Below are 121,896 nucleotides of genomic sequence, written 5' to 3'. Positions count from 1 at the left end.
GGCCAGGGGCGGCCGCGTTCCCCGCAGAGACCAGAGCTCCGACCCAGACTGGACCCAACGGTGGTCGTCGGGCCGGCAGCCCTCACGGCGCCGACCGCCAGGCACGCTCCCGGCCGCGGCCAGGGCCCCGGGCCTGTGCAGCCCCGCGGAGGCCGGGCCTGCGGGCGGGCTGGTCACGTGCGGCCGGGAGGGGCGCTGGAGGCCGGGAGTCTGCAGGAATGTAGTAACTTGCAGGGGAAAGTTTCCCTCGGCGGCCGGCCGCGGATCCGGTGCGGGCGGGCGCGCAGAGGAAGGAAGAGCCGAGAGGAGGCGGAGCCGCGAGCCGCTCGGGCGGGCGCTTCTCTCAACTTTAGTTTTGGCGTCTGAGGCGAGTTTCTGTCTCAGTCGGGCGCAGCCGCCGCCGGGGAAAAGAAAGGGAGGAAGGAAGGAACAAGAAAAGGAAATAAGAGAGAAAGGGGGAGGGGAGAGGCAACTAGCTGCCCGGCATCCGTCAAGGGGGTGAAGGAAAAAAGTTCTCGGGCGCCGCAGGTCCGGGTCTCTCGCAGCCCCTCCCGAGGCGCAGCCGCCCGACCAGTGGAGCCGGGGCGCAGGGCGGGGGCGGAGGCGCCGGGGCGGGGGATGCGGGGCCGCGGCGCAGCCCCCCGGCCCTGAGAGCGAGGCGAACGCCGCTCCCGCCGCGCAGCGCCGCCGGCCCGCCGCCCTCGCCGCTTCTCCCGTCTCGGCCCGTCGAGCCGGGGCGCCCGGGCGGAGCCCTCGCCCGCCTGGTCGGGGTGCGCGTCGGGGGAGGCAGAAACCATGGATCCCGGGCAGCAGCCGCCGCCTCAGCCGGCCCCCCAGGGCCAAGGGCAGGCGCCCGCGCAGCCCCCTCAGGGGCAGGGCCCGCCGTCCGGGCCCGGGCAGCCGGCCGCCCCAGGGTCCCAGGCGGCGCCGCAGGCCCCCCCCGCCGGGCACCAGATCGTGCACGTCCGGGGGGACTCGGAGACCGACCTGGAGGCGCTTTTCAACGCCGTCATGAACCCCAAGACGGCCAACGTGCCCCAGACCGTGCCCATGAGGCTCCGGAAGCTGCCCGACTCCTTCTTCAAGCCGCCGGAGCCCAAATCCCACTCCCGACAGGTAACCTCGCCGCCCCTCTCCCCGCTTCCCCGTCGGGCGGGCCCCAGGCCCGGGGGCGCTCGGGAGCGGCGGCCGCCAGCCCTGGCCGGCGGAGGAGGGCTCCCGGATCTCTGGCGGGGTGGGGATGGGGGCCCGCGGGGAGGTGGAGGGACTGGAGGCGCCCGCCCGGCCGCGGGTACCGGCTCCCGACTCCTCCCGGAGTCCGGGGCCGAGATTTGTTTTTCCCCCTCGGAGTTTCTCGCTGCGCTTGCAGCCCCGGGGGGCGTGCTTTTCCCTTTCCTTTCTTTCTTTCTCCCTGGGGTTCCCGGGAGGTTGGCGGGAGTGGCGGGGGAGGTGGGGAGGAAGGAAGGGGGTGGGGAGAGCCGGGCCCGGGCCGCGGTGGGCTTGCACAATGCGCGCGCCTCCGCGCGCTCCGCACCTTCGCTCCCGCCGCCGCCGCCGCCGCCCGGCCGCGAGGGGGAGGGGGGCCTCTGGCATTTGTGTGTGGGTGAGCTGCCAGCGGCGGCCGAGTTTGTGAAGTGGAGCCCCGGGCCCCCTTGCCTTCGGGGCCTCTCGCTCCACTTCAGTCTCCTGGGGAGTCAAATAATTGTTCTCTTGTTTTCCAGTGTTGATTAGGGGTGGGGGTTGGACCAGTCCATTTAGTTTCTCGCTCTTTCTCCCCCGGCCCCCTCCCGAAAGCATTTATTTTCCTCGCGGCCCCGGCGCTTTCTGAATACAGGATCCAGACTTTCCTGGAAGTTGTTTATGGAGTTAGTGCTTTCACCCCTGCCCTTCCCTTGCGCCGTGGAACTCGGGCGGGCTCACTCTCTGCAAACTTAGTAGGTTCATGTGTTGGCTGCTCAATTGTAGACTATTATTTACAGTCTGCTGAAATGCTTTTAAATTAGCCACATCTGCAAGTTGCGCAGGACCTCCTGCGCCTTGCGGTGCCTTGGTCTTAACACAAGCCTTTGATAATGCTCTGCAGGTTGACTCATAGGCCGAGTCCTGCCTAGTTCAACTGTGATTAAAAGTTAATGTTTGGGAAGCGATGACTAATTCGAGGCTCGCCATTGCTTTTTAATTCTTATTGAGGATATGAACATGGCTGTTCCACATACACAGCATTCGATTATTTTGTCAACTTGATCCAACACTGAAGTGAAACTATTATGGAAGTGCTAACATTCCGACAGGCCCCCGAAGATTTGTTTGGTGTAGGTTTTTCTTTCTTTCCTTCCGTTTTTAAAAAAGAACTTGCTTCAGGCTAAACTTCAGCATAGGAACTTTGCCCAAAAGTTAATTGGTTTTCCAAATACTGAGATGTGGTTAGTCCACTCGTCTGTAATTTGAGTGGGAAGAACAGTTATCGCCCCCCACTCCCATCGTCCCCCCCCCACTCCCCCCCCCCGTTTGCAGGCCTGTTGTATGGTCTCCTGCTCCCAGACCAAGGGGTTTTGGAACTCGGAAAAACTCACTTAACCTGCTGACAAAAACCTAGGTTAAGGAGGAGGAAGGAAAAACAATTTAGCTGCTTGCCCTAAACGCTTCGGTTTGTAAGAAGTAGTAGACTTAGGTATGCTTTTTTCTCTTACCCCTGGAAGTGGGTGTCTGGACTCATGATGGGTAAAAACGTGTGTTGGCATTGCAACCCCCAGACTACACTGCTATGCTGCTAGTTACTTAATATGTTTTGAAAGCATACTACACATAGGAGATTGAATTCCCCATCTTGTGGCATCTATAAGCCAAACAGAATTGCGACTGAAAAGTGTACTTATTTCCCATTTATTCTAGTAAATAACTGCACAGGAATTTATATCAGCAGTGAATGGATTCATACTATCCATAATCTGCTATAGTTTTGTTTGTTTTAATAAGGTTTTAATCAAGTGTTGTGCATCTGTAAGTTTGACTTTTATTTCTGCTACTGATTCCTGATTCAGATTTATCCTGACTGGAAGCTCAGAAATGTACATGATTTAATTAGAAGGGATAAATGCCTCTGGTGATTGTTTCCAGTCTCCCCTTCCTTGCCTTTATGAATCTAGGAAATTGTAACTTTTTGATAATCAAACCCTAACTCTAATCAGGGAATTTAAATAACTATACTAGATTATGAATAGTATGAATGTGGGTTGTAAATGCTATTGTCCACAAATTCTTGGGTATAAATTCACATATATTCTCATTTTTTCCATCATGAGATAAGCTGTATTACAAATGAGAAAACTTGAGGCTCACAGAGATGAAGATACTGTTCAGTGTCACCCTAGCCAGCCTGGACTGAAACCCAGATCTTTGGGGTCTGAGGGCAGCACTTTTTCTGCTATTACACAGTTGTAAATATTTAAGTATGTAAATTCTTAAGTTATATTATAATTGAATTGTTGCCTTCTTTATCATCTAGATATAAATGTGTGCTTGGGTTTCCATTTCATTTTAGGTGGCTTTTACGAGCATTTGAATGGTTCTGGATCTTTTGTATTCATTAAAAGTGGTATAAATCGTGGTGTTGCTTTATCGATGACGTTTGTCCATAGTGAGGAAAAAATGACAATTGTCATTTGTTTAGGGCTTGATGTAGGAAAAAAATTAACTACTTAAAACCTAGTTTTTAGAAAAAGAAAGCAGAGTTATTATATTCCTTGGGTTTTGTCTGTATCTAGAACATTTTAGAACTTGGAAAAGCACTCCATTCTGCCTTGGCCTTTACACATTTAAAATTATCCATCTGCAAACCTATATTCCTCTGTGTCAAATATTAAATGCTACAATTTGCCTCTGGTACTGAGAATTTCATTGCAATCAAATATCTACCTAAGAAATTAAAAGGACTGTCTTTAAAAACAATTCTTAAGAAATTTTCATTTGAATTTTCCTAACAGGCCAGCACCGATGCAGGCACCGCAGGAGCCCTGACTCCACAGCATGTCCGAGCTCATTCCTCTCCAGCCTCCCTGCAGCTGGGAGCCGTGTCTCCTGGGACGCTGACCCCCACTGGAGTGGTCTCTGGGCCAGCAGCTGCGCCCACTGCTCAACACCTTCGACAGTCTTCTTTTGAGATACCTGATGACGTGCCTCTGCCAGCCGGCTGGGAGATGGCAAAGACGTCTTCTGGCCAGAGATACTTCTTAAAGTAAGTGAAAATAAGCGGTGCGAGAGAGTTTAGTTTTCTGAGAAAACTGTATTTTGGGAAACAGTAAGGCGATGCCAAGATATAAATTGTCATTTATTTTTATATTATACTTAATATTTCTATCAAGCCCAGTTATATCTTTTGTAATTTTTTTTTTCTTTCTAGTTTGCTTTGACCTAAGTAACTTATTTGGGTAGTATTTGAAAGCTTCCTATTCATTGTTTTTTACTAAACTTTTCTTTAATGGCAACTTGGATATTGTCATTTTAAGTTAGTGCGAAACCTATTCATTAGCCTAGCTCAAAACTGAAAGAATACCATGAACAATTTCAAATTTTGATAATTATGGGGCTGACATAGTTTTATGAAATATGTATGACACTACTTATATCTTCTCTAAATAAACATTTTACTGGTAGAAAAGAACTATAAAATAAGTAGAATTTCTCTATGAGTCTAATTTTACAGTATTTTAGATTGTGAAATGACAAACCCATTAGCTACAGTTTGAGGTGATTTATCAGTTTGTTTCCCCCCCCCCCCAAATGTAAAGCGAAATGTGGATTTTCAGGCTTGATCACAATCGCTCAGTGGCCAACTTCTTTCAAGCTGTCTATCAGGTCTTCAAAACCGAATCCCTTTCCTCTGGGAAATTGAAAACAAGGCTACTGGGTTATTTGTTTTTATCAGCCTAATTTTTTGTGTGTGTGTTTAACAAAATGGCAAAATTTCACTGAAGCTGAAAAGGTCAAAATAGAATTTTGTCTATCCTTTTGAAATTATAGATGACTTTAATATTTTTATCTGGCTTGCTTGTTTTAAGAATATACAAAACGTTTTCTGAAAATAATTACTATGGACTGAAATTGATGTTTTCAAAAAGTTGCTTACTTCATACTGTTTAATCAGGTTGAGATAATGAAGTGAAAAACAATCCAAGTTTTGATTGAGATCTGTCTTGTCAGTCTACTCCTAAGGCACATGTAATAGATCAAATAATACAATTAATGATACTGTTTTGTTGTATGAGTCTTAGTACTTTATATTGATTGTCTTTCAGGGCACATTGTTGCTTTGCAATGTAAGATACAGTTGTGTGACAAGCTTATTTAGGAGAAGAGCAGAGGAAAAAGTTTGAGCTGGAAAAGTTTCTGCAGTTTTTTGCCCCCTCTTCCTGTAACTTTTTTCTTCTTTTTTAAAATTTCATCTTCTGGTGTCCTGGTATCCATTTCAAAGGGTCAGGTTTCAACCAGAACAATAAAGGGCCTGAGACTGGAAAGTACACACGAGTCTGGCAAACTCATCTGCATGAGCAAGATCATTTGTTCTCAAGCAGACACCCAGAGTAAATGATTGAAAGAGCTGCTAGCTGTGAGGGATGTGTCTTGAAGGGAAAGGGAGTGGAAACAAACCAGGTTGTTAGGAAAAAGAAAGGCTGTACTTTTTTGAACCTCTCCCTGCTGGGTCACATGCTGACCTGGGGAGATTTTTAAACAGCTTAATAGCTAGCTTGCCTCTTTTCTTTGGTTGATGTTACAGCTACAAGTATATGGTTAAAGAGCAACATTTATGCTACCCTCTTAGTCTTTCGTATCTTGTAATAATTGCTTCTAGGTGACATCTGCCTATATTTTCATCATTTTGAATAATCTTTTTGTTTTGAGTGGAAACATTCTGTAATTTATTTTTTTCTCTTTTTTTGGGGGGTGAGGGGGCAATTAGGTTTATTTATTTGTTTGTTTATTTTTGATGGAGATACTGGGGGTTGAACCCAGGACCCTCGTGTATGCTAAGCATGCACTCTACCACTTGAGCTATACCTTCCCCCTTATAATTTTTAAAATTTCCCAATGATTCTCCCTTTGAGAAGTGTTTCTCCTGAAGATGGATTAATGAAGTGTGCACCCACACATACCACCCCACCCCAAGCACCCAGCTCAAGTGGGCCTGTAGGGAAGGTAAACCAGGCTAAAATGAAAATTATGCCGTGTGAGTGATGGTTACAGGAGTGGAGAGAAGCTTACTTGGAAAAGAAAAAACTGAGAAGAAGAGAGATAAACATGATCTTCAAGATTTCTGAGGGAGTCTAACGTGGAAGTAAAATTAATTTTATTATATGATAAGAAAGATGAAATTTTTTGACTCCATGCAATAATTTACTCACATCAAACTTTGAGAAATAGAGGGGTTTTCCATGATAGATGGATCTCAATCATTAAAAGTAGGCAGAATCATGAATTAGTTGGTACCTGGCAGGATTTGTAGAGAGGGCTCCTAAGCATTGGACCTGGAAGTTGGGGGTACTGTGGGGTTGTAAGATTTCATATTCTTCTGAAGGATCTGCTTTATGGAAAATATGCAATTTGGAGAAAAGTTATAAAAACTTGAGTTCACATCTAGTTGCCACCTATTTCCATGATGTTGTAGGATGTGTGAGTTGTAAACAACTTGTTTTTGTGTACTACACAGGTAAAGGAGATTAGTATCTGTCTTGACTGTGAGTCAGAGATGAGAAATGAAGCTTTTGGAACCAAGTTGTTATTGTCAAAGTTCATTTTTATTCTGGTTTTGATGTTTTAAAGTCAGGCTCTCTTTGCAGTCAGCACTTACGTGTTTTCCTCTTGTGTCTAAAGAAGATTCTTATTGCCAGCTAGATGTAGGGTGAAGACTTAAACTAGTTGGAGACTACACTCATTTCAACAGTGAAAACTATATACATTTTTTAAAGGTAATTGTTGGAGCTAATTTTTAAGTTACAAAGTAAACAATGTAGTGAGATTTACACTTGGCACGAAGAAATCTGACCGTAAGTGGTCCAGACAAGCAAGGTGATATAATTTGATTGAAAACTGAGAAATGTTGACTTTGGAGGCAGCTTGCTGTCTTGTGATCATAGATGAATGACTCCGAAGTCAGTTGGCCCATCCTGTAGTTTCAAGGAAGCGTAATTCCTGAAGGATTATAGGCAGGCGATAATTGGTATTTTCAAAGCCTGCCCTAGGTCAGTGAGATCTTCTGGAGAAGACTTGTACCTTAGCTTGGCAGGTGACGAGGTGGAAGTATGGCGCCAGCGACATTTATGAAGGACACATATGCAAGCTTTGGTATGATTGTGAAGTATTTTAAAAAGCTTAAGTCTGTATATTAGGTATAATATTCTACTGAATTTACTGTTTAAAAATGATTTCTTCAAGATTGTATACTGAGCTTTTATTTTAAAAGAGTTCTTTTGTTACTCTGAGAATTACTGCCTTCTTCATCTGTCTTACAGTTTTCCTACAGGAAATAGTTCTTCATGTAGTTGGTCAACAACTTCCTATTTCTTTATAAGCTGCTGAATAACTTCCTGAATTAGTGTTTTATAATATCTCTGGTTACATGGAGTGGTCTTACTTCTCAGATTTATTTTACTGACTCTGATGCCTTGTAACTATTACCATGTACAGAGAACTTCTTGTGTAAAATGTACCATAAAAGGACCTTATAATTTGATTTAAGAAATCTCACCCAATGATTTTAAAAGTGTATAGATTTGCATAGTTTTACTAATCTTCTCATTTTAAAAAGGTAGTTTGTTTCATTTCTGTTATTTATCATCTCTGAATAACTGGTCACAGTGTTTTTCAGTCCTTAAAGATTCAAGGTTTCTTGTAGCTGTGATTTTAGTGAAAGTTATATTGAGTATCATGATCCACAGTTTAAAAGGTATTTTTTCAGAGATTTTCAACATTCCACAGCATGTGACTTAGCCAGTGTTCCAACATTAATTGAACTTGCCTTGCAGATGTTATTAATTGCTATAAGTGGTTTGATTCTTTTTTTATCACGTGTCTTGTTTCAGAAATGAATGCTCCTGATTAAAGCTACTTCAGAAATGTATCAATTAAAGGAGATGAGTTAAACTGTTTCTTGTTATAATAATTTGATCCTGCCTCTTCTCCCAAACACTTGCCTAGTAGAAGACTATGAGTATATACACTGTACATTGTTACCATAATAAAGATTAGATGTTTTTAAAAAGATCAGTTTCATAAAGAATAAGGCTATTCTGCTTTTTGGTTTCTTGCTATATCAAGTGTAACCCAAATGATTTCCCTTTAAAAATGGAAAGTTTGTAATATTGCCCTTTAACGTTGACGAACCTGCAAAAAACTCGCACAACTCCCACCACCCCCTACAAGAAAAGCACGAAAAACCCCGTAAGCAGTTGGAATTGTGATCACAAAGTATTTCTCTAATATAATGTTATGTCAGTTATACTTCGGTTCAAAAAAATCCAAAAACAAAGTATGTCCCTGTCTGAGGGAAGGGTCACCCCTGCCTGTTTGGCTAGCTGATAGAGGCTGAGTGGAGAGAGGAGATGAAGTATGCCCTCAGATCTCCAAAAAAAAAGCTTCCTGCCGCTCAGAGGGTGGGCGCCCTGGGGAAGAAGGATGGCCCTCCGTGCCGCGGTGATTTGGGCAGAAAAACTCTGGGGGATCCATTGAATATGGTGGCAGACGAAAAGCAGTTGGAGATAGAAGATGTGACAGAGTAAATAGAACACAGAGGTCAGTCTATGTCCTGGGGAAAATAATGAGTACTTTTAATTAGAACTAAGAAAGATACCTAGTTACAGAACTGTATGTTTAACTGCAGCAAACTCAGTTAGCTGCAAGATGGTAGGCAAATTTTCTTAAAAACACCTAAAAAAATTTCTCCCTGAAAGTGTCATGTTGACTATTAAAAAGCCAAGGGTAGTATTTGAATAGTTGAAACTTAAAAAAAAAAGTTTTTGAAACCCTGAGCTCAGTCTTCATTGGTAAAGTAGACAAATAGTTTTACTTTATGGTTGGAAAAATAATGTAAATTAGCATCGTGAAATAGTAACGCTAGCAGGACTCTGAACTGCCTTTTTTTTACCTTAAGGCTCTGGGGGAGATGTAAACTCTAAACCTAACCTTTTAGTTGTCAAAATATGTAGTGAAGTTTAGGCTTAGAGCAAATCAAAGTGAAGTCATTTTAAAAATCAGCTGTTAAGATTTAAGATTATTCAAACTTAATTTGCTATGTTCAGTAATAGCATAATTTAGCCATTAATTATGGCTTGAAAGTTTAATAATAGTTGAGTAGCATTGTATAAAGGGAGGTTTTAACGAGCTGCGTGGTTCTATAACTGTGGTTACTAAGTGATGCAGTTTTTACAAAAAGGGCTCCTGATTCCAGGATTAATCGGAACTTCAAGCCATGAAAGGGGCGTTGCTGTTTTTATGGAGAAGAATTGCTCTATGGTTGTGGTTGCTCAGTACTGCAGCACCAGGTTTCCTGGGAACAAGTACTGCCACCGTGGAAGCACTTCTCTGTGAGCAGGGCTTGACCCCCTTCTAAAAGCAAACAAAAGAAGTTTGATATAAATCACAATGGTCCTTTTTCCCCCTTCCCTTTAATATTTTAGACAAGAAAAAGTAGTGTGGTTTATTCCTCAGTTGGCTCTTAACATAAGAATCATAATCTCTAACACATCAAACAATACAATGTTGTTTCTCTGAATAATGTTGCAGATTAACAAAACGCAGATAGGAGTAGCTATTAAAATATTCCTACTTTCTTCCACCAGGTGTTTTCAATGCTTTATTTGTGGTGAGAGCTATTGCTTGACCTGTTTTTACTTTAGCATGCTTCTCTTCCTCTTCACGGAGACAGTGTTAGTCACTAACATCAGATTTTTCTAATGAGTCTTGATTTGGGGGTAGTGAGGGTACATTTTGTTAAAAGCTCCTTCCTTCCTCTTGCAATTGCTTACTTAACCTAAAGTAAGGAGATTTTTTTGTTTGTTTTTTAGTATTTAGTATTTTGTTTATTTTAAAGTAAGGTTTTTATTTGATCAATATATTTAGAGAATGTCTTTTGATACATGTATAAAAACTTACTGTAGACTGATCTGGGGTAAAGATGACTTTGTTCAGAGTGCTACTTTGTGCTTTCACAAAATTGAATGTGGATTTAGGAAGTTGTTTGAAATTTAACTTCTCACACATCCTGAAGCAACTGTAAATATGAAGCAGGGTTTTGGGAAGGAACTAAACTCTATCATCCAGGAGGTGGGGGTAGGGTATGGATTTTTTTTTTCTGTACAAGTATGAATGTGGAGTTCTTTCATTTTATGTTTATAAAACTGTCCTCCTTCCTTTGCTTCAGATTCCAAAAATCTGATCTCGTGGATTTTTAATAAGGTGTATGGTTTTTATTATAAAGGTAATACTTGTGCATTAGAATTGGAAAATTCAGGAAAGGAGAAAGTACGGGAGGAAGAAGCTGGATTCTGCCAGGAGAGAGGTTGGAAAGATACTTGTTTTTATAGCTTCATATTTAAACATATATTTTTAAAATTTAATTTTTAGGGGAGTAACATATACATAGATTTAGAAAATCCCTTAGTGCTCTAAGATTTCATAAAGAGTATTTCTGACTCACTTCTCTTTATCTCAGGCTTGCATTACCCAGAGGAAAACACTCCCAACTCCTTTGCAATCCCCCCAGCCCTGTTCTTTTAAAAATTCCATATTTATAAACTGTGCTGCACTACCATTCTGCACCTCCTAAAATCCTGTCCTTAATCTTCCCAGTGTAATTACTGTAACTTTTTGTTAAGTATTCTTAACGTTGTTAATGACCCTTTAGACTTTGCCTGCAGCTGGGCTGTATAATGTGGTATGATTTTCTGAACAACTTTGATAGTTTCTTGGGATTGTTAATTGCCTTCTTTTTTCATTTGTATCTCCGTTCCCTTTTTGGCCCCTTAGAGACATCCCTGAGTCTTCTGTCTTCTGCTCTGGGCTAGACTGGTTGCTCTCAGCTTGGCTTCAGAGTTGCGCTGGGGCTTCCCTTCACTCTCATCCTGGCAAGGTTCCTGCGTCGCTGTTCTTGGTTGGATACCCTGTCTACTAGTTTTCTCTTTCTTGATTTGCTCGCTCTTAGAGTTGGCTCATCCTTCAGCAATTTGCTGAGAAAAAGGGTGCATGGTAGATAACTGTGTTGAGATCTTTTATGTCTAAAAATATCTTTATCTGTTGGCATTTGATGGCAGTTTGGTTGCAGAATTCAAGGTTATTTTCCTTTGGAGTTTTGAAGGCAATGCTTTATTTTATTCTAAGTTCTTATTAAGCAATTAAACCCAGTTTGCTTCCTTTGGGAATTTTAGTGTTTTGTTTTTATTTGTCTTTTCGAGGGGTCTTAAATTTCATGATATGCCTTGGTTTGTACCTTTATTTAATTCATTACGGAGGTCTCATTGTTTGGAAACTTGGTCCTCAATGTGAGTGGTGCCTCTTAAAAGTTTTGCAGTGTGGTTGCCCTAACTGTCCTTCCATCCTGGGAAAGATTTCTTTGATTAGTTCCTGGATAATTTCTTCCAGTCTTTTATATGTGTTCTTTTTTTTCTGGAATTCCTGCTAGTCAGACTAACTCTTGAATTTTCTTATCTTTCTCTCCTAAATTCCTTCACTTAGCCTTTTGTTATACTTTCTGGGAGATTCCTTCAACTTTAGCTTTTAATTTTTCAGTTGATTTTTTTTTCCAAAAAGCTATTTATCATTCTTAATTTCTAGGGACTCTTTTCTGAGCTCATTGTTACTTTGTTATTTTTAATAACATGCTGTTCTTATTTCATGGATGTAGTAATATAATATCACTCTAAGGATATTGTAGTGGGTGTTTCTTTTTAAACTTCCTTCTGCTTTCAGTGTCTTAAGTGGGCCTCACTGGAGAGTGATTTAGTGGGCACTAACCAGGCCCTGAAGCTTTAGGGGGCCCTAAATGTCAGTATCTCAGCTAGGTTCTCTCATAGTGGCCAGTTTCTCCAGATAAAAATCTGCCAGTCCTTTCTCTAGAGAGCTTTGATGGTAATGGGTGTTAAGACTGACAGCCAATGTTTTAGGGCTGAAAGTATGAGGCTTCATCCCTGCTCTTGGCTCTGCCAGGTGTCTGAATCCAGATCCTTTGAGTCTACTACTCCTCTGGAACATTAATTTCCCGTTTTGTGCTTGGGCCAGGGAGAGGGGATATGCAGTAGGTTTTTTAAAAGTTGTATGTTGAATGAAATTTTGTGAATCCAATCTGTAATTATTAGGTTGACTATAGGCGTTACCAGTTTTCTAAGCCCCAAACAGGAACTATTGACAATTTCATATGATTTAAACTGGAATGTTATAGGATCACTTTTTAATCAATACTTAAGTAATTGCCTTTACCAGGCAAATGATTAATTCAGTGACGTCCATCTCCCTCAGATCAGTTTTGCTACTTTACATCGTCATGTTAGAATCTCTTAAAGAAGGAACTGTTTACTTTGACACCAGGTGATTGGCATTAGGTGGTGTATGAGTTCTGTTCAGAGGGTTTGGATTCTGAAACAGTGTGAAGGGGCAGAGAGACTGGAGCCTTAGTTATTGTTCATATATGTAATAATGGAGCTGATCCTGTCTGTTTTTATGTTACTGTCAAGTTTTTTGTCTAATACAGCTTTCAAAAGTACAGCTTTAAAGTAAAAGAGCCTTATGAAATCAGCACATCTGTCTTCTTTCATGCCTGCCTTCTATCTGGTTTACGTCAGTATGGATGGTGGTAGGATAAAGGAGACATACATGCGAATTTAAATTCATTAAGTAGTTACTGGTATACGGATGTGGGTTAGACCCCAGAGGTATATAACTTGGGTTTAGTTTAGTTTATGTTGTTGCTCTTCCTGGCAACTACTCTTTTGACAGCTCAGAAAAGTAGCGTGCTCTGTCTTCTGTAGGCCACTGTAGATGTCACAGAGCAATATTAATAGAGTATTTTTTGTCTATAAACTAACCATGGAGATGTAATTAGCTAGAATTTTACGAAAACTAGGTTTAGGTGAAAATGGATTCACCGTAGGTAGTAACTAAGATGTGTTAGACCTTTGGTGTTTGTTGATCTCCAGTTGAATTTCTTCAGATCCACTTTTAAAGCAATTTCTGCCTTGATTAGTTAAAAAGCAGTTGCGTATGGAAAGTTTTTAGGGAAAAAGAAGAATCAAACCTTTAAAAAGTTGCATGAAATCTTAACTGACAGATGCAAAACCAGAGCAGAACACTTATTAGCATTAGAGAAGAGTGTTAAATGATACTGAGAAGGTGGATACTTTTGGGTTGTAAAGGTATTAAAATGCTGAATGGGGTGAAGGAATGGAACAGACTCAGTGTACCTTAAGTATGTAGAGTAAGGAAGTGTGTTACAATAGCAAGTGCTAAGGTTAGCAATGAGATTTCTGAGACCCTGCCTGGAACTAATCCTTACCAGTGATAGGGTCGTTAAAATTTACCAAGCTCTCATGAATAACTTTTTTTTTTAAGATGGAAAAAAGAATTCCGGGGAAGAGTTGGCCAGAACACAGATGTTTCTGTTTTTCCTACACATGTTGAGACTGATACAGGTTATGTTTCCGAAATCGTGTAGTTTGGATGGGCTCCAGGTGATGTAATAGGATCACTTTTAACCCCTCCCAGCTGGAGGGTGTGCAGACTTTCCTGTTAGGACTGGTACAGATCTCTTCTTTTGGTTGACACAATAATCACTGTTTCTAGACAATGATACATAAAATTAATATCATTGTCCTTTGTGTTTGAAGACAAAGCATGCCCTTTGTGTACCTGTCTGTCCTTCAGTTTACAGTTAGTGCCCATCAGATAACGATTTGCACAGCTCTCTCTACTTCCTCAAACACAGGGTGATTTTTCTCCAGAAAGATGCGCTTGGTTCTGGATGGTGTATGTTGGGTGACTTACACTGATATGGCTATAGTTTCTTTCTCCCTGCTATTTTTAGTTATTTTCTTTGAATTCACCATATGTGCTTAGTGGTCTCTTCCTTTCATAAACACCTACCTTTATGTGGCTTTGTGTAGTAGGCATTGTTCTGAGGGTTCACTGGGTCCCACGCTCAAGTTAGAACAGAGTAACATGTCAGTCTTGATAGACCGGATAGGTCTCAAGACACCATTCGTTGCAAATCATCTTGTTTGCCTTTTTGTTGCTAACTGTCTCTCACTGGAGAAGCTGTGGCAGATAACTCTTAAGCTCAATAAAGACAGATCTTTGTACAGTGTTACGTACGCAGCTCCTGATGGGTGACGTCCCTTAGGCTGCTCATTTATCTCAGAGTCTGTTGCTTGATGGCCACCCTGATTAAATGCCTGTAGTCTCTGCTTGTTATCGCTGTGCAACTCCATGCTAACAAGATGCTAGACTATTTACTTGTGTATTCTAAAGTAAATTTTGTAAGTTTGAGATTATTCTTAAAGGACTAGAACTATTAGAAAAAGATAACTGCTTATTTTCATGGTATACATGAATGATAGTTCTACTTTAGGGTATTAACAAGTTTGTTCCATGGGCAGGGAACATCTAACTGCTTTAGAATTAAATGGATAAGAAATAAGATTGTGTTGTGAAAGTGAGTAGACTTCTATGGGAGTTCAGGGGAGAAATAAGGAGATGGTGGCGGTGGGACCTTGAAGAGACAGTGCTCAAGTTATGCTTATGGATTTAGCATTTCTGACTCAGTGACTGCAGGGGCATAGGAAGTGAGGAGACAAAGACAGCTGCAAAAAGGTTTTCTTAGTTAACAGCCAAGAACTTGCCTTCCTACCTTGAAAGACGTTTGCATCTTAACAGACTCTTCCCTTCATCAAAATGAAGCTGTTAATAGTGGTTAAAGCTGTACTCTGACCTTGGGCATTAAAAAAAAAAGTAGTTCTAATATCAAAACACTTGAAAAACCACTAAATAGCATGGCTTTATTCATTATTTGGAAACAAAAAAGATGTTTTAAAACTGAAGACCATCTATTACATGAACATTGTCAAATGTAGTTGTATCCTGTGTGCATTTTCTAAGTTTATTTTGATGTCACAGCCCATTTGAAATTTTGTCTTTTGGTACTTTTTGACACTATTATTTGTCAGGAAATGCTAGTTGAAAGGGATTGTTTTCATTTTTCTGGTACTGTTTAAGTTTAGCTTAATGTTCATTTGTTTACCAAGTAAACTTTATTAGAATTATAATGAATATAAACCCTTTCCATTCATTGATTATATCTTTTAGATATTATTATTGGACAGATTGAATTAATAGTAAAATATGCTGTAGAAAATTACAGTTTTTTACTTTTTAAAGTTGATAGGAAGGCTGCTGATGACTGAAACATCTTCTTTCAGAGACTTAAAGAATTTTTTAAACCAAGCCTTAGAATTAATTTGTCCTAGACAAGCAGAATCAGATGATTTAGTCCATTTCACATTACCAAAACCAGATAAATATTTGAGTACATGTCTATTAATCAGCTTTATTAAAATGAATTGTAAAACAAATCTGATATTCCACCTATCACCGAGATAAGTCACTGTGGAAATTAAATTTTGTCTTTTAAAATAGTCCAATTTTAAATTTATTAATAAAACTTGCGTGGGACACAGAGCAGTCAGAGTTCTTTACCTAAACTCAAGAGTTTAATACGGTTTTGGAAGGAAGTCAGGAGTTTCAGGAATGCTAGTAATTAAGGAACGAATATAGTCAGTCGTAGCATGTTAGGTCATCATGATATCAGCTGTTCTGTAGGAAGCTGCATGGAGGCCATTTGCTGTTCCTGGTCGACTTACTGGCTGGGCTGCCCTAGTGAAAAACAGACTGTGTGGCTTTAACAGCCACGCAGTTATTTCCCACAACTGTGGAGGCTGTGGAGTCGGAGATCAAGGTGCCCGCCAGGTAGGTTTCCTCCTGAGGCTTGTTCTCTTGGCCTGGTGGTGGCTGCCATGTTGGGCACAGAGGTTCCCTTACATGCTGCTGGGAGCCTCCTCAGGCTGCTACATAGCGTCACGTCTACTACATTCTGTTGGAAGCAGTTGACAAGGTCAGCCCGGATTTAAGGGCTTGGGAAGTATGGGAGGGACTGCAAAGTAATTGTGGCCATGTTTTTCAACCTACCCCACTTGGATTGGAAGTTTTTAAAAAATATTGTTCAAGATAGGTAAATCATCATCTGAGGCCTAAAAAACTCAGAGTGGAGCATAATGTCACAGGAAAACAGTTTATACCATTAAAATGTAAAAATCTCATTTTTTTGTGAATGATGTAAGTTGATAAGTATTTCCTCTTGAGATGCCATCAGATCAGTCAAGTTATTTATTAACCATTTTAGTAAGTTAGAATATGGGCTTTTTTGATTATAATTCAGCATTTATATTTAAAACCATGGATTCTAATTGACATCTACTTGTAACTATACTCGAAAACTTGACTCTCGTGTTTTATTTTAACAGCTGCCTTAATTGGATTAAGTTAGGCATGAACTCACATGGAAAACTGGCAAAGATGGAACCTGGGTTTCCTGACACCTACTTTTGGTTGATTTCATTACATTCTGCTTTGTTCCCTTACCTGAATTCAATTATTTTAAGAAAAAATCCTCATTGTTACTGCAAATAGATTTTACTTTGTTAATCAGCTGTATATTGAATTTTTGTTAATTTCCAGACTAGTAAGTTATCTGAATTATCAAGTTATATATGTGTAAGTATACATAAACATTAGTAATGCAAGACGTGTGAGTACTCACAGTGACTATAGAACGTTTATGTTCATGTGCTCCTCGCTTACTCAGAGTGTTTTCTGTGACCACCAACGCATCTAGGTTTCCAGGTTGCTTATGAATGAACACTGAAGGTGAACAGCTTCACCAGGAGTTAATGAAGACATTCTCAAACATTTAATTTCAAAACCTAGTATACATCCCTTTTTCCAAAGGCTTATGAAAACAACAGTTCTTTTTCCTTTTCATGAAATTGCGTGATTATAAAAACTGACTTAATCCCTTGTAATTTTAGTTACCGAAAAGTTGAATTTAAACAGTGGGTCGGATTTCAGCACCGTGATTCATCTTCCCCAAATGACCTGGTTAGCAGGATAACCTGGTTAGCAGGATATCCCTAGTTGTGCTCTTGACCTTTTTTTTTTTTTTTTTTTTTTGCTTCTGTAAAGGTCCATAGTGACTCCTCCATTTTTGGTAGTGGAGTTCTAGTGGGTCTATGAAGAGGCTTTACAAGAAAAAAGAGCAGCTATTTATGGAGCATTTCCTCAGGCCTGCAATTTGAAGCCATTACAGCAAAGTTGCTGAGCAAGTCAGTGATTACACGCCAGCCGTCACCGAGCCCCCACCCTGCAGGCTGTGTAGAGTGAGTTCAGGACTGCTGCTCTGCAGAGTTTGCCCTCTTCAATTTTTGTCAATTGTTTACTTTTTAGAGAGCAGGAGAGTTTCAAGCATTCTAAACCTACGATTTCTTAAGAGTTAGATTATGAAGTGGTTATAGAATATAAGCTAGTTTTTAAGTTTTCAGGAAATAGTTCAGCATCTAAGAATAGAGTGGTCCCTCCACCCCCTATTCCCTTTTGGTTAGTTAAAATCAGGTCACCTTATCAAATGCAGAACTTGTCCAGAGGTTTTGCTTAAGCTCACAAAAACAGTTGATGGGAGTTGTCTATTACAAGAATTCCAACTTAATGTGTACATCCTTTAGATCTGGAATCTGTGTTTGAGAGGAGTTAGATTTTCAGAGTTTAGAGAACTGTTGCTTACCTGTGAAAACATCATTCGTTTCTCTGTAGAGCTTTTTTTAAAAATAGTGATAGAAATTAAAATGGTCTCATTTGTGGGATTTTTTTTTTTGTCATCAAGGGGTGAAATTGGGTTTTCTGAATATGCTTGGGAATTATATTTGTTTAGGTAACAGCAAATAATTAATTGAAAACCAGTGCGCTCCAGCCCAACCAGGATAAAATTAGTAACAGTTTTTATGTTAAACAGGACACTCTTAATATGTGAATTTTCCAACCTTTCCACTCTTCAGTGTCAAGACTTTTAAAACTTAGTCGCTTGTCTGATGTCTTTAAAAATTTAGGCATTGTTCCATGGTTTTCTCCATCCTATTAAAAAAAAATCTGTATATTCCATTGTTCTGGATTCAATTTCAGCAAAATTTTAAATGACAGAGAAATGATTTTTAGCAATACCTATCACTTTAGTTAAAAAGGCATTAATTGATAAAATCAGGAGTTATGTTACAAGAATTGCAATCTGCTTTTATTTTAAATTCTTTGGAAATGTTGAAATTTGGGACTATAATAATCTAGGATATTTGAAATGGTTTTCTAGCCATGGACCTTATTTATAAAAGGTGAGTTATTTCCTAACATGCTTTATCTCTGTAATCCCCCCTTCCCCAAAACAACCCATGATAGTCAACAACATAGACTAAAAGGAAAAAGAGAACCATGTCATTATAGGATGCCCCCCGCCAATTATTAGGCCTTTTAAAAATGGCACCCTAATCCCTGAATAATCCTCTTGAGTTTCACAGATTGAGTGAAATAATGAGTTTCTTAACTGTGTGGCAGTTACAATTCAGAGAAATTTCCTAGTTCTGTGAGAAATTTCCAAGCACTGTGACCTAAGTTGAGATTTAGGACATTTCTATATTTAGCTAAATGGTAGCTTTTGGAAGACTGCTTTTTGGACTTCTTCACCCTCCAACCCCTACTCGTCTTCCAGAACTTATTTAAATGAAATATAAATTCCTTCAAGATTCAGCTCAAGATGTTAGCTAATTCTCCTACAGTGTCTTGCTAGCTTTTCCCTAGTCTGCCTTAGCGTCCCCTCTGCTGGCCTCCCCTGAACCTTTCTGCGTTTTCACCTAGACTTACTAATGTTACACCTCCCTGCACCTAGCCTAGTACCAGCACGCACTTAACTGCTCACCAAAAAAATGTTGACAGTTGCTTTTAACTGTTGTTCCCAGTCATTTTGGAAGCACCGAGTTATTTTCATCTGTTTTGGTGCCTTCAGAAAGCTTCAGTATGGATTGAGAACCACATGGTCCCTCTGAGTTAGGAGGCAAGGTGTGTGAAACGGAAATGGCACGAGAATATGACCAGTTGGCTGCGAAGCAATGTGGCGAGCCCCGGGTCATCTAGGTCAGGAGCCCGGGACGAGCAAGCGATAGTTGTGTTGGAGGAGGTTTGCGGAGGAGTCTGGTCTTTGGTTGTATCTGAGAGATAGGATTAGATAGAGGAGGATTTTATTCTGTCTTGAATATTGAATCTCTTTGTTGACTTTGCTTTGTGAATCATTTTGTAATTTGACAATATGTGATTTTAGTGAAATTATATGTCTGGTAGAAAAAAAAAATCCCTCCTTGAGTTCCCACCGCCTGGCTGCTTGTCTCCCCCTGGAGATCGCAAGGCCCATTCAGTCCACCGTCAAGTCTCAAGCACTTAGCATAGTGTCTGGCATATGGTAAACGTTTCATAATGTAGCTGGCTGACTGACTTACTCTCTCAGGAACCTTGGTTTCCTCATCTGTAAAATTAGTGGATTGGAATATATAATTTCTAAGAACTTTTCCAACTCTAAAATACAGTGAAAATCAATGAAAAAAATCCACATGAATTCCCAGGTCTATATATAAGTACAAAATTAACTTTCTGATGTGACGTTGTATTTACAATCCTTTCCATTTAGTATGAAGCATACTCGGTTTAATATATAAATATCACCATTAGGTGAAAACAGTGATGTTGGCAATAGGAGCGGTAATCTTTAATGGAGGGATTTTTCTTATTGTGACTTAACTATGAAGGGAAATGAAAAGTAAAAGAGCTCTAACAGAGTAGGGATTTAGGTAGAAATTTAAGATGGAAGTGATATTTAGGGTGGAAGGAGTTAGAAAAGAATTAGAAAAGTGAGAGCTGGCAGGGGTGCCATAGCTCAGTGGTAGAATGCATGCTTAGCATGCACAAAGTCCTGGGTTCAATCCCCAGTACCTCCATTTAAAAAAGAAAAGAGAGAGCCAACCTTTCTAGATGAAGAATCAGTGATTAGTTTTAGGGTGTAGTTTTGACAGGAATGCAAACTGATTTTAAGAAATATTTTCTGTTTGAGAAAATACTAACCACTTTACTTACTGTTCGTTATATATTAAGCTGTAAAATAGATATTAGAAAAAAGAAGTTTGAAATTTAAACGTTCAGGTCTTTCTCATTTGTGTCTCCTCTGTTAGCACACAAACTAAGAGGCAGTCATTGTTCCTAAGAGCCAAGGAAAGGCTTTAGCCTTCTGAGAGAAGAGCAGTTTACTGTTGTCAGGGAGTCACAGCATAGTGGTTCCAGACACTTGCCATATTTTCAGAGTCTTTTCTTTGCAGTCAATTTTAATTTTGTATTAGAATCTAAGTTCTCTTACAACCTAGAATTTTTTTAGCCCACTGTAGGCAGTAATGCAAATAGCTGATGACTGTTAGGCTGCTTTATTCATGCTGGTCTATGGAAGAATGTTAATACGTTGTGAGTAAGATAGTGATTTATATTTATATTTAATTTCAAAGGAAAACGTTTATAGAAACTTCCTTTTGAGCCTGAAAAATTTATGAACTACATTTGATATTAAAGTTAGAGTGCCCATGCCTTGGACACTTGCTGTGTGAGTACTTACCAATGAGTATTTTCCATCCCTTATCTCATTAGCGCTCTCCATAGCCGTGCACGTGTTATCTGTTAGAGGTTGGACCTCTCCCTTGAAAAGGTGAAGTAACTTACAGATTTGCCCATCTAGGCCTGGTCGTTCCATAGTGTCAACTATTTCTATTAAATCTCTTTAAGATCGTAAAGTTTTTTGATTTTTGTCCTACAGCAAGTTTTTATTTTTTTGTAGACTCAGCTATATATGAGAGTGTATACTGTCTTTATCATAGAGTTTCATTCAGTGTTGTGTACTCACTTGGTGATCAATAAGTCCTTGTTGAATTAAACTGAGATATTTTAACTTCTTTACCATGTTCCTTAAAAGAAAGGACACCAGTAAGGATGAACTGTCTGCTCTCTCAAAAGCTTCCTGAGTGATGCAGATATGTGATTCCACTTATCAGTTGGTGAGTTTTGGATTCAACATATACTTATATACTTACTGTTGACCGTTCATGTCCTCAGGTTCCAGCATCCATGGAATGAAAATTTTTGGGAAAAAAATTTCCCAAAAGCTCCAAAAACTAAAACTTGAATGTGCTGTGCACCAGCAGGTATTTACACGCATTTGCATTGTGTTATAGGTATTAATAAGTAAGGTAGAGATGATGTAAAGTATATGAGAGGATGTGCATAGCTTAAATGCAAATGCTGTTATTTTATGTGAGGGGCGTGAGCATCCTGGGATTTTGGTGTCTGAGGGGCTTCTGGAATCAGTCCCCTGAGGATGCTGAGGGAGACTGTGCTCTAATATCATTAAATACATCAAGCTGCGAAGTGGGTGGATCCTCATTTTCAGATATGGAGGTTTAGCCAGCATATCCTGCTGCCCCACTAACCTCCCGACTCTGAACTGCTGCTGATTTCAGGTCCCTTTATTACCTGGCTTTATTTATTGCAGGTCAGATGGTATAGGCGCTAAGGGAGAGGAGGTGACATAGACGCCTTTCTTTATCTGAAAACTAACGTTTTAGTTGAACAGATTACATGTTAGTGCTTATACACTGGATTAGAATTTGATAAGGATTTGACCTAGGCTCATGTTGCTCTGCCTCTTTATAGCAGCTGCGAAAACAGCAGCAAATTTCAGCTGACACCCATCTGTTACAACTTTCTTAGAGGAACTGTCCTAGTTGGAATTTCCCACTTATAAGGATGCTAAGCAATAGGAATGATTTCTCTCATAGTGCCTGATTAAGGTAAAGTGGCCTTTATTATGAAGACATGAAGAATAAGCCAGCTTGCGGGCTGGCAGGTGCGTGATAGAGGGCTTTCCAGCACTGGCAGTGCAGCCTGAGAGGAGGCGGGATGACCTTACGGGTGCCTTCTGCCTCCAGACCTGTGATCAAGAGCTCACAACTAACGCTGTTTAAATGCTGAAAATAATGGCAAGCCCATTGAAAATGAAAAGTGAAAACTCAGGGCATTATAAAAGATAATTTACACTCACACACATAGATAATTTTTTTCCCAACTATGTACAGGTTGTAATCGTTTTTATCCGGGGGCTGAATTATTTCCCTGGGAGTGAAGTATTTGATTGTATTGTTTTAAGTAGGGGAGATAGTTTTATTTAAAGAAATTTACCTTGTGTCATTTTAGAACCTCTAATATTCTTTAAGACACCTGTGTATGAATTTTAAATAAAGTTTATTGATTTTACTAGGATATCTATTTTTAAAGTAGAGAATAAGCTTCTGCTTTCAGGAATACAGCCTCGTGTTTCAGATGAGAGCTCAAGGATTGCAACATTATTTATCTATTTTTGTAAAGGGATGTTAATCACTTGGTGCCACCCTGTCTGAGTTGTGTGCTTGTGGATTGTCTACGTGAAATCACTTGATACAATCTTTCATTGCTGCAAAAATTTTTCTTATATTTTCAGCCCACCACCCTTGAATAAAGCTAAATTATCTAATTGAAGTATTTAGAGACCAGAAGCCTTACTTTTAATAAAATCTTGATTGCAGATGTTGCCCTGCCCTTTTTGGAACAAGGCAGTGTTTAAAAGCAAACGTCAATGTAGTTATGAAATATAATTCATTTATTCTGCCTTTGGCCAACACACACACACACACACACACACACACACACACACACACTCACACACTCACACACTCACACACTCATACACCCTCTCTCTCTTTCTCATTCCCTTTCCTTCTCCCTGTCCCTTTTTACTGTTTCTAAGCCACACAGTCTTTTGCTTAAAAGAAGGATTAGTATGTTCATTTATTTCCATATTGTATTTCTAGATTTGAAGTTTTACTGGATACTTGGTTTTTGATGGGACTGTCATTTAATCCCTCTTGAATTATCCTGCAGGAGTGTTAGCAGGAGTTGTAGACTGGAGTTCTTATGTGAAATGTGAGACTGTGACCTCTTGATCCAGAGGCCAGGAGTGTTGCCAGCTGAACCAAACCCTGCTGTTTCCTAAGAATAGAAGTACTCTGCTTAGTGATTGGAGTTCGACTCAGCGCTTATGGTGTTCTCCTACAACTGGTCAGAGTCCCAGATACACATGTTGATTTTGTGTGTCTTTTGAGTAGACAAGCAAGTATTTCTTTGTAGGGAGGAGGAGAGGGAAAATGTGAATAATTTCTTCAAAGAGTTCGAGAAGGAGTCCTAGCGTACCAGAATTACCACTGTTACCTGAGGTGTGTGTCTGCTGCAACCCCGCAGAAGTCTTCGAAGGTAGAAAGAAGTGTCCATTTTTGTGTTAAATATTATCAGGTTGAAAAGAAACATGCAATAAATGTGTTATGTAAGTCTTTCATCCTTGGGAAGTTAAGCTCTAGAAATCATAAATTTTGAACTGAGAAGAAAAGAATTGAAGGCAAAGAAAGATTATTAGGAAACATGAAGAAATAGGTTCATCGGTGAGGCATTAAATATTTGTAAAATGTTGACCATATTTTTCAACCTAGTATTTTGAATCATTCAAAGCTCAAAACACAGCAAGCCTGACAGAGCTTCATTTGGTAGACAAGATGAATAATACTTCATAAGTTCAGGATTCTTTTTCTCACATCTAAGCTGCCTTGTATGTATTTCTGCTTTTCCTCCTCCCTTGCTTGCTCATCTTGTTCTTTATGCTTTTCAAAATTTGTGGTGTTTTGATTCCTGAGTATTTTGGAGTCTTTTAGGACACAAGTGGTTTTGCAAAGCCATGGTCCACCAGAGAGAAAGAGAGAAGAGAAGCTCTTTTGTCTGACCTAGGTAGTTAAGATAGATCACTCAATCAAAATTCAGTTAAGTTGAGTTAGTTGAGTCAGATATGTCAAGGAATTAATTTGGTTAGTTAAATTATTTAAGTCACATGTAAGTAATGCACTTGTACAAGCCAGTCGAACCACTAGCCGAGACACTAAGGTTCATAGCCTGGCCCCAGGTCTGCTTTCTAGCCCATTTCTGCCTACCAGCTCTTCCCTCCCCCTCTGCCCTTACCCACCATGAACTACCAGCCAGTTGCACCGCAGAGACCATGCTTGCTCATGCATTTGTAACTTTGCAAGGGCATGTTCCCGCTGTGTGGGCTGCTTACCAGACAAGGTCTTCTTCTAATTTTTATTGTATCATTTAAGGCTCGGCTCCATCTCAGATACCAGCACAAACATTTTTGTAGCTTGAATTGACAATATTCGAACTTCCCCATCTCAACTTTTGTAGCATTGATTTCACTCATTTTTATTCCTATAGCACTTCTTCAATCCTAATATGCATATTTTTCACATTTTAATCTCTGAATTTAGGGCACTTCTTACAATTCATGAGATGTTAGGTTTGATGAAATGAAGTATTTCTGTTCTGGTACATGCTTACAGAGAGTAGAGGTCCCGTGGTCGCCGCCCCTCTGGAGCTTGCACTCTTTGTTGCGGCTGTATCTTTGATTCCTTGTCCAACATGACACCCAATAGTTCATGCTCAAATGTTGTTGCATGAAACTGACATACTTCATTTGGCTTTTAAGATATTTAGGTAAATTTCAAGGGCATGATTTGTTCTGAAATAATATCAACAATAGTAACAGTAACGACTATCACCTGTTGCGTGTGTTATGTCCCAGGCACCGGTTTAAGTCCTGTGTGTGGAATAACTCAATGAATTCTCACAACTCTATTATCCTCATCTTGTTGAAGAGGAAACTAAGGCACAATTCAACCAAGGCTACATAGCTAGTGGCTGTATCAGCATTCTGACTCTTGTCAATCTGACACCAAAGTCCGTGCTCTTAACCACTACTCTGTATTACAACGTCATTGAATATTTAGCAGGCACTATGCTGTGTGCGTCAGCTGCATTTCTCATAGAACCCTCATCACAGGTCCATGAGGACTTACAATGCAGCGTAGTAAAATACTCTTGTCTGTTCATCTCTAGATGTAAATTCTAGTCCCTGTTTTGACACTATAAAGAGATAAGCAAGGTTCAATAACTTCCTCCCACTAAGCGGTGTACATGCTCGAGTCTGGGAGTTAAGAAAGTGATTGTTCTCGGTCTCTTCCACCTTTTGAAATTATTAACTTCAATTACTGAAATAAATTCAGACCTTAAAGTAAATGACGTAACACTGAGCACCTTCTACATTTAAGGAAGATGGGCATCATTCCTATTTACAGATGAAGAAACTAAAGTTCAAAGAGATGAAATAACTCGACCAATTGGTTGATAAGAAATACAGGCAGAGTTCAATTTTAGCATTTATCTCTGCCTCTGAGAATGACTTCTAAACAGGCAGAACCTCTGTAGTATTGTTTTATTTTTGTTTTTAGAGTCTTTTTTTCCCCACCATCCTTTTATTTTACCGAAGAATTATCCTAAAACTCACTCAACAGTTTTTACCCAAAATTCATAACCTTGTATTTGTATTTAATGTTAGCCACATAGTATCTCTGCTAGCCATGCCATCAACTTTAAAAACTGAAAAAGAAGTCAGAATGATAGTCATGCAAAAGGAGAGGGAAAATGTTTACTATTTAGGTTTTAGAAATTATTTGAGTGTATTGTGGAATTTTGGTAAAATAAAGCTTTAGAAAAGTCTTTTAAAAGCTTTTAAAGCATTCTTTACTGCTTCTTGGCCTTTTGGCTAAGATAAGTGTAAAGCATTCTTTTGAATTTTCTAAGTCTGTACTAACTTTGGCTACTCTTGATTATTTAAAATAATTAACATGGAGTTCACTCTGTATTGGGAAAAAAATAACTTTGAATGTTTTTAGTTTATTTTAAACTCGAGCCCATTTCATAACATCTGAAAATACTAGAGCGTGCTTAAACTTGGGAAATTTGGTATTTTTAGTTGAGTCATAGGAGAGAGTGTGGCTTTGGTCTCTAAACTGCAAGTAGATGCCCGACTCACCTGTAAATACGTGGTTTCCGGGCTTTCTGGGAGCCTAAGAGGACTGTTGGCTTCAAAGCTGAGATAAGTGCACCTTTATGCAAGTCTGTGTTTCTGCGAAAGGAGAGTAGGTTTGAATTTAGTTTTTCTCTCTGAAAAAATCATGTGTAATAGGCAAGAACTGAAAGAACAAGACCTGCGACTAAGACATGGTTTGGCAGAGAGGTTCACTCAGTTCGGTAAGTCCTGTGTGCTCCCTGTGTGCCACGCACTGGTCATTCTGGATTAGTGTGGCAGGTTTAAGGATCCTGTGAGAGTTTATGATGCCTTCTCAGTGCTGGTGTCAATTTTGGAACAGCTGTACAGCACTAGAACCATTTTAGAGCATCTGCTATTCGGTATGCCGTTTAAAATACTAACCTAACTATTATATGGATAGCACACCAGTGTCTGAAATGTCTGTGCTTATCTCCTGCCAGTTTCTGATCATTGGATCGATCCACTTTTACAAACAAAGACATTGTATTTTTTTATTGCACAGGTAATGGAGCTGTTTTGGACTCAGAATTTGAAAGGGCTATGGGATAATAGAAAAAAGAGGCATGGTTTGTATAGGCAGATGGAATAAGATGAGGATGACCTGTGTGCTGGATAAGAAACTGACAGCATGTCTGCAAAAGAGGAAAGAAGTTGGTGAGATACAGGGGGAGGGTGGTGTCAAATTAAGTGTTGAGCCAGGGGATGAAGAAAGGAGATGCCCTATTTTATTGTCATAAAGGAAAGGGAGAGACCAGCTGTGAATTGTGTTTAAGAGAAATTGGCTTGTGAGGCAGGGAGTGTAAGTCTTTTCATTAAGATGGATGTGGAATGATTGGCCAAATTGCTGAGTATAGGAGGTAAAAATAAAAAAGGAAGGGGGTTATGGAAATTATTTGATATTGCTTTTGTGATCTTGGAAAAGTGGAAAGAATTTGGGAAAGATAAAATGATTACTTTCGTTTGATGTTATGTAAAATATTAAATTTATTTCTCTCTTAGCTCTTACTCTGTTGAGTCTTGGGACTCTGGTTGGGGAGTGGATCTCCCTTAGTTAAACCCCACGTCACCCTACATGCCGGCTTTGCCCAGAGATGGTGCCCAGGGTCATTCATCGACTAATTGCATAAATGAAAGACTGTACGTTACTGGGGCGTATTTCAACACCAAGACAGCCCTCCAGAGGGACACGAGCCTGACACTGCATACAGCTTCTCAAGGCTAAACAAACAGGAAAAGCTGTCAGACGTGAGGTGAGAAGATGGCACAGGACCAGTGCCAGATCCGTGCCAGAGAGAACCCAAATCTCTCCCCAGTGCTTAGACCCGAGGAGAACACATGCTCGTTTTCTTACATTGCAGTTCTTTAACTTCTCTGTTATTTGCCGAGAAAGAGATTTCAGGAAGTGTGCTTGCTTCTCTCCACAGAAATTAGGAATGTCGTTCAGTGTCTTTTGTCTGTCAGACAAGAAGCCTCTCTCAGGATGTTTTGATCTTTGGCCAGCTGAAGTAATGCCAAGCAGTATTTTGGGAACTTTAAAAATGATGGCTTAGTGCTCAGTTATCTTGCGTGGCAAATTGTTGAGATAGGAAATCTAGTGACATACAGCTTTAGTTATTACCAGGTTAAGCCTGAGGTGACCGATGTACTTGGTTATCTAATAGTTTCATCCAGCTCTGTTTCTCCCTTTAGGTAACTCTTTTTCCCCTTAAGATGGCATCCTCAAGAGAGTAGGGGGTTCTGTCTTGTAGGATTTATTTTGTAGTTCCCGCAATGCCTGTAGTTGTTCATGGCCTACAGTAATTAAAAAGCACCTGTTTACTGGGCTGATATGTGCTTTAATCCTTGAATGTTCTTACACATGCAAATTATTTTGTCCACATTTCCTTGTGAAAATACACAATCTAAACAGCTGTTGTAATTATAGTGTGTGAAATTTCATTTTCTTTATTTTGATAAAATTATCAGACCATTTTTCCAACCTACATAGTCTTTATAGTTTGTTGCTTTTAATGGTTATTGGATTCCATTAAGAGATGTTTACTTGATTTTGATGATTGTGTGGGAGTGTCATAGGACAATGTACAGTCTTTCACCCTGCACAGCTTAATAGTCTGCTTTGACATGTGTCCAAATCCACTATTTTCAGAGTCAATTAAAATTATGCACCTTGAGGGTATGAAACAAACCTGAAACCTTTACCTGAAGGGAGCATATCTCAGTGTTGATTGCCCACAAGGTTAGTCTTTCTAGTTTTGTGGCTGGAGCTCATAGTTTATAACTGTGCTTCAGTTCATCAGAAATTTCTGGTGCCTTATTTGCTTGCCATTCTTGTCTGTAGCTGTCAAAGCCTACCTCTGCCAATGGTATCAAGTGGATTTGTCAAGTCTGCAAGAGACTGCGTTGAGATCTTGATTTTCTTTGAATTTTTCCTGGTTTGCAGGTTCATTGAACTTCTTTGAGGCAATCCTTGGTAGACAGGATCGAAAATGTGGTTCAGTAGTACATGCAGAAGAATTTCGCCAGGCTTTAGACTATAAAGGAAAAAGAAACAGCAGATAGCATGATTAATTTCTTTACCTTAAAATTTTTTTTCAATTTTTTTTAAAATTGTGGTATATAACATACATACCGTAAAATTTACCATTTTTAATGTACAGTTTAGCGACATTTAAGTGCATTCACAACGCTATGCAACCATCATCAGTGTCCACTTCCAGAATTTGTTGATCATCCCAAGTAGAAACTCGGTACCTACTGTGTTAAACAGCAGCTCTCCATCCCCCAGCTCCTGGTGGGAGTGCGGAGGGACCTTTATTCTGCATTCTGTTTCTGTGGATTTGCCTATTTCAAGTTCTTCGTGTAAGTAGAATAGTATAATATTTGTCCCCTTTTCTGATGTGTAGTATGGCTGAATAATATTCTGTTGTATGTGTATACCACATTTTGTTTATCTTTTCATGTGTTGTGGACCTTTTGGCTATTGTGAATAATGCTGCTTATGAACATTGATATATATTTATCCGTCTGAGGCCCAGCTTTTAGTTCTTTTGGGTGTATATCTAGAAGTGGAATTGCTGGATCATATGGTAGATTTATGTTTAATGCTTTTTGAGGAACTGCCAAATGATGGCACCATTTTACATTCACATCAGCAATGCCCAAGGGTTCCCAATTGCCCCATATCCCTGCCAACACTTGTTTTCTGGTTTTTTGTTTTTTGTTTTTTGTTTTTTTTTGGTAATAGACATCATAATGGGTGTGAGGTAGTATTTCATTGTGGTTTGGTTTCTATTTCCTTAATGGCTAGTGATGTTGAACATCTTTTCATGTGCTTATTGACCATTTGAATATTTTCATTGGAGAAATGTCTATTCATGTCCTTCTTTATCTTTTTATTTAAGATAGTGTTCATAGTGAAAAATTTTGAATACTTACTGTTTTCTGTGTGACAGGTGAGGAGTTTAGTGCCTATAAAGATTCTTCAGAAAGTATGTACTCTCATGTCTCAAACATCTGAATGGACATGTTGTCAGATACCAGCAGCACTTTTCTGTATTTTATATTGCGACAGGCTAGGTTATGCTGGGTAACAAATGATCCAAAAATATTAATGAAAATCTCAGAAGTGTCTTATTTCTTCTTTGCAAAATATTGTGATCTGGTGACTTTCCAGGGTGCTCCCTTCTTAGTGGTGATTCAGGCATCCCGTAGGTATCTCTTCTGTGACTTTACCATTTTGACATGTTGTCCTCATTGTCATCACACAAAGGGAAGAGAAACATGAAAAATTTACACCTGTCGTTGTATGCTTTGGCCTGAAGTGAGACAGAATTACCACAGCCTACTGTCAAGAACAAGTTACTAGATTCCTCCTCATTGCAACGGGCATAGGAAATGTTAGAGGAGCATTTGGGGATTTTTTAGATAATCAGTAAATGTTTCTGCCTCATAGAGATAATAGGGATTTATAAGTATTAAGATCATTAGTCTTTTCTAATAATCTCTCTTGCCAGTGGAAACTGAGCCATATCTGTTCTTATTAATATTTAGAGTATATAGCCATCCTTATCCTGGTGATTAATATATTCCTAGGTCTATTCTTACGTTTAAAATTCTTCCATTTTAATATATACATGTATATATATATACACACACACATCCAGATCCATTAGTCTATTATTTGTTGCATGATAACATTTTAATATAGCATGTTAGTTATACAGTTAAGAAAAATAGCTTAATTGAGTCAACATTATTGAATGTATAAGGGACTCTTAGGAACTAGAGGTACAAAGTTGCACGGAACATGATCTTTATTCTTAAGTTTAGAGCCGTACCTCTCAACCAGGACTGATTTGTCCCCTCTTTCCCAGGGGGCCTTTGGTAATGTCTGGAGACATACTTGATTTCTGGAATCAGGATAAATCTTTTTCACCCAGAGCCGTTTAACTGAAATCTACTCTGCCTTTTTTTATTTAAGTGGACAAAAGCCACACTTCTGTGATTTAGCTCATGTTTTCCCCACTCTTTGTGGAATGGTTTTCCAGCTTCATCAACTAGCTAATTTTATGGATTTTTCATCACTCAGGTCAGAGGTTATCTTCTCTGTGTGTCCTCTGTATCCCTAGGTTAGACCAAGAACCTTTCCACAAATACCATGAGCCTCCCTCTCTATTATTTTTTATTGAAATTTTATGTTAGTGGATCTTCCCCACTCAAAAGAAACTTTTCCGAGTCAGGGACCATGTCTTACTCATTTTGATGTCAGCAGTACCTTGCACTTAGTAGGCGGGCAGTAAGTGTTTCAGACGCCCTGTAGTCCAGATGATATTGTTTGGCTTGGGTTTAGTTGTTTTGCAGTATGGGGTTGTGGAGAGAAAAGCTGATTGACAGGAGACCTGAATTCTAGTTCTGCCTTTACCACCCACTAGTGTCATGATCTTAGGCAGGTGGTTGGGTAATCATCATGAGTCTCAGTTTTGTCATCTGCAAAGTGAGGGAGAATTGGACTTAACGAGATTAAGAATAGTGCTCAACCTGTGAGCAGTGTATGACAGCCAACTTAACTGGAGGCCAGACCACTGTGTGTGCAAGAGTAAACAGAAGAAGATGAGGGGAGGATACATAGCTCAAGTGGTAGAGCACATGCTTAGCATACATAAGGTCCTGGGTTCAATCCCCAGTACCTCTATAAATACATACATACATACATACCTAGTCCCCCCCCCACAAGAAAAAGAGTAACAGAAGAGGCCTTAGTATAACTTCCAGATATTTTCCTCACAGTTTAAGGTACGGGTTTAGAAACAGTAGTTAATAGTAATTATTTACTATTATAAATAAATTATAAATACAAAGAACTGAGAGTCCAAATGAAGAAGTACTTGCACTTATCTATGAAGGATCTTTTAGGGGACACTTTATTCTTTATTGATGACTGGGGGAAGTGAAGCATTATCCTCAATCTGGTTCACATTTAGTCCTCAGTAAGCACCTGGCTAATGAAGAACTTTAAGATGATGACAAAATGGCTTTGTTGTGAATTGTTTTTCATCTTCTGAGTCATAGCATCAAAGCAATTGTAGATGCTTCTACCAGTAACCTTGATGTTAGCAGTTGTTGGACAGGTAAGGCAGTGTCAGTGCACCTTTCACTCTGGCCTCCCTAGACCAAGCTCCACAATTTAAGAGATCCATCTGGGTGTTGCTAGAGGAAGCCATGCTGCTCTCTGAGTCAAAATCTGTGTTATGGTCCCATTGCAAGCATTGAGTTAAAAGACTGTCCTTTTCCTCATCTGTAAAACTAAACAATTGGTCAGATGGTCCTCAGATTTCCTTCTCATTCTATAATTGTACTGTTCTGTGTAAGTTTGCCCTTTGATTTCAGCAATTCTTTTATTTGTATTGACTTAATCACCAACTTAGTGATTCAAAAGATTTAGGAACATGACTGAATGATCTGAATATAATTTAGGGTTTGCTTCAATTAGGAGAAATATTGTGCTGTCTTTGAGTAATTAAAAGGAAACTTTAACAGCCTGTCTTGGAATATATAATGCATATTCTTGTTTTTCTTCCCAATCAGCTTGAGTTTATTTTATTTTATTTTTTTTAATATTTTATATGTATATTTTTATTGAAGTATAGTCAGTTTGCAATGTTGTGTCAATTTCTGGTGTACAGCATAACGCTTCAGTCATAAAGAAACATACATATATTTGTTTTCATATTCTCTTTCACCACAAGTTACTACAAGATATTGAATATAGTTCCCTGTGCAAGTATAAACTTGTTGTTTATCAGTTTTTTATGTATTAGTTACTATCTGCAAATCTTGAACTCCCAATTTATCCTCTCCCAACCCCTTCCCCTCCTGGTAACTTAAGGTTTGTTTCTGTGTCTGTGGTTTCTGTGTTTGTAAATAAGTTCATTTGTCTTTTTTTTTTTTAAAGTTCCACATACAAGTGATATCATATGGTATTTTTCATTCTCTTTCTGGCTTACTTTGCTTAGAATGACATTCTCCAGGTCCATCCATATTGCTGCAAATGGCATTGTTTTATTCTTTTTATGGCTGAGTAGTATTCCATTGTGTAAATATACTGCAACTTCTTTATCCAGTCATCTGTTGATGGACTTTTAGGTGGTTTCCATGTCTTGGCTACTGTAAATAGTGCTGCTATGAACATTGCAGTTCATGTGTCTTCTTTTTTTTAATTTATTTAATTGAAGTATAGTCAATTACAATGTGTCAATCTCTGGTGTAATGCATAATATCCCACTCATGCATATACATACATATATTCATTTTCATATTTTTTCCATTAAAGGTTGTTACAGGATATGAAACATAGTTCCCTGTGCTATGCAAAAGAAACTTTTTTTAAAATCTATTTTTATATATAGTGGTTAACATTTGTAAATCTCAAACTCCCAGATTTATCCCCTGCCACCCCATTTTCCCAGTAACCATAAGATTGTTTACTAAGTCTGCAATTACTGAGCATTTTTTCATGTGCCTATTAGCCATTTGTATGTCTTTGTTGGAGAATTGCTTGTTTAGGTCTTCTGCCCATTTTTGGATTGGCTTGTTTGTTTTTTTCTTATTAAGTCATATGAGCTATGTATATATTCTGGAGATTAAGCCCTTGTCAGTCTTATCTTTTGCAAATATTTTCTCCCATTCCATAGGTTGTCTTTTTGTTTTGCTTATGGTTTCCTTTGCTGTGCAAAAGCTCATAAGTTTAATTTGGTCCCATTTGTTTATTTTTTAATTTTGTTTCTGTTGCTTGGGTAAATTGCCCTAGGAGAACATTGCTAAGATTTATGTCAGATAATGTTTGCCTATGTTTTCTTCTAAGAGGTTTATAGTGTCTTGTCTTATGTTTAAGTCTTTAAGCCATTTTGAGTTTATTTTTGTTTGTGGTGTGAGGGGGTATTCTAACTTCATTGATTTACATGTAGCTGTCCAGTTTTTCCAACACCATTTACAGAGACTGTCTTTACTCCATTGTATGTTCTTGCTTCTTTTGTTACAGTTTAATTGACCAGATGTCTGCAGGTTTATTTCTGGGCTCTGTTCTGTTCCATTCATCTATATGTCAGTTTTTGTAGCAGTACCATGCTGTTTTGATTACTGTAGCTGTGTATTCCTCCAGCTTCATTCTTTTTCTTCAGTAGTACTTTTGGAAATTCTGACTCTCTTGTGATTCCATGTACATTTGAGGATTATTTGTTCTAATTCTGTGAAAAATGTCCTGGGCAATTTGATAGGGATTGCATTAAATCTGTAGATTGCTTTGGGTAGTTATGGCCATTTTAACAATATTTATTCTTCCAATTCAAGAGCACGGGATATCTTTCCATTTCTTTTAAGTCATCTTTAATTTCCTTAGTTAATGTCTTGTAGTTCTCTGCAGATCTTTCACTTCCTTGGTCAGATTTATTTGTAAGTATTTTATTTTTTGGGGTGTAATTTTAAAAGGGATTGTTTCTTTACTTTCCTTTTCCGATATTTCATTGTTAGTGTAAAGAAATACCACTGATTTCTCTGTTAATCTTGTAACCTGATACCTTGCCAAATTCTTTTATTAGCTCTAGTAGTTTTTGTGTGAAGCCTTTAGGGTTTTCTATATATAGTATCATGTCATTCTCATATAATGGCAGTTTTACCTCTTCTCTTCCAGTTTGGATCCCTTTTATTTCTTTTTCTTGTCTAATTGTTATGGTGAGGACTTCCAATAATATACTGAGTAGAAGTGGTGAGAGTGGGCATCCTTGTCTTGTTCCAGATTTTAGGGGGAAGGCTTGCAGCTTTTCACTGTTGAGTGTTATGCCGGCTGTAGGTTTATCCTAAATAGCTTTTATTATGTTGAGATATGTTCCCTCTAAACCCACTTTGATGAGAGTTTTTACCATAAAATAGATATTGAATTTTATCAAATGCTTTTTCTGCATCTATTGAGAGGATCATGTGGTTTTTGTCCTTTCTCTTGTTGATGTGCATCACATTGATTGATTTGCATATGTTGAACCATCCTTGTGTGTCCCTGGGATGAATCCAACTTGATCAGGGTGTATGATCTTTTTTATGTGTTGTTGGATTCTGTTTGCTAGTATTTTGTTGAGGATTTTTGCATCTATGTTCATCAACGATACTGGCCTATAGCTTTCTTTTTGGAGTTTGTTATTCTGTGCCTTGACATAGTGTACAAAGAAAGGAAAATAAATGTTTTGTTAATGAACAATAGGGGAATAATTATAAGCATTTTTGTTTATAATCTTGTTGAGATAAACATACCAAACAAGCATCCTGTAGTAGATGTAGAATCCCTCAAACTATGAAGCATTGCTGTTCATCTTTGTTTCCCCTGCACCTCGTAACATGCTTATTGTTAGGAAATTGAATGTTTAAATGATTGGATGGTAAGTAGCATACGGTAACTACTACTAACAGTTTTAGGGGAAAAAAGGTCATTAAGAGCTGAAGTAAATAAGAAGGTTTTATGAGACAAAGCAGACCTAAACAGGTTATTGAAAGAACAAAAAGATTTGGGATTTTCTTCCCCGGTTTTATTGAGATAAAAATTGACAATGAAGCACTGTTTAAGTTTAAGGTGTAAGTGTAATGATTTGACTTACATATATAGCGTAATACTTACCATAAAAAGATTACTTAATGTCCATCGTTTTATATAGATGTAGAATAAAAAGAAAAAAAAACGTTTTTTTCCTTGTGATGAGAATTCAGTGTTAACTGTAGTCATTATGTTGTACGTTATAGCCTTAGTACTTATTTATCTTGTAACTGGAATTTTGTACCTTTTGACCACCTTCATCTAATTCCCCCTACTCCTACCCCCCACCTCTGGTAACCACAAGTGTGATGTCATCTGAGAGTCTGGGTTTTTTTCCCCTTCAGATTCCACATGTAGGTGAGATCATGCAATATTTGTCTTTCCTCATCTGACTTACTTCACTTAGCACTGTGCTTTTAAGTTTCATCTGTGTTGTCCCAAAAGGCAGAATTTCCTTGGTTTTTATGGCTGAATGCTGTTCCATTGTGTTTGTGTGTGTACCACAGCTTCCTTACCTGTTTACGCATCGTTGGGTGCCTAGGTTGTTTCCATGTTTTGGTTATTGTAAATAATGCTGCTGTGAATATGGGAGTGCATGTATCTTTTTGAGTTTTGTGTTTTTGGCTTTTTTGGATAAATACCCAGAAGTGGAATTGCTGGATCACATGGTATTTCTGTTTTTAATTTTTTGAGGAATCTTCATACTGTTTTCCATAGTGGCTATACTTTACAGTCCCACCACCAACAGTGCACAAGGGTTCACTTTTTTCCACATCCTCGCCAGTGTGTATCTCTTGTCGTTTTGGGGCTAGCCATTCTCACTTGCATGAGGTGGTAATTCATGGTTTTGATTTTCATTTCCCTAGTGTTTACTGATGCTGAGCATCTTTTCATGTACCTCTTTTCCATTTGTATCTTCTTTGGACAAATGTCTGTTCAGGTCATTTGCCCATTTTAAATTGGATTATGTAGGGATTTTTTTTGCTATTAAGTTGTATGAGTTCCTTATATATTTTGGATATTAACCCCTTATCAGAAAGATGGTTTGCAAATACTTTTTCCCACTCTGTAGGTATCTTTTCATTTTGTCCATTGTTTCTTTTGCTGTGCAGATTTAGGATCTCTTATGCTGCCTAATGTTGATGGTTTACACAAGGCTTTTTTCACAAGGTTTTGGAGATTGCTTTGAGCTAGCAGGTTTTTTGTTTAACTATCCTTCCTCACCTCCTGGAACCATATGTTGCTTATTTGGATATCTTTGATTGTAGAAGAAAAAGTCTGTTTTATCTTTTGTTTGCCATTTTCCTCATCTGTAGCAGAAGTGTGTTGGATTAAGTAGTTCTGAGATCTTGAGGAGCTCTTCTAAACAAATACTGGGTCTTCTACCCGATGCCACTTGGCTGATCATATATAAACTCTTGATAAAAGCATGTTTCCACTTTAATTTATGCATCTGAAATGATTCCTGTAGTAGAATGAGAGCTTAGCCTAATCCTAATAAAACTAAACTCTCAGACCGTTAGATATGGTCTCGGCCTTATTATTTATTATGGTGATATAGTACTTTTTTTTTTCCTATTGCCTCCCACTTCCATAAAGCTTCATAAGGCTACAGGATTCCATGGATGTCCTCTTTTGTTTTTTAAAACGTTTGTGAATACCTATTCTGTATGGAGAGTCCTGAGCTTTAATGAGCATGCAGTCTAAAGGGGGTTGACATGTATGCATAATAACCCTCTGATCAGTACAGTAGTAGCTCTGTAAAGAAATTTCCATGAAGACAGAAGGGGCGGTTAGATCTGTTAGGGGCTGAGTGGAGGTGAGGAGAGCTCAGGGAAGCCTTCCTAGGAGTGGACATTTGAGCCAATTCAAAGGCTTTTGACTGGAGAAGAGGGATGGGGGAGAAAAAGTTATTACTAAACACCAAGACACTATATGAGCAAAGGCGTGGAGACATGAAATTGTGATTGATGGCTGAAATTTTCCTTTAGGTGTGAAGTGTTTTTCATATTTTGAGAACTTTAGAATTTTCCTTTCCATTTGTGAATTTAATCATATCTCCACTTGGACTTCATCTTTATAGAGTGAAGCATTCCAAATAGGTCTATTCTGTTCCATCCCTTAAGCCATTTTAATAGTTTGTCTTTGTCCAGCAGCTCCATTTTGTCAGTCTTGAGCAATAGTGACAAAAACTTTCCACAATTTCACAAATATAAGTGACTCATGGTAGGCAAACGTTATAGCCCACTCCATCACCTAACTGCTCCTCCTTCCCAAAGTTGCAGTGGACAAACTGTTTGATGCAAACTCTTGTAGAGAGTGATTTTTGTTGTTGTTTTAGGATACAAAGAAATAGTCTTTATTTTATAATTCAGTCATTTCAGTTCTTACCTTAAAATCCTGTAGTATGTTCTGATACTATATTAAAGAATCAGTAATTTTCTACATGTACGTTAGAAGTGAATTAGAAGTTTAACAGAGTGAGTCCAATAAATAACCAAATTAAGTTCCTGCTTTAGGGAACATTAATCATTTTACTTATTGGAAGGGAATTTTAAAGAGCATTTCAATGAAACTCCCAATCTCTAGTAAGTAGCCTCTTCATTAATTTTTAGATTCCTTTTTCCTAGGGCTTGAATTTGTTCTCAGTAAACCAGTGTTTGCCACTTTAATCATTGTAGAGGAAGTACATAGGAGCTCTCAAAAAAAAAAAAAACTCCTAAAATCTAGAAACGTATGAAAGTACTTTTTGGGCAATGTTTCACGTAAATTTCAGGATCCAGTCTGCTAGTATGGCTCAGAGATTCAGGCACTCCCTAAGTGATCGTGTTACTTAGTGTTTACAGTACAACTTTTTTGTTAATTTCCTTTTAATGACCATGACTGTAACATTTTCTATTGATATCCATAAAAATCCCCTTCAAGAAGGTGTTAATATATTTCATAGTGTAAGTGAATTTCATAGTCATTTAACTTGAAAGTTTCAAAGAAAACTTTTCACTGACAGGCTCACATTTCAGTTGCATCTTAGAGAACCAAGTTGAATCCTGCTTTTCAGCCTGAACAAATGTTCTGATTCTGGTGAACTGGGCGATTTACAAAGTGATTTTTCTCTTCTTTTTAATGAACATATTAAGCCCAGAGGAGACGGGAAGGAGGCATTTATAATTTAGTGTTGATAGACTACTGAGAAGTCTGTGTAAGCCAGCTCTCCCTAATAAAGTAAGCCTGGTTTGGATGGCTGTCTAGCATTCATTTTCTTTAATTAAAAAAAAAAAATCAGCAGCAAAGAATGACCATACACAGAGCACTTGATAGAAGAAAGGTGGGTGACTACTTGGCCATGAGTGAAAGAATTCTACTTCCCCTTCGTCACATTTAAAATACACAGGCCTGTCAAACCACCTTATTAGCATCTGTAATAGTCCTACATGTAAAATTTATTCTTTTATTTGTTTTTTGTCTTTTCTTTTTTAATGGAGGTACTGGGGATCGAACCCAGGACCTCATGCATACTAAGCACGCCCTCTACCACTGGGCTGTACCCTCCCCCTAATTTATTTATTATCAGTAGTTACCAATGACCTTGATTTAGCTGAGTGATTCTATCACTCCAAGATAATTTTTCCCAAGTGTTGCCATTAGATTTTAATTTGTTTATTTTGGAAATGCTAATATGGATAAAATGCTTGGTTTCATACAATAGGTGTTCGAAAAATCAATCGTTTTTGTTTAAGGGAGGCCTGTCATATGTCACAGCTGCTGAAAGTGAGGTCCGGAGAAGCCAAATGGCCTGAGGTTAGGTGCCTTAGGTCTCAGGCCAAGTAAATAAATACATTGCCTTTCTACCAGTGTTCTGCTTTCTCCTGAGAAACCCCTTGTGGAACCCCTGAAGGCATTCCTAAAATTTCAAAGCTGTCCAAGCAACTAGCATCCCTTAAAAGTGATATCTAACTACTAAATAGTGAAATAATCAAATAAAATGTTTCATAGAACATTTAAGAAATGCAAGTAAGGCTAAGGAAGACTCTGTGCTTACTGTTTACTTGTATAGAAACCATCTCTCGTTGCTTGCTGTGCTTTGTATCCATTCTGAAAATGCACTGTAGCATATGTAAAAGTTGTTTGAATTTTGGGGTCCTGCAAATTATCTTTGCTAATTTTGATAAGAATCCCTTTAGATGATTGAAGACATTTTGCAGTAGTATCAAACTATTGTTTAAAGCAAGTTGTGATTAAAAGATATAAGTTTATTTAACTGATTGTATTATCTCCATCAAAATGGTGGTGGTAGGAGGTGCCAGCAGTTAATGTTAAAAGTTCCATACACGTTTTGTTTTGGTAAGGCCATCTGCCTCTTGTGCTTAGAGGTGTTTGTGATGGATTTTCTTCCTGGTGATATAGCATTTGGGAAATGTTTTGTAGGCTGTTAAACTTGTGCTATCTTCATATTTTGGGTGGCTGAAGCCCTGTTGTGTTGATAACAGTTGAAAACTTGAATGTAACCATAAATATGCAATGAATATGGTTCCAGGTTTATAACTTAGTGTGATTTCCTCACAGTAGACACACGAGCCAACAGACTGAACATGTCCTTATTTGGAAGCCAACTGGTGTCTTAAGAGACACAGAAGGCTGATTATAGCTTTGTTTGACTGCCTAAACCTGTCTCCCTTGGTCCCTGCTTGAGGGCCTCAGGCCTAAGTCGTGTCATGGCAAATGAGGTCAGAGTTGGTACTCAACACATTTGTTTCCTTACCTTCACAGGGTTTTTGTTTTTCGTTTTTTCCTGCTCCTAGACTGACAGTTATAAACTGAAAGGACAGTACTACCAGGGTCTTTAACTGTGTGTAAGAAAGGTCACTTCTTCTTGACATCTGACATGTAGTAGTTTCATTTAAAACAGTCTTTGCTGAGGAAAATCACCTTGATTATAATGTGAAATGTGAGAAACTCATCAGCCATCTTTAGAAGAGATTATATTCCTTATCTGGCTCTTCTGGGTAAATAAATGTCCTATTATTGTATGGAAGGATCTCAGACTATGAAAGAATATGTAAAAATGTTAGATAAATTATTCTTCAACTTGTGCTTAACCTACTGAGGGGCTGGTAAGTCTTCTAAGGTAGTTGTGATGCAACTGGTTTAAGAACTGCGTTTTGAAAAACATTTATAGATCTTTCTGATGAAATATTTCTCAGATTTCTTAACATTTTAAAAGTATTTTTAAGTTTCATAATAGTTAAAAAATTTTTTTGGTCATAGCCCTGCCATTCAGCCATTTCTTTTTTCTTTCTTTTTTAAGGTGACTCTTATGAAAGGATCTAGATAGACCTTATAATTGAGAATCCAGAGACTTGAATCCTGGTCTTTGTTCTGTTAACAAAAGCAGCTATGAGCCTTGATTCATACTGTGATGACATCTGTCATTTTCTATAACACGAAATAAGGACAAACACTTTTTTTTGGAAACTTTTGCGGAGAATGTTCTCAGTCATTGTGGAAAGAATGTCACCGCATGTAACTGCAGATAAAAGCCATCTGGGATCAAGATTGAAAGAGTGTTTCATTCAGGACGCCTCCACTAGAGCTTTGGCATTACCCTCGTAACTGCTCCGTCCCACCCCTTCCTTAGGGAATAGCCATTTCCAAGGGGAGATGTATATAAGTATGTCATTCTTATGTAGCAACGTGGTTAAGTTGTGTTTAAATTGATTTCATACTTGTTGATTCAATATTAATTTTATTCAACCTAAGGCTATATAGAGTTAGGTTGTAGTGTGGTCATGCAGTTTGTAGAGTGGAGTATAACCAGTTGTCATGTTTGCTTTTATGTGTTTCTGCCCACACTTGTTCATAGTTTTAAGCCATTTTTAATAGGTTTTAGCGGTAGTCCAGCTATTTAAATTTCAATTTAAGATACTGATCTCCAGTAATATAGAAACTATGTTGTCACTGAGGCAAATTATGTAAGTCTTCTTATCCTTATCAAGAAATTATAGTCTGTGCCTATCTGAACTTTTGAGGGTTCTAAAAATAGTTCTTGGTAGACCTGTGCAAATATAAAAAGCATATGGTTGTGGCTCAGGAACCGTAGCTCATAGAAGGATTAGATTGAACAATGTATCATTGTTCCGAGGGTCAATTAAGCGTGTAGGTTTAGCTAGCTTGGGAACAGCCTCTAGCATGTGACTCTATAAATAACACTTGCACAACAAACATGGGCTTGATAAGTGAGCAATAAATCTGGGCTGACTGCCCACTCTTCTGAATTTTAGAACCAATCCTGCCATCGTAGTATTTACAGCAGTAACAGAAGTTTTAAAAATTAAAACATTTTTCACATCTATTTTGTGTTAATCCTGGTTGTCCAGTTTTATTTTTATTTTTGTTGTTTCCTAAAATAGAACTTTTCTTGATTAAAAGGAATCGTTTAGTTTGATTACTTGGCCTTTCATTAGATACCTAGCTTTTGTGGTTTTACATACACTGACATATTTTCTCAATTTCTTAGGAATGGTGGTGATTTGGTTGCCCAGATGTCTGTAAGCTTTTGCAGCACATACTTCTATCATTTCATCTTTGTTTATCTTTATCGGGCAGTAGTAGAAACTTGTAACAGTGCCCATAATGTAGTTGAACCACAAGCCCATGCAACAAAAAATAAGTTCACAGAGATGCATTTTATCAAAGGATCTATCTAAGCAGGTCACTATTACCAAAAAAGTTTTTTAATTTTGGTTTTCCCCTATTACAACACAATGAAGAAGGTCTGAAAGGTGTGTTAGGAGATTAAACACTTGTCAGATGTAATTTTTACAGTTTCTGTTCATTTAGTTTGCAGATTATGTTGTTATATCCTTATGACCAGTTTGTACTAACTCTTGTCAGAGAACCTTGGCAGAATTGGAAAGGACCAGTGGTTAGGTAACTGCACAGGTACAGACAGTTTAGGACTATGCTGGGATTTTGTGAAAAGTAGGTTTTACGTTTTAGAAGAAAAATATTTTCAAGAGTGGATTGTTAAAAGCGGATAAACCATACAGACGGTGTGGTTAGGCTTAGGCTTATGACATCTTCTAAAATTTTACTGGTACCAGTTCTAGATTTTAACCAAGATTGCAGCATTTTACAAATTGAAAGGGAGTTTGAGTGGACACTCAAATCCTCCTTTTCTAACATCTCCCCCCACCCTGCCCCTGGAAAAACCAGAGTCTATTGAAAACCACCTTTGTGTTCTCATGGTTCCCTGAGTGTAACTGCATCATCGCACTGAATGCCTATATTGAAATATTGGTGTTTCTCACTGCTTCAAATCCTAGGGGCAGGATTTTGTCTTTATTCTCAAAATCCAGCTAATTTATTTATTACTTTCAAATGTGCCATGCCCTACATGTCAGTTGACCCCACTTAGGATTTAGGCCACAGTATTACTTGGTAGTTAAAGAATAACCCAATAGAATAAGTTTTCAATTCATCAGATGGGTTACTGAGCACTTACTTCTAAAGCGCTGTGTTCATGTATGAAATGTAGAAAGGGAGGGAGAGTAAGATCGTTCACCTTCCAGAAATTCATGATCTAATGGCAAAGACATTTTAGATTTGTGCTATAAAAATTCTCTGTTTATAGTTTATGGTCACTTAATTCAGTGGTTCTTATCCCTGTCAATCCCACCAGCCTCTTTCTGTAGGAAATGTATTGGAAAGTGTTCATTATACTAAAATGAAATTCATATGTAACATAATTTAACCATATACATAATTTTTTAAAAAATCAACATTATATCAGAGTTATGCAATATAGAGAAGAAATAATTTATTATAAGATAGCATGTATATTAATATGTAAATGCTTGGGCATTGCTATATTGGAAGCTGTAATAAAGTAGTCGAGTGCCTGCAGTCTATACATGTCATGCCATGAACATGACAGTTTTGAATAAAGACCAAGAGTTGGTAACTAGAACTCTAATGGAGCATTGCTCTTGATAATGTGATTATTCAAAGAGGATAGCAGATTTCCGAACAAAACTAAGTATAATTGATTACCTTCCAGAAAAAATTTGGTATTTAATTAAAATTGTGCAAAACATACTTTGTCTATGTGTGAAGTGGAGTTTTATGTAAAATGTGGCTTTTTACCTACATGAATGTCTGGCATGGCATTCAGAAGCTGTGGAAGACCGTCTGAGGTACTGCAGGAAATCTAGTATCCACTGCCCTCTCCCCGTTAAATGTTTGTAGGACTGCAATAATCAGAAATGCCATCCCGCCAGTTTTTAAATTGAGAACCATTTCTCTAAATAAAAATGTATCTGTTCAGCACCAAATCAGTTTTTAAAAGGCTGCAGAGCTTTTTGTTTTGTTTTGTTTTGTTTTTAATTAAGAATAGTCAGGAAGGAGTGAACTATTACCAGGGTAGCCAGTGATATAATACAGAGAGAATGCTGTTTGCTTTTGATGTAAGTTATACAGTTACTGTGATAATGATCAGTGGCTGATGGATTTCAGTGTACCCTTTAACTTTGAATTCAGAGTTAATTAAACTTTGAATTTTTACTGCAGGTTATTGATTTCACTTTGAGTCTGATCTCTAAACCACGTACTTCATATACACAAAATATTTACCCTCCAGGCATTAGTCATCCTTAAAACACAGCGTAGGTGATCAGGTCTCAAAGTAGTGTCTATGGCAGTGTTCCTCTATCTTTAACGTGCTTACAGGTTTCCTGCGGATCTCGTTAAGCTGCAGATTCTTAATCAGTGGGCTGGGTGGAGCCCAAGGTCCTGCATTGCTAACAAGCTCCTTCCCAGCTGTTGTCAGTTCTGCTGGCTTGAGGCCCACGCTCTTGAGGTGCGGGAATATAAAGGAATTATTTGCTACCCATTCCGTGATAAAGTATCTAAACTTTGTCAGTATCAGTGTTACTGTCTAAAATTATTTTACTAAAATTTATTTTAGCTTAATTCTCTAATACTTTCACTAATGAGTAGCATGAAGTTAATCCTAGATTTTGTGGTTGGAGATAAGAAAGTCTTCAGTATTTTTCTGTCACTATAAAACCCATTTCCCATTACGTTGCTTAGTATCCTGTAAGTACAGGTTACAGATTTAGGATTTGATAGATAAAACATACAGCCAAGAACCTGAAGAGCACCTTAGAATTTGCTGTGATGGATTTTGGCTGGTTCATAAGAACTGTTGTTTCTTTGCCTTGGTTTGGATTGATAGAGTTGACCATCTTATAGCTTAAGTAAAAAATATTTGTATGAAGTTGTTTTCAACAATGAATATTTTAAGACATTGGTTATATGAATGAGACTATTCTTTTACTATCAAATTATTTTGATGCTCTTCCGCTAGGAGCCAGTACATCTGTACTTGCATGCTTCCTTTTCTAGTTCATTCTTTTTCTAAGCTGATAGCCCTGTGCAAGTTGAACTAATGATCCAGAAACATTCTGTTTCCTGACCTGAAATCTGTAATGTCTACCAACTGCATCTCCTCATCACCTATAGGGGGAAATCAAACTCTTTTTCATATCTCCTAAGCCTCAGATTTGTCATTCTCACTTAACTCATCTTACTCTCAAACATTGTCTTGACTTAGCCTGTCCACCACGAAATTTTTCCTGTTTTAAATAGTATTGAACTAGCACAGGAATCAAGTGAAGAAAAACATTTGTGTACCAAGAGCCACAATACTAGTTGCTTTTATATATGCTATTGAGTTTAATCCTTGAAACCCTGGGAAGTAAGTAAATATGTCCATCCTATTTTAATGAAGATGAAACAGTTGGATAAAATGGCCTGCCTGTACAACCCAGTTTATCCTTGGCAAATTTGAGACTGGGATCTATAAAAGGAGGGATCCGGGTCTTGAAAAGACTAGATAGAAATTAGGTGTTTTGTGGGCCAGTTGGGGAGAAGATTACCTGAAGAAGAATAGTAGTCTCAAGAAATGTAACAGATGTTTCAAAAGAATCAGATACTCATATTAAGTTTATACAGCTGTTGACTATATAGTGTTGATTTGCATTTGATTTGCATAAAGGATTTTTTTTTTGAAGGAGCACATTAAGCCATTTCTCCGTGACCCAATTCCAAAATGGGCTCACTGCTTTCTTAAAACACTTGTTTATGTGCAATTGTGACAATATCTGTTAAAGTAAATAGTAGAGAATTACATTTGGCAGATTCTAAGGGATGATTTAACAGGAGTCTTTGAAATTGGAGGAAAGGAGGTGGTGATGTAGAGGTTAATCTTAAGAAATCTAAACAGCACCCAGAATGCTCTCACAGTGTAAGAGGAGGTTTGGTGTAGTAGAAAGAGTGCAGATTTTGCATCAGTTCGTTCTGAGTTTAAATCTCATTTCTGCTGCATGCTGGTCGGCTGCCCTTGGGCATATCACTTAATCTTAATAAATTATAGGAAGTGATTATTTTGTTCAGCTTTTGTGAGAGAGGCTTATGAAACAGTGGCACATTACCATCTTCCCTGTTGAACACTGGTCCTGGGGCCATGAGATCTTTGGGTCTCCCCACTGTAGCTTCAGGTGGCATTTCATGTTCTTATGGTTTTCCCAGTAACTTGTAGATGTGACAGTAATATTGTTATTCTTTATAAGATCAGAATGCCTTATGTTCACTGCCCTTGTTTGAGTTTCATAAGGTTTACACATCTCACAGGAGGTCATAAAGCTCTTTAGATACTTCTCTATACCATAGCCTCAACTTCGGTGGGATTATGCAAAACTTCAGTTTGCTTATGAGTCACTGGTGGATTTCTGCCCCCTTTTAGGTTCTGTATGCATTTTGTTAAGTCATCCAATATGTAAGACCAAATTCTGCAGTATAACATAACAGAGACAAAAGCCAACAGGAGAGGTGGCTCTGTGTACACAGGAGGGACTGCTGCAGGACGTGGACCTTGGTCAGAGAACAGCTGTTTATGTTCCATCCGTCTAAACTTTGACAAGCTCACTGTTTCCCAGCCTTCGCTGCTTTAGAGTAAGATCATAGGGTTTATCCTGGTCATAAATCCAGTCATCTTTTTTTTTTTTTCCAAAGTAACAGCAAAGAATAACTGATTTACAGGGCTGGAGAATTTCACACTTGTTTTTCTGTAGTAAGTTCAGCAGCTAGGCTCTTCTTAGGAACAAGATAAGTTATCAATTATTTTCTGTGTTATATGTAAGCACTCGTATTTTTAACTCTGAAAATACTGTTTAATGAATTTTCCTTAACTTTATCTACTTGATTTGTGTGTTTGATTGTATTATTTATAATTTGACATTTTTTAGACTCTGTAGTTTGAATGAAAACTTCTTTTCAGCCCTCTCTCAGATGAGCATTTATGTGAACTCCTAATCGTCCCATTCTTTGATAAAACACACTACTTTAATATTCAGTTTACGTGTTTATTAGCCTTACTAGGTACCAGGCACTCTCCCACGTGCACCTCCCTCAAGAAGCTTATATTCTAATAGTAATAGAAATTCTTTTCTAATATTCTAGCACTTTTATTGAATCTTTAATACCATGCCTTTTTGTTCTACTCCCTTTTTAGTATTTATGCAGTGTTTTTGTTATTCAATGTATACTACAGAGAATTTACATTTTTGAGTATTGTCCTTTTCATATATATATGTCTAGTACAGAAATTGTTTTCAGAATTTCTGGGTACCAGATGCAGTCCTGTTGTATCCTGGGTGTGTGACCTTGTGCAGGTCCCTCAGTTTTCTGTTTACATAGTGGGGGTACTAATAATGCCAGCCTCATTAATCCTGTTAATGCTGTATCTCTTGATGAGAGAGTAGAAGTCACTGCACCAGAATGTGCTCAACTTGCACCAACTAGTGAAATTATTTGCTTCTGCCCATCCTTTCTTTCTCACCTCCTGTTACACTGGAAGCAATTTCTGCATCTGTTCCTTCTCACCCTCTAATGGGTGACTAGAACTCTCCAATGACCTCTTAGGACATCTTCAGCTACACTTATTTCCAGTCATGTTTAAACATTTGAGTCTTTTCCTCCTGAAAAGATAAAAATTCATATCCATCCATTTTTGTTTTTGTTTTCCTCCCTGTACACAGCTGAATTTGTCTGCTTTCTTGCTTCCTGTTCACCCTCATCATGCCACTGAAGTTGCTTTTGCCAGTGTCACCAGTAATCTTACTGCTGTTTCTAGTAGGTCTATGATCATTACTGCAATTACATTTTTGGAAAAGAAGGTAGATGGTTGATCAAGTCAGTAAGGCTACAAGGACTTTGGGAGAGAAAGTTGGATGTTCTTAAGGCAAAAAGAAAAAAGCTTTCTTTGCATTAATTCACTGACAAATATTTATCAGGCATTCTTTTTTTTAAATTGAAATAGAATTGATTTACAATGTTGTGTTAGTTTCTGGTTACAGCAGAGTGATTCAGATATGTGTGTGCATGTGTGTTTTCAGACTCTTCCATTATAGGTTATTTCCATTATAGGTTATGTAAGTTGCATATAGTTCCCTGTGCTATACAGTAGGACCTTGTTTATTTTATATATAGTAGTTTGTATCTGCTAATCCCAGACTCCTTCCCCTTTGATAACCATGTTTGTTTTCTATATCTGTTAGTCTTTTTCTGTTTTGTAAATAGATTCATTTGTTTTTTCTTTTTTTTTTTTTAGATTCCACATATAAGTGATATTAAATGATATTTGTCTTTCTCTGTCTAACTTCACTTAGTATGATAATCTCTAGGTTCATCCATATTGCTGCAAATGGCATTCTTTTTGTGGCTGAGTAATATTCCATGGGGGTGTGTGTGTGTGTGAATGAACACCACATCTTTATCCATTCATCTTTGATGGACATTATCAAGCACTATTTTAATCACTGAAGGTATAGTAGTTAATAAAATAGATAAAAGTCCCTTTTCCCCTGGAGCTTGTTAGTTGGAAGAAATAGACAAAATAAGTAAATTATGTGTTAGATAATGATAAAGGATTATGAAGCAAAAATAAAGCAAAGAAAAGGGAGTAGAAGTTTAAATAGGGTTGGATTTTAGGTGACATGGCCAGGGAAGATCTCACTGAGAAGAAGACATTTGAGGTAAGACCAGAAGGAGATGAGAAGAGATACCATGCGGATATCTGGGGAAAGAATGGGCCTGGTAAACTGTTTATTTGGTTTTAGCAAAAATACTTCTTTGTCATGTGAAATATTTTTATAAAGATTCTTGTTCTCATGATAAAAGGGAAGGCTGGATATTTGGGGGTATATGGCTACCCCAATTAACTTACTAGGATAAAACAGTTTTTTCATAATTTAATCTTATAGGGTAAGTGCAGACAAAAATTCTAAAGTTAATTTTGTTTCACATTACCTTTGGCATCTAAATGGCTGCATGCTTTTATAGTTGGACAGTTTAGATAATGGCATCTTTATTCCTTAAAGAAATGTAGATCTTTTTTGAGCAAGTAGAACACTAACTGAGGTAACATAGGACAGCCCTGTAGGATTCTAAACCACCTTATTGAGAGGTTCAGCAGCCTTTTCAGGAGGAGAAATTTTAGCATCTGTATACTTAGTAACATTTCAGCAAAATAATCAATCTTTTGAAAGCAGTAAAACTATACATTCTCTGCATTATGTTCAAAACCCTAATCTATTTAAAGGAAGAAGCCTTAAGAATGGATTTACACATTGTCTCCAATATTTGGGAAGATTCACGTGGTTGTTATAGTCAATCATCAAAATGGGATCTTCCTAAACCCTCGAGTGGACCGCTGTCTAGTTATAAATGGATTCATATGATTAACTGGCTAGTTTTCAGAGAAACCCAACTGTTAGAAAAGCTTCAACAGTCAAGAATCCTGAGCTTGCTTCCAGTATAATTTGCTCCCTCTTCACTTTTACCCCTCAACAAGTGTCAGGGGTTTTAAGAAGTACTGGAGATAGGGAGCAGGCAGTGGCACACACTCTCATTGACATTTGAGAGCCAGTAATAGTGAATCATTGGCCATTTTTCCTGGTTTCTTAACATTATAAAAGGCAGTGAAAAATGGCTTCCTAAATTTTGGTAGTCTTACGGGTTTCGGGCTTCTTTCCTTGAGTGTGACTGTGTTACTTACGTGTAGTGCTTAGTGTCTGTAAGCATAGGAAGCACTGTGTATCTAGAAAACATTTTATGGCTTAATTTGTTTAGTGGCTCACATGGAGGGTTGAGAAGGAAACGGAATAAGCTGTGACTAGGCTTGTTAAGGACCTGATCTTTTGGAATGAGTTGTTTTTATAGACAGACTTGGACAGGGTTCTGCCTACATTGTCTAGACCTGAGCAGTGCTGGTGCAACTGCTAAAACACATATATGACTGGTGGGTAAAAAAGAAGTGTTGATACGTTAACATTTGAGAGACTGTATACTCCACTAAATAAATAAATATTTCCTCTTAACATTTTTAGTTGGTCTGTAATAGCCTTGAGTTGACAGGTACCACTGCTGTTCCTAAGTGTACAAATTTTCCACATTCTTACCTCCCTGTTTTCATCTCCTTTCTGGTTGCTTAGCAAAAAGGAATTCTCCCATCTCCAGTAAATAATACTTAATAAGGTCCATTCTAGCCAGAGCATGATCCTTTTTTACTGTGTTATTGATAACATTATTGATGAGATAGCATTCTCATCCCATTTCAGGAAAGTTGATGACAGAGTGTCATTTCCTTACCATTTACATGGGTGTTTTTCATGGAATGATTCAAGAAGAAAGAAATTAGATTTGAAATGTAAACAGCCATACAAAAAATGATTGGAGTTTTTTTTTAATAACCTTTATTCCTGGCACCCCCCTCCACTTCAAAGATAATGAGTTCATGATTGTTTCGCTGGATTTTCCTGCTATTAAACAGAGTTCTGTAATTTTACCATCTAGAAATAAACAGTTAAAATATCTTGATGTCTGTCCTTCCCATGTTTTCGGTACACATATGTGCATATTTAATCAATTAACCTCATACTGTGCATACTGTTTTACAGCCTACTTTAAAAAGCTGTATTATAAATATTTCCCATGCTATTAAATATTATTTAAAATATTTTCAATAGCTGTATTATAGTCCATCATATGTAACAATATTTAACTAGTCCCTGTCATTAGATGTTAGCTGGCTTTCAAATTTTTGCTTTTATAAATGATACAGAAGAGAACTTTGCCTAAGTCTTTGAGTATTTCTCTGCCTATTTCTTCAGGATAATTTTTCATGTGGTTACATGTGTGTAATGTATTTAGTTTTTGTTTCACTAGAACAGTTCTACTTTGCTGGAAGAAGAAAACTGATATTTATTGAATACTCATACCAGATGCTGTGCTAGGTGCATTATAGTCTTAATATTTCATAGAGTTTTTAGCTGTTTCATCCCCAGTTTTATAGATGAAGGCATCTGTATGCATATGTATAAGTTTAAATGTTTTGCTTAGCAATTAACAAAGGTCTTCAACAGTCAGGGGAGACAATGAAAACTTAAGTTTGTGATTCTATTTTTGCTTTGGAGTATGTATTATAATAATACTTTTTCATCTTTGTGTTTTATTTGTTCAGTGTAAAGGATTTTAGGTCTTTAAATGCCAATTAACATTTAGTTTTTAGCTCTTGGAGGAAAAGAGTGAGTGATTCCCTTATGAATTTTGGGTTTTGGCCATATGACTGCTGTTATGGGTGATTAATTTCTAAATCACACTTTATCTTTAAATTGGAAGCAGATAATAATTGTTCCTTGGTGAAAGTGATGTATCTGCCCAGTTTTGATAAGTGAGGTGGTTGTTTTTAAGACCTGGTATTTGTCATCTAATGCAGTGGTTTGTTTTGTCTCAGTCACATCGATCAGACAACAACATGGCAGGACCCCAGGAAGGCCATGCTCTCCCAGATGAATGTTACAGCCCCCACCAGTCCACCAGTGCAGCAGAATATGATGAATTCGGCCTCAGGTGAGTGGGGGGCTGTAATTAGAGCACACTAGGTAATGCTTGTGCGTTGGTCAAACTTTCTGTGGAAAATAGTAATTATTCCTTTGAGGAAACTGGAGCTTGGGTGATGGTTATTTTCTGTGCATTTTCTTATGAGAAACTTGTTTTACTTCAGATAACATGCTGTACCAAATCCTTGTTTAATCATTAAAGTTTCAGTTCTGAAGTGGGTATCTCAAATTCCTAGTTTGGTTAATTTTGACCTACTTGTGTCTTATTCTACTGCTTCCTTATGTCTGAGGGCCTAGAGTTGAAGTTTCCCTCTTCCCTTTGTGGTTTGGATGGTTAGCCAAGCTATGGTGTTCTTAACCCACCTTTATCTACCTTCAAAAATAACTGAAAGTAGCAACTTATAACCCCAAAGCATCTTTCATCTTTCTTTTTTTTTTCTCCCCCTTTCAGCTGAGGTTTTATTGTCATATAATTGAGATCGGGTCAGTTTTTGTGGTCAGATAGTTACAAAAACTTAGTATTCAGGGATTTTGTGGGGTTTTTTTTTTAAGTGAAGCATAGTCAGTTTACAGTGTTGTGTCAGTCTCTGGTGTACAGCATAATGTTTCAGCCATATATATACAGAATTCCTTTTCATTTTTTTTCCATTATAGGCTATTACCAGGTGTTGACTATAGCTCCCTGTGCTCTGCAGCATAACTTTGTTGTTTATTTTATGTGTCGTAGTTAGTTTCTACCAATCTCGAACTCCCAGTTTATTTCTTCCTACCTCCTCTCCCCCCTGGTAACCATGAGTTTGTTGTCTGTGTCTGTTTCTGTTTTGTAAATAAGTTCATTTGTGTCTATTTTTTAAGATTCCACATATAAGTGATACCATATGGTATTTTTCTTTCTCTTTCTGGCTTACTTCACTTCGAATGACTGTCTCCATGTCCATCTATGTCAAAGCATCTTTCTTAAGTCTGATGTGTTTTCACCTTTTCACAGAAGATAAACCTAAGTACAGATCTTTTTTCTGCCTCCTGTTTGGCAGTTTACTTGAATCTGTTTTTCTCATCTGCGTAATGGGGAGTAACAATGCCCCTTAATAGAAAGAGGAAGATATTAAAGGAAATCATAGAACACATATAAAGCTTTTATATTACAGTTCTGGTGTGGAGGATGTACTGAGTAAAGGTTTAGTTCATTCCTCCCTGTGTCAATTAGTTACTGTCTGGGTTTCTTTCCTGTCACACGGGCCCAAGGCCGTAGCTACCCATTATGATCTTTGTGAATGTTAGAAAAAGGTGCCCCTTCTTATGGGAAGATGCAGCCCTCATGCTCGGCAGCAGGAATTGGAGCATTTGGGCTGGATTTCTGACCATTCCCTTGCCCCCAACACTTTATACCCTTTGCTGAGTGTCCTGGATCAGGACACAGATGACAACAACAGTAATTGGCAGCCCTAGTGGCCTTAATGGCTTTCTCCTTCACAGCCCATCCATCTTCCCTACCCAAAACACTGATCAATGTAATACTATTAGAAGCTGCACTGTAGATTTTTTTAAACAGCAGCCTTTGGAAAGGGACTGGTGGGGAGGGTGGTACAATTAGTTGTCAAAAGGATTCCCTGACTAGGAGAGCTCACAGAATTTGAAATGTACTTCTGCCCCTAAAGATGCTGCAAGAGTGTTATAATGTTTCTGCTGTCCCTTAACTCTCTGTGTTCTTGTCTTTTGTGGGTTCAATATTTGAAAGAATTTAAGAAAATTAAAATCAAGGCAAGATTTGTAACTGAGCTTTTCTTGTAATAACAAACTTTCTTAAATTTCCTCTTTTGGGGGAAGGGGAGGTAATTAGGTTTATTTATTTATTTTTAGAGGAGGTGCTGGGGATTGAACCCAGGACCTTGTGCATACTAAGCATGCAGCTCTATCACTTGAGCTATATCTACTCTGCCTAAACTTTCATATAATCTTGCATTTTAGCCTATTTTAATATGGATACATTTACTTATCCTCAGGATCTGTGTTTTATATGTGACATTTAATTTAAATTAAAACTTTTAATAGCAAAAAATTATGCCAGTATTTATTGACTAATATTTTTACTTGACAACTATTTTTTTTTAATTATCAAATTTCCAAATAAAAAGTTGGGAAAGCTGCTTTGTATTTATAGTCCAAAGAAGGTGATTCACATTATTCGTTTTGTCATAACCCATCTAAAACTATATCTGGGGAATTAGTGACAAATAACTCATTAATTTAAATTTTATTTTGGAAGATTAGGCATTTTGCACTAAAAGGTTGATTGTGATTCTTGTAGAACATTGGTGTTTGTTTATATTTTTCCTATTAAATTTTCTAATAGCAGTGGTCTAAGGATATGGGGAGAATTTGTGTTCAAATTTTTGTTTTAAAATCAAAAGTATATATCAAATTGGTTTTGGTGGATTTTAGAATGCTTGAGTATATTTTATTTCCGTTCTGTTTTGTAAAATGTGAAATGTGTATTTATATACTGCACGTAAATTAATAGATGTGCTTGCTTACTGCTCTATTTATTAAAGAGGTGACTCTGATGAGAACAGTTTCAGCAGAGTGGCAGGAAGGACAATTGTAGTGCATTAGTGAAGCGGGGGAAATGTACAAAGAGAAGCGGAAAGAGAAGTGGTTGCTGGGAGGATCTGAAATGGAAAAGCCACCTCCACAGAGACTTGAGCATGTTTTGAATGGTATTAGAAGGTATTAAATAATAAGAAGAAGCCCTGTTTATATGCCAGGCCTTCTGCAAAGATCATGTTCTACTATCTTACTTAATTCTCAGAATGGTCATTTAGATTAGGTGCTGTTATTAGTCTCACATCACATCTGAGAAAACTTGAGTGACTTTCCCAAAATTACCAGCTTTTAAGTAGTGGAAACCAGGACTTTGGTAATGCAGATTCCAGAGCCCAAGCTCTTAATCTACGTGTGCAGCAGGGTTAGGATAAGTGGCAGAGCTACTCCTCAGAGAAAGCAGTGGGGAGGAAACCCTGCAGGCACTGTTGTAAAACACCAGTAGACCCTCTGGAGAACCGCTGCTGTGAAGGTGGTGGTGTACGGATGACGTTCGCGCAAGGAGGTTTTGTATCTAATAAAATACGCACTGTACCTTAAAGAAGGGAGAATATGTAAAGGGGACACTAGAGGTCGTTGTCTTTTATGGGGATCATCAGACAGTTTGATGAGTCTTCCTTTTAAGAAGAGACAGGTGTGGTGAAACCAAAAGCCTTTTTTCGTTTTTTTTTTTAAACCAAAACCAAAAACTGATCCTAAGAAAGAAAAAAAAGTCACCCAAAGTTTTTAAAAGTGTTAAGTTTATATGAAAATTCTTTGAATGGGACAAATTTAAATCTGGAATATTCTGACTTGTTCACACACAAATGGGAGCTTCACTGTCAAATCCAGTGTTCAGGCTGTGATGGTATCTGTGTAATACGTGCCTCTACCTATTCTGAGTTATGTGCATTCTGTTGTCTGCCATTTCTTCCATTTCAGCGGACGTTTAAAAGCAAATAAGACTTGTACATGGTGTTGAAATGCTTTGGAATGAATGTCATGGGAACTGTAACCCTGATCCACCTCATGTTCACATGAAGTTATAGCCATAATGTTATTTCAGTGAGGTTTCCACCCAAGGGCTTCTCTTTCTCCATCTGGAACGAACCCATGGTGCTCGGTGGCTGTGCGTTCTTTGCTGAGATACACAGCATGATTTCTTAAATAGCTTTTAGAGACAACGATCTTATCTTTCTCAGTCAAGGATTTCTCCTTGGGAAAAACAGCAAAAAGGGATGCTCCTCTGTGCTTGGAAAATAATCTTTTGAGGAGTTTTTAGAGCCTGGAAAGAGTGAGCAAGAATTGTGAGGGTATTTAAATAAATGTCCAGGGCACTTGCTGTGACAAGGAAGCAAACCTGCTGCCAGTTAAGCAGGGTAACTGAAGACAGTTTTCACCCCGAGGGGAGTGCCTTCTGAACCTGCTAATCTGAAGCCTTTACATAAAAGAGTTGACACAGCTCTTTTGAAGCACTTTACTGGGCTAATCAAGCTAAATGCAACTTGATTTACATTTTTATCATTATTTTAACAAGAACTTTCTATTGTTGGTGTTTTTAAAAAAGAACTCTCCTCATTCAGTTGTTTGAGTCCAGCTTTGTGTTCTGCTCTAATTATTTCTAATCAGACCACTTTCCTTAAAAGACTGTGGTTTCTCTAGATTCTCCAGTTTTCTGCATAATTTTTAATGGTTGGCTGGATTGAACAATATTTTTAGGTTTTCTCCAGTTCTAAGATTTTATGAAATCCTATTTCTTTGACTCAGTCTAATTTGGAGACTAAATGATTAGTTTACTTTTGTTTTTACAAGTTCCTTTTCAAAATACGAGGTTGAAATGATGAATTTCATTGCTAGAATGGAGATGTGTGGTTTGTAACTGGTGAAATTTCTAAGTATGTGTAATTTGAGAAATCACTTAAAACAAAGGTGCACCTGGAAAGGATGAGAGGCAAGACTTACTGGTTTCTATGAAGATTACTAGGTTCTATGATTCTTCAAAGGAGTTTAATTTATATTCTTTAAATGTCCATTTATTTGGCAAGACAATGAATTTTGTGAAAAGAATTTGAAAGGTGAGGAAAAGAAAATTATAAAATTAAATTTGAATAATTCAGTAAGATAATGGTTCTATTCTACTTCACATTAAAATATATAATAATATATATACACATATAAAAGTATACACAAACCATGTTCTGTTAAATTACTTGATGATTGCCCTTTACAAGTTATATTAAATATATTATGCTTGTAGCACATTAATTTGATATCTTTTTGATGCATGCTTGGGATCTGTATAAAATGGTTCTATATACTGAAAGCTGGGTAAACATTAGTGGTTTTTGTGTTAGACGTAAGGACTTGGGCAGAGAAAAGTGATAATTCTCCTATGACCAGCTCTATTTATAAGAAAATGTCAGTTTTTCAGTAGTAGCTTGTTAACAGTGACACACAAGATTGCTGAATCTTAAAGCAACAGTAAAGTCAGGAAAATATACTCTGTGATGATCCAGAAATAACTTGGTGTCAAAGGACTGGTGACTGTTTAGGACCATTGTAAGTAGCATACGCCTTCATTTAAATTAAGCACAATCAATGAACCCTATTATCTGCTTTTTAAAAATCTACTTTTGATAACAACCCAAAGTCAAATATCTTATTACAGGTACATTTTAAGGGACTCATTCATTCATTATTTTCATGTTTTAAAGTCAGGCATTTATTTGACTAATGCCCAGATCCACCAGGGCAGCACTTTCAGATTTTCCCATTATGAAAAGCGGCATGGAATTCCTAGGAAATATCTCAAGATGGGTGGAGAAAATGCCCTCTTGATCTTGAAAGATGATGCACGTCAGAGGAATGTGTTCAACACCTTCAATGCGAGGGGGGAAATGTTCAGAAGCAAGCCAAGTGGGCAGTACAGTGCTGCCGTGATAATTTGCCTGCTGTGTCACTTCTGCTGTATGTAATCTCCACCAGAGGACAGAAGACCAAAAGGGAACGAGAGATTGTTACCAAGGAAAATATGACAGAACAGATGTGAAATGAGAAAATGACAGATAAAAAGTTGATACGAGGTTTTTAATTTCAAAAAGCACAAAAAGGTAAGGAAACGTGAGGCGTTGCAAAGCTGACCACAGGTTTTAGGAATTGCTCATTTCTGCCTCGTGTTGTAGTTCACAAACTTCTACATTCTTTCTGCTTTTCACCTTTGGAGTGAACTGAAAAGGAATTTAGAACAGTGGTTAAGATCACGTGCTCTGGGATGGAATATGGGTTTGAATCCCAGCTCTGTCACTTAACTGCCTGTGAGGTCTTGGATGAGTTACTCTGTCTGCCTGTGCCTCATTTCTTCACTTGGAAAATAGGGCTAATGATAATAATAGTAATGCTGAATTTATAGGGCTATTATGAGGATTAAATGACACAATCTATATAAAGTGATGGGTGTACATAATTATTAATAATATACAGTGCTTGGTATAATGTATATATAAAAGTAAATATGATGTGGTCTGATATTGTACAGCTTAATCAGTTTATATTAACTGATAATTATTGTTTCATTTAAAACAACTTTTAGTTTATTTAGGGGGGTAATTTAGTTTTTATTTATTTACCTATTTATTTACTGGAGGTTCTGGGGATTGAACGCAGGACCTCGGGCATGTTAGGCATGCACTTTACCACCGAGCTCCACCCTCCCTCCTGCAAAATGACTTTTAAAATCTGTTACCACTCTACTTTGGGGGCTATGTTTATCTCTATAAGCTTTTTATCATGAAATATGGGTCACTGATTCTTATCCAAGTCATTTGTTATCGTCTGACTTTTGGAGTCACATAGATTCTCCATTTGGTATAAAAGTTAAGAGTGTTAAATATAAATATGGTTTTCTTCTTTTCATGGGTCAAAATGTTTCTGACTCTTCTGAAAGTTCTTGATTATTATAAGATGGAAATTATTTGTCAATCTGAAGTAATAATATGTGGAACAATATAATACTAAAGTGTATCCAACAGGAATAAAACTGTAATGAAGTCCAAAGTCAAAGCAATGAATGGAGTAAGAGACAGAGACAGTGTATTTTATTAGTTACTCTCAGTCTCCTATTCCAGATTATCTTTTTTGAACCAAAATTGTTTGCTTTTTTCTCATCTGGAAATTTTGGTAAATTAGGAAAATGTGGCCACAGGTAAAGGGAAAATAGTTTTAAAAAAATCATCATCCCAAATCAGTATAAAAAGGTCAGTTTGTTTTATATATAGTTTGTATCTTGATTTATTTGGTGATTAATGGTTAGTAATAGGGAAACAAGAACCAGTCCATTTTGCTTTAATGAAAGTTATAAGTAAACAATATATAGGGATTATGAAGATAAAAATATTTATTTGTGGAATAGAAAAAATAATGCAATGGAAATGTCCAGTCAAGTTGCAGATGACAGTAGCCTGCAATTATCATATCTTTTCCAGTGTAGATATTCTTCTGAAGTCTTTGTTAAACCCAGTGATGCCCTGCACACGGCCCTATTTAATCTTGATGAATTCATGACTTTGCTGCTTGGTGAAGCATGCCACTCATGTCAGGGCAGCTAATGGCCTCTATTTTACTTTGATAGTGAGCACTTTTCACTCCCTCTACCCTGGGGAATCACTCTTGATATTAACTAATTCCAGTTAAGATTTTTAACTTAAAAATGTTTTCTAAATAATACTAAAAGTCAGAATACCTGGGCAAGGCAAGCAACATTTGGCAAATGGAACAACAGATGTTGGCTGATAAATTGAAATTGTCATGTTTTTGCTCTGAATCTACCCAACTAAACATTCTGAAATGAGCTGCCGGAGTAAGACACTTCCCACCCCGAATACATCAGCAAAACTGTAAACTCAGTTATTTTGGAACTGAGCCATGTGTTTATATATTACCTAAATGTATTGGCACGTGCAATATAAAACTACTTTTAAAGTACTCAATTCCTCATTCCTTTTTTAAAGAAACGCCAAAATAATCATGTTGAAAAGTGGATATATAGTCACTTGATTTTTCAGTAACTTCAGAACAGTGTTTTTTATAGTGCTCCTCTTTTAAAAGATTATTTCAATTTGAGACTCATGATATCCAAAATAATTAACTCTTAAATGTATTAGGAAGTACTGTATTCATACATTCAGTTACATGCACTGTTATTTCAGACAAGATAATTCTTTCCTGTCTTCTTTGCTTTACTTTAGAGGTTATTTTCTCAACCAAGAGGAGATACATAGAAACTCAAGCTTGTTCTGGTCCATTGACCTGGTTTTAGAGCACAAATAACAAATATTTTTAAAAATCTGTTAGAAGTCTCTTAGGTAATCATTTGGGAAAGTAGTTTATTTAAATTCTGAAAGTTATTAAGATTTTGTTGTAAATACTGAACCTAATGGAAAAGAAAAAGATACAAGTTTTCTTCTGTTGTTTTAACCAACAGACTAACTTAGAAGAATAAGAGGATATTGTTAAAAAATATAAAGGAAAAAAATTGATATGTATTATTGCCACCAGCCTTCTTAGTAAAGTGAGTTATTAGACAGTGGTGTTTAAAAATACAAGTGTCCATGTTCAATTTTTTCCAGTGATTATTTGTAAAATTTTGGAAACAGCTCAGCTTTGGAGTAGAGAGGATGAGAAAGAGATTAAATTATTTACATTTAAGAACCAAATAAATGCCTGTTTTATTTCTTCTCTTGATAAGTGCTGGAATATTATTTTTGTCTTTCCCACTGGTTTCTAAATCCTTCTGGATACTCTCCTGCTACAGTAATTTTATGACTCATGAGAGGAATATTTGTGTGAAAGATTAAGATGCTAAGTCTTTAAAAATGATATCCATAGACTACCATATATAGGCAGCATTAGTGAAATGAAAAAAATCTTTCAACAATGGACAGTTTTCTAAAATAATATTTTCTTTTGATGTCAGTAAGGTCAATAGGTGGTAAAACTTTTATTAAATTATAGCAAAAGATCATTGCTTTATTTGAACATTCTGAAGTCTAAATGAGCTTATAGAAAGCTAATCTTTTATAAATTTACATACTAACACTAAGCTATTAAGTTAATATCTAAAAAACTCGCTAAAGTTACATTGAAGAAAGAGTTGCACGTTAGAACGTTCTCTGAGCTTATCCCGTGGCCTTTCCCTCTAGGAGGTTCATCCAGCTATAACAAACAGGAAAATGATTTTAAACAGTTTCACCTTGAGACAATTGAATTGTTCCCTTTCTAAATCATTCATTCAACAAATATCAAATGCTCTACTTTGTACTAGAGATTGTAATGGCCACTGGAATTGTGGAATCAAGGTAAGGCAATTTTTTTCTGTATAATTACAACAATAAATGTTACCAGAGGCGTGCTGAGGAGGTAGAGAAGGAACAAGTGAATCAGTCGTCAGAGGACAGAGAACATCTTTAAGGAGCCAGAGGTTCATTTATTCCCTCAGTAAATATTAAATAGTTAAGATATGCTGGCACTTTTCTAAATCATGAGAATACAGAATATGAACAACACCATGTGTCAGATACTTAAAAATGGAAAGAGAAAACCCAATTCAGGGTCGGAGAGTGATTGGCTGGGGATGGAGGAAAATGATAATTTTAGACAGCATCTTCAGTGTACACCTCTGTAATTGGTGTTTTTTGAGCAAATATCTGGATGAACTGAGCACCATGCAGATATCTGGGGAAAAGGGGAGGAATGTCCCATGCATAATACAGTAGCTAGTTCGAAACATGCCAAGGCACGTTTGGGGAACAGCATGAAGGCCATTGCAGCTGGAACAGAGTCAGTGAAAGGTAGCATGGAAGCCATATTATATAGGAACTTGTAGGTTTGGAACAGAGAAGAAATATGATCTGAATAAGTTTTTTAAAGTAGGGAGATTATTTAGGGGGTAATTGCATTAACTTAGGGAAAAAATGGACCAGAGTGGTGAGAAGTGATTGGATTTGGGGCCTGAATTTTAGTAGGTGAGTAGGGGTTAAGTTTGCTGAAGAAAGGGGAAGGTGAAGATAGCATTATGTGAGAGAGTACTGAGCCTGAAGCCCCCAGCACCATATAACTAGTGACAGGATGGTGGAGAGATGAGACCAGAGACACATCCTCAGGGCCTTTGTGTGATTGCTCAGAAGTCTGAGCTTGAAAGATCTGGAAGACCATTAAAAATGTGACTCTTCTCTAGAGCCCTTCCCCTGTGGAAGGGAAAACCTTCTGTGGGTTCCTTGTTTTTGTTATCTGATCATTTCGAGACTTAGGTTTATTTTTCTCATAAACCCACCTCTTTATATTATACACAAGTTTTAGAAGTTAAATACATTGTTGGAACAAAATGGCAGAACTTCCAGGAAAGAGTAGGGAGGGAACTGACTTTTTTTTAAATACCTGCTGTAAGCCCTGCCCTTTGTCAAGCATTTTCTCCTTTAATCCTCAACAATTAACTGAGAAAGTATTTATCCCCATTTTCTAGATAAGGAAAGTGAGCATCAAGCAGGTTAAGGAGCTTGCCCAGAGTTAGAAGGCTAATAATTACAGGTATTGGATTCAAGGTTTAAACCCAGGTCTGTCTGAATCTAAACCTTTCAGTTTTCTGTAAACTATACTGTGTGTGGAGTTTAATTTCATTCATAATGCATCAGAGGTGATTGGGGTTTTGTCTTTGTGTTTGTTTTGTTTTTAAACCAAGTAATATTGATACTTTTGCTAAACTGGTATAAAGTTTGGATTAATGGTAGATAGTTCTATGAAAGAGTCTAGAAAAACAAGTAAGCCTTATTAGTTTGCTGTATTCTAGATCAGTGGTTCTCAGTTAGTAATGTGTGGAGGAGTCAGTCGCCTGGTGATTTGTTAAAATGCAGATTCTGAATCAGTAGGTCAGGGGTAGGACCTGAGAGTCTGCATTTCTAACAGATTTCCAAGTCATACTGTCATGCTGGTTCATGGACTACACAGATAGAAGACTCTGGAATGGGAAACTTAAAACCATAGGAATGTTATTAAAGATCCACTCTGTTATTCCTGTTTTTGGTTGGGAAAAAAACCTTTACTAGGTGCCTAATACATATGAATGATTCCATCATTTCATATGAGAGGCCATTTAATATAAAAATACTGTAGAATGTTACCAAGTTTAAAAAAATATGATTTATAAAAGCACAAATTAAAGATCTGAGAGACTGACTTAACCAAGATCAATCATTCTTTTCAGAGATAAGTTCTTAGTCATTTCAGCTCAGCAAACGTTGGTTGTGTTTCGTGGTAGTGCTAATAAGCTCAAGGGATACAAAAGCCAAAAAAAAATCAAGACGCTTCCTTCAAGACTTAGAGCTTGATAGGGAGAGGGGTTGGAATCAGTCAAATGAGTACAGTGAGGCATCTGCTAAACGAGGACATGAGCGCCGTGTCGGGGGCACAGTTTACGCTGGTGAGTGTAACACAGGTAAGCAGCAGTGCCAGGATTCCAGTCTGAGCCTCCAGACGCACAGCCCCGAGCTTCTTCTTAACTGTGCATTGTGATCTCCAGGGGGTTTGGTTCTGGTAGTTGGGCAGAAGAATCTTTTAGATACTTGTAAGACACAGGAGAGCACCTGAACTTGAGGGGGGGAAAGTGGATTGGCATCCACCATTGTCTTTGTTTGTTTCATCAGTGTATTTATAATCTTTTTAGTTTCCAGCCTCTAGGTCAGCACACGAAAGTGACAAAACCTGAACTCCTAACTTAGAGCTGCACGCTGTAAGTCAGTTTTCATTCTGAGAATAAAACTGTTCCTTTGGAAACCAGAGAAATCATTTCTTTGACCAAAACTTGATTTTATAAATTATTTATATACACTTGTCCCAGGTTTGGCTTATTGAAGCCACCGAAAAAGTTTGTAACAATGATATTATACTATTTATTTTACATGACAACCCTTTTTCCATCGAGTGTACCTAAAAATTTTAGTAGCGTGGGCAGAACTTTATTAAGAATTGTTTAATGCTTATAAGGTCAGTCATATGAATTTCAGGTGTCAGTTTCTATGGAAGACTCCTTTGGAAACAAAACTGCAAAGAGTAAGGGTGAATATATTTTTAGTCTCATGTACTTTAGAAACCACAAGTCTGCAAGATCAAACCAACCTAGTGGTAGTTTCCAATGAATGTTGCCATCTTTGTTCTCAGCAGGCTTGCAAAATTGAGCATGCCCACTCATAAAAAATGGAGAACTCTTTTTCTATATTCTAGGGCAGAATGATAAATTTTTCCCATACCTGGCCTATAGTTAAACTCAGCGCAAAAGAACAAATTGCAAGACAATCTGTGGTAAGCATCCAAGAAATCAAAAATGAATGCAGTCTCAGTTCGTAGGTGGAGAAAAGTATTACCAAGTGGGAAAGGAACTGAGAAAAGCATCGCAAAGATAAAGCATGAGAATGGAGTAGAATTTCAGTGGGTAAAAACAGTGGAGGCTAAGAAGAGACCGGCCTTGGGTGGGTGCATTGGGGATATAGGTGGAGGTGAAAAGTGCATGACCCTGCCAAGTACTGGAAAGACAGGTGTGAAAAAGCCCTGCAGCGGGAGGACTAACATTGAATGGATTACTAAATGACTATTGCTATGGGATCATCTTACCAAAGAGAAAGCACCTGGTGCAGTAGGGGAGGAAACTACATGCCGGCAGAGCCCTCTTAAGGAAGCAGCATTCACTGTGGGGATGGTGTGGATGAGTAGGAGTTAGCTAAGCAAGGAGGGTGGGGAGAAGGGTACCTGCATGGAGGTCCTGGAGAGAGAGAGAAGTTTGAAGGGTTGAAAGAAGTCGAGTGAGGAGGGCATGATGGTAGTGGTGGATGCTTTCAGAACCTGTGCAGCGCTATGCAATGCCTGACAACAGAGGACCTTATATAACCCAATAAAGTTTTTTTGTTTTTTGGCTTGGCTTGGCTTGTTTGTTTTCTGAGGGGGAGGTAATTAGGTTTCTTCATTGATTTCCACTTGGAGGAGGTACTGGGGATTGAACCCCTGACCTCTTGGGTGCTGAGCATGCGCTCTACCACTTGAGCTATATACCCTTCCCCCAACCCAGTAAAGATCTGAGGATTTTTCCTGAGGGTTCTAGGAAGCTCTGAGTCGTAGAGCTACTTCCTCAGAGGAGGTTTAAGGCAAGATGCTCTTAAGGTAATAGGATGTTTAATGCTGTGGTTGATTAAAACCAATTGGGAGGCTACTGCTAAAATTTAGTCATGGAAATATGAAAGTCTGCATTAAAGTTTTCGAGGAACAGGTGCATTTGCATTTGAAAGTAAAATCACCTCAACATGAAAACATATTTTTGTGAGGTGTCAGTGTCCAGTGGAGAGGGCAGTAGCGTCGACCCTGTGAGAAGCATTAAAGATGTAGGAGTCATCTGTATGGATATGACTGATGCAGTGGGGTGTCATAAAAGTTCTAGGAAATGAAATTTTTAAAAACACACTACTTTTAGTTAATGTTTATCGTGTTGCAGTTCAGTACTTTGGAGGATGTGTTCTGGAGAGCTGCAACTATCTGGATTTAAATATAGTTTCTGCCACTTACTAGTCTGGGCTAGCGATCTGGGGCGACTTTTCTGTGTCTTCACTTCCTCATCTGTCAGTGGGGATGATAATAGGACCTATGCCACGGGACTATTAAATGAGTTAATATTTGCTTGCAAAGAACTTAGAACAATGCCTTGCACGGAGCAAGTACAGTTTGTGATTCATCATAAACACAAGAGACGAGAATTTCAAAACTGAAATTGGTCAGAATTAGATTTCTCTTGAAAGATGCATTGCATCGACTTTTCCATCTGCTCCTCTCAGCATTCTAAGGACACTGCTTCAGTCTTGTACTTCGAACCTCTCATCAGGGTGTGTTTAGTGAACCTTCAGTGTCCCGGGTGACTTCTTGATCCCTGAATTGTGGGGCAGGTGAGAGGGAGAGGCTGATCGTCTAACTTGTGGCATAATCAAGATTTTCTTGTTTGATTAGACATTGCAAATGGTTTGTTAGTCATTGCTGATGCAAGAGGGTCCTTAGGCAAGAGCAGGAAATTGGTGTTGAGTCACCTTCAGTATTATGACATGTGAAGTATTTTATTTGTTTTTAAAATACAGGAGGAAGTTAGTATTTGCTGTAGTAGATAAATTATCATTCAACCAGTAGTAGTCAGTTCTGCATAAAAACTTATTTTCCCCAAGAATAAGTAATTCCAATTTATGAATTACTTTAATTCTAGCCTACCACTGTCTCTTATTCAAATTCAAATTTCTCACCCTCTTTACATCTTACTAAAAGGATGACCTCTTTCTCTTTACCTTGAAGGGCCTGTGGTTTTTTGTTGTTTTTTTTTTTTTGGTAATCTCCTTTTCTGCAGAAGACTTTTGCGTGGTGGTCAGGTGTGATAGCCCAGCCTTGGAAAACTCCCACATCTTTTCCTTGTCTGAGGGCCTACCTCTAATGTACATAAATGTGATCTGGGGTGAAAATGTTCACTGTTGCCTCTTCCTTGTTTAAAGGTTGTCCATGAGTTTGGAGAAATTGGTTGTCCTTTAGTATTGGTGGTCCCCTTTAGGTGTTACCGATTCATCTGTTTACTGGTTGAAATGCTAAAAGCTTTTCTAATTGAGTTTTGATCATAAAAACAAAGTGAGCCCTCGTATCTCATTCCTTGCTTATTCTGCCCCCTTCATACTGGCCTCACTGCTTCCCCCGACTAGAATGCTCATGCCCCAGATTATCACGTGCTTGACTTGCATTGCGTTCAAGTCTTAGCTTTAAGGTCACATCCTCAGTGTGGCCATTCTTGGTCCACATTTCGGAAAGACCAGATTTCCTTCTTTTGGGGTGGGGTTGGGATTTGGTTTTTATTTTTCAACTGTAATTCTCATTAATGAACATTGTACTGTGCATGTCTGTTTGTCTTCCTGGCTAGAACATAAATTCCATGAAACAGGGACTGTTCTGTTTATTGCTATATCTCTAGGGCCTGGAATGTGCCTGAATATAGTAGGGGCTCAGTAGATACTGAATAAAATAGCTTGCTGTATCCCTGTGCCTTCAGTTCAAGTGATACCAAATAATGGAGAAATTGAACTTAGGTAGAAAGGATGAAATAGGATATTTTCCTTCATAAGTAAAAATAAAAGATTTTAATTGAATTTATTTTGATTATATTAATGCCAGTGTTTATTCATGCCCTTTCTGAGTAGTAGCACTCTACAATAAAATAGAAAAATGCATAATATACACTCCTGCATTCAGGAATTTCAGTTTAGCCTGGAAGAAACCACATATAACCAAGTAATACTGTGTGACAAGTGTTATGGCATTAGGTATGAAGAAAATATTTTGTCAGCACAGAGATAGGGTTCTTCATTTGAAATGAGAAAGTGAAGAATTCTCAGCTGAAAATGGTTTGAAGGTAAGCTACCAGTAATACTTCCCATTGGGCACATCATCAGTTCACCTTGCCTCCAGAGTCCTGCTCTTCACTTCTGTCCGGCCACTAGAGCACACACAAGAAGTGCATTTTGTTCGACTTCATACTAGTTGCTTGGGCCATTTCAGTTTTTCAGGAAGGAGAAGCATCGCCCTTCTTAGGACTCTGCGCCATCTTGGCGGGTGTCGAGCCGCTTGCCTCGTCTTGCTCTAGCAGACGTGGCTGTGTGCAGTTCTCAGACGTGTGGTGCTCAGTTCTGTGGTCTCTGAACTGCCCATGATACCTAACAATGAATAACTGTAGCTTTATCTAAGTTAGATACATTCAAGAAGCAGTTCTATACAGCTGAAGAAGTACAAGTAGTTAATGTTAGGTCAGTGGTTCTCAAAGCATGTTCCTTAGCCCGGCAGCGCCAACACCATCTGGGAGTGTTCAGGCCCAAACCCTGACCTACCGAATCAGAAATCCTAGGGAATGGGGCTCAGCCTGGGTTTTCACAAGCCCTCCAGGCTATTCTGATAAATACTAAAGCTTGAGAGCCACTGTTGTAGATCATCTTAGGTAAATTAAAAATTGTACCTTGTATCTGCTTTATTTTATAGACTCCATATTGGAGAAGTTATAATGTTTATGACACACTGAAATCAGGATATAAATTGAACTCAGAGGCATTCTAAATTTATATTGGTCTATCTCTGTAGTCTCCTCTTGCAAATGTAGTTTTGTGAGAAGCCCAGATTTCCCCTTGGCCTTACGGACCTTACTTCATTCCAACTCCAGCCCAAACGTACGCTTGAAATCAAACTCTGAGTGGCCTGTGCAACTCAGTGCTCAGAGAGTGTATGACTCTTCTTTTCTCTGCTTCTCATGGTTACCCCTCAGGTAGTTTACGGTGACTCAGAAGCCTGCTTTATCAGGTTGCTGGATATTGTCTAAGGATCATTTAACTAACAGTTCTTTTTTGTGTGTGAATAAAGCCCAGATCTGTTACTGTTTTTTAAGACTGAAGATTTGTTTCTTTTCGGTTTTCTTTTTCTGCTGCTAAGGATTGAATTGTGGTACAAAGCTGTTTAAAGGTATTGTTTCCTCATCTACTCCTTTGCCTTTGATCAGTAGCTTTCGTTTTATGTAAAGAAAACATCCTATTTTACACCATCTCCTTGCACACATTAAATTTTCACCCAGTATTAAAGGAACGACTTAAATGAATATAAAAGCATTCTTTTCTGTTTAGCATATATATTTGGTATCAATTTTGAGTACTTATAAAATTAATTTTACAGTAATCATTCTATTTTGTATGTACATTATTAAATTCTTTAACTAGAAATAATGGTGAGAAAACAGGCAACAATCGCTACACTGTTTATTTGTACTGGGCTGGTCTCTCCTTTATATCTTAATGCCTAAAATAAGTTACTTGTTTTTGACTGTTTATGGTGTACAACAAAGCAGTACTAGTGAAAAATTTCCTGGATTTAATTTTTGAAGTCGATAGCTTTTAGTGAAATACTAAACACTTACTTATGTATGAAAAATACTTGATGAATATGTAATTTAGATACGATAAATACGTAATGATTTAATCTTGTGAATAAAGGGATAAAGTCACTCTTCCGGTTTGCAAATCTAATGCATAGAAACACGTGCATGCATTTGGGGGAATGTATTTGTATCTTTGGGAGGCAGCATATTGTGTAGTTTAAAAACAGAAGCTCGGAAGTCAGATTGCCTGGGTTCAAATCTTCACCTTGGGGAAGTTTACTGTCCACCTTGGGCAGGTGACGTGTCTGAGTGTCGCTGTGTTTCATCTGCATGGTGGGATCTGCACAGGGCATGTGATAGTAGTAATAGAGCTAGTTAGTGAGGTGCTTCTGCCATCGCTGCCCCCAGGGGTTGTGTGTTGCAGTATTATTGATATCAGCAAAAGAAAAAAAATTTAGAAACAACTCTGACATTGTAACACTGGGAAAGGGGATAAATTAATTCTAATATACCTGTACAGTAAGATCTGTGAAGCCATTTAAAAGAACAAGAGAGAGTTAACGTGTTTTGTCAAGAAAAGAGTTCCATAACATATTAAGTGAATAATGCGAGCCTGGTACATGACGTCAGTGATTATGCATGTGTGTTACAGAATGTGCATGAGAAAAAAACCCAGAACACATCACAAAACTGAAGTTGTTCAGTTTTTCCCCTGGGGATTAGGTTACAAGAAACTTTTGCTTTTCCATTATGTATTTCTATAATTTTAAACATTTTTTTAATTTCAAATAAAGTATAAAAATGGATATATTTATGAACAAAAAGTTTAAGGAACAGAAGGCACTGGATTAATAACATGTTATTCACGTATTCTGCTTATAAGCATATTAATTGAAAATAGTACATACTACATGATTTTAAGCTCATTTATAGAAATTTCAAAGAATCAAAAGGCAGGATATTCATTCTTCCATTAAGTGTCTAGTGAGCAGTTACTCTGCTACTAGCCTGTGAGTTAAAAGGTGAGTGGCTGGTTACTGTCTGGAGGACAGACATGTAAAGAAGTAAGTACAGTTCAGTCTGTTAAATGTTAATACAGAGTAGAAGAGGAAACTAATAATTTTATGTGGGGTAATCAGGGAAGACTGAACTGAAGAGGTGACATCTGAGCTTTCTCTTGTAAGATGAGTAAGAGTTTATAAGGGGTGGCGCAGAAGGATGTCTGTGGTAACAGGAATAGTACATGCAAGGAGACAGCATGATTTTGTGAAAACTTGGAGGGTGGAGTGAGGATTGGGTGTGTGAAGAAGACTTACTGAGAAATGAGTCCAGCTGGCATTTTCCCTTTGTTGGTAGAGAGCAAGGGAAATGTTTTTAAAGGCAGAGTGACACATAAAAGTTGAGTAGGTGGTATTTTAAGAACACCCTGGTGGCTGTTTGATAGAAGACACAGGAATGAGGAGAGGAGAGGAGAAGTCAGGCATCAAGGAAGAAAGCTTGATAGTGGTTAAGAAAAAGAGCTGGAAACTCTTGATGGTTGAATTCTTAAGACAGACTACAACAGATCAGTCAGAGTGAATGTAAGTGGAGCCTGCAGCGTGGAGTGAGGGGAGCGGAAAGTGAAGGTTCGTTTGTCTCCAGGATACTGCTCTTGGTTCTGACTCAGACAGCCAGGGTAGACAGTGATCCTGTGTGCTTTTGTTTTTTGGGGGGTTTTTTGTTGTTGTTGTTGTTGTTTTAAAGATAGGGAGTCCCTTTTATCAGGCAGGTTTGGACGCTATCATGAGGTCTGTTGGGGTCATTGGGTTGAGGCTCCCAGTGGCATCCAGTGACTTCTGTTGACTTGTTCATCATCATGATGTCTTAGGAGCTTAGAATTTTGGTCGCTTGTTTTTCAGAAGCATTTTATCATTGAGCCGTCTTCACAGTCAAAAGTAGTAACAGACCCTTCCTTCGTACTCAGTTTTATCTTCCCAGTGGGAAAATAGAGCCCAAAGTGGCAGTGAAGGCTGCGGAGCAAACTGGTTTGATTTATCTGTGTTAAACAAGTTTGCTTCTGATTTATCTGTTACTCAACATGGGATCCTTACAGCAGATTCCCAGCCCTGGACGTGGCTGGCATTGTGTACAGAATTCCACATCCAGGACTGGAGGAGGGAGGGTCTTGCCCCTGTGGCCTCTCTAAGAGTACAGAACACTCTAGTTTCACATGCCTCCGTTTCCTGACAGGGTTTTGACCCCATCAGACCAGATCTTTGGTAACAGTATAGTAGCAAATTGGCCTGTTCCTGACACACATGAAAGTGGCCTAGAATTAGGGCTTTGGGTCCGCTGGGTCTGTGTGAGGGGTTTGTTTAACAAAGGTACTTACCAGCACCGCTGGCTTGGACTTCCAGTGCAGAAAGAAGGAACGTGTTCCATTTTTTGCGCAGGAAGCGCACTTTGTCTCTGGTCTTGGATGCGGGAGATGAATACACAGAAGTGTAGTTATGAGGAAAATGGCTCAGGAGTCGGGCTGCTGGATTTGAGTGTCATTTTTGGCGCTAGCTTTGTGATGTTGAGACTGCACCACCGTGTGCCCCAGTTTCCTCATTAGAATGGAGATAGTACTGCGGCTTGCGTGTCACTGGTTGCTGGAAGGATTAGATGAGTTAATGTGTGTAATGCGCTTAGCACAGTGACTGGTGCACCATAGGCGGTCGCTTCATGTTGGTCCACAGATGGAAAGTTTTAGGCCTTTACTTGGACTCTCCCATTTACCTTAGCCTCTCCTGACTCCTGGTAGGAATAGGAAGTGGAAGGGGAATGAAGAAGTAAGGAGACGAGGAGAAAATATGCTTGAACTTAGTCATTTATTTGGGGCCTCTCTTCATTGCTGTTACCTCTCAAAGGCAGCTCCCTAGCTTCCATCCCTCATGAAGATGGAATAATCTTCTTATGCTTACTGTGTTCCGTAGTCCTAGCCCCAAGGATTGTTTCCTCACGCTGTGGCTTTTTTTTTTTTCCAAACTGAAGTATAGTCCATTACAACGTGTCCATTTCTGGTGTACAGCACAGTGTCCCAATCATGCATATATACATACGTATATCAGTTTTCATATTCTTTTTCATTAAAGGTAATACTACAAGATACTGAATACAATTCCCTGTGCTTATACAGAAGAAATTTGTCTGTGTGTGTGTGTGTGTTTAAACACTGTAGCTTTGAAGTTATATCTTTTCTTTTTCTTCCTGAGAAATTTACCTTCCAGCAATTGTGGTACTTACCCTGTCCCCTTCCCAAGTCTCTGACAAACTTAAACTTCCGGCCACAATCCCCACCTCCTAGGAACTTATGGGCTGCTTAAAAATAAGCTTTTTTTTGGACTGTGTTTTCTCTGTGATAGTTTTCTTGGTATGAGCCAATCACATAAATAATGAAAATAAATGGAACTTGGCAGGCTTAGCGAAACTGTGCTTTATATTAAGCAGAATGTTTGTGATACTGCAGGCGCTCTGAGAGCACTTGCATATAGTCCTTGTTGAAGACCCTTAGAGTCCCTAGGAAGGCACTGTCACAGAGCTGACTGGACTGGGGGTATCACCAGAGCTGCTGCATGTCATGTCTTGTACTGACAGTAATAGTACTTATTTGGGTCATGAGTTCCAGAGGATTTTTTGAAAATCTGTCCCTTTTTTCATCTGTGTCTTTGGGGATGCAGATTTTATTATTGGGTAGATTCTTTTTAGGGTAGAAGAATCAGGTTGTAGATTTACCTTACTTCTCTGAACACGTGCCTAATTCTGTTTTAATGAGTTGGTTTATGTCAGGATGTGTTTTCCTTTTAAATTAGCACTCTTCCCACTTTTTTTTTTTAGGTGCACCAAATAAAAACCAACTGTAATTTTTTTTTCTGTATTTATAGGTCCTCTTCCTGATGGATGGGAACAAGCAATGACTCAGGATGGAGAAATATACTATATAAACCATAAGAACAAGACCACCTCTTGGCTAGACCCCAGACTTGACCCTCGTTTTGGTAAAGGTTCATCTCAAAACCTTTTTAGATGTTTTTGATCACTGTTTTCTGGTGTGCGAATTTGGGAAGGTACATTTGAATTAAATTGCATCGCTTTATAGTTTTAGAAAGTGACCACCCACCCAGCTTTGTCAGCACTACTTTTATACCTGTCACTTTCAACTTGAGAGATTCAGGTCTGAATCGGCTCTTTAGCTTGGACTTCTGCATCGGGTTGGGGGAATGTTGTGATGGCTTACTAACTGGACTTGCTGTTCCTTTCACATTTGGGGAAACATGGTGATCTTGTTGGAAATGGTCTTTCTAGCTGCAGTAGTAATAAGGCTGTCATGCTTCATCTAAAACCTGGCTGTCGGCTTTCGTCAGTGACCTGGTATCTGCTTGTGCCTGACTTCAGAGAGAATGAGTGCCATCCTGTGCCTGGGTGTTGCAATGTTTTCTGTCCTAAATTTGGGATGGGGGGACCTGGTCACTCGAGAGATAGACCAATGAAAGTACTTTTTCCCTGATCTTCACTTCTGGCCCTCTTTTTTTTTTTTTTTTTAAGTAAACTTTTTTTCTCTTTATTTTTCATTTAGGGAACAAAAAACAAAGCCATATTTCCCTCCGAATCAAATGACAGAAATTACCATGAGCACAGAGGAGGACTCCCCTCCCCAGTGTGCACATTTTGATGATAGTATACAAGCTCATTAGGGCCTTTTTATCCATATTTTTTTTCGCTGTTTTCCGTTTCTTCAGTTGGGTTTCTGAGATATTTTTCCAAAGCCACGGAAAAATGAATCTAAAAAGGAGCAGACCATTGTGGTTTTAAAGCTTTCGTCTTGGACTGGATGCAGCTAAATGAAAACAATGTGCAGATCGCTGAGTAGGTCAGGCTGAGGGGACAGGGAACCTTTGAAGCTTTACAGGGGTTGACCTAACAACAACTCTGGGGCCCTTACGGGAAAAGGGAATTAACTCCGTGAATGCCATCAAAACACAATCCTGGGGGAAAAAAGGAAAAGAAAAAACTCTGCCCGGAGCTGGTTGGGTAGAATAACTTCCCTGTCAGGCCCATTCTGAGCAGATCTCCTGTGTCTGCATGTATGCATACCTTTTTAAAACCCCAACATTCGGATTTGCCCCAAACTGACTGACTGGTCAGCTTCATGAACTGATTGAACGCCTATTCACGTCAAGTCAGAGGTGGATTCAGGGCACAGACTGTCATTTTGACAGATACCCGGTTTGGTTTAAATGCTAGCCTTTGAGCTTCAAGACCTTTTTGGGTGCATTTAATAATTTGCAACTTCAGATTCTATTTGATATTTGAATAAGCCCTTGAGGTTGAAACAGGAAACCAAGTAAGGTAGAGAATTTACTAAATGCTGCCATTTGTATGGACTAGAACAGTAACAGCCATGTTTCCTTAAATCATCTGTAATGAAATGAATTCAGCTTGTCTATGTTTTGGAAATTTTCTTAAATGGTACTGTGGGTTTTTTCCCCCTCTACTTAAGGTTATGAAAAATGACGATTAACTCTTAGCTAACTGTAAAAATCGGGAATTGGAACAAAGCTTTTTTTAAAAAAAAGAAAAAATATTTTTAATTAATAAAAAGTGAAATAAAGTAACTTGGCAGTGAGCTTAAGTAGATCCATGAATTACACACACAACTTGGTCTTTTGTTTTAAATGGGAGAAAGTATCAAAAAAGAAGAATTTTCCTTCCTATCTTGAACACGTATGTACACACGAGCACACAATTAGGTATGCCAAAAAAAAGGTTTCATAAAACACTCTTACTGCTTTTAGCTTCCCTTTTTGGGCCCACTGTGTATGTGTATTCCAGACAGGCTTGACAACATGCCAAAGCTTTTTATTTTGTGGCCCGACTTTTAATCTGTTCCAGACCTTTTCAGTCAGAGAGCTCAAGTGTAACTGAAGGGGAGCAGGAAAGGAGAAAAAAAGCGTGGGTTCCTCTGATGCAGAGTGACAGCAAATAGAGACAGGCTGTTAGCTGCTGAACTAGAAGGAATTTTCCTTGAAATCTCAAGTTCTATGGTGTATTGCATTTTATCTGCCAAAAAAATATAAACTATCCCCTTTCTGACCCTTTGAGCCATGCAAACACCAACAAATGAGAGGTTATTGCTTTCATGGTTGTGCAGTTTGCTTTCCTATATTCCCCAAATCTAAATTAAGGTATTTACCTATTCTTACGTAAGTCAAATTGAACTATGTTTTTGACATTTTAGAGTGGAAGATACATCTCACCTCTGTCTAAGCTTACCTTTATCACTCGCCTTCTTCCGACGCTAGCCTCTTTTATATTTCTGTTCTTTATCAGAGGCCTTAGAGTAATTATATTTAGAATAATTTATCAGTCCTTCACATCCCACCTGGAGTTATACATTGTTCATACAAATTCAAGAAATTAAATAGTAATTTGTTGTGCATTGATTCTTTTTAATCTGATTTTCTTGTTCTTTAACACTTAAAAACTATATGCCTTTAAAAATGTTTTTAATTGAAATATAGTTGATATACAGTATTAGTTTCCAGTGTTCAACATAGTGATTCAGTGTTTTTTTAGGTTATATACTCCATTTATAGTTATTACAAAGTAATGACTACAGTTCCCTGCGCTGTGCGATATATCCTTACTGCTCATTTATTTTATACACAGAAGTTTGTATCTCTTAATCCTATAGTCCTATCTTGCCCCTCCCTAATAACTATATATCTTTGACATTTATATTTTAGAGCATTGATGAGTAATTTGTAACAAACCATGAAGTGACATCCAGTGGCAGTAAGAATTAGCTGATATTTAATGGCTTTGAAAAAAGAGGGCTTTTGTTTGTTTTTAAGGAATCATATTATGAATATTTTTACCCTGTGTTAAAGAAGTTGATGCTTGAGTATTATGCAGGTCATTAAATTTTTCCTTGTATGTTGTAGAATTTTTGTTTTACATAATATAGCCAGATGAACATTTTCCAATAAAAGCCCTAATGAAAACACACACTTGCTATTAAATTCCAAAGACAAAAGTTGTTCGGCACATCTTTCTTAGCAAAGTGAAATATTTTGCATCAATGATTAGAGGTCTGTTAAATTTTTCAACTGTTTAGACATTCATTAGCCTTTTCCCTTAAAGGTCCGATATTTCTGATAGCTGTTATATTTTGCTTTTGATGAAAAGGCACCCAACACCAACTAAATACCTAAGTCTGTTCCGTTAGAGGCAGGAAAAACCACTAACGGCTGTGGAAACTAGATCTGTAATTCTAGTTAGTGGAGTCTTGGGCAGACAGAATACCACCATCTAGTTACTTGAATTTTGTTGGAGCAGGTCGCTTGATGTCCATGCATTAAAAACAAGAGGCTGTTTGTCCTTTGTTTTCCTTACACTCTTTTAAATCTTCTCTGGTGATCTTAAAATGTCACTGTTTGATTGTGAACTACATTATTAACTACTTAGGGTGGGGAGGAAAAGATGTTTCAGTGTGTTTGAGGTAAAAAGAGCCGTTGCTAACTAAAACTTCCTAGCAGATAAACCTCATGAAATTTGGCCCTGAAAAGGAATTTGTAATTCCTCTAATCAGCATTTCTCAAAGGAGGAGGAAGGACGTGCTTGGGCACTAAAGACTATTCAGCACCCCTGGCTCTGGTCTCCTAAATGCCATGGTGCTACCCAGTCCTTGTGACTCCCCAAACCACCAGCGTATGTTTTAAAAAATGCTGAGAGAGGTAAGGAATAGTGCTCCAAGTTTGAGTTCCTCTGGGATCTAGGGAAATTATGATTTACCCAAGATTGTAGATTAAGTGACAGAACTAGAATATGAACTTGATCTTTCGACACCTAGAATTTTAAAGAAATTTAGATTACATGCAGTTAATTTTCAGAAATACACCTAATTCATCAATACTAACACATGGCAATTCGGAGGGAAGATGACAGTGGTTAATCCCCCATTTACTTACATGCTGTATTGTAACTCATCTTGAGGAAATTACCCAAAGGGAGTGAGTATCCAGTTACAGGAGAGAAACGTAGTATCTCTGGAGCAGACAGGGAAGCCACCCAGATGGAGTATCACGCCTCAGATCTACCTTATCCTTAAGAGATTACCTTCGAACCTCAGCTTTGACCTTGACTAGTTTAACGTGTTACAAGGCAGTCTGTCCTATGTAAAGAAGGTTCTAACGACCAGAAATTGTGTCCCTTTATTATCCAGAAATTTACTTCCCTTCAAATTTGTGAACACTGTTCTAATCCCAGAGTGTTCTCTTTCAGCTGTGATTTCTCCAATTTTTTTCATGCATTTCGAGTTCTGGGTTTTTTTTCCCATCTCTGGAAACCTTTCATTTTACTAGTACCTCTTTAAATGTGATACTCAGCATAGTTTTTAAATACACCTTATCCAGTGAGGAAAATAGTTACAACATTGTTCTGACCTGGCATTTTATATGCCCTCCAAAAGTCCATTTTTTGGATGTACTGTAGAAGTTAGCTGGCATCCTCTTGTCTACGTAGTCGTTAACGTAATAATACTGAGTTGAAGCGAATTAAGTTGTGATGCAGATTTACCAACTCAGGTGGGAATCCAGAGATCCAAGTTCTTCTGGTATCACAGTGTAACCAGCTTGTTCAGAAAGATACCTGACTTCTTTTGACTTAATTGAACTCATCCGGAAACTGTGACTGGATTATGCTGGATGCTTTTTAAGACTATTTCCAGTCCTCTATTAATTTAATACAATATGCTAGGTTATGAATTCTTCAGTGACTGCTTTGGACCCGTGCTTAAGGTTACTTCTCAACAGCTTTATGGATTTGAGTGCGCTGAAGTTTCAGTGGTACTTTTGAACGATTTATTGCACCATTTAAGTTTAGCTTTGGTCCTCTGGACACAGCTGGGAATTACCTTTGAAGAGGAGATAGGGAAATCTTTCAACCTTTAATCTAAAGATAAGCCTTATCACATGGTGAGTGTGCTCAGGCAGACAGAGCTGATGGGGGATGGGCAGTGCTGGGTGGAACAGCTAAGTTTTGTCCACATTCAGACTCTTAGAAGCATGTAGGAGTTTAAACATGCTTATGTTAGCAGGGTTCGGCTTTACTGCCTTAAAGATGGTACATTTTGGTATGCTTTCTTTTTAAAATTTAGAACTCCCATAAAGTTGCCATGATAGAAAGCCTGCTGTAAGTGATTTGAAGTACAATGCCAGGCCACATGCTTAGTGAAACCCAATTTAAAACATACTGTTAGAGATTGTTTCTATAATTGTTGCCCTTACTACATTTTTTTTTTACTTAGAAAAACACTTCCTGAAATAAATATTTTAATGCATAAGATTATAGAATATCAAAATTAGTTCCACACTTGAGGTTTGTAGTTTGTTTCTTGGGGTTTTTTGTTTTGTTTTGTTTTTTGTTTTTTAAATTTGTTACATTCAGGAGGATGATGTCAAAATAGCTTATCAGTCATGGTAAGCAATCTCTCCTACTCGCCAAGGGTGAGTAGACATATGTTAGTGAAGTTAAATTAGTATATAGTTGCTACTTGATGGTTCAATGATACAAATAATGGTACAGTAAAGAAATACTTTTCCTTGTTTACCTAAGAAGTTTTTCATATAGAATTTTTAAACTTAAAGCTTAAGGTCACCAAAGATCACTGAATGATAATTTACATTAATAATTTCTTTGTGTTACTGAAGCCCCTCACCTCAAACACACACAAAAAATTTGTTTTTAAGAAAAGACTATGTATCAAGTTATATTTGTATCAACTCTGAATTAACATCAGGTATCTTATAAAATGTGCTGCAGAAGAGGCGTTTGGTGATGCCACTTTTTGTGCCAACCCAGAGATACAGAGACAAGAAACAGAAAAAAAGATTATAGACTTCCCAAGGGAAAAGTCAAATAGATTTCTGCTGGAATAAATCAGAATGGTTTGGAAGGGGAGTGGTTCATAGTCCTTGTTTTGTTTTAGAGTCATTTTGTTCTGCTACCCTTGTTGCTGAGGTCATTTCAGAACTCATCCTGGACTTGCTTCAACTTGGAGATGCTCCTGTGCATTACTAAGCGCCTCCCGCTAACTGGGGGTAGAGACTATTTCAGTTATTTATTTACTCATTCAACAAATATTTGAGTGCCAGTTACCTACCAGGCAATGTGCTGGCAATCAGGGAGGGGGGCTTCGCAGGGTAAATAAATCATTACAAATAAATCATTACAAAATATGCTAAGTATACTGAAGGATAATAAACAATGTGCTATGAAAGGGAATAATGTGGGGCCGTCAGAGGAGGCTTTTTTGAAGAGGGACATTAAAAGATAAGAAGCAGCCAGTCAAGATCTGGACCATATAAAAGGACCAATTTTTGTGCTTATCAGTCAGAACTCAGGTGTTCATCTTCTCTAAATTATAAATTCCCCTTGGGAAAGAGCATTAATAGTAATAAGTTACATGTAATTAGGAGGAAAACTATTATTAGCAAGACTGATTACTCATTAATCTAACATGAATTCATGATGGCAGGTAGATTTTAAAATACAATTTCCCTTCTATTTAGACCAATAGTTTAATTATGTGAACTTTCTCTCCAAACTAGACTTTCAACTTTATTTTCATAGTAGAGGGGAAAAAACACAGTTATATCCCGGAGACTGAAAGAGCTGAAAGCTGGTGAGAATCCTTTCTCCCTTCTCCTCCTCACTTCATTTAGCAATCCCCGTGTCCTGCCCTAGACTACTTAATGAGGTGATGAGGAGAAAATGTTCTGTTGAATGTTTTTTAAGCTCCTTCCTTTTATTGTTTGAAAAATACCATCATAATGAATTTTCATACCAGGCTTTTTGATAGATGGTTGAAGAAGACGATATCAAATTGACCTAAATAAAGATGTTTGCTATTGATATTTTTGAACAATTCAAAGATACACAATACTTTAACCTAGTTTTGGGGCCCTAGACGTTGATGCTTGGGAAGGAAGAGAGGTACAAAGTGTGGGAGGGAGCAGCTACTTTGCCTGGGACAAGACCTGGGGTAGAGTTTTAGAGGAGGTGAGTTGTTACTACATCTTACAAAACAAAACCACAATGAGTTGCCACTTTATTCTCAGAAGGATGGCTAAAATCAAAGACAAGCTTTTAGACAAGTGCTGACCAGAATGTAGAGCAGTTGGAACCCTCATATATTGCTGATGGGATTATGAAATGATGTAGCCACGTTAGAAAACAGCGTGGCAGTTCTTCAGAAAGTTAAACATAGGGCTACCATTGACCCAGCAATTCAATTCCGTTCTTAGATACATATGCCCCCTTCAGAAGGGAAACCACATGTCCACACCGAACACTGCACATTTGGATGTTTGTAGCCCCATGGTTCATAATAGTCAAAAAGTGCAAATAGCAGAGAGATCCATCAGTTGATGAACAGACTGGCAAAAGTGGTACACTCACGCAATGGGACGTTGTTTGGCAATAAAAAGGAATAAAATGCTGATACATACTATAACGTGGATGCATCTTGAAAACATGCTCAGTGAAACAAAGGCTGCATGTTGTTTGATTCCTTTATATGACATGTTCAGAATAGGCAAGTCCATGGAGACAAAAAGGAGATGAATGGTTACCAGGGATGAGAGGAGGGGCAACAGGAAGTACGCTGCTTACCTAGGACGTGGGGTTTCTCTCGGGAATGATGAAAATGTTCTGAAATTAGATAGTGATGATGGCTACACAATTCTATGAACATGTTAAAACTACTATTAAAAGGGTGACATGTCTCAGTATAACTTTAATTTTTTTAAATACATATTTTTATTAAAGTGTAGTCAGTTTACAATGTTGTGTCAGTTTCTGGTGGCCAGCATAATGCTTCAGTCATACGTGAACACACATATATCCGTTTTCATATTCCCAGGATAACTTAAAAAAAAAAATCATTCCTGGGCGTGGCATCATCATTTAGGTATTGCCTTAATTCAATGTTGTGAAACATCTTTTGTATATCGATAATAAGGTATATTCAGTCTTTAGAAAGACTGACAGATGACCTATTAGTTTGTATTTTTAGAAAAGCATTCATTTCTTTTAATGGGCCTTTTATTTTATAGTCTTGAGTACCCTTGTCGGTATGGGGAAAATCCTAAAATTTGTTTCTAAATGTTACGAACAAACTAATACAGTCATGCTAATATGTAAACGTGAAGTATCCGAAACTTGATAAAATATTAAAGCAGAGTTTTTTTGTGTTGTGGGGGATTCGATGTAAATTAATGTCTTAAAAGTTCAAAAGTTGTTTCTGATTTTAAATTTACGCTGAGTGAAGTTACTAGGATTGAATTCCTTATCTCAAAGTCTACAACTGATTACCAGATCTGCAGTACTTTGTAACATTCCAAGGTTGAACTTACAAATTATATAAACCTAAATATTGTCTGAAAGTTTGAAAATTCAGATGTTTAGAGTGAAATTTGGAAAGAACCCATGGTGATGACCTCCTCTCTTTTTAAGAAGGTCGTCTCTTACTTTTCAGTAATTGCTGAGTGAATGGTTCACCACCATAAAGCTGTCAGGACTGATTTGTTAAGAACTTGAAACAGTTGCTTTTTCATGGTCCAAGCAGCAGGCTCTGAATTTCAAAATGAAGCATATTATTTTTTTTTAATTCTGTCATATTTTAGGAATTCATTTTCTTCTTACCTTCTAGAAATTTTGCTAAAACTGGAAACGTTTGGGGTTTTGGTAGTTGCTCACAGGGAGGAAGAAGCTGGTAATGCTGTTCTTTCCTTCTCTAGCTGCCCTGCCCCCTGCCCCCAGGAAACAAAGCCTGCTTTGTTTCTTGCCTGCTTGTGAGGTCTCTGCTGCACCCCATGTGGGTGCACTGCTCTGTGCTCTGCTGAAATGCTTGAGATACTCAGAAGGTAAAGAAAGGGATGCCTCTGAAGAGAATAAATCCCAGCTTCAGTAGATAAACAGGGTTGTTTGAATTGGTCATTTAAGAGAGCTCTTTATACGAAAACGTGTAGCCCTGCTTGTATCCATAGGTACCAGCAGCATTTAGGTAAACACAACCAAAAGTGCTTACCGTTATTAGCCAGGGAGACTGGTTCTATTGCATATTTTGTACAAACTTCTGTTTAATTCTCCAAAGTTGTTCCTGCTTCATCCTTTGATACCCTATTCTTCCATATCTGTGGTTTTGAATAGTTTCATAACCTTAGGTTTGAAAAAGACCTTACCAACAAATTCAGGATGCCCTCAGCAGTGGTCACTGTTGTTAATGGCTACTGCTAACGGTATCTAATTCTGGGAAACTGGTGGGAAGCAGAGGATGTTTACCTGTTTCTTTACATGCAGTATTGTTACTGCCCGTTAATTTTCACAAAGAAAATACATATATATATGCTGTGTTTCTTAGTTAAAAATCCAGTGTGGAAAGCTCAAAAGCTTTTCCTGATGTTTCTTTATAGATGAAATATTTAACAGTGTACAGTTCTAGAATTTGTTTTGAAATCAATGTTTTATAATTTCAACACTCTTCAACTTACTAATGGGTTACTTCCTAGAAGTTTTTTAAAAATTAATTTATTTAGTTGCTTGGAACCAGAAACATTTTTCCTCCCAATAGTTGTTTGCACTGGGTCTCAGTTTATGAGGTTTACCATATGTGGTAGATATTCATCTCAGTCCCTCAATTCATATTTAACTCGTATTATTGAACCTGACATAGCACAACATATAACAGCATCTCTGTGGGGAAATAAATGGGTTGCGTGTCCTATGGGAGTGATAGGAACATACTCACCAAAAGGAAAGGATCCCTAAGGAGACTGAACTAAGGCTCAAACTCCACCACCTACTTTTTTTCCATTTAAATCTTATAGGAAAGACAAATATGTCTGTATGTTTGTGAATCATAGAATACTTAGAGAAATATGAGTGGCATGGTAAAGTGCAAGGACAGGGGTGGGCAGGTATGGGAATGCACATCAAGATGATCGTCTGTAAGAGTGGTAACCTTCATGTTTAGAAAGAGCTATTCGGAAAAGGGAGGAGACTGACATTTTTGGAGCATCTGTTGTGTTCCAGGACTACACCAGACACTTTACATACATTACTTACAATCCCACAGTGATCCAAAAGGGCAGTGTTAATACCCCAGGCGTTAGTTCAGGAAACCAAGGATTGGATGAATTGCTGAACTGGTGTGCCCAACTCTAAGCATAGTCTGTTTGACTCTAAAGGCCCTGTTTTTTACTTACTATGATGCCGATCAATTGTGCCTCTAGTAACGTTGTGATGAGTAGTTAAACCATAATTATGAAAGTTTTAGCCATTTATTTTTTGTAAAGATCTTTCATAAATAAGTATGGTGGGGTTTTTTTTGTTTGTTTTTTGTTGGTTGGTTTGTTTTGTTTTAGCCATGTTTAAGAGGTTGATAAGCCTTTGAACAATATGGAACAGTGTGTCATGTTTTTATGACATCCTTTCTCTGTTCTACCAGACAAAACATTAAAAAGAGATAGCCAAAAAGACATAACTGGGGTCATAAATTAAAAAAAAAATTATCTGTGGGTCAGAAAATAAAACCACAGAAAGCAGTGATCAAGGGCAGGGCTAGAGGCCAGTCAGCTCTTGAGAATATCAGGAACTCAAAGTGTTAAGAACAAAGAAAGAGATATATGAAACAGACACAGTGGACGTGCAGCCGACTGGCCCTGGCCTGGTACAAAAGCAAGCACTGACCACATGGCAAGTCACAGATTTCAAGAATCAGCGTACAGACCACATTCTTTAACCATAGGGCAATGAAGTTAGGTCCCAATAATAAAAAGTTAGCTTCAAAAAATATGGCTTACCCTACCAGGTATTAAAACATAAAGGTTGTAATTAAAACTGTAGTACCTAGTGTAAGAGTGGTTAGATTAATGAACAGAATAGAAAATCTAAAACAAAATAACAAAATATGGAAATTTTGTCCACGATAAAGATGATCGGTCGAAGGATACACTTCACAGACTAATGGATAGTCATGAAGAAAAATAAAATCAGGTACATTCATGCTCTACAACAGGATAAATTCCAAATGAATTGAATCAAATTGCCAAATAAATATATAAAGTGGAACCATATAGTTTTTGAATTTAAAAAATTGATGAATTTCTCTGTCACCTGGGAGTGGGGAAGACAGCTCAAATTTAAAAAAAAAAGATTGATAAATTTGACTACTTAAAATATAAGCTCTTATATGGAAGAAAAGAAGTATATTGAAAATATAGATGATAAACTGATAGAGATTATTTGTAACTTATAATGGCAAAGATTTTCTGTTCCTAGTATATAAAGATTGTCTAAAATAGAGAAAGTAAAGATAAGTAACCCTATGAGAAAAGATGTTAACACAATTCACATAAAAATGCAAATGGCCCTTTTAAAATAACAAGTTGATCAAATTCTTATAATAAGACATAACAAAGTAAAATCACACTAGGAAAACATTTCTCATCTTTCAGATTGGTAAAAATCCAAAAATTTGGCAAGGCTGTGGGGGAAAAAAGACAAGTCTACGTACTGGTAGGGATACAACAAAGTACACCTATGTGTGTGGAGGGGAAGAAGGGATTTGGCAATATTAGTTATGTTTTCAGCTCTTGCATTTAAGATTCTACCCCAAAGGTACAGTGGAAAATAATATAAAATAATGTATGCGTGAGAGTATTCTATCTGGCACTCTTCAGTAATAGTGAAACCTAATAGGAAATTGGTTGAGTGAAATGCTATTTTTTAAAGAAAAATGGGAAAACCTCTGTATATACTGCTTCAGAGTGATCTCAGGGATATGTTAGTAGTAGAAAAAAGGCAAAGTGAAGTAGAAGAAAGTATTTTAAAACTGTGCTATCATATATGAAAGAAGTATGCTATTCTATATCTGTGTGTTTGCTTAGATTTTTTTTAAAATAGAGTTTAAAAAGACTGCTAAGAGTTACATGTTATCAGTTGGTGGTGGGGGGTTGTTGGTTGGTAAGTAGAGCAGTTGTGTAAAATTCAAAAGCAAAATGTCATAAATGAACCTGTATATTGAGTTGGTGGCCAAATCACACAGAGAATAATTATTTCAGGTGACTTTTAACTGTAGTGATTTGATTGGATACGCCTAATGAAATATCTTAAGGGCAAAAAATGACAAAGAAATCAAACCCTTTCGTAATCATTTTGTTGATCATAACTTTAATAATCATGTTATTTTGAAGTAATTGCATACGTACAGAAGGCTAATACAATATGCTATTGGAACCAAGTTTTTCAGCATAAGACAGAAAATAGTTATCAAATAATCTAAGTAAAAACCCTGAATGATACGTATTGAGATTATTTCTGCTATATTATTTGCTTGAAAAAAATTTAGGAGAAAATTGATGAGAATAGATGTAAAACAAAATTGGCTCTGTGTTGATCATTGGGAGCTGGGTGATGACCACATGCGGTTCATAATCTGTACTTTTTTCTACTTCTCTGTATGTTTATGGGAATAATTTTTTAAATTGTAAACCTATGTTTGAGAGCATAAAAGTGCACTCCTAAATAACTCCCGGGTTAAATGGACATCACAACGGAAATTATGAGTGTTTAGACTAGAACAACCATGAATGATACATACTATTTCAAAACATAAGACGTGTAGGAGAAACAATACTTAAAGGTAAGTTTATTGACTTAAATGCTCCAAGAAAAGATTTAAACTAAGTAAGTTCAATTCAAGAAGTTAGAAAAAGAAATACAGAAAAGCTAGAGGGAAGAAGTAAGAATAAAAATGCCATCACCTTGAATTAATAGTTCCATAGGTCGATTGAAACTAAGGCATTCTGAGAGAGGGTTGGTCTGTAGTTTTCCTTTCTTCTAGCATCCTTGGTTCTGTATTGTTATGCTGCCTCTTGGAAGAGTTTGTCAGTCTAAGGGGAAATTGGAAGGATTTCTATATTATCTTACATAGTTAAATTTCTGCCTCAGTGAATATTCAGCTGACTTAGAAACATTTCAGTGTTTTTTCAGCACACATGTTGTGCCAAGACACTAGACTAGGCCGTGAGAATATATTCATGACTAGGACACTGTCCCCACTCATGTGGCACTCGGGTCTGATAGAAGATAGAAATTTTGCAAATAAAAAATCACGGTCTGGTAAGAAACGTCAGTAGACAAAATGGAAAAATCCCAGGGCAGTACCCCAAAGGAAGGTGACTCTTAATGTACTTGGTGGACTCAAGGAGAGGCTGAGGAGGTTTTGCTCAGTCATCTCCAAGAAGAGTGGGTGTTTACCAGCCAGCCTCTGTGGTACAACAGAGAACACATGAAGAATCACCTCAAGGACTTCACTGTGTGGCCGGAAGCCAGTAAGTCACAAGGGCTGTCAGTGTGTGTCATTTCAGATTTTGTTAGCAAGGTTCATGAGAGAGATTGGTCTATAATTTTTCTTTGTTTTAATGTCCTTGTAAGGTATCAGGGTTATGCTGGCCTCAAAAGTGTTGTGACATTTTCTTCTTTGCTGTTCTCTGGAAAGGGTTATATAAGATTGGAATTATTTCTTCCTTGAATGTTTGTGGAGTCATTTGGGCCAGAGGCTTTCTTTGGTCGGTATGTATTCCATGTTTCTACTAAACAGCAACCTGAAATTTTACCTTAGAAAGTTGAATATGTGTCTGAGAAGGTGATATAGCATTCTTACTGACATTTTCACGTTATAAACTTCCATCTGCTCGTGGAGGTGACCACAATCCATAGTCTGATTAATGTTGTCTTAGTGACAGAAATTCACTAGTATAAAAATCCAGTCCATCGCTAGTTGTCAAATGGTATGTTATAGGCTCAGCTGGAAAAATAGTAACAATTACGTGGGCTATATGGGAGCACAGTGGTGTTGAATGAGACCGGTCTGTGCCGTTCACATTCTTGTAGGCTTGTTTCTTTCAAGCATGCGTCAGATCAGTTGACTCTACTTGATTTATTGGAGGTATACTTTAGGGTGTATTAGGGATTAATAATCTTGTTGGGCTTCAGTGCTCAGAATGCTTTGTCTCAGTTGCTTTTAGAGATTTATTTTTAATTAAATATATATTATATTTTATAATAAGCAATGCATTCACATTATTCAAACTTGAAAAGTTAAAAAAAAAAGTTTCTCTTGAACTCAGTCCCTTAGTAACCCAGTTCCCCCAACTCCAGAGCCAACAGATACTAGTTGCTTCTTGGCTGCCCTTCAGTTGGTATTCTCTGGATATGCATGCAATCATATACTTTTTTTTAAAACACTTTTTCTATTCTGCACTATGCTTTTAGCTTCATTAATTTTAGACTGTCCCGTGTCACCGCCTATTAGAGCTACTTCTTGCTGCTTTTCTCTTATGGCTGCCTTACATCTTATGTGATAATGACAACGATGAATAGTATAACCATTATACTGTTGGTGGACTTTTAGGTTATTTTTAGTCCCATTTCAGAAGGGCTATGTTGAATATCCCCAGTTGCTTTTGAACAACGAAATATCCTTTTCCATTGCTGGTTTTTTAGGATAGATCTTTTGTTTCATTTCAGCCATGAACCAGAGAATCAGTCAGAGTGCTCCAGTGAAACAGCCACCGCCCCTGGCCCCCCAGAGCCCCCAAGGGGGAGTCATGGGTGGTGGCAGCTCCAACCAGCAGCAGCAGATGCGGCTGCAACAGCTGCAGATGGAGAAGGAGAGGCTGCGGCTCAAGCAGCAAGAACTGCTCCGGCAGGTGAGGCCGCAGGTCAGAGACCAGCCTTCCACTTTGGGGTTTTGCTTTCCTACGTGACGTTGGGTGTGTTTCCTTTTGGCATTTATTAGTTACAGAAGAATGTCGTTTTTCTAAAACTGGAGTGACAGAGAAGCATCTTGTCCAGCTCGGTCCTTGTCTCAGTTTCTTGACTGGCCTTTGATCACATGGGCTATAATTTGTAAACCTGTATCACAAAGAGGTGTTACGCGGTCAGGCCGAAGTTGAAGGAAGCGAGGGTGCCTTTCCTCACGTACACAGGCGCACCTCGGAGATAATGCAGGTTGGCTCCAGACCCCTGCAATAAAGCAAATCACACAAGTTTTTTGGTATCCCAGTGCATATAAAAGCTAGTGCTTACACTGTACTGTAGTCTATTAAGTGTGCTGCAGCATTATGTCTTAAAAAAAAAATGTACATACCTTAATTTAAAAATATTTGGTTGCTAAAAAATGCTAACCATCATCTGAGGCTTCAGTGAGTCATAATCTTTTTGCAGTAGTAACATCAAGGATCACTTATCACAGATGACCATGACACATACAATAATAGTGAAAAAGGTTGAAATATTGTGAGGGTTACCAGAACATGATGCAGAGACAGGAAGCGAGTAAATGCTATTGGAAAACTAGCATGGAAAGACTTGCTTGACGCATGGCTGCCACAGACCTTCCATTTGTTTTAAAAAAAAGTAATGTCTGCGAAATGCAGTAAAACGAGTTATGCATGTACACGAAATTGGAGATTACTGTATGTCGGAGGGTTTCACTAAGGGGAGAACTCTGGGACATCACTTGGAGAAAAACATCTTTTACTTTAAATGAATTATTATCTAGAGGAATACACCAGTATGGTGGTTCTCAAATGACAAATACGCTTCAACACTGCTGAGTCTAAGATGTTTTATTTAGAACATAATACAGACTGTCCCGAGTTTAGAAGATCCCAAAGTGCCTTAAAAGTTACGCTTATGGATGTTTTTTCATGTTGGGCAGGGCAAGACCTAACACTGGGGAGCTGGAAACCCTTTGTGACCATTTCTGTCAGTTTTCTTTCAGAAATACTGTTGGTCTTTATGTTCCATGAGAATATATAATCCCTCATCTCAAAATGAATGTTTACTCTATCTTATTTCAGAGTGGTTAAAGTCGAGATACTGGGGGCGTGGTTTTTATCAATGCAGTGTATTTTAAATTTTTCATATAAATATTTTGGACAATAAAATCATGATGTGACTTTGAAAGTGTACAAAAGGTGAAAGGATAGTAAAAATAAAATCTCCTTTTCGATTTCTCTGGTTCTCTTTTCTGGATGTAAATAACTACCAGTTTCTTGTATTTTTTTTTTTTCCAGAGACATTCTCTCTGTTTACCAACATGAAATACATGTGTCTATACTGTTTTCCCCCACCTAAATCATAGCATATTAAGTGTAAGCATTAAAAATATCATTCTAGGGGAGGGAATAACTCAGTAGTAGAGTGCATTGTTAGCATGCATGTACCTCCATTAAAAATAAATAAACCTAATTACCACCCCCCATTTAAAAAAAACATAAAAAACAAAAAAACTAAAATAAACTAGTCTACATTTCTGTTGCTAGGATGTAGGCATTTAAACAGGTACTTTTTTTTTTTATGAGGGCTGTATTGTAATAGTGTCACTTGAGTGTTAATGGAAAATATATGAACTTGTTACAGTCATTGAACTCTGATTTGGGATTTGAAGAACTGGTTCCTAAGTCATGGAATCCCAAAAAGACACACCTCTAAACTGCTCCCAGCCGTCTGCCAGTGTGACTCTGGTGCGGCTGGCCCCGAAGGCAGTGAGAGCCTTGATGCTGGCATTTAATACCAAGAAGTGGTCTTGAAAGAAATACTCCTTCATCTGCTATTAAGAAGGCAGAGAACAGAAGCACATTAATACAGTTTACAATATCTCTGATGTTTCAACAAATTACTACAAAGGAAAGGTATTTTTCATTTAAATAAAACTTTATCATCAAAACAAGGTAGTACCATCAAGAATAATAATACAGCTATTAGAAGAAGTAAAGCAATTTAAGAATATGTTTTACAAAGCCTGTATTCACTGCTTGCTTTTCATTTTGTTGTTACTGAGTGCTGGATGGTGTAAGTAAATGTAACTTCACATATGAATTAAAGACTATCAGAACCAGGAAACCTTAGTTAAGACAAATTAGCAGTCTAGGAATGGGCCACCCATGATTTTGCTGTTGCCCCAGATCAGTTTTGTCCACACCACCCCCATCCCGGGGCAAAATGCTGCTACTTGCAAAACTCTTCATTCCAAAGAATTTTTCTAAATCTTATTCTCACTCTTACTCTGGGTGATGGATCCTGGACAGTAAACTTCCTTTTAAAGGTAACTTCTTTGTTTCTTCTTCACCACTTACTGTGTTGTCTTTTCTTTTATTGAAGTGACAGACCTGCTCTATTCTTATACTAATGGTCTATTTTTAAGGGGTTTTTTTTTCCAGTTTTTAAGCAATCAGCATAAATTCAGTATATCTTAAGTCTTTTGGCTTCCTGTGAACTTCTTCCATTGACAGTTTCTTTTATCACTGAAAACATCAAATTGTGTTTTCCGGCTTCATCTAATGCTCAGAAGTAAAGAACCTACCTGACCAATATCAAATTTTATTTGAATCCTGACACCTGCAGTCTTTCTGTCCTGTCCTCAGTGCCGTTCAGCCCTTCTGAGGTTTCTGTTTGTTACGTGGTGACTCCGTTGGCTCCTGTCTTCCTCAGCCTGCTGCTTCTGGGGCTAGCTTGGGAACTCTGTGCTATGGTGGTATGTCTGGATACAATTTGTAAGTCAGCCTACGCAGCCAGACTATGTGGCTTACAGTAATTTTTATCCATCTTATTTTTCACTCTTAGGCAATGCGGAATATCAATCCCAGCACAGCAAATTCTCCAAAATGTCAGGTAGGCTCTTGTCTGATGTTTTAGCATTGAAAACAGATATTACATTAGGAAAGAGAAAAACCTGTGCTCCAGGGGCCTGTCCTCACTGAAGATGAGCCCGGAGTAACTCTGAGCGGTCTTTCAGCTGAGATCCTGAAGTTAACATTGCTGTTCCCAGGAAGTTTACGCTGTCTGCTCCCTCCCGGCTCCTCCCAAACAGCTTCTTGTACTCATTTGGTTCCGTGGAGGTCTTTTTTTATTCCACATTTGTTATGTATTATGTACATCCTATCAGCCTTGAAGTGTGCCTGATTTTTATTTGCATAGCCTGAAGTAGCACTTCCAGTGTTTCACAGGAACTGACCGTCTGAACAGCACCCGGTCGCACAGGTCACTCATGCAGGCAGATGGCTTCAGGAGATCTTACTTAGAGTTACAGTGACTCCACTAGGGAAGGGAAAGCTCTTTCTAGTAGACATTCTAAAGGAAGAGTATCAAAACTGTAGAAGAGACAAGGGTCTCCCCGAGTACTCTTCGGGTTTTATCTGCTGGCTTTCACCAGCGTTTCTCCCTGGTGAACCCCAGGGAGCACTGACTGTGAAGGTGTCTTGTTTGGGTGGAAAGACTGTGGCCGTGTTTTCCGTCTGTAACACAGGCACTTGTCTGACTTGCGGAAAGAATCTCATTCTCGAAGCCAAAGAGATGCTCTGTGTTCAGGGCTCCCAGATTGGAGGGCATTAGGAGCTGGCGGGTTAGTGCACTTTTCTCAATGGGCAGAAGCAACCGTGAAGCACCTCATGTTCTGTGTCGCTCTTCTTCACTAGACTAACAAGCGCTTTGTGTTAGGGTCGGCCGTGGAAGTGGGAGCTGGCAGAATTCCACTCATTTTGGATACTGTCAGCTTGTCCATTGGAGCAGCATGCTGATAAAGGCAGATAGAATCCTTATAGAGACCGGAACCTTTGTGAGAGGAAAACTATTCTTTATCTTTCTCATAAATGCCGCCTTTAACCAAGGGATCAAGTAAAGGAATAACTCCCGAAGGTCATCTTTGCTAAAGCAGCGCACGGGCACTCGTACAGCGAGGGCCCCTAGTACCGCATTTGACTGGGAAGAGCACCAGAGCCATGGATCTTTATAGAGCGAAGGCATTTTTCCCTTGCTTCTTCTCTGAAAGTATTTCTGAAAGAAGTTTCTTTTATTTGTGATAATGAAGTGGAAGGTAATATAAGAGCACAAATTAACTCAAATGAGATTTGGGATCAAGCAAGAAGTTCTCCATGCTGGAAGTGTTTTGAAATTGTTTCCTTCCCCACCCCAGCTACTGAGATCTTAACCCCTAAATCTGATCAATTAAATACCTCTAAGTCTTTATTTCATACATCAGTGTCAGTGTACGTAGTTGCTCTCCTTAAAAGCACTAGGAATTTTTAGATACCTTTTTTAGAAGTAAAGCTTTAGAAAAGGTAAGGCTAATAAATTAAAATTCTATTAAATGTATGTGGTAATAACATTACAGAGTTAATTCCTAAGCCAGAACAGGAAACCTAAAAGAGGTGGGTGTTTTATTAAAATCTTCTTTGCATATGTGTGGAAAATGCTGCCTTGTGTAAGCCTTCGTCGTCATTGTGTTTACCTGGCACAGTTGTGGGAATGCGTGAGATTCCAGTGCAGGGTTGGATTTGGAGTTGCTCAAATACATGGGGTCTGGTGGTGTCTGTGTCAAGCACTCATTTGTGTTCTTCTCGTCCTGCGTATTTTTTAGATGATCTTAAGGTAGGTGTCAGGGAAGATCCCACAAAGAAAGGCCATATCTTAAGTGAAGATGGCTTTAAATACGGTTATCAGGATAATCAAGAAAGCCAGGAAGAGCCTTTCAGTATCAAAGAACAAACTAAATAAAAAAATAAAGAACGAGGACTAGATTCATTCAATATTTGAATCCCAGGCACTCCTTTTTTTTTTAACTTTTCTAATAGAATTTGGTACAGATGCGTTAACAGGCAGTGTGAAATTAATGCTGTTATTTTATGATTATATGCCTCAGAGCTGAGGGCTATGGGAAAGTACCAAACTTCAAAATATTTACAAACTACTTATTTCAAAAGCTGTCTTTAAGTACTCCTGAACAAGATTAACAAAACATGTCTATATTGTAGGGTTCTCTAGTCAGGTAAACTAGTGTCAGTATGAGTAAGGTTAATGTAAAATTCTGAAAAATTAAGACAACTTTAATGGCATTAGTATAACTTCTTAAAGACGGGAACTATTACCTTAATTTGTCAGGGTTTGTTTGCAGAACTTTTGGAAAAAACGTGTCCTCATAGAGCTTTAAATTGTTTAATTTCATTTTGATTATTCACTATTTTTGTTCCTAAAGCAATTTCTATTCTCAGGGGGAAAAAAAAACACTTTAGAAGCTGTGAACATCTTTGCTCCGTGAGATTGAGCATGTATATGGCGCTCAGTTTTCTAGGTGTCTCGCTTTGTAATGCAGCAGTTGCTCCTTTGTGAACTGGAGGGAGACCTTTGAGAGAGTAGGGCAGGAGTGCATCCCAGCTTCTGTTTCAAGGTCTTTTGATACTGACAGTTTGAGGAAGGATAGCCCCTCCCGCCCCCGAGTATGAATGTTTTTATCTTCTCTTATGCTTAAGAATGTGGTTCTTAATTCCTGTGGTTCCCTAATACCTATGAGATCAAGCCTAAACTCTGCAGCCTGGCTCATTCATGGTCCGCGGTCCGTAGCCTTCTTTCTCCCTCTGAATTCTGGTTAAGCCAGTTACCTTCCTTCCACAGAGTGCACACTCCCCTGCCTGGGTGCCGTGACTCCACTTGCAAGCTCTCCCCATAACGAGAGCCTGGCTTTCCCCCTTCCGTCTTACTGACTCCTTCACAAGGCCTTGGTCAAAACTGGTCCCCAAGTGCCTTCATCAGAATTCTTGAAACCGCCCAGAAAATAGAAACAAGACTGCTGTACACAGATACATTATTTCTGAGCAAGTAATTTTTAAATATTCACAGAAATTATAGCTATAAATATGTTCCAACTAGTGAGCATTGCGTACTTGCTGTTCCTTACGGATAGTAAGGAATGTACATCAGGGTCGGTTACTGGTTTAATGAGTGAAAAACCCACAGCGTTGTGTTGAGGGTATTCTGTACCACACCGTTAGCCCACGACGGTGACTTTACATTCGGACGTCGTAGTTCTAGTCAAATAGAGCAAAATAATTCCACTTTTCAGAGCCATGTGAAAATAACACCGTAATTTTTTTTCCTGAATTTAGTTAATAAGAGCAAAATTTTTACTTTTTTTTCCATCTGAACTGTCTCTTAGGTTAGCAGTTTCAGAATCCAGTTAACACTTTCTCCAAGACTGATTATCTCTTCTTTTTGAAGTCCTAATATTGAATATATCGTACATTCATTTAGGTGTTCTTCATGAACATTTTAGGTTTTATTTTTAATGGGCATATTGAAAACTTAATATAAGAGAACAGGAGAGAGATCCCCACACCCTGAGTGCTCCTAACAGGTTATCTTGTTTTAATCATTAAGGTTGTGATAATTTGAACAATGCTGTAATAACTTTATTACTTAAATTGAGACCATAATTAAATAACACAAATTACAAAAGGCCTTATTCCAGAGATCTGTCAGAAAGTGTTAAATCGCAGGACGATACTCGGAACACCAAACTACACATCTGTTTTGCAGATCTCGTCTCAGATTTAGGGTTGTCATGTAGTTCTCATAACCATCCCCAAATCCATGGATACACATTTCTTTGGTCAAAACGATTATTCTGAAGTTGAAGATACTTTGGTAAATGGTACAGATATTAAAAAACAAAAAACATTCTAAGCACTGGCTACATGTTTTAATAACTTCCGAAATAATGAAATATTCTGTGACTGAAGCTGTGTTGGAAAATAGGGTATGGTAAGGCCTGTCTTCAACAGTTGGAAGAAATGACTCTTTTTTTCTTATGTTTTTAGAGTTGATGTAAACTGCTATTGCTAAGACAAATTGTTCATAAGATGTATATTTTTATAGAGTTATTCTCCGTTTCTAAATTTGAATTTCTAGCTCACTAAACTAACCCACCTTAAACAAATTGATTGGGTTGGGGAGAGGGGTACCTTCACTTGTGTGCCATGTGTTATCCAAAAATGATACATACGTTCTTACATAGCTTCGTATTTGCTAAAGATAAAATTGCTTTAAGAAAGTAATTAAAGTTGACATTATATTTTATAGAATTTTCTACAAATGGAATCATAACCTAGCATGATTATCTTGAGATTCATTCATGTTGTATCTATGTAGTTCATTCCTTTTCACTGCGAACTAGTGTTCCGTTGTAGATGTACTACAGTTGTTTATCAGTTCATTTATTGATAAACATTCAACTTGTTTCTAAATTTTAAATTTGTGTAAACATATGCTTTCATTTCTCCTACATACTCTAAGAATTTAATAGCCTAAAATTTTCTAAATGTTTCCAGACTGCTAACTCCTACTGCCTTTCTCCTTATTTTTCTGAATGTTGTGAACCAAAGCTTCAATTTTATATGGGGCCAAAATACTTTAACTACCAGATATATATTATCTTAAAGTGTCTTTTTTTTCACCTTATGGGAAATTATACTGCTAGTTAAATGAGAGGAAGGAAATATAAAAAGGGCCAGTGGCTTATGGCTGGATCCTGTGCCCATAAAAGTCCACTATATGAACCAGGCAAACCATGTTTTCCTTTACAAAACATCCCGAAGAAAAGTTCCCTCCAGGCCAAGCTGGGACCATCGGTTGTACTTAAGTGCCGATAGCTCTGACTCCACATTCGTCCCAGATTAGCTAAGATTTATAAGCTCAATGGGAAAAGCCACCACATTTTTGTATTATTACAGAAGAAAATGAGCTAAAAATACTTGCTTCCTTTAGAAAAAGTCAAATGCTCTAAAAGAAATATTTGACCTTTGAAATACAGAAGCATGATTAAATTTTGGCTGAATTTCCTATAACTTGCTTACTTCTCCATTTTTGAAAGTCTGTCAAACTATTTATTCTGACTACCTTTGGGAAAAGAGAAGCTTAACAAACTTTTATTTTTAGCTCAGTATTCTAATTTTAGATATTTGTCAGGGTGAAAAACTCCTTAGAGATAGACATAACTTTCAACATGAACTGTTTCAACTGAAATCAGTTTTTGTAGACAATCCAATTAGGTCCCAAGGCTGATTTTTAAAACAGCTATGCCAGATATACTCACTTGCAAAATAATGTTCATATTCACCAAAAAATGTGTTTTGATAAAATTATTGCAGTAGAATAGGTTTATTTGTATAGGTACATACAGACAGGCATTATTTTAAAACACATAATAGAGAAAGTTTATATGAAATACATTCAGTTTATGTAACTTCATTTCACACTTATCCATATGAAAATAATTATTTTCCTCTAAGTCACTAGCAAAACGGCTGTACAACTCTGAACCAAACATTCAACATTTTACTTCTAAAATTGTTAATTTTATGCAGTGTATTCTCTTTCACATTTACAGTACTTGGCTAAGGATACAGGGAATTATAAAGTTTACTCACGATGAAAACTCACAGTTAAACTGTTCCTTGCTGGCAGTAGGACAGCTGGGGGAGGAGCTGTCTCAGTTAGCTCCGACTCTGTGTTCACGCACCTTCAGAATCTGACCAGCTGAAGCACGGAGCGGGGCTCTTGCACAGATTTCCACGTCACCCCTGTGATCTCTGTGTGAATGTGTATGCACACACGCGCGTGTGTGTTGATGCTGAAGTGGAAGTACTGTTTTCACATTCACCTGATCTCCAAAGTCATACGTTAAGAAGGCGGGGGGAGTTGGGTGGGCCTGTTCTTCTCCATAAATTCATACAGTTTTCCTCCGCAGTTGTTAACAGTTTCTTTAAGGTATCGACAAAAACGTTTTTATCTTCCCTATTGAACCTAGGGAAATAAATTACTTTCACAGCAGATGAAAATATTAACAAAAGAATAAATGACTTGGGGAAGGGCCACCAAGTCAACGTTAGTTACTTAAAGCACTTTTGTCTTCAGCAAATACTGAGCTATGTAAGGATGTAGCCATTTGCTATTGTATATGTGTAAGTTATTATATATCAATTATGCCTCAGTACAACTTCAAAAATTACTTAAGACATCTAATCAACCTTAGGTTGGTTTTTGGTTTGTTTGCTTCTTTGTTTTTCCTGTAACTAGAAGTTTCAAGACTGAGCTGAATATTCATACGTGGTGTATGGTTTCTATAATCTACGTATATGTTAATTTATATCATTGGCCTTATCACATTATATTTGTTTTCGTGACGAATTCTTCACTATTTAGTTCATAATACTAATAACACTGTCCTACCACCACGACCAGTACATAAAGTGGCATTTTTTCCTCTTGATCCTTTCAAGTTCAGTTCAGGTGAACCTCTAGGTTAGTTACCAGCTCAAATGTAGATTTGGTGAGAAGTGTGTTTCCATGGTCCTTCAGGGGCTGGGATGCATTCTTAGGCAACTTGGAACGATCTGCCTGCTCATTCACATCTCTGCTTTCCTTTGTGAGTGTGGATAGTTGGTTCTGCAGTGCCTGCTGACAGTAGAAATCCAGTTGTTAAAGGCAGCAAAAAGTAAAAATTTGACAGCTTTGAACAAGCAGTGGGTCAAAATTCAAAGTGGCAAAAGCATAGAGATTTTGCACATGACAGGTAGCTTTAGCGTCATAAAGTAATCTTGGAAAAAGTGGGAACTTTATTTTTTATAAAATAAAAAATTACAAAAGCAGTGTGAACATTATAGCCAACTTGTTCAGTTATTCCAGTAATGATTTACTGGTTAGTGACATGTCATGATCTTGCTTTGGGCTGCAAGGAGTTCAAAACTCGGCACACACACCCATGAGCATGCCTTCTTTGATAGAGAGCCACAGAGGCTCTTTTCAGGATATTCACAAATGCTCCTATGTTTGGAAAGATCTGCAGCTTCCTCATAAAACCCTGGGCATCAGCCTCATCCAGGGCCTATAATTTTACTCGTTTTAAAGTGTATTTGCGGCTGCCACCTCTCTCTCCCCGTTTGGAGACGGCCCACGCTTTGTCTATGGAGTGTGTACCTACTTTTAATCTGAACACCCAACCCCCACACCTCATGGCCTTTCTCTTGCCTTTCAGTGTATCTCTCTGAATAAATCTACCTTTACTCAAAAAAATAAAATTAAATTAAAATTTAAAAATAATAAAATGTATTTGTTTTTAACATCCTCAGATTTTAATAGCAACATAAATTCTTCAGAGTATAAGAAGCTAGTGTGTTATGGCTCCAAAACAATCATTCATTTATTCATTGTGTGTCCTTAAGGGACAGAGAAGAAATAATGAAAAAATGATTACAATGTCATGTGATAAGTGCTAAGATCATGTTACACACGAATGCTCAGAGTGTTAAAGACATAATGTCTATCTGTCTATTCTAATCCAGTCCTAAAATGGAGATGAGATTATCCTGGAGTATTACCTAGAGAAGGTAACTGGTGTTAAATAATATGAAAGAAAAGTGGTCTAGTCAAGAGAAGAGTATATGAAAAAGCATAGTACCAAGAAGATGTCATGTTACAGCCCTGCAGGTGGTGCACTGTCCTTGTTTTAAAGCCACTTCTCACTTTGTAAGATGAGAATGGGGTGGGGGGGTGTCGAAGATAGAAGATTCAGAGGAAACAAATAAACAAGCTACTAGGATGTGGGTTGACCTAGAACAGGAGGAGGTGGGGAGAAACCCATTTTTTGAGACTGGAAGAAAAGTTATAAAGGTGAGTATGAATGAAGATGGCTTTCGGGGAGCAGGACGGGATGTCAGGAGGATCCAGAGCACCACAGATGGTCCCTGACGACCTCAATGTTCTTACTTAAATGAAAGAGAGACAGAAAAGGACTTGAGTGGACAGGGGCTGAAGAGAGTGACCTAGATTTGGAGTAGTGACCATGAGAATGTGAGAAAAAACTGACCAAGGACCCCTCCCCTCCCCCAGAAGATCAGTGAGTGGTACTAGGGGCCCAGCCAAGGCCAAAGACTATTAACTTACAACAGTGTGGAAATGAAGGAAGCGCAGTTTTAGTATCAATTCATAGTTGGAACGTACTGTGTTGAGATAAAATTTCAGGAATCAGAAAGATACTCATATGTATTTAAAATGATCAACCCTGAGGTCAAGCTTGTAGGGAAAGCGAGCTAATAGGCTGGAACAGTAGGAGGCAGAAGGCACTGGGTGGAGGGAAAAAATGCAGCCCCAGAAAGTGGAGTGAGTGCATGTAAGATTTCTGGGCAAGGAATTTCTAAGCCAGTTCCAAGGTGTGAGCAAGGGAGTTAATGAGTGAAATACAGTGGTGAAGCATTCAATGTTGTTGCAATTTAGAGATCCAGGAATTTCAATGATAGATTATGTAGGTAACTATCACTGAAAGTAGTAACTATCTATCATGAAGTAGTAACTATCATGAATGATATTTTAAGATATTTGCAGCAGCTATAGCATGATATGAAATTGTCTTCTGTTGATAAAAAGTCAAAGACATCGTAAATACTACCGTTTGTTGCCTATATTTATGATGGAAGGAAATGCTAAATTTCAGTTTGACGTTAGTGAAAATAAAGGTGTAATTTTTTTCCTCCATCCAAGTTCACAGACCCTCTGCATGCTGTCATGATCCTCTGATTAAGAAACCCATTTAAAGGATAGTGTACCCAGAGGGCGTGAAGAAGTGGCAGCTGCACGTAGTCTAGAAGTGGGGTGCAGGGTTCAGAGAGCATCTTCACTCCTGTTGACGCTGTGGTGACTGGGAGCGAGGACCCTGGAGTTGGCGGGTGTGTGCCTCAGTGAGCAGGCTCGGCTCAGGAAGGCTGCTGGGAGTGGGACAGCATCCTCTGTGATAAAGAGGCATATTTCAGATCAAACCAAAAATGTCGAGGGAGAGATAGTTGTTGCTTTAGTGAAGTTGATGTTTATGAGAGCTCGAGACACACAGTGAAAATTCTTAGGGAAAGGAACAGTGAACGGATGAGAAGGCAAGAAAAAGGGCAGAGTGGTAGCGAAGGTGTACATTGGCCAGAATGAGGTGAACAAGCCTTGAAGTCCTGGACAGATACAAAGCTGAGGCCTGGAATGTTTGGGAGTGGGTTGAGGCAGGCCTTCTGACACCATCAGGGTCGTTGTGGCCCATGGCTTTTGCTCAGTTTCCATATAGAATCCTGCTGAGAAATTGTTGGACGCCCCTGAAGATCACTCAAGATAGAAAAACCTGAAGTCGAAATGAGGCACTTGATAGCAAAGCGTAAAATGTTGCAGGAGGACAGTAAAGATGCCGGGCGGGGGGTGGGGGTTGGTATCTTACAGTAAATCATCAAATACTGTTCTTCTGACTTTGTCTTTTTTTTTTTTTTTACTGATGCCAAACATGCAAAACCATATGAGGGTTGGTGAGTAAAAATAAACTTTAAGAATTCTTTTTTTAAAGACCAGACTTGACATCCCACACCAAAGGAAGGATTTGGGAATATCCGCCAGAATAAGGAAATAACAAAATGAAACCAAGTAGCTGAGTATATATGTTCGGGGGGTTCATAAGACTAGATGAACTTTCAGTTTATATAATCTGATTTCCAGTCACTTGAAATGGATAGAAGAACCTGGTGTTTCTGACTGGGAAACTCAGTAACTTCTAGATATGAGTACTTCAACTTTAGATGTATGTGGTTATTAATCATTGGATTGATTCTGTTTGTTTGTGTCGGTTTTTTTCTAGGAATTAGCTCTCCGTAGCCAGTTGCCAACACTGGAGCAGGACGGTGGGACTCAAAATCCAGTATCTTCTCCTGGGATGTCTCAGGAATTGAGAACAATGACGACCAATAGCTCAGATCCCTTTCTTAACAGGTTGGTGAGGGCTGCTGCGGGCCAGCATCTGAAACAGATCATGGCTTTCAGATGATTCTCTCTGGTACTTGTAATAAGCGGTTTGAACGTCTGTGTGGGCCAAGACCCATAGCTGTAAATGAATCTCTCCATAAATGGCAAGGCTACAATAAAACGTGAGGACTAAAGGCTGCCTCCTGTGAGAGGAAGGGAGCTGTTCAGGCTTGTAGAGGGGACTCTGATTCAGAGTCATGTGTGTGCGGGCTGCCTGTGCTGTTGGCTGACAGTTCCGTACAGACTCGTGAAGGAACATGTGAATGCCTTTCTGTGGAAACAAATGAACTGCATCTCAAACCTACTTAGGGCCACATTGTAAAGATCAGTGGAAGGAATTTTCCACCCAAGTGTTCAACCTGAGAGGTTTCACCACTGCAGCACTGTAAGGCCTCATGTTCAAGGAGATAAAAAGCAAGGTGGTGCCTCTTTCAAAAAAATGCATTAATATTAAAGAGTATTTGAAATTAACATAGTATAGGAAATGCTTTTTAGTGAATTACCACAAATCTTGGGTCTCAGGCGTATTGCAAAGATGTTATTACACGTACGTAGTGCTATGTTTCAGAACTGCAAGCTGAGGCAGATCATATTCGTTGCCTAGAAAGCCATTTAAAATTAAGATTTGACTAAGTTCATTCTTCTAGGTGGTAAAATATTTATGGAGTTTCAGTTTTTAAAAACGTGGAACGAATGCTTTCTGGTCTTTGTGCTTTTGGGTCTTTTGTTGTTTTTTAACCACTTTTAAACAATGCACTTTTAAAAATATTTAGAGGTTTTCTGGTTTAGGAAGGCTGTTAATGCTATCCTTTCAGTTCTCACCAGTTGAACTGAAAGAACTTCATGATTCTAAGAAACACAAAATATCTTGTACCAAAATACTTAGCACAGTAGGGTTTCCCATCATTTGCTCTCTTAAGATTAGTGCTTATGCCCTCACTGGTAGGTTTGGTTTTGAGGGCCATCTAAAATCTATTTTAGGTTGTATATACTCTTCTGACACACACGGTTGAAAGTTCTGCACTGAGTGTATTTATATACGATTACAGTTCTGAGCGTAAACTGACGTTAATCAGCAAAGGTCTTAGCCACAGAACTATTTTTTCCACAAGGAAACTTTCAGATCAGTATAATTTCAGTGCCTCTCTTCCTGAAGGCTTGTACTGATCTGAGGACAAAATTAGGCCACTTAGAAAAACGCACCTCCTCCTGACAGTCATTTGTGCAGACTCTTTCTTAAAACTTTTGATGGGAACTGAGCTACAGTTTAAGACGCTATTTTCCGGTAAAATTCAGAATGGAGTATCACCCGTGTTATTCGTCTCAGGGCAGAATCCTATGTCCACTCTCAGTAGTAACCCCAGTTTCTAAAACGCACATCTGACTATAGCATTTTTCTGTTCAGAAATTCTTGATGGTTTTGCATTGCCTGTTAGTCCATCTATACATATTCCTTAAGCTGGAAACACTTGTTCCCCTCCCTTGCCGTGGAGTTGATTCTCAATGTGGAGCATCCGTTATCTCCCTTCTACTCCGAGATCCTTCAGGGACATCTCCCCTGTCCCCTGCATGGCCTCTCCCCGGTGCTTCACAAGCTTTCTCCTCTGTTCTGAAAGCACTCTGCCGCACAGCTGATGTATATGGCTCCTTAGAGTATTTCTTCACCCCGTCAGTTGTAGGGAGGTGGTGGTGGTTAACCTCTGTATCCTCAGAGCCTAGTCTAACGCCTGGCTCGTAGTAGCAGATGCCCAGTGAGTGTTTATTGACGGAGGGCGGGGGGCTGCAGGCAGTGGGGTTGTGCTGGGAGCAGCTTCTAATCAGGGAAATGGCCCTGTGAACTCTGTCCTTACGAATGCCTGTGTGCTTCCCCTGTGGCTTGGAAGGAACTCTGAGCAACTGTGTAAATTCAGCTCTTCCGTAACAGAGTCCTAAGTGTCTTGATGTGTTCCCCTCTTGCTTAGCAGTGGGAATAGACTGATAACTAGGCCCAGGCCCTTGTCCCAGATCAGGACAGGCAAAATAAAACAAACCACATCCTGAGACCTTCTCCGAAGTGGCTGCATTGTATACAAAAGGTCTCAGAGGCAAATTTGTGTTTTCTTGAATCTGTGTGAGGCTTTTGAATCTTGCCAGAATCTGGCAGAAGCGTCAGCGTAAACCAGCGGTTACAGTACGCAGAGTGAAGGGGAGGGAGAAGGCGGAGAAGGCATTGAGTAATTTGGGAAGGAAATTTGAGGGACTGAGCTTTCAATCTTGGGCAACTGTTAGAGCTGGTTTTTAAAGCTTAGTCACTTTCTTGCCTTTTTACTTTTGTGTAAGCTAGACAGCTGTTTAAATGTCGAAGCTGTGGGGAGAGTTAAAGCTCACAGTGTCGTCAGAGGCCAGTAGGAATGATAGTTGCATGTATTTCACACTTTGCTGTAAGATTTTCTAGGGTTAGTAGAACCCCAGCTTTAGTTGATGCCACCTGGTGTCTGCATGCTGCTAGCTTAGGGACGTGCTCCGTTTATGAAAGTAATATTCTGAGGATATTTACCATACTTGTATGTAAATCTGGGAAGCCTTTTATTTAGCCTGAAGTAAAAATCTGTCTTGGCGCATATTTTCCCGTTTTTCTCAGGGTATGTGCCTTTGTAGTTTTGGGGGTTTGTTTTTAATCTTTCTTTCAACTGGAACTCTCAGTTCTCCTGTCTTATGCTGAAGTGTTTGTTTAGAGTTTTCCCCCCTGAACAGAAGCAAAGGAGATCAGGCTATGAGTGTTCTTATCTTATCCGCAGTGACTCATCTGTTTTGGCCCAGTCCAAAACGGAATTCTGGTTCTTTATTTTGGGTTGATTTTCCTGGCTTAAACTCTCTGCTTGAGAGCTGGGAATTTAGCGTGAGTCTAGCACAGACCTGCCTGAGCACCCACCTGGGGGCTGTGTTTTGACCTGTGCCTGTGACTGCCACCGCGTGGGGAAGTGAGACCTTGAAACAGATGAGCCCCTAGATTCAAATGGTATTAGAGAGAGAAAACCTACACAGAGTTTTCTGTCAGCTGGGAAAAACTAAGTCTCTTCTTTTCCCCTTGCTGCCGCCAAGCCAGGACCCTAGGAGCAGTCTTGGCCCCCAGAGTTGCCAGGTTCAGTTCGGATGAGCTTGTCTATTTCAGGTCAGAGCACAGGGCCTTTGAACGGGCCCTGAAGGAAGGTGCTTGTTTCAGAGGCTGCAGGGCAGGAATTTGCACTAATCCTCTTTGCGAATCATGCTGGTACTCAGCAGGTGTTTATTTTTACTTTGAAATCTTTTTTTTTTTTTTAATTTTGTGTTGGTCTTTAACTCCGTCCTTTGCAGTGGCACCTATCACTCCCGAGACGAGAGCACAGACAGCGGACTCAGCATGAGCAGCTACAGTGTCCCTCGAACCCCGGATGACTTCTTGAACAGCGTTGATGAGATGGATACAGGTTGGTGTTCCTTACTCCTCGGGGAAATCGACCTCTCAGTCCGACGGAGTCGTTCCATTGCCAGGGCTAGTCAGCTGTCGTGAGCAAAGACGATTCAGAAGAAAACCAATCAACATCCTGTAAACGTCAGTTCAGATTGAGCCAGCTTTGTTTTTATATGGCCCTTTGAAATTTAAGTCTTTTCCCAGTTTTTAAATGTCATGGATATCTGGGCTATATCTGAACAAAACTAATGAGATGACTTATTTTAGCATTTAAAATATTGAGTTAATTGGCAGGGCAGTCGGGGACCCTTAAAGAAGCCTCTGTTATATAGATCCGTGTTCTTAATTTTGGAGCGAGATCTCTATATGTGATTCATCTGTCTCTTTCTACGTATGATTCGTTGTTTGTTTCTCTCTTTTTTGTGAGGGCCTTTGGTCCAATGTGGGCTCAGGAAACCAGGTGGGAAAGGCGAGGTGGTGGGGCTCACCCACTTTATTGTAGAATAAAGTTAGATATTAGAATGGTTAGGGGCGGGGGTCTTGCGGGAGCCGAGAAACACCTGCCTCACAGGGATAATTAAGGAACCCTTTCTCCTGTGGCTTACCTGGGACCCTGGAGTCACATGAATTGGGAGGGAAATGAAGCCGTTCTCCAGCTAGCTAGTTCCTGAGCTGACAGCTTCTGACAGTGTTGGCAAGTCTTCTGTGCCTGTGCTCAGCCAGCCTGGGGCTTTGCTGCCTCCTGGAATCCACACCCTCTTCTCCCCATCTAAACCTTAAGTCATCCGTAGGAGTCACTTCAAACCTGTCTCATTCATAACACCCTTCCTCACTCCTCTGACCCTCATCTCTCTCTTCTCTAAACCTTTATAACAATGGTTTATATTAGTTTTGCTGAAAGTGTGCTCCGTTGATGCGCTAAGGGATGTTGATGTTGTCGTGGACGAGAAAGTTTCCTCGGCCAGGTGAGTTCAGGAGACCCAGAAGCAAACTGGGAAGATGGATTTATCCAGGGACTTCTGGGAGACTTGTTTTGGCTGTTGTGAATGCGAGTCTCCCAAGAGTGGGGTAGCTTCATCCAGTTCTTTCGTTTTATTCTGTCCCCTAGTCTGTGCTCCTGAGAAAGATGGGTCTGTACCGTTTGTTCTTGTATTTTATCTTATCATGCTGTGCGTGTCTGGAAGAGAGGCAGGTAGCGATGCTCTTGTGTCGTACTTGTTCTTTCTCTCTCACTGTATACAGTTTTCCAGGGGATTTTTTTTTCATGACCCCCTTCAGTGCTCAGCACACAGTAATAAGCAGTTAAGCTCTTGGTTCAATATCTGAACAAATGTTGGAGCAAAAGTAAATAAATGTGTGTTGTTTTCTTGCTGTCTGTGGGTTGTTTAGCCTAAAATAAACCCTGGGTGTCAGCTGAGGGTCAGTCAGGAATGCACGTCTTTCCCTGTGCGTTTCTGCATCCTCGCATGACACAGCTCCGATGTTAGCTTTTCAAAAAGGACCTATTCTCTCTCTCTTCCTCTCTCTCCCTCTCCCTCCCTCTTTTCCAACTAGGTGACACTATCAACCAAAGCACCCTACCCTCACAGCAGAACCGGTTCCCAGACTATCTTGAAGCCATTCCTGGGACAAATGTGGACCTTGGAACACTGGAGGGGGATGGAATGAACATAGAAGGAGAGGAGTTGATGCCAAGTCTGCAAGAAGCTTTGAGCTCTGACATCCTTAATGACATGGAGTCTGTGTTGGCTGCCACCAAGCTAGATAAAGAAAGCTTTCTTACGTGGTTATAGAGCCCTCAGGTAGACTGAATTCTGAATCTGTGAAGGATCTAAGGAGATAAGACATATACCTGAAATTCCCAGACAAGCCGGTTGCAGCCTCCTGGCTCACACAGAGAGAGATGAACAAACGTCCAGCAAGACTTCTCACCCGCTGTTCTGCTCTTCCTTGTCCGTTGCTGCTGTTAATATATTGCTGACCTCTTTCATAGTTGGCTCTAAAGAATCAAAAAAAAAACTTTTTTTGTTTCTTTTGCTATTATAACTACTGTTTGTTTTGGGGGCTGGGGAAGTGAGCCTGTTTGGATGATGGATGCCATTCCTTTTGCCCAGTTAGACATTCACCGATCATTTAACTAAATACTCAGACTTGGAAGTCAAATGCTTCATGTCACAGCATTTAGTTTGTTCAAGCAATTGTTTCTTCAGCTGCCTTTGGCCGGTGGAAAAACACGATTTACTGGTCTGACAAAGCCAAAAATGTTGTATCTGATGTTAAGTACTTGCGCTGATTTGAAGAGAGAGCTGAAACCAAGGCTGGAGACTGTTTTGCTTTCAGTGGGCTTTTTCCCCTCCTAGTGCTACCGTCAGTCACCTAGTGACCTTGATCTTATTTTAGGAGCTTGTAAGGCTGAGACAACTTCCACAGAAATATATTAATTATTGCCACATACTCTAGGATAGGTTTTGGTGGGTTTTAGTGTGGGTTTGTTTTTGTTTTTGTTTTTCCCTTTTCCAGAGCCTAGGCAGGCTGCCATAGCAGTGAGCTTGTTCATAGTCGGAGCTTGGGACAGTTGTAGTTCCTTCGGTAAATCTGCATTTCCTGGTTTTTTACCATCTTATTTAAATCTTGATAATCTGCTCTCTCTATATATACCCACACACACACTTATAATGTTTATGATAGTGTGATAGCAGAATGTATTTTTAAGTTTTCCCTACTTCCCGATTTATTTTAAAATGGTAGCTTTGAATGTATGCATTTAGAACACACGGCTAGTGGTTGGTGTTTCACAGGTAGTTGAAATCTGGTCGGGGCAGCCTGCAGGTGCTTTGTGGTAGTTAGCGTTCTAGAAAGAACTGTCATTATGGAGAGTGCAAGAGGAGTCCTGTGTGCCCCTCTGGGCGCACAGCGGAAATTACCTGATGGATTTGAAAGAAGCAAACAAGAAATGGCTTTATCGTCCCCTGGCTAGTGCCTCGGACTGACTTTCAGTCTTGACGGGAAATCACTGAGTTAGCTTCATAACGGATATGACAGACGTAAGCTTTATTTAGTGGTTTGCCTTCCTTTAGCTTTGAAAGTTTACCTTCGCCTTAGTTTTGGAAATAAATTCTAGTACTTTAGTTCTCATTTGTAATGAACACTTTAAAGACTACATTGAAATATTTCCTACAAGATTGTTCTTACTTATAAGACTTGCTCCTACTTCTGTATGCTGAGAATTGACCCTGGATAGGAAATAGAATACTGTAAGGTTATGAGTTAGCTGGTAAGGTGATCGGATTAATGTATATTGGTAGTTGAATTTAGCAAAGAAATAGAGATAATCGTGATTATACTTTTATTTTTACTGGAAGAGATATAACTAGAGTATGTGTCTACAGGAGTAATAATGGTTTCCAAAGAGTATTTTTAAAGGAACAAAATGAGCATGAATCAACTCTTCAGTATAAGCTATGAAGTAATATTTGGTTGTGAATTATAGTGGCACCAGCTAGCACCTCTGTGATTAAGGGTCTTTCAATGTTTCTAGAATAAGCCCTTATTTTCAAGGGTTTATAACAGACATAAAATCTCTTTTCCTGTCTAAAACTGCTATTAAAAGCCTCAGCTTGGGAAGATAAATGTTTGGGTTTTTTCCTTCTTCTTTCTAAACTACAATATCTTAAGTATTTTGACCCTTAAATTTAGAGGAGTACAAAAGTTGGAAGTAAGAAGTTTTATATTAAATACTTTCAGTGCTCAAAATGCAATCACTATTGTATATAATGATTCATAGGTCGCTCATTCGTAATAATTGACTCTTAAGACTATTAAGAAAACAGCGGAAAGATTAAATCTTGAATTAAGTCTGGGGGGAAATGGCCACTGTATAGATGTATTGATTTTTTTTTTTTAAGAGCAGTAATGAAATTCTGCCTAGAATGCATAAATGAGCTTGTGGATGATACAGCATGTTGGTTTTTTATGTGCAGAAGATCAAAGCTACTTGGAAGGAGTGCCTACAATTTGCCATTAAGCCACAAATTAAGATCTTATGTATCAGCAGAGTAGCTTTAGATTAGGGGAGGGGGTGGGGATGTGGGAGGGGGTTGTGAAGACTTAGTGGGACCTTGCTAGAGAACTTTATAAGCTTCTTTTTCTTCAATAAAGACTTGTCTTGCATCTTGCTGTCATTAAAGGCAGTTGTTCCTAAAATTTCAATCACCTAAGTACACCCACAAAACAAAAATGCAGAGTTCCTCATTTCCCCTCAACTTCAGCGTGCCCAGTTGTACCTCGGTGTTGTAGCCGCGCCGTGGTGCCCGGCAGACACGGCGCTCTGGGCTCACGTGCCCTCCGTGCTGACCTGAAGGAGACCTTAAGAGTCCTTTCTCTTTCTGAGTTTGAATCACAGCCTTGATGTAGTCTTTCTTGTTTTATGTCCTTGTTCCTAATGTAAAGGTGTTTAACTGCTTCTTGGTTGTATTGGGTGGCATTGGGATAAGATTTTAACTGGGTATTCTTGAATTGCTTTTACAATAAACCAATTTTATAATCTTTAAATTCATCAGCTTTTTACATTTGTGTTCTTTCCAGTTAGGGCTTCTTAGATCTACTTATGGTTGATGGAACACATTGATTTGGAGTGTCAGGTTTTCCAGAGCACTATTTGTTGCAATAACGACTTTCTAAACATAGTGCCTTTGATAAAAAAGGAAAAAAAGAACGTAAGTGACTTTTATACAAGCAGTGTTGCTGTTTTAAGTGTTCATAGTAAACAGATGCATTCTATATGGAACCTTGGCAGAAACCCTAAAAAGAAACTAATTCACTGTGTAATTCATAATTCTTACCAATCAGTGTTGAAACTCAAAACAGTGCAAAAGTGGGAGACAGTAGCCAGTGATTAACAGTTTCACAGCTTCTGCACATCTGAGAAATGAGTGCTCAGGTGAATTGCATCCTTCATAAGCACGTTTTTATAAGAATTGTGGGTGTGCCTATCTTAACAATTGTCTTCTGTATCTTGAAAAAGTATTCTCCACAGTTTAAATGTTTTATATTAGAGAATTCTTTAATGCACACTTGTCAAATATATAGAGAGAGTACCAATGTTACCTTTTTATTTTTTGTTTCAGATGTAAGAGCATGCTTCTGTGTTAGGTACTTACATAAATTGTTACATTATTTGTTCTTATGTAATGCCTTTTCGTTTGTTTATATGGTTCAAATATATTCTTTCTTTAAACTCTTCTTTGTTGTTTTTAACGATTGACGTATTCGAAACTTTTTCGGATTCTTAATGGTTTTCCAGTAGAACAAGTACTAGTAATAAAAGGTGATTATAGTGGCAACTGGTAGACAGGGAACTGGTAGACAGATTAACCTTAAGGTCAGTTTGGCATTTGAGACTTGCATTACGGATACAGTTCTTTGAACTTTGTGTTCTGGAATCTTCCTACAGACCATCCCCGTCAATAATAGTGTGTAAGCAGAATCGTGTCTCCTTCATTCTTAAATGATTTTACTGTATGTAGCAGCACAGAAGAAACTGTTCTGTTTCTTTTAAAATAGCCCTTGGTTTTATTTCTCCAAAATATTCTCTCATGGTCTCCAAAATAGGATACTTACATTAGTGAAAATTATTAGTTACTGTTTTATAAATAAAAGCACTCACAAATTTAGGTGGTAGGTCCTGAATTTTGAAAAAAGAAGTAGATTTGGTTGTCTTTGAAAATGATATATTTCTGTGTTTGTGTAGATAGCATTTTCCGTTGTTGACGCACATCATTTTTGGTGAGGCATATCTGAAAACCATTGGGTATGATTTCTTTATGATAGTAGAACACTATTTTTATGAAGCTTGAAATTTATTGTTTCCCTTGTGCAAAATGTAGTTGTTGTACGTTTTAGCCCAAAGCCACACCTTGTGTCTGTGGACACCACACCGCTTACTAGGGAGCTGCTCCGAGAGGCGGTGCGCTTTATGTCAGGCGGTTTAAAGTCGTTCTGGATCCTGTGAGCCAGAATTTTACAACCTTTAGGTAATTGAGTTAGTCAGTCTGATTCGGTAGGATATTCAGAAGAATACATGAGTTGGGATTTGGGGAGAACAGCCTCTTGAGAGAACAAGGACTAGTAATACAAGGAGTGGTCAGCAGACCAGTGAATTAAGTTTTAACCCCCCTTGATTTCCATCTCGTCAGCTGAGCTTATAAGAGAAGAGAGCCCCAAGGCCCCATCACATTTTCTTACCTTCTGTTATGGCAACCAGACTGTCCTCAGTCCTGGCAACCATCAGTTATATTGAAAATCTGGCTTTTTTTTGGTATTTATGGGGGAAGTCATGTCCTGCTCTCCCTTGGGCTCCAGGATTCCATGTGCACTGGTGCTTCTGGAATCAGCTGTTTCTGGCAGGTTGTCTCCACTTTCAACTGTTGACATTTAATTGCTTTATGTAAATAAGCATAAAAAACTTGGTAACAATCTTTTTCGATTAAAAATTTATTGAATTAGAATTCAGACGTGAATTCTGTGACGTCTAGTACTGTGGTTTTTCCAAATCAAACATGAGATATTTTTTGCCATATTATCCAGACTCAAAAAAGCTCTGATGTAAGTAAAATTGATACTTTTTTAACCGTAAACATAGCCTTAAGCTGGCAAACTTAATACTACTGCAAATGAAAACAGTTGCATCAAGACACGAGCAAAACAAGATGATACTGAAAAGATACTCTGAATGTTTAAATCTGCCGTATTTTAACTGAAAACGAAACTCCTGAACTTAGGTGACTTGACATCTAAGCTACTAGGACCCTGTTAGAAGTTAAAAAGAAAAGGGGGGGGGACCCTGTGTGCACTCTTCAAAGCAATATTTGGAGATACCTGAGTGGAGATTTACAGAGTCTACTTCTGTAAAATTTCTAAATGGCTAACCTCACACTTGGAATGTTTTATTTTTTAATTTTTTAAGTGAAACTATTAAATACTAGTGTTACTGTAACTTTCTGAAGGTGATAATGGTTTCTATGCAAAGTAAATGAATGAGCAGTGCTCGATTCTTAGTAAAGGAAACCTCTCTAAGAAACAACGAATGAACAAATCGCATCTAAATCAGGAAGATACCCTTGTTAGCATGACTTTCAAGACTGTTAACTTATTTCTTAGGGTTAGGACACGGCTTTCCCCACATTTCTTCATGTCTCAAGTATATTTTATGTTGAAACTATAGTTCCTGTGACCTTCACAGAACCCTGTATAAAGGGAAATGGTCTATGAGTTAAACATCGCCTTTTGTATATAATTTTTTTTCGTTGTAGGATATTGGAAGTCACATCTCAGTTCCATTTAGGCTGTTGTTAGTTACAAGGCAGGTTCTTGTGTGTGGTGAATTTACACAGGATTAAAATGGGGCTCTATCTGGCCAATTAAAAGAGAAATTCATGTTCTCAGAGCTGTGAATTAAGTGGCAGAATCTGAGGGAAAAGCACGGCTGCATTTCAGTGCCGTCCCCGTGGATGGCTGAAGCCAACACAGTGACGACTGGGCGAGGGAGCTGGGCTGACGCTCCCGTCTCCTTAAGTGAACCTTGTGGCAACTTGTGTTTAAGCACCTCTTTCTACCAGTCAAGAGCTGAGCATATCCGCAGCCAGGGTTCAACAGAGGCGTCTCATTGGCTCAGTGATGAGGATCTGAATGATGGTAAGAATATCGCAACCGTATGAGACTCCAGTCACTGGGGTGACCATGAATCAGGACCTTAGATTTTATGAAAGTTACAAAGACTCACTCATGAGCCACCAGACCGCTGAGTAGCTCAAAGTCACACTGCAAAGCTACACATGCAGTATCTTCCAAAGAAGGCCACTTGCTGAAATGTTTTCTCTGGACACCAGAAAGCATCTTGAGCTCTATAAAGTACTTCAACAAGACTGGCTGGAGCAGAACGTGGGCTTGAGATTTACTTGTCTTTTACCATCCAGCCTTGAGCCTCGTGAGCCCATATACTGTCCAGTCAGGAAACAGCGAATGCCTTGCGGGACGTGGGGTTCTTGGGCGGCTCAGAACTCCCCTTTAAGGGCACGGCGTTGGTCTGGGATGCAGTGGGCAGCTCTGGCCAAGTCTGGAATATTGTTTAGGAAATTGCAACGCTGAATGGAACTAAAAATTAACTGCTGACCAAATCCTTACCAGTCTCCCGAAGGCATGAAGGCAGACCTCTCCGGGGCGTTTCGTTGCTGTGCTCCACTAAATACGGCAGGTTTCCAAAGCTGAGTCTTCCCAGTGCAGTCGATGTCCCGCTGCCATCACTCAGCTGTGGGACTTGAAGGCTCGGAGACTTCCGATCAAGGGTAGAAGTGAAAATACTGTAATTTACACAATCTGACACCGATTAAGGGACCAGTTCAAAATGTTATAGAAATAACTGGTAAACTATTGACCTTCTTTAAAAGCAGAATAATTTTTCAGCATGACTATGATCTTCCTCAGTATCGTCTCGTTTAGAGACTCACTGCTGAGTGATTTAAAATGGCCCTTCAAACCTGAGTAGGTCTGCTCAGGGTAGTTGCCAGGGCTCTGTCGCTCACATTAGTGTGCACACCGAGTGACCAACCCTCCCCATTTTTATGTCACTGTGCTATTTGTTTTCAACAACAGTGAGTATTTTAATATTCTGTAATAATTATCAGAACACTTCCACGTGTTACCTTCTTTGATCACGCCGAGTCCTGCAAGATGTAGGTGTTACTGCTCTTCCTGACCAAGTGCCTCGGATCTAGATGAAGGGACTAGAAGCTGAGGGCAACGCCCATGACGGAAGCGTGCATGGACAGGCTAACGAGGGGCCCCTCCCTGTCCCTGACCCCACCGCAGGTGGGGCTGTCCCCTCCACACAGGGCTAGGCCTGGAAAGACCGCCATAGCACTGACGGTGCTCTCACGGGATATTAAGTCTTCTGTCCGTTTAGACGAGCCATGTGTTCATTGATTCAAGAAACACACTGGCGGGTAGTGTTCCAGTCTTGAGTAATAAATGGTTTGGTAACTTCCTCAAGTTGCTTACAAAACAGAAGACTGTCCTGTACTGAAGAGCAGTGCACCCCACGTACCGCGAGCGCATAGTCTAGGGGAAGATGCCTTCTCCTGGGAGGGTTAGGAGAGGCCTCATGCTGGTGGTTTTTAAGCTGAGCTTTGAGGGGTTACAAGCAGGGACAAGAGCACAAAGCAGGAAGACTAAGGCTGCGTGGCCATGGGGAGCATCTCATTCGGCTGGGCTGTAAACGTGCGGTTCATTGGCCCACGTGCCAGGCGCTATTCCAGGCCCCGGGGGACACAGCAGTGAACCAAGCGGACACAAAGCCCCGCCCTCAGGGCATTCACTGCGCGCTCGATGCGCTCGACGGGCCAGGACTGATGATAATAGTTACTGTGTGTTGAGGGCTCCCTGGAGGCCGAGCGCTTCCCACGTGTTAATTCATTTATCCTGGCAACAACTCAGCGAGGTAGGTACTGCCCTGGTTTTGCAGATAAGAAAACTGGCCTCGAGGTCACGCACCTCTGAGGAGTGGATCTGGGCAGCCTGGCTCCAAAACCTGACCTCTTACCGCCGCGTGCTGCCTGGGGCTCGAACGCCAGGGTGAAAAACTTGAGTATCCAGTGAGCAGAGGAGGCCTTTGAAGGTCTTTTAAACAAGAGGACAGTATTATCAAAAATTAACAAACACACTAGCCAATCAAAAGTTAAGGAAGTTATGATTGAACATACCCAAAGGGTAACAAAATGGGCTGGATACACGAGGGGAAGAAGGAGGGCCATCCGCATGTACACTCCCGGAGGTTAACAGTGAACCTGGAGTTCCCTGGATTCGCTGTCATACTTGCACGGGTTACACTTTTTCTCCCTGGCCTGTGAGGGCAGGAGGGGAGGTCATTTCAAAAGCAACTGGATTACTTTCCCGAATGGTATAATCAGACTTGTCTGCTCAGGCGGGGGAGAACTGTGGATGGTTATAATTATATTTTATCATACAGAGATAAAAGCTAGGAAAGCTGGTGTCTGAGCAGATTCCTAACTTGTGAAATTTACCTCAGGCAAAGAAACACTATGGAAAATCTAAGCTCATGAGGCCACCAAGAGCAGCGACTCACAGGCTAAAGACCCCACTTGGGAAGGGGTCATTGAACAGAAATGGACCAACTAAAAGTCCTGGAGAAAACCGAAGTCCCAGACCGACCCTCAGCAAGAGTCAGTAGTCCCTCCCCATGTGCTAAAGCAAAAGTCCAGTCTACACTCTTCTGTGCTGCACACGAGTCAAGCTGATGTCGGCCCTTCAGTGACCCACCAGCATCCAGCTGGTGCGCGGTCATCACAAGCCAGGGTGAGCAGAGGTGACACTTGAGAAGTACCGGAAACGACTGCCTCGGTGTAGCCGTGCTCCTGCGTGGCTCACTGGAGACCGGCGGCAACAGGCCAGAACAACTGTGTCACCAGACACGGGTGCGTGATGGTCAGACAGGTTGTCCTGGAAGATCTCAAAAACGGCTGCCTGCACGAACAGGACCTTGCTGGCTCGGTGTTGGCGAGTCCCTCTCACCCTTCACAGTTCACTCCTCCAGGGAGGGATGAGTCCTGAAGGAACTGTGTCCAACCTCTCCATTCAAGAGGAGGCTTTGAGTTACATCTGGGAAAAAGATGAATGAGTTTGTAGCAGGGGAGTAAAACCCCTGGGCACAGGCCACTCATGTAGGAGAAACTCTTCATGCAGTCAATATACAGAGAGCAGTACTGGGTGAACGCTGTTTGGCTGGGCGTGGAGTTACAGCCACAAACAGGACACCATCCCTGCCTCGTGGGGCTGACTCTCAAAGGAGAGGCCGACCTGAAATATTTCACAGTATCTAACTACAATTGTGATCATTGTGAACCCATAAAGAGCTTAGGACCCAGGAGAGATGCATTGGCCAAATGCAGATCAAAAATCACGTTTGCTGCTCTCTTCACCCTGTGCTGTCCTGAAGAGCAACTGATTCAGACGGTGGACTTAATGGGCAACCCGAGGGTGAGTTTGATCTCATCAAACTCTTAACGTGACACCCAGGTAACTCCACAAATAACTAGATCAGTCCACAACCCTTTTAAAGTCAAGAGCAAAACCAGAAGAAACCCAAACTAACACTGAATAGTCCCAAATGCACAGCATGGATTTAAAAGATTTGTCACTTGGCCATTTTAAAATGCAGGTCAAATCCCATTAGAACAATCTGTATACGGTTAAAGTACAAATCCCTGATCCTATCCGAAGACTCTCATTTAAAATCATCTAAGTGCAAGAGACTGTTGGCAATTCTGTCATTTCCTCCCTAACAGGACTCGACCTCATTTCGCCAATTGGCTTTGTGTATTTTAAAATCGACCAGAATGCCATGTGTGTTTGATTAGCACTTCACACCTTGTTTACAGTGTGCAGGGGGCTGCGGGCGGGGGGGGACGGGGAACTTGCTGGCATCTGTCCAGCTGTTCCTGGCGAGCTGCCGGGCTGAGAAACCTCCCTTGATTGGGACAGTTCGGGCAAAGGCCAGGGCTGACTGAGTGAAACATCAGATGGTTCTCTTTCTCTCCTCTCCTCTCCTCTCCTCTCTCCCCTCCCCTCCCCTCCCCTCCCCTCCCCTCTCCTCTCCTCTCCTCTCCCTTTCTTTCTTTCTTTTTTCTTTTAAGAAATGCCTGGAAGCCTGCGCTGCACTCCTGGTCTCTTTATTCCCCAGAACCAGCATCTACGAAGGAAGAGGCTTGTTCACGGTGCTGCCCTTTCCCCTTGGCCACAGCAGAGTGTTTTTCCTTTGGGCTGAAGGTGTAAATGGCAGCTGGTTTCCAAGGTCACTTAATTCAACCTCCGTGACGGCTCAGCTCTTCAGGGCTGATGCTGACGAGCTCCCTTGCACCACCCCAGGCGTGGGGGGGCCTCCTGGGGCGTTCATGGGGCGAGAGCCTGGGCGGGCAGCTGGGCAGGGTGGCCAGGAGTGAGCCCCACACGGTCACGACCCGCGGGAACCCGATTCATCAGACACAGGGGCAGACGAGGTGGCGTACCGAAGGTTCGTCCCGATTTCCAAATCAGAATAGAACTGGGGAGAGAAAAGTGAGGCCCAGAAGTTTGGAGAAACTTGCTCAAAGCCATACAGCTAATACAGCCTAGCCAGCACCGGCACCTGAGACTCGACTCCCGGTGAATTTATCCTGTGAATGACATTCATAAAAATCACATCGAGTCAAAACTACTCGCAAGAACTCTTTAAATCACCCATCATTGGTACAGCAAGATGCTCACACTTTGGAAGGCAGGCACTGAGGACCAAGACGGGAGGAAGGAGGAGCGGATGCGGGTCCCCCGTTGCAGGTTTCCCCTGGCTGGCACCTGCTCCTGCAGAGCAGAGGGGTCGGTGGAATCACCCAGGCTCGAAGACATTGCTTCTCTCATGCTCTCCCCTCTCTGTCTTCAGTTTATGGACGTTAAATAGGTGGTAAGGTGCCTACTATGGGTCAGGAACTGTACTGGGCAATAGGGAGTTACTGCTAATAATAATAATAACAACCAAGCTAAGAGGGGAACGTATCCGGCACTGGTCTGAGAGGTTTATTAACTCATCTAATACCAGGAGTGAAGGAGCACGTGCCCTGCTTTCAAAGAACTCAATGTTCAGAGAAGTGGCTCTAAATCCTGGTCGAATGTTAGAATCCCTTGGGGAGCTTGTGTAAACACCCTGATGTGTGAGCTCCACCCCCAGAGGTTTTGCTCTGATTGGACAAGCGTAGAGCCTGAGCACCAGGGTTTTTTAAAGCTCTCCAGATAACTGCAGTATGCAGCCAGGACTGAAAACCCTGAGCCAGGCGAAAGCACACAGACGTGTAAACTGGCAGGGACAGCCGAGTGTGCCACAGTCGGGGGCACCCCTGTGTGCGAAGGGAGACCACGGGTGGGGCCCCGGCCAGGTGCTGAGAGTCGGGGAGGGATTCCCAGAGGAAGTGAAATGTGAGAGGGCCACTGCAGGCCTGTCTCACCAGGATGTGTCCCAGAGGACCCTGTTCCCATCATGCCTCTTTGACTCACAGCGACCCACTTGGCCCTGCCCCAGAGGCAACCTTCTCGTTTTAAAGAGCCTGAGCCCGTTAGGGTCAAACTGGCGCTTGTGAGGGTAAGAGGCCCCCCCATGAAGTCCAGCACTGATTCTCACACCCGATGGGAGGTGCCTGTTTTCTGTCTGGGTTTGTGGTTCAGCCTCTGTCCCCAAGAGAGACTGATCGGGACCAGGCATCAGGGAGAAGGGAGCTGGCTTCTCTGAGGAGCCTCCCCTTCTTGGCATAACCCTCCATAATCCAGCCTAATCTGTAGGGTAAGGGTTGGGGTCTTGACCACAGAACTGATTAATACTGCAACCGCACTGTAAGTCAAGTGGCTTTTATGTGCTAATTTAGGGATTGAGAACGATTCATAACATTGCTTGTGATGGGTAAATTCGTTCTGGTTCCAATCAACTGGCAAAGAATTCTTAAGACTATGTTCCAGCTATGGAAACTGAGTCTGTATGGTGTACATTACAATCCAAGATATTAATCAGAACTGATAAAGTCCATATTTTTGGCCTAGCTACATCAGTGTGCCATGTGCTAAATTGGAACATGGAACAAAATGGGATGGAGTGTGCTGGATTAAAAGTTGACTTGAAAACATTTTGCTTGACCAAATCTTCAGAATTTTCAGGCTTTCTTTCCATGGATCCATTTTGAATATTTTGAAAGCAAACTATACACAAATCACAGTGGACGGAACCAACCCCCTGGCCTTCCTTTAGGCAGCCGTCCCAAGAGAAGAACTGAGGATGTGTGCAAAGGTTCAGCAAAATAAGAGCAAGAACTCTGGGAATTCTTTAGTTTTCAAAAAATGGGAGACCGGTTGCATTAATTATGTTATACCCATAAAATAAAAACATCATGCAGCTGTGAGGAATGATGTTAAAGAAGCATGTTGACTGGCATGAAAAAACGTTTATAATATTGTACACTCTTTGGCAAAATGACAGGTTACAAAATTATGTTCCTAGGACCAACTTCACGACTAACACGAAGCGGCATGGAGAAGCAAGACAATATTAAACATTTAGGGGGAGGATGTCGCTCAGTGGTAGAGGGCATGCCCCCCATGCATGAGGTCCTGGATTTGCTCCCTGGTACCTCCACCGAAAGTAATAAATAAATAGATAAACTTAATTACCTACTCCCCCCCAAAAGAAAAGAAACAAACAAGCAAATTAAACATTTTTCTCTATTTTTGTTGAAAAAATAGCTAAATACATTTTTGAAAGAGAGCTATAGACATTAAAGTGATAAAGAGATTATCTCTGAGTGGCAGGACTGCACGTGATTTTTATTCAACTTTTAATTTATCTCTATTTGGTCATTTTTCTATGATGAGCATGTACTACTTTTTGTTGAGTTAAAAAATAAAAATAAAAAAGTTCCGGACTAGTGACATGAGTCTCGACAGTCTGTCTTTTAGTGTGTGATGTTCCTTCAGGGGCTTTATATTTTTGAAGGTCTTGTAGACTGATACATCTCCAGTCTGAAAACACTGCTCATCGCTTGCTTTAAATAAGTACCATTATTACATGTGACTCATATCTCACAAAGCTGTTTTTAAATGTTAGCTCAAGATTTTCTCGGGCATGAATTCTGGGTGACACCGTAATGGTGCATACACGACGCTATGTATTTGTCAAAACTCATATAACTTTACAATGTGAAGAGTTATCCTTAATGTGTGCAAATGTTCAGAAGGTCATTTAGGAGGTAAAGGGATCCCAGGATGGAGCACAGAATGAGACAAAAGAATCTAAATGAACACATTTGTAACAAGTCTATGAAACAACCTGACTGAAGCGGGTGGGGATAAAGTTGCTGATGTAAGTAACCTTGGAAACGAATGGAGTCTGTTTAAAGGAGGAGCTGCACATGAAACCTGGGGTCTAACTGATGAAGTTGTTTCCCACAGGTGTATGGGTTAAAAATTCTGACCCCATCGTAATGTCTGCTGAAACTGAACAATTCACTAAGTGGACAATGGCTGGTAAGAGCCAGGTTTCTCACTGCTGGAGGGAGGAGTTACAGACAGGCAAGGGGAGGAGGCTAAACTGATCCATGTGGTAATGGATTTGAACCAGAGACATCAGTATGAGCTCATGTTTAGTTTCCTTTTATTTATTCATTTTTAATTGAAGTATAGTCAGTTTACAATGTTGCGTCAGTTTCTGGTGCACAGCACAATGCTTCAGTCATGCATATACATACATATATTCCTTTTCATATTCCTTTTCATTATCGGTTACTACAAGATACTGAATAGAGCTCCCTGTGCTGTACAGTAGGACCTTGTTGTTTATTTTATATATAGTAGTTAGTATCTGCAAATCTCAAACTCCCAATTTACCCCTTCCTACCCTCTTCCCCCCCCCGTAACCATAAGTTTCATGTTTACTTTAATATAGACCAATTGATTACATGTTAAAATATTTATAGATATGTGTATATGCATGAGTTAGGATACACACATGTAATTCCCTGCTGTCAGCTGAGAGGACCTAAAATCAATAGCAACAAATATTCTTACTCCCCCCACCAAAACTTTCCTACACAAATAGTAGCATATTATACACACTGTTCTGTACCTTGCTTTTTCTCTTAACAATGTATCCTACATGCCTTCCATATCAATACATAAAGCCCACAATGTTTGTACAGCTGCATGGGTATTGGGTTGTGTGGGTGTAACAGTTAATGTAACAGATTCCTATTAGCAAACATGTGTTATTTCCAGTCTCTTGCCATTTCAAATAACACTGCAGTCCATCCCCTGGAACGTGCATCATTTTGTACATGCACGAGCATCTCTGTAGAATAGAGAGAACGCTGAATTAAAGGTACGTGCATTTGTAATTTGTTGAATACAAATTTTAGAGCAAAGAGGTTGTTCCAGTTTTATACTCCTGCCAGTAATTTATGAGAGTGCCAGTTTTCCCACAACCTTACCCGCCGAGTGTGATGTCCTGCTTTTGGTATTTTGCCAGTTTGGTAAAAAATGGTATCTCTTTAATTTTAACTTGCACGTTATTTTTTATAAGCCAGACTGAGCATCTTTCATAAATTTAAGGCTCAATTTGTATTTGTTTTAATTTTCTATTCAGATCATTTTCCCATTTTACAGTTGTGTTGCTGGATTTTTTTTCTCACGGATACAAAACAGCTCTAACTGAGAGATTAGTCCTCTGTCTCCTATACAAGATGTAGAAAAGTCTCCCAGTTTATCACCAGTCTTTTCACTTTGCTTAAGATATTACATTGATAAGTGAATATATTTTTTACAGTTGTATTTACCAATTTAACATTTACTTAGGAGGAAGTATCTTAAGCTGCTCCAGATCTCTAGACCCCTAGGAGCACCTTGTGGTTGTCAGGCCCCTGTGTTTCCACCCTTCTGGGATGCAGGTGTCTTGCTAAGTCATCTAGGTCCTCAGCCATTTCCTGCTTCCCAGGTCCAATCACCTGCGAATCTAAGTGATTCAAGTCAGGCCTCAGTTCACCAAACCTAGAGATTTGGCTGTTTTGCTTTGTTTGTTGTTATTATACAGATCAGGCAGGACCTGCATGGGCTGCCCTATAATTTGGCCACAGGCAACTCATAATTACCAGCCTTGGCCAGGTCCTGTAGGTCAGACGCTTCTGAAAATGATCCTGACCCTGCTGCCTATTTTTGTCATGACCCGCACTTTGCATCTGTCCATTAATGGCCTCTACTGACCCTCTGCCATGTGCCCTGGGTCATACTTTATGTCCCCATAGAAATCTGGGTGCTCATTTCTACTGGGGGATTTCCTGACAGTCACAACGGCAACATTCAAAGATGACAGCCCTCCTCTCTCTAGTATCCCGTACGGTGTGGGTGGTTTCTCACAGGTCTTGGTGAACAGTGTCTTCTAGCCTTTCAAGGGACATAGCTAGGAGATGAGTGAGAAGTTTGCCATTAAAAATTCACTCCAACTTCCTATCCCTCTGAGTCTTTGAAGTATTTCCTTCACATTACACCAAGGAATTTCCAGCTTCCCCACTTCAATTAGCATGGGTGAGCGAGGGCAGACCACAAAGGTGGGTCTGTTTGTACATTGCGGAAAAGGACTTGGCTAAGACGTCCCTCACTCAGTTTTACAACTGCTGCAAACAGACACAGCTGATTACCCATATCTTAGGATCCCCATTGTTAGTCACAGAGGCGTTTCCTAAGTTTGGTGTTCTCAGCAGCCCTCACAGAGGCATGAATTCATCTGGTCAACAGAGTCGAGAAAAATGGCCGGCGGTCTCGCCTATTAATTTGGGCTGAAAGAAGGAAAGAAAGCCCGTGCCATCACTCAGGGGCCCACTTACTTCCACGAAAGGAATTTCTTAGTCAAGTGCAGATGTATAAGCTGGTTCCTGCTGCCTGTATGGGTATCCAGCACCGTCAGGCCTATCTGAAGCTCTGCTGTCACAGGTCTGGGCAATAGTTGGCCTCAGGTGGCCTCAGTGGGCCAGCTTTTAATATAAAAAATGGTGAAATTGCCCCTAGCTGTTTGATCTAGCCCAGTGATTGCAGAATCTCTGGTCATTTCACCCGCAAGGATAATTTCAGTCTAATCTAAGATTTTAATCTTTCCTTAATGTCTTGTAGTAACCTATAATGAAAAAGAATATGAAAACGTATATATGTATGTTCATGTATGACTGAAGCGTTGTGCTGTACACCAGAAACTGACACAATGTTGTAAACTGACTATACTTCAATTTAAAAAAAATTAAATTTGAATCTTTCCTATTTGATCCAGCACCATCAGAATACCACTTAGGTATTCCATCTTTTTTTTTCCCCTGATATAAAATTAGCAAAATAATCTCCCCTCAGTCTGACTCTGTCATTGGCCACTCCAAGCATGCTGGGCTCTGATTCTAGTCGTCTTTTGGCAAACAATGGAGGGGAGAGGGCAGGTGAAGAACCAGTTTATTCCTGCAAGCAGGCTATGAGAGAGATGCGAGATTTTGGAAGAAGGGAGGCAGGGCAACCTAGGAAAGGAGGCTCAAAATATAACTGGAGGTTCCATACGTGATCTGTTTCAATTTGGGGGCAACACTCTTTCCCAGAGTTCTAACTTTAACTTGTTGGCACTGGGGAATCTGTGGATTCAACTAATATAAATTGGCAATCAATAAAATCCAACTTGGAGTTTGGTTTTACTTACCTTAGCCCATAGCTGCAGAAGACAAGTTTTCCTTTAAGTACCAGCATAGAAGGTTGTTTGTTTTTAGCTGGTCCTTGGCTAACAATTTAGGACTCTGGGCTGGCGATTCTCTTTCTCTAAGCTCTCCGGCTGTAACTCCCCACTCAGAGTTCTTCAGTTCCTCGTGGCTTTCACACTGTTCTGTGTCAGTTGCCACTTGCTTCTGCGAAGTCTTGCCTTTAATGAGTACTTCAGATGGTTTTCTGGTGAACAGTTTTGATTCTTTTTTTTTTTAATAGACTTTATTCCTTTAGAGCAGTTTCGGGTTCACAGCAGAATTGAGCAGAAAATACAGAGTTCACACACAGCCCTCCCCACCCACACAGATATACTCCCCTACCCTCAGCATCCCTCATCAGCATGGCGTATTTGGTACAATCGGTGAACCAACATTATTATCAACCAAAGTCCATAGTTTACCTTAGGGTTCACTCTTGATGTTGTACATTCTATGGGTTTTGACAAATGCATATGACATGTAGCCACCACTGTTAGTACCATACAGAATAATTTCATTGCCCTAAACATCCCTTGTGCTCCATCTGTTCATTCTGATTATTTCCTGAGAGGCTGTTGCCTGCATTTGCTCCTGTCATTGGTTTCTATATGAAGCAAGG

The 121,896-nt window shown here is 39.1% G+C and overlaps 1 protein-coding gene across 8 annotated transcripts; it reads left to right on the top strand.

Moving 5' to 3' along the window:
* The first annotated feature begins 246 nt into the window (after positions 1-246).
* Positions 247-108,177, top strand: YAP1 (Yes1 associated transcriptional regulator). Of its 8 annotated transcripts, none has more exons than XM_072968904.1 (9): positions 247-1,116; positions 3,984-4,234; positions 51,106-51,221; positions 71,666-71,785; positions 86,376-86,569; positions 89,478-89,525; positions 99,343-99,473; positions 102,840-102,952; positions 104,491-108,177. In XM_072968904.1, exons 1-9 carry the CDS (start codon positions 796-798, stop codon positions 104,727-104,729), a joined length of 1,533 nt encoding a protein of 510 aa, XP_072825005.1. In that variant the 5' UTR covers positions 247-795; the 3' UTR covers positions 104,730-108,177. The 8 variants fall into 8 exon arrangements, with proteins under 8 accessions (XP_072825005.1, XP_072825010.1, XP_072825007.1 ...); XM_072968906.1 differs by having other exon boundaries at positions 248-1,116; positions 71,666-71,779; XM_072968907.1 differs by having other exon boundaries at positions 248-1,116; positions 86,376-86,557.
* The last annotated feature ends 13,719 nt before the right edge of the window (positions 108,178-121,896 follow it).

This window comes from Vicugna pacos, chromosome 10, assembly GCF_048564905.1.
Source record: "Vicugna pacos chromosome 10, VicPac4, whole genome shotgun sequence".
Classification (NCBI taxonomy): Eukaryota; Metazoa; Chordata; class Mammalia; order Artiodactyla; family Camelidae; genus Vicugna; species Vicugna pacos.
This window is presented reverse-complemented; position numbering and strand designations above follow the sequence as displayed.

What these genes read in the sequence shown, in the direction of transcription:
- YAP1 (XM_072968904.1), top strand. Translation starts at nt 796, where the DNA reads ATGGATCCCGGGCAGCAGCCGCCGCCTCAGCCGGCCCCCCAGGGCCAA. An exon ending in TATGATGAATTCGGCCTCAG is followed by an intron (nt 51,222 to 71,665) that starts GTGAGTGGGGGG and finishes CTGTATTTATAG; the next exon opens with GTCCTCTTCCTGATGGATGG. An exon ending in TCCGGCAGGTGAGGCCGCAG is followed by an intron (nt 86,570 to 89,477) that starts GTCAGAGACCAG and finishes TTTCACTCTTAG; the next exon opens with GCAATGCGGAATATCAATCC.